The sequence below is a fragment of the Hemicordylus capensis genome, chromosome 1 (genome assembly GCF_027244095.1).
Source record: "Hemicordylus capensis ecotype Gifberg chromosome 1, rHemCap1.1.pri, whole genome shotgun sequence".
Classification (NCBI taxonomy): Eukaryota; Metazoa; Chordata; class Lepidosauria; order Squamata; family Cordylidae; genus Hemicordylus; species Hemicordylus capensis.
In genome coordinates, this window is record NC_069657.1 from 422977532 (window position 1) to 423115562 (window position 138031).

Here is a 138031-nt window from a genome sequence, read left to right on the forward strand (position 1 = left end):
GGCAGTGAGCCCCCAGGCAACTGTCTCCCCTTGCCCTATTGTAGTTACGCCCCTGCTGCTGCCCGATATAGTACCAGCAGGGATTCAGTCTGGCAACCTTCTGCTTGTCAGTCAAGCATTTCCCTGCTGTGCCATCAGGTGGCTAGCTAGGTAGAACTAAATGACTTAATAGTACATGACTCGATAGCAGGTGGTGGTGGGTGGCATGCAGGAGTTCATAGCCATGGACAGCAAAGGAATAAGGAAAGCTGAGTATAATGGAAGACAAAGATGTTCTTTGAAGGGGTCTCTCAGTAATATTTGAAGGGTGAGGTTCTCAATAAACCCGCTACCAGCTGCTGGCCCTCGGGGTCTATTAGTTTCACACGCTGCTGCCTAGCCCACTGAAGGGAGTGGCTTTCTAGTTGGGAGAGAGTTCAGAGAGAGTTACTAGCAGTCCAGAAACACAAGGAAAGCAATTTCTCTCAGAAGACATGCAATTTCTTGACAGAGTTTCTGTTTTATAAAGATCTTTGGGTTGTCTGTGGTTGCATTTATTTTTAAAATGAAGCTAGGCCTTCAAACTGCCTACATTTTAGATTGTGAGCCCTTTGGGGACAGGGGTCCATCTTATTTATTTGTTATTTCTCTATGTAAACCACCCTGAGCCATTTTTGGAAGGGCGGTATAGAAATCAAATCAAATCTAATCTAATCTAATCAAATAAATAAATAAATAAATAAATAAAGTTTGCTCCTCAATACAGGAGGGGTCGAATAAATAAATAAAAAATAAATAAATAAATACTAAAAATAAGAAATACTCTCCTCTACAGCCAATTGGTGCTAGAAGGTTGCAGATAACACTAAGAAATGTGTTTTGTCTTCCCATGCACTAGAAATCTTAGAAAATAGGAACATAGGAAACTACCTTGTTCTGAGTCAGTTCTGTGATCTATCAAGCCCAGTATTGTCCACAATGACTGGCAGAAGCTCTCCAAAGGTTGCAAGCAAGAGTCTTTTCCAGTCTACACGGAGATGCAGGGGACTGGGATCTTTTGCATGCAAAGCACAGAAAGGCTGATGGGAACAAAAGCAAAAATAAGTTACATTAACATCCTGAAGAAGACCATGGAGCTCTTCTCACAATCAATGAGAAGAGCTCCTCTGGGGTCTGCAGGGAGAGCGGGTTTGCCCGACCCACCCCATAGACCATCACTCACCCTTCCCTAGGCGAGCGGTATGGCTTGCCCGACAGCTCTGCCCGACAGCTCTAAATGACTAAATAAATTACATCCCTTGGTTCTCTTTCGGCCACTATTTTATTAACTCCTAGGCCTGCCAAAGGTTATACAGACAAGATTTATTCTTTCATAAATACATGGTTATGTTTATCCTCATAACAACCCTGTGAGGTAGGTTAGGCTGAGAGATATGTGACTGGCCCAGAGTCACCCAGTGAGTTTGATGGCTGAATGGGGATTCAAACTCAGGTCTTCCCCGTTCTAGTCCAACACTCTCACCACTACACTATGCTGGCTCCATGAGTGCATGGTGCATTACTTGGGTTCCCCCCGCCAAGTGTGCCCACTGCAACAGCAACCAGCCACATCAGAAACACAATCAATTAAATGAGGTCAAGGGAGCGCTCACTCCCTTAAACTCATTTAACTAGGAGGCTACTTTGGCGGGTTTGCCACTGTGTAGCCACCAGGATTGAGCATGATCCTGGTGGTTCACACAAGCGTGCAAAATGGCTGGGCTCCCTCAGCCCAGTTTTGCATGCTCGTGTGAATAGCCTCCATGTTTACATATATACCAGGGCTGTTCACATGACCGAACTCTGGGTAGGACAAGCATCCTACCCAGCTTGGGGTGTGTGTGTGTACATTCTCAATTTTTGGTTGTGTGTGAGCAAACAGCTAGGCAGGAGGAGAGGGGAGTGATCATGTGTGAGAGAGGCATTGGGTAGGATGGCAGCTCCTCCCTGTCCTGACAAACAATCACTCCTCTTACACACTGTTCACATATGTGAATAACACTATCTGTTTCTTCTTCATGTATATGAACCCTGCTAACTTGGCAAAGAGGCACCTTTTAATGTGGTGGTTCTCTGTATTTAGCAGGGGGAGAGTAACAGACCCTACCCACTGCCAGCACAGTACCTCCAGTGACTGTTGCTGGTGTCTATTTTATGTTTCTTTTTAGATTGTGAGCCCTTTGGGGACAGGGATCCATCTTATTTATTTATTATTTCTCTGTGTAAACTGCCCTGCGCCATTTTTGGAAGGGCGGTATAGAAATAAAATAAATAAATAATATATGCAAGTGAGATGACAGAACTCTAGTTTTATTAAACTCTCTCCAATTTCCTCACAAATCTGTTCCGTGCCGCACCTAAGAAATTCCATACCGACAGCAGATTTTGCCACTTCACAATTCACCCTTTCTTCCAGCTTATTAATAATGATCTCTAGGGTCCCCCATTATTAATCTTTCTCAGTACTTAGAATTGACCATTTATTCCAGACTAATTATAAGTAGATTTGATTCCATGACAGCCCTTTACCTCTCACTCTGTGGGGGTTGCCGAGTTTCCTTAATAACTTCTTGTGAAGTGGATCTATCAAAAGCCTTCTAAATGTCTAAATAAATTACATCCCTTGGTTCTCCTTCGGCCACTATTTTATTAACTCCTAGGGCTGCAAAAGGTTATACAGACAAGATTTATTCTTTCATAAACTGTGTTTCTTTGTCTCTATGATTTACTTTTGTTTGGATGCTTTATAATTCTCTCCAGACTGCATGGCCTCCTTGCTAAGAATTGTCTATATTTTGCACCCCAAAACATGTGATCAGGATTTAAAAATTATTTCAGGTGTGACACATTTCTGACATGAATAGTGGTTCCATGTAGGGAAAAAAAGGTGCAAACCATGTATACATAATTGTAGGTGATAACTTCACGTGTCTTTTTATTATGTGTATGTACAACAGAAACCTACACCATGATAACATACAGTCAAGTGTTCTCCAGTGAATATTTTTTGTACAGAAGGGAGGCTTTTTACAGGCAAAAAGTGTTTCCTGAATGACCCACAAATGCCTGTCTTTCTGTACACCTGTATACACAGCCCAAATCGGCTGCTGCTGGCTTTGGCAGCATTTTTTAAAATTTTAAAATTGGCCTTCTACCTAGGAAAAGTGATGCCACCATGTAAACAAACATTTTTGGCTACATGGGGCTCTTCCAAGTGCAAATAAAGTGTGGCGTGTTGAAAACCTCTGCACAAGCTCCAAAGCCATCTCTGGGAGCCAATCTTATCCTCAATGATGTCATCATGTAGTCCAATCTGACAATGGCACTGTTACTTGGAGCAACAAGGCTGATTTGAAGAGGGGGGAATGATGCCCTATGCTGCAACTTATCAAAGCTGCAGAGAGGTTCACACTCTCACTGCTGCTTTTGCTTCCAGGCAAAACTCCATGTTACATTAAATGAGCCATTAGATCTGATATTCCTTCCTTCCTTCCTTCCTTCCTTCCTTCTGGGAGATACAGCAGCCCTGCATCTTGTTCATAACCATGATGTGGGGGGAGGAGGATTTAACTCTTTGCTGCCACTGTTCTGATCCAGATTGCTGTTTAACAACAATGGTTTGACCAGAATTGCCTGTAAATTTAATTGTTTAATTGTTTTTATGATGTTTTAATTATTAATTGATGTTTATATTTATATTTCTGTTTTCATTGGTATAAAAGTTTTAATAATAAAATAATAATAAATAAATTGTTATTAGTTTTAACTGTTTCTGTTTTAATTGTAAACTGCCCTGAGCCATTTTGGAAGGGCGGTATAAAAATTGGATAAGTAAATAAATAAATAAATAAATAAAAATGGCAGGTTCTCACATCACACTCCATGGGACCACGGGGCGGGGCAGCAGGGGCCTCACTTATTATAGTTAACTCTTTAATTGCACTTCCATGGTTGTGAGAATGCAGCCATAGCAAAATAACAACTTGTTGCACTATCAATACATTATGAACAAATGTCTTCCATCATCAATGAATGAACTGCTCACATAGACTTTCTCCTATATGATTACTTTGCTCTGGAAACAGGTTGGAAACAAACGAAACCCTGATTATTATCCAGGCTGAACCTGGGTGTCTTCCTGAAGCTGGGTGAATGGGGAGCCTGGATGGAATGGGTTCGACTGTTCTAATTTGTAAAGAAAACCAGCCCAGGGACTAGTGCTCATGCATAGATTTTTGATTCCAACTCTCCAATCTCCTTTCCTCATCAATGATCACGGGAACATACGTTTTTCTTCATCTTGACCCTGCAGGATGGCGGCGGTTTGTGAAGCAACAAACTAATTTCCCGAAGGAGCAGTCAATACATTGCTGCAATCTTTATCATATTTAGCAGGGGAGCATGGTTTTAATTTTTCTGCGTTTGATCCCCTTGGCTTTCAAAACACTGATAGCAAGGGGAACTGTTCAGATCAAATAAAGAGCAAATGTTAGGAAAGGAAAGGAAAAATGCACAGCTCACTCTTCCCAGTTTTTCCAAAGGGAATGCTGAGGTTAAAGGCTAGCATGGAGTCAGAACAGCTAGAAGCCACACAACATAGCCCAGCCCTTCCACATACCGAATTGCAAACATGTTTGTGGCAGAAGCGAGATAACATCTATTCATTCAGTGTACTTTGCAGGTGGGGGGAGGAAGAAAGTCAGCTCTGCTTTAGAACCTGAGGATGTTTTGTCTGCCTCAATTTTGAGGCAGACATTGGGAGATCTGCTGTTGTTTTTCTCACCTAAATCGAACCCTTCCCTGTCGAGGTAAACACAAATTCCTGCTGTGTCGGGAAACATGTTTGCCACCCTCTGTTCGCTCCAGCCAGTAGCTTTATTTACAAACCCTGGTTGGTTTTTCTTCCAGCTTAGTGTAATTAAGTACACTCAAGACAGCTGGTGTAAATGCACTCCTGATTCCAAGTTAGGTCTCTGTGCAGCCAGTCCAGTGGGTAGAAGTAAACTAGTGTATTAAACCATGAAGCTGCCTTATCCCAAGTCAGCACCACACAGTTAGCATAAAAGGATCTGAAACTAAGAATTCAAATCACAACCCAACAGATCCAATTATACAATAAATACAAAAAGCACATGAGAAATGAAATATATTGAGCTTGACTGTATTATTCATCGAAGACGTTCACACAATCTTAAAACTGTTCTACCCGGGTTTGGGAGCTGTGTGTGCTCCCAATTTTCAGTTGTGTGGAAGCAAGGTAAGAGGAAAACCTGGGTAGACGTGATTGTGTGGAAGCAAGGTAGGAGGAAATGTTACCCAGATTGTTGGGTAGCTCAACAACCTCTAATCAGAAAAGGCCTATATAGTCCATGATGTATGCCAAAACGACGATAGCAACGACGATAAGCTGTATCGAGCCGCTTTATCTACTGTCTGTATTGTCTGTCATGAACATTAACAATATCTTCGTGATGACTCAGAACCGTGTTGAAAAAAACTTTAGAAGGCATAGAATAAATCCTCTTCATAAGGAACTTCAGGATCTTCTCTCGTGATATGATATATCCAGACTCATAATATACCCAGAAACTTTTTAGGAGTAAGGGCAGGGGTGGAGCCACCACTGGGCGAATGGGTTCAAAGAACCCGGGCTGCCACCAATCAGGGGCCATGCCTTGTGCCCCAGACATGCCCCCTGTGTCTGATGTCAGACACGAGGGGCATGATTTTGATCCCAAATGGGGCCGTGTGCCCCATTTGGGAGTAAAATTGGCCAGCACTGCATTTGCAGTGTAGCTGGAGGAACTCTTCCTAACTTTTAAATGCAGGGAGAGCCGCTCCTGGCCGCTCTGCGAATGGCCCCTTTGGGAATTAGATCGGCAGCCAGAGTGGCTCTAAAGGCAGGGAGAGTTGCTCTGGTCACACTGCAAATGCAGCACTGGCCGATTGAGCTCCGAAATGGAGCCACACGGCCCCATTTGGGAGCAAAACCACGCCCCTGCGTCTGCTGTCAGATGCAGTGGGCGTAGCTACATGCTCCCTGCATCTGATGTCAGACACAGGGGGCGGGGCTGGGGTGGGTCACAGCGGAGGCAGGACCCTGGCCACCGCTTGGCTCCCTCCGCGGCTGAGTAAGGGGCAAAATAGTCTGGATATATCTTATCATGAGAGAAGATTCTGAAGTTCCTTATGAAGAGGATTTCTTCCACGCCTTCTAAAGTTTTTCCAAAGTGGTTCTTGAGTCACCACAAAAATACTATTGATGTTCATGAGAAACAATATAATAAAATAATAATAATAATAATAATAATAATAATAACAACAACTACAATAATAATAATGTAATAATAATATATTAATATTAATATCATCATCATCATCATCATCATCATCATCATCTCCTGAATACATCAGGAGAATTAGAAAAATCCTCAAGTCCAAACTCAATGGCGGGAACACCATACAAGCCATAAACACCTGGGCTATACCTGTTATCAGATACACTGCAGGAATAATAGACTGGACCCAGGCAGAGCTAGAGACGCCGGATCGTAAGACCAGGAAAATCATGACCATCAATCATGCTCTGCACCCCCGCAGTGATGTCAATAGGCTATACCTCCCTCGCAGCTCAGGTGGAAGAGGAATGCTGCAAGTCCATCAAACAGTAGAGGAGGAGAAAAGAGGCCTTGAAGAATATATCAAGGACAGTGGAGAAGATGCACTTCAAATGGTCAATAATGAGAAACTATTCAACACCAATGGAAAAAAAACAGGCCTACAAGAAAGAACAAGTCAAGAACCGAGCAGAAAAATTGAAAAAGAAGCCCCTGCATGGTCAATATTTGCACAATATAAGTGGAAAATCAGACATCACCAAGACCTGGCAATGGCTTAAGAATGGCAACTTGAAGAAAGAAACAGAGGGTTTAATACTGGCTGCACAAGAACAGGCACTAAGAACAAATGCAATAAGAGCAAAAGTCGAAAAGTCAACAACAAACAGCAAGTGCCGCCTTTGTAAAGAAGCAGATGAAACAGTGGACCACCTAATCAGCTGTTGTAAAAAGATCGCACAGACTGACTACAAACAAAGGCATGACAAGGTAGCTGGGATGATACACTGGAACATCTGCAAAAAATACAAGCTACCTGTAGTCAAAGATTGGTGGGACCATAAAATTGAAAAAGTTGAAGAAAATGAAGATGTAAAAATATTATGGGACTTCCTACTACAAACAGACAAACATCTGCCACACAATACACCAGATATAACTGTAGTTGAGAAGAAAGAAAAACAAGTGAAAATAATCGACATAGCAATACCAGGGGATAGCAGAACAGAAGAAAAAGAATAGAAAAAAATCACCAAATACAAAGATCTACAAATTGAAATCGAAAGGCTGTGGCAGAAAAAGACCCAAATAATCCCAGTGGTAATTGGCGCCCTAGGTACAATTCCAAAAGACCTTGAAGAGCAGCTCAACACCATAGGGCCCACAGAAATCACCATCAGCCAATTACAAAAAGCAACTTTACTGGGAACAGCCTATATTCTGTGATGATATCTATAACAACAACAACAACATTGACAATAAAATTCAGCCATCCTAGGTCTTTGGGAAGGACTCGATGTCTGGATAAAACAAACCAGTCAATAACACCTGTCTGACTGTGTAAGCAAGAGAATAATAATAATTCGATTTCTATACCGCCCTTCCAAAAATGGCTCAGGGCGGCTTACACAGAGAAATTATAAATAAATAAGATGGATCCCTGTCCCCAAAGGGCTCACAATCCAAAAGAAACACAAGATAGACACCAGCAACAGTCACTGGAGGTACTGTGCTGGGGGTGGATATGGCCAGTTACTCTCCCCGTGCTAAATAAAGAGAATCACCACGATATGTATATGAACTTATGTATATGAACAGTATAAGTATATGAATTTATACTGAATCAGACCATTGGTCCATCTAGCTCAGTAATAAGCCCGTTCTCATGACCAAAAGCTGGGTAGGAAGAGCATCTAGCCAGGATCCCAGGCCCATGTGTGCGACTGAGAACTAATTAGTCATGTGCTGGCAAAAAATCGCCCTCTGTAGGGAGATGGGAAAGTGATCATGTGATAACCACAATATGGGTAGGATGGTGTAGGACAGTGTTTCTCAAACTTTTTGGAGTCAAGGACCGCTAAATTCTTCGTGCAGAGTTTCAAGGACCGCTACATTCTTCATGCGCAGTTTCCCGGACCAGCAGTTAGTAAAGGGGTTTCAAGTCTGTCTATCTATCTCTCTATCAGACTTCTATACTGCCCCAAACATGCATCTCTGGGCAGTTTAGAATGAAAATAATATAAGCATTAAAATAATTAAATTTGGAATCTTTTGCAAACATGGAATATTAGGGGTTTTTAACCTTGGGTCTCTCAGTTAAACTCCCATAACCCCCAACAACAATGGCATTTGGCCATTATGGCTGGGGATTATGGGAGTAGAAGTCCACCAATGTCTGGGTACCCAAGGTTGAGAACCCCTGAATCTAAAAGCCTGGGTAAACAAATTTGTCTCCAGTATGTCTTCAGTATGTGCGGGGTGGGGGTGGAGGTGCTTCTGATTACTCAGTGGAGAGGGTATGTTGGGCCATTAGAAAAATTCAAAAGCTACATGGGGCCAATGAAAACAACATACAAGCAAGCCCCACTGATGCAAGAGGGAAACAGCGTTCCCTCTCAAGGCGCCTTGACCACAACAGGCAGCTGGGTTTCAATCAACCAACCTTTGGCTGCAAATAATGAGCATGCAAGAACCAGCAGCCCTTCAAGTGGCGCCCACTGCCATACTTTTTCCTCCATGCCCCCGCACCGCATACAGTTTGAAGCTGTAAAGATAGGGAATAAGATAGCTGTAGGAAGATCTCAGCAGCACATGAAGGCAAGGCACAAGAAGGGTCCCATGCCTCCGTGATACTCTTCCTCTTCCATGCCATGTGCAAAATTGAGGAAGTGAGTGCCTTGATTTCAGTTGGGGGGGGGGGTTGACTCCCAGTCAGGGACCGGCACTCAAGCCTTCGGGGACCGGCAGCGGTCCAGGGACCGGTGGTTGAGAAACACTGGTGTAGGACATGCTTTCCCTCCACCCTAGTGAAAATGCTGGGTAGATGAGGTTGGTTGGCCATACCACCCCTATACAGGTTGCACCCAACACATGATCACTTCCCCTTCCTCCTACCTTAATTGTTGCCCACACATGATTGGTTCTTGGGAGTCTGCACGGGTCTGGGATCCTGGCTGGGTGGACACTCCTCATACCCATCTTTTGATTGTGAGAACAGGCCCATTGTCTATACTGACTGGCAGTGGCTCCAAGGATTCAGGCAGGAGTCTTCTCCAACCCTACCTGGGGAATCTAGAGATTGCGCCTGGGACCTTCTGCATGCAAAGCAGATGTTCTACTACTGATCTACAGTCCATCCCCATATCAGTGATGGAACCCAAATGGGCTCATAATAGGAAACATGGGTTACATGTTCTGTCTTCTAAAAATCCACCTCTTGAACATCAAAGTGCACCAGATGAGTCATCTTCCAAAAGTCTGCTTGCAAATCGAAATGCGAGATGCATTTCATGGGAACTGTTGGGAACAAATCTAATAAAGAACACTAATCTTGAGATGAAGCTGAATGTGAAGAATGAAACCAACTCAAACAGGTGGCCCATTTTAATGCCTCAAAAGGTTTGTGTTTGCACCAGTCTGTCTTTTCCAGCTGCAACGTTAATAAATACCATCAGATGAATGTCATCTATTTCTGCAGTTTTCAGAGAATTGTAGTGATCTGAGGGTCAGACTCAGAATGTGGAGATCCTGGAATGTGGAGATCTCTGTTCATTCCTCGGTTAGTCAAGCATGTGGATAGGGTCACTGGCATTATTCTTTCCCAAGGAACTGGAACTCTTGGTACTGAAGAGATGCCAGTTCTCAGGGAAAGACACAGAATGGCTACCAGAGTCCTGTCCCTGGGCTGCAAGCCTTTTAAACATTAAGCAGCACTGTAGGATGGTCCCATGGAAAAATACATAGGAACATAGGAAGCTGCCATATACTGAGTCAGACCAGTGGCTTCTCCAAGGTTGCAGGCAGGAATCTCTCTCAGCCCTATCTTGGAGAAGCCAGGGAGGGAACTTGGAACCTTCTGCTCTTCCCAGAGCGGCCCCATCCCCTGAGGGGAATATCTTGCAGTGCTCATACTTCTAGTCTCCCATTCATATGCAACCAGGGCAGACCCTGCTTATCTAAGGGGACAAGTCATGCTTGCTACCACAAGACCAGCTCTCCTCTCCTAATGGCATCTCTGTAATGCTGAAAGGTGACTTCACGCCAAAGTCATCTTCATATTATTCCACATACTAATTACGGTATAATCATTATTCCATATAATTATTCTACAACAATTATGGGATATAATAATTATTATTCCATATAATATTTATTATAATTATTATTCTACTTTAAAAAACAGAGTATGGCTTTATTTATTTATATCTTTCCCATCCTTCAAGGACCCTGTGGAAACATACATGGGATGACCTCATTTTACTCTCACAAGAAACTTGTGTGATAGGTTAAGCTAATGGCTGACGTCCCCCACAGTGCTACAACGGAAGAAGCTCTGCAGAGAAAGACATTGGAAAACTGGCTGTGCTTCTTTCTTCTTCTGCAGTCCAACTGATGGGAGAGGAGGAATTTTCACTGTTCTCTCTCCTCCCTCCTAAAGGACTGTTTGCTTTCAGGAATGTGTCTCTGAGGGCTGTGCAACCTCTTTGTGTCCCCTCAGGGTTTCCCCCCACATTTGTGTAGCACAATGGGAAATGTCAGACTTTGTACCCACAGGTCAGTCCTAAACTGGCACTTTCTCCAGTCATCCAGGTGCACAACTGTGCCACAGTTTCAAAGCAGTTGTGAATCATGTTCTGTTCACATGTTATGTTCAACACTCGTACAAGTGTACAGTGCACACAAGTACAGATATATACGCAGGTACAGTGATTCACATGTTATGTTGAGCACAGGTACAGCAGAACACTTCCTATCTGTGCCATGCATTTGAGGCAGCCTGTACCCAGGTTCATTTCTGAATGCAAGTACAGTTATTCATACAAAAACATCTATCAATGTACAGAGATATCTGTACACTCATAAAGCCAATGTGGTGTAGTGGTTAGAGTGCTGGACTAGGACCGGGGAGACCCGAGTTCAAATCTCCATTCAGCCATGATACTAGCTGGGTGACTCTGGGCCAGTCACTTCTCTCTCTGCCTAACCTACTTCACAGGGTTGTTGTGAGGAGAAACTTAAGTATGTAGTACATTGCTCTGGGCTCCTTGAAGGAAGAGCGGGATATAAAATATAAATAATAAATAATAATAAATAATAATAAAGCCCTGTTCAGACATTACATTGAAATATATGAGGCAAGTAATAAAGCCTGCATTCTGAAAGCACAGATATGTTCCTGCCTGCCATTGGAGACCCTCCCTCCCCATAATAAAATATGTCCAGGAGGAAGTTCCACACGTGCATAGGTCATCCTTCTTACAGTCTATCTCATTAATTTCAGCAGCACTACTCATGAGTAAAAGTAGTCTGGCTGTCAGACACTCTTTTTGGGGGCGGGGTCCATTTCAGTTTGGGGGTGGAATGCTCAAACAGAAGGTAAAGGCTTGAGGTCAGGCCTGTACAACGTGTGACCTAGAAAGCCAATCCTGCCCCCTGGCCATACACAGTGGTCCACAAGGGGCTTGAAAAGTCTCCTAATTTCACTGTCTGCCTTGGACTCCAAAAACATGGGAGGTTGCCAAGCCATCTGGCAGGCCACAGTTCATGGCCACTGGGCTGTGTTTGACTTGGTGAGTCAGCCACTGGGCAGTTCTACTCCCAACCTATCTCATCCCATCTGTTATCCCTGACTAATTTGTGGCTACATCAGATTCTTCAGGCTCCAGACAAATAAGCTCAAGAAGCAATGAGGTCACCCAACCCAGACGGAGCCCAGCAAACCTGGGTAGATGTTTGCTGTGGAATGCTGACTGGGAGGGATGCATCACAGCAGTTCTTAATGCTTTGGCTCCTCAGAGCATTTCACTCCAGTGGCATTGTGCGCTGGGCACACCATGTTTAGATGGACTCCCCAAAACTTCTGGATGGACAGAGACACAGACCACCATATGGGGGTGGGCTGGAAGAAGGCACATTTCTACCCTGTGCCTCCCATATGACCCAAGCCTCTGGTTGGGCTTACTTACCCAGCCCCCACACGATTGGGCTGCTGCATGCTCCAGGAGGGAAGAAGACCTAGGTCTGCCAGTATCCCACAATGCATTGCGTGAGTAGTGGCGAGGGAGCCCTTCGTACAGCCACAGCTCTCCTCTCCCTGGCCCTGCTTTCCATCCGACTCAAGGAGGCTGTTCTCACGACTGCGTGAAACAGGGCAAAGGGAGGCAACTCCCGGCAGTGGGCGAAAGCGTGGCAGATGTGTAACACGGAGCGACGCCGAGGCCTGCCGTTCAGCCTGGCGTCGCTTCTCAACTGCGAGGCGCACCTGCGCAGTTTCAAGCTTGAAACTGCGCGGGCGCGCCTCGCAGTTGAGAAGCGACGCCGGGCCGAATGGCAGGCCTCGGCGTCGCTCCGTGTTACACATGCGCCGCGCTGTCGCCCACTGCCGGAGTGAAGCAAGTGAAGGACATTGCTTGCTCACCCCCCGCCCGCCCCATCTCGGTTGGTAGCGACGACGACGGGCCACGGCAGTCCTCGGTGTTGCTCTGGTGGCGGCCGCCGCTGTGGGGACGAGTCCGGACTCTGGACTAAGTTGCTCCCCCCCACCCAGGGCCATCCCCTCACCTCAGAGGACGCATGGCAGCAGGCGGCTGCCTCCTACTGCAGGGCGTGTCAGATGTATGGGCGGGGGGGGGCGGCGCAATTTCAGTGCTTGCCCTGGGCGCCGTTTTCCCTAGTTACACCTCTGCACTCCCACCACCTTTGCCTCCCTTGTTTGTGGGGAAGGAAAGCTTGACCCTGCCTTCCCCACCCCTGCCTGCCAGCACACCCTGGCGATCATGAGAATGGCCTCTGTGTGTCCTTCTGGAGCATGAGGCCCCCTGGGCTTGGTTTGGTATCCTCACAGCTGGAGTCCCTTTCCAGTTGGCTTTCCAGTAGTTTGTCCCTAGATAACCTGAGAGAAAGGGACAAGACAAAGAGGGAGAGCCGTATGGAGGGAAGAGAGGAAAGAGACAGAAGTCGTAAAGGAGAAACCCCATTCAGTCCTCATTAAAACTGGGGTACAGCACACGGCAGCATGGGAGTGCATGTTAGCCATGCCCTCTGGCACTGGAGTGCTCAGGATCAACTTTGAATATTTACTTACTTACTTATTTTATATCCCGCCCAATGTTGAAATCTCTAGGCGGTGTACAGAATTAAAACATAATATAAAATAGAAAACATCTTAAATTCTTAAAAAGATAAAAATCATAATAGATAAAAACACATTAAAATGTAAAAATTCTATTTCTGTTAAAAGCCTGGGAAAACAGGTACATCTTCAGGGTCCTCCTAAAAACAAAGAGAGAAGGAGATGCTCTTATTTCAGATAAGAAGGCCCTAATAATGAGTTATTAGGGCTAGATTCTAACAAAGAAAAAGTTGCTGGTGTCCAGCAGCGTTCCCTGTAACAGGGATTCCCAGATGTGATTGACTGAAATTCCCAGCATCCTCAGCTGTAATGGCTTTTGTCTGGGGATTATGGGAGTTGTAGTCTATCATATCTGGGAATCTCCATTACAGGGAACATTAGTATGGAAGTCTGTCTTCCTCCTTATCAGGAACTAGAAACAAAACTTGTCTATGGCATGGTGTCCGACCTCTATCCCTGCTAGGGATGCAAACCTTCCAGGAGTGGCCTGGATCTTCCAGGATTCAGCAACAATCTCCAGGGGGCTATCGAAAGCGTTCAAAGCAATCCTAGAGATTTTAATGACTTGAAAAATATGCTAACTGGGCAATGTGTCCTGGAGTTGGGAGCAGTGTTCCCTGTAACAGGGATTTCTAGATGTGATTGACTGCAATTCCCAGCATCCTCAGCTGCAATGGCCTTTGGCTGGGGATTATGGGAATTGTAGTATACCACATCTGGGAATCCCTGTTACAGAGAACACTGGTTGGGAGCCCTTGCTATGAGCTTATCTTATAATATCTTCCATAAATATTCCATTTAGCTTTAAAGTGGGTAAGATTCTTCCCTTAGGAATGCACCAGCCATGCAACATCAGAACCTTGTGCATGCGTATGTTCCCACACTAAAGGTTTACAAAACATACCTAGGAGGTGGATTTTATGAACATCTAGCTCCGCTCTTAAGTGACTCCAATATCCATTTTGCTATTCTTATGATTCACTCCAGGGTTCGAAAGAGTTCATCAGGGAGGCAGATCTTTGATGTCTAAATTAAAGTGGCGATAACATCTGAGATGAACTGTGTTCTTCCAACATGAAAACAGAAGCACTAAGAGATGAGACAAGACCCTCCATGCTGAGGTCTGACTTGGGTCAGGTCTGATCAGCATTTATGTGTAAAAGACACAGCAGGTCTTATGCTGGGAAAGAAGACAGGCCAATACAGATACTGGGTACTGAGCTACAAATCTAAATCAGCAATGTGAGGAGTGAAGAGAAATAATTACCTCCCTCTTCCCCCTCCCTCTTCCCCTCCCTGCTTCCCCCCCCCCAAAAAAAACCCTTAAACTTGGGGTCTTCCAACCAAGGCCAGCCTGTGCACTAGAAGGACCTAAGGCAGGCCTGCTCAACTTAGGCCCCCCAGTGTTTTTTTTACTATAACTCCCATAATCCCCAGTCACAGTGGCTAATAGCCAGGGATTATGGGAATTGTAGGCCAACATCTAGCCACCTAATGGCTTGACTACTAAGTCAGAGGTTGCCGGTTCGAATCCCCGCTGGTATGTTTCTATGCGACTATACGAAACACCTATATCAGGCAGCAGCAATCTAGGAAGATGCTGATAGGCATCCTCTCATATTGCGCGGGAGGAGGCAATGGTAAACCCTTCCTGTATTCTACCAAAGACAACCACAGGGCTCTGTGGGCACCAGGAGTCAACACTGACTTGACAGCACACTTTACCTTTTGGCCAACACCTGCAGGAGGGCCGAAGCTGAGCAACCCTGACCTAGGTGGCCCATCTAGTACTGGCAGGGACATGGGGGGCTTGGTGAGGAAGCAGACTATACCTTTAAAAATTCATAAAATGTCTCGCCGCTGCCATCCCCACATGGGGTTTGCTCCCACCAGGTCACTAAACTGGCTGATGTGCATGATATTGATATAGCTATCTGGGGAGGCCAGCCCAGTGAAAATCTTTGCCAGATGGCACAATCAAAACGGCACTACACCTGCACAGCAGCCATCTGAGCAGCAGGGGTGGGCTATGTGTTGCGGGCGGACTCTGCGTGGGGTGGCAGTGGCGGGATAACTTACACATTCTTAAAGGTATCATCAGCTTCCTTACCACTCCCATCCAGGCCAGCTGCCAAGTTTGACTTTGGGGCCTCCACTTCAGTTAAAATTATATTCTGTATGATGCAGGATGAAGCCACCTAATGGTGCAGCAGGGAAATGGCTTGACTAGCAAGCCAGAGGTTGCTGGTTCGAATCCACGCTGGTATGTTTCCCAGACCCAATATCGGGCAGCAGTGATATATGAAGATATACTGTGAGGGAGGAGGCAATGGTAAACCCCTCCTGTATTCTACCAAAGACAACCATAGGGCTCTGTGGTTGCCAGGAGTCGACACCGACTCGACGGCACACTTTACCTTTACGATACAGAATATAATAATCTCTCTCTCTCTCTCTCTCTCTCTCTCTCTGATACTTTGCCAAAAACCTGAGGGCCATCTTAAACCCCAAAAATCCAAGGGCCATCCCTGCTCCCAATGAAGCTCACTGCCTGTAGGTGTAGTGCAAAAGGTTACTGTGTCTTTTAAATGGCATGTATACAGCCTATGGAATTGGCTGTTGCACAAATGATGCAACAAGGAAGCTCAAATGCTATAGTAGCCAGACTCTGGTGACGTTCATGGGTAAAGGGGGCTAGATGGCACTATCTCTATCTTGAAGGGTTGTTGTGAGGCTGAAACTCCACCTAGAACTCTTTGGATCATAGGATGCTGCCTTCTATTGAGTCAGACCATTGGTCCATCTATCTCAGGATTGTCTACACAGACTGGCAGCGGCTTCTCCAAGGTTGCAGAAAGGAGTCTCTCTCAGCCAGCCCTATCTTAGAGATGCCAAGGAGGGAACTTAGAACCTTCCGCATGCAGGAGCTCTTCCTAGAGGGGCCCCATCTCCTAAGGGGAGTATCTTACAGTGCTCATGCATGTAGTCTCCCATTCAAATGCAAACCAGGGTGGATCCTGCTTAGTAAAGGGGACAATTCATGCTTGTTACCACAAGACCAACTCTCCTTCCTGCCAGATTCAGCTATCAAATGGCCACTGCGCATGCACACCAGCACACTTGGAAGGAAGACAGTGCTTGAATTACATGGGGAAAAGAGGGTCTAGCCTAGGGTTGCCATATGTAAGGGATGGACCTGGACAGTCCAGGAATTGTACATCTTGCCTAGAATGTAGGGAAAGTGTTATTCTGGAGATGAAATGTCCAGGAATTTGAGTGTCAATATTGCTTTAATAGATAGTACCCATTCTTTTGGTGCTGTTCTCTCCAGGCATTGTAGCTACATGATGCTTATGTTTAAATGCCCTATATACAGGGGTGTAGTTATAATTGAATGGGGTGGGGGGAACCACAAATGTCTCTTAGCCCATGAAAGAGCTCCCCACCCTCACTGGCTTGGAAATAATCCGCCCTTTCCTCCCCCTTTTCCTCCTATTTTGCTTCCACACAATCATTTCTATCCAGGCTTTCCTCCAACCTTGCTTCCACACAACGGAAAACTGGGAGCACACACAGCTCCTAAACCCAGGTAGAACACAGTTTTTAATTGTGTGAATGACCTCCTAGTGTTAATGGGAATGGTAGTGGGTCTCTGAATTTAGCTGTAAAGTATATGGACACAGAGACACCGCCCGCCCCTTTCTCTAGTGGCATCATGTCTGATTTTGTTTATTGAGGTGAAATGATTATAACCACTCCTGTGGAAAGAACGCTATAGGCAAAAATACATAAAATAGGCACCAGGCTCTACTGTCTAATCCCGATCAAAAGAGAAATGTTGTAAAATTTGTGCCCCTCCCCTGACAGTTGTGTCCAGGAATTCTCTCTGATGTATGTATGTATGTGGCAAATCTAGTCCAGCTCCCTTCTGTTTTCTTTATTTCGGGATTTGTGTCCTGACTTTCACTTTAGAACACAGCGCTCAAGGCTTTTGTGATGAGCACTTCAGCTACTATTTTTGGAAGAGGTGTGTGTGTGTGTGTGTGTGTGTGTGTGAGAGAGAGAGAGAGAGAGAGAGAGAGAGAGAGAGAGAGAGAATGAATGAATGAATGAATGAATGAATTTTGTATATTGAATTTGAGGGGGAATCAAGCGGAGAGTTCCAGATTTCATTAAGGCCTTATTAATTGTTCTTTCATAATTCAAGCTGTAGGCTGACTAAAACTATGATTTAAAAATGATATGGGGATGGTATCTAATTTACATAGATTTTTCAGAGGATTGGATAAATTAATGAAGACTACATCTACCTATGACTCTTACCTATAATATCTTAAAATGCAACTCCATATTCAGAGAAGGCAATTTGCTGAATTAGATAAATCAAGGTTCTCAAATTTAGGTCCCCAGATATTGGACTATAACTCCCATCATTCCCAGGCACAATTACTTTTTAATCCAAAAACAACATGTCTGGAAACGCCTGATAGACATTTGGTCTGATCCAGCAAGACAGTTCTTGGGTTTTGGATTGGAGAGAGCTAAATTAATAGCTCCGTTTTGCTATCAGCATGTGATGTGGTCTTTCAAATGTCTCCTTCTGGCCTTGTCCTACTTTTACTTTGGCCTATTGACATTCCTGCTCCTGAAGCACCTCAGGTAAAATTGTGATGCAAAATACCTGGCAAAACAAACTCTTTCAAATAAAGCTGAGTTTGCTCCATTATCTGATAAGGAATCTCCAAGGGGGAGAAGCCTTCATTGTGTGCTTGCTGGGAGGTTTTCCTTTGCTTATGTGTGAAGGCTGCTAATCCCACTCTAAATGCTTTCTGTGATTGAGATGTGAGGATGGTAAATAGCTGTTAGGTGTCTGGAAACAATGCTAGCAATCAGAGGGAATTAGAACCATGAAGAAGATTACTCTACCTCCAAGAGGCTGATAGACCAATCCTTCTTCACACCATGGACTGCTTGAAAAATCAGGAGAAGGCTGAAGTATAAAGTCTGCCGTCAAGTCGATTTTGACTCCTTGCGCCCACAGAGCCCTGTGGTTGTCTTTGGTAGAATACAGAAGGAGTTGACCATTGCCTCCTCCCAGGCAATATGAGATGATGCCTTTCAGCATCTTCCTATATCGCTGCTGCCCAGTATAGTACCAGCGGGGATATGAACCGGCAACCTTCTGCTTGTTAGTCAAGCATTTCCCCACTGCGCCAGGAGAATGCAGTAACTTGTCTCAAGGACTAGATTTAATAAGATTATGAGGGCGTTTTCACAGATGATACTTAAAGTGAGGTGTGCATTATTTCCTGCCTTTGTACTGTCATTCTAAATTTGATGCTGCTTACATGTATCTTCTAAAACATGTTTTCTTCTCCTTGCTGTTCTGCATTAACAGCATTCACCCCTGCACACCCGTAGTGCAAAGAATGATTTGAAGCACTTTCAGTGGCATATGTGAAAACACAGTGGTAGACATCCAGACAAAGTTATTCAATAGTACTACTCAGGAGTTACTCTACAGAGCTATTTATTTATTCATTAAGCACATTTCTATAGCACCCAATATAAAAATCTCCAGCGGATTACAATTTAAAACACAATGGTAATCAAAATATTAACACAATTAAAAGAACTTAAAATATAAATAAAAATGCTAAAACTTTAAACTTTAAAACTACAAATTGAAAGTCTGATTAAACAGGTATGTTTTCAGATTTTTCTTTAAAACAACCAGATATATTTCTCCCATACTTTATGTAAGAACTTAAGAAAAGCCCTGCTGGATCAAGAGCAAGGCCCATCTAGAATAGCACCTTCTTTCACACAGTGGCCCACCAGATGCCTCTGAGAAGCCCACAGGCAAGAGCTGAGGGCATGCCCTCTCTCCTGCTGTTACTCTCTTGCAACTGGTATTGAGAGGCATCTCTGAGGCCGGATGTAGCCTATAGCCCTCAGGCTTGTAGTCATTGATGGACCTGTCCTCCATGAATTTATCTAAACTCCTCTTAAAGGCTGCTGATAAAAGCTTATCTAGGCTGTTTCCTGTCGCCACAACTTGTGGCAGAGAATTCCATAGGTTGATTATACCTTGTGTGGAAAAGTACTTCACTAATTTCACTAAGACTTCTGTTGATGAATTTGGTCAGGAGGTTAGCCACTGCTTAGTAATTATTACTACCATCTTGTATGAGTAGCAGTAGTAATAAAATACTCAGCTCTTTATAAGAGGGGCTCCCCACCTTGGTTTCCCAGATGTAGTTCTGGGAAACTACGTCTGGGAAATGTAGTTCATTTCCCAGATGTGGAGCCAGCGTGGTGTAGTGGTTAGAGTGCTGGACTAGGACCGGGGAGACCTGAGTTCAAATCCCAATTCAGCCATGAAACTAGCTGGGTGACTCTGGGCCAGTCACTTCTCTCTCAGCCTAACCTATTTCACAGGGTTGTTGTGAAAGAGAAACTCAAGTATGTAGTACACCGCTCTGGGCTCCTTGGAGGAAGAGCGGGATATAAATGTAATAATAATAGTTGGACTACAACTTCCATTATCCCCAACCACAAAATTCAAACGGGAAGTCCATATTTGTTTATTTGTTGTGAATGTTAATGTTAAGATTATTGTTAAAATTAATAAAAATTTAATTTAAAAAAAGAAAGGAATTGTAGTCCAGCAAGATCTGGGGCCCTAAGGTTGGGATATGAGCCCCTGGTGGTCTGTAAGATCCAAATATTCAGCACAACTCAGCCAGATAGTCTTTAAGTCTGCAATCCTATGCATACTTCCCTGGGAGTAAGCCCCATTGAACACAGTGGGGTTTACTTCTGAGTACACATGCAAGAGATTGTACTGTAAGTCTGCAACACAATGCCGGGTTATATGGGAGCAAGTGCCACTGAACACAGCACAGGATCAGGCTGCACGGCAGAAAATCCAAGATTGACTCTCTGCTACTAGAGTTTCTTTCTTGTAGTTGGACTGGTGGCAGCTATCCTGCTTTAAAATGCTGTAAAGAGCTGACTGTTTCCTTTGTGCTGTTTGTGTGTGGCAGGCAAACGAAGGCAATTGCTTTGAATCCAGGACAAAAAGGGGGGGGGGACCCCGTGAAGACAGAAGAAGGCCAGTGCAGGCCGGCATGATGGCCTGGTGTGTTTTCTTTGGAGAACGCCTTCAGCAGCAAGCACCAGCAGGTGGCGCTTAATTAATAGGCTTCTGCTGTGGCATCTCAATACTCTCAGTCCTATTTAAACCCCATCTGACTATTTTGCTTGCTCTCTCTTTCTCTTGCATGCATGCTGGTCTTGTGGTAGCAAGCCTGAATTGTCCCCTTTGCTAAGCAGGGTATGCCCTGGTTTGCATTTGAATGGAAGACTACATGTGAGCACTGGGATATATTCCCCTCAGGCCCTAGGGGAATGCATGCAGAAGCTTCAAAGTTCCCTCCCTGGCATCTCCAGATAGGGTGGAGAGAGACTCCTGCCTGCAACCTTGGAGAAGCCGCTGCCAGTCTAGGAAGACAATACTGAACTAGATGGACCAATGGCCCAACTCAGGAAGAGGAAGCTTCCTACTGTATGTTCCTACTGCTGTAAGCCTCTTGGGCATCTTTGACATGAAGACAAGGGTGGCCTATGAAGACCCTGAGGGGTGCTGCAGCTCATGCTTCCCAGACCACTCAATGAGGTCATTCACACAATCAAAAACTGTGTTCTACCCGGGTTTGGGAGCTGTGTGTGCTCCCAGTTTTCAGTTGTGTGGAAGCAAGGTAAGAGGAAAGCCTGCATAGAAGTGATTGTGTGGAAGCAAGGGAGGAAGAAAACCTGGGTAGCTACCCCTCCTCCCTTGCTTCCACACAATCACTTCTGCCCAGGTTTTCCTCTTACCCTGCTTCCACACAAGCAAAAACTGGGAGCACGCACAGCTCCCAAGCCTGGGTAGACCTTGAGGCGAGTCTCACGATCAGTGAGACTCGCCTGAATGGGATAAGCGGGGAGAGCGGGCTTAGCCTGCTCTCCCCGCAGATGAGCACACCGGCAGCCCTGGGTGGCCAGATCGCGCGCGCACACGACTGCCGGCTCTGTCACGGAACCTGCGGGGGCTGCTGGGATCGGGGCCATGTGGCCCACCGAAGTTCCAGGATGCCCCGCTCGAGCGGGTGGGGCATCCTGGAGAGACCCCCCAGGGCCGGAAGGCTTGTTTCAGCCTCCTGGCAGGGGTCTCCTCGTGTGTTGCCATGCTGCAGAGCCGTGCCGCAGCAATACATGATCAAATAGACGGGGTCAGCAGAGCACTCAGTCCGCTAACCTCGTCTAAAGGGAGGGCTACCTAAGTGGCTTACCTGCTTTGAGGAAACCGGGCTTGCCTCTGAACCTGGCGGAACTCACGCTTGCCCAAAAGCGGGGTTGGCTCCCTTAGCTCACTTTTGGCCCATCGTGAGTATCTCCTCCACAGTTTTTAATTTTGTGAATGACCTCAATGGCTTGCCAAACCAGCACAGAGTTCAACTAGGAGTTGTTTGTTTATGTTCCTGAACCACTCATTCATTTTTAATTTACATGAGACAAGTACCCCTACCCCCTTTCACCTTGCTCCTAGCATTAGGTTTCAGAGCCCAGCTAGGCAAGATATTGAGCTGACCCTCAAATACTTCACATTGGAACCTCATTAAAAGTCATCTAGAAGGGGCTGGTGGTTTATTCTCTCAAACCTCTAATTCACCGAGAGGTAGTTTTATCGTGAGTGGCTATATTTGGGTTTCAGGCTGAACGATGATAATTAATCACTTGGTTGAAAATATTGTAAGCCTGGATGATTCCTATAAGCTCTTCCTGGGGTTGTGTATATGTATAATCTAACCCTTTTGTGTTTGCCCAATTAATATATAGCATATTGAGACTATAATCTATGAGTGCTTTTTAAAAAAAGTACTATTTGGATGAATTGAAGTTATTAAACTTATAAAAGGATGGGGGTGGGAAAATAAACCCTGAGGTTCTTGGATGAGTTTGCCTGTTCCCCTTTTTGATTCTCTCTGCAACTTATCTACCAAATTCCCACCCTCTTTTAATTACTGCTTCATGGTTTACATGCCGTCCAATTAAAAGGATATTACATTTAAATCAGGAACACATTTTTGATGGGAGTTCAGATTCAGATTCATGTTTGGCATTTTAGCTTGTCACTTGAATTTTATTGTGAGTTTGGGGAACCTGATCAAATGCAATACTAGCCAGAAAAAAGAACTAGTGAGTTTTCTGGACATATGTATCTGTACATTTCACTATATCATAATGATAAACACATGCAAGATATATTTTATAGAGATTTATGTCCATCTCTCATCTATATATCTGTGTGCTTGGGGTGTGTGTGTGTAATCCGTCATATGTGTATGTGCCTAAACATAAATAATGCAATGTATTTATACTAGTAAATAAACCATTCACTCATTCTGGGTTGCCACTGGAAATCTCCCTCTTGCATTCCAGATACCCATTTGTGAGATAGACCATCTTTCTTCTTCTTCTTCTTCTTCTTCTTCTTCTTCTTCTTGAGTCTCCTCAGCTTTTGTTGGACTACAAGTCCCATCATTGCCAGCCACAGTTTATTGCATCTGGAGATTATGGGATTTGTAGTCCAACAGCTGGAGAGCCTAAGGCTGGCCATCCTGAGATAGACTATTAAGAGGTGCTAGCCAACTCTGAGATTGAATAATCTACTCTGAGACAATGAAGAGGTGCTAGACATCAGCAACCTAACAGTGCGAAGGATGAACTCATTAACTCTTACAAAAGTGTCAGCTAATATGCAAATACCTTGGCTATTTGGGGGTACATTCATTTCCCCCCGTTTTGAGGGGGAGATATAAAAATGTCACATTTTCAGATTATTTTTAAAAATAATCATTGTGTCCTAAATGAGATGTGGGCCAAGTTTCAACTATCTGGTGGTACAGAAGTATTAAATAATTTTGTTATTTGTTATCCCCCAAGCATCCATGAGTGGGTCAGTCCCAAATATCTTAATTCATACGATAAAAGCGAATAGCATATGGCTGCAGTCTGTTCTTTACTGTCCATTTCCTTTTATTTATTCTATCCAATGTTTCTATATATGTAGCATAACATTACGTTTTGCTATATTACATTGATGAATATATGCAAGATTCATACAATATTTTTAGAGAGTAATGTCTGTGTTTTTGTATGATACATGCTTGCACAGACCACACATAGGTGCGCCTTTCATACATCACCCTAAAAACAGTACAAATTTGAGTTTCTAAAATAAAGTAAATGTAACATACTAAATTACAAGGACTTTAATTGTAAACATGCTGACTTAGAAATAAATCCTACAAATGTCATGAAATCCATGCCAAGCCTCACAGCCCCATCCAAAACATTTTTATTTGGAAGTAGCTTCCGTTGAAATAAATAGGACTTCTTTTCAAGACAACGTTGGTCTTTGTGTGAGGCTAAATACACATACTTGGAAGTAAGTTCAACTGGAATTAATAAGACATGTCCACACAAATTCCTTTAGGATTGGGGGGAAGGGTAGCAGTGTAGAAACCTGCCATTTTTATTTATTTATTTATTTTTGGCTTAAAGTGTAAGCCAAAAATAAAAATTAAAAAATGGGGGGTTCTTTTCACTAAAGTTGACTTCAGACACAAAAGCAAATATGTGAATGCTTTTTGCATCGTGCATTTCTGGTGTAAAGGAAAAATGTGTATTTCTCTTGCAATGAATGACTGGGTGCACTAGATATGATTGCATGCATGTTTCTCCTTGCTGGGGGAGAGGTACATGGTTATGTTTTATCCTCACAACAACTCTGTGAGGTAGGTTAGGCTGAGGGAGAAAGTCACCCAGATAATTTCATGGCTGAGTAGGGATTTGAACTCAAGCCTCCCCAAGTTATAGTCCAGCACTGTAACCACTACACCACACTGTTTCTCTGTGCCTGGAGCCCTGGAGAGCCACTGCCAGCCATTGTAGTCAGTACTGTATTTACCTGAATCCAAGACTAGGTTTTTTAAAAGTCCTTTGAGGTTAGCAATTGGGATGTTATCTTAAATGCAGGGTCCTCTTCCTTTGAGGTAATTAGGGAAAGGTAAAGTGTGGGGTCAAATTGATTTTGACTGCTGGCTCCCATGGAGCCATGTGGTTTTCTTTTGGTAGAATATAGGAAGAGTTTACCATTTCCTCCTCCCATGCAGTATGAGATGATGCCTTTCCAGTATCTTCCTAAATCACTGCTGCCCAATATAGGTGTATACCAGTGGGGATTCAAACTGGCAACCTTCTGCTTGTTAGTCAAGCATTTTCCCTCTGTGCCACTTAAGGTGGGATAAATAGTTTAACCTATATTTAACTCATATTTTTAAGGGGATTTTCTTAAATTCAGGGTTGCCTTCTATTCAGGTAAATATGGTACTGAGCTTGAGAAGATGGACCAATGTTCTGACTAGAAAGAAAGCAGCTTCCTATATGTACCTATGTAGGAAAGGTTGTGCACATTCTGTGCAAGCTATCAGGTCTGCATTGTGTTTGTCCAAATAATCCACTGCCACAGAAGAAGCAGAGCTGGTCTTGTGTAAGCAAGCATGACTGGCCCCCTTTGCTAAGCAGGGTCTACCCTGGTTGCATATGAATGGGAGACTACATGTGTGAGCAGTGTGAGATATTCCCCTTAGGAGATGGAGCCACTCTGGGAAATGCATCTGCATGCTTGCATGCAGAAGGTTCCAACTTCCCTCCCTGGTGGCATCCCCAAGATAGGGCCAAGAGAGACTCCTGTCTGCAACCTTGGAGAAGCCACTGCCAGTCTGTGTAGACAATACGGAGCTAGATGGACCAATGGTCTGACTCCATATATGGCAGCTTCCTATGTTCCTAAGAGGGTGGGCCAAGGACAGCCCTTCATTTGTTACCCCTGCTGACGGCACAGGGAACATCTACTGGGTTGGTGTGGTTAGTGATAAGCTAGAAGCAGAGAGAGTCAGGTTCAAATCCCCACTCAGCCCACAAGCCCACTAGCTGATCCTCATCTTACAGCCTGACCTACCTTACAAGGTTGTTGTGACGGTATCATAGAGAGTGGGAGAATCTTGTATTATGCTACTCTGTGCTCCTTTGAGGAAGGACAGGATCAAAATGTCCTAATAATTGCCACAGCAGTGGAAGGGGCCCCAAACAGCCTTCCATTCATTATCTCCGCTACAGTTGCTTACCATCTGTTGGGACCAGTCCTTCAATTAGGTTATGCTTACGTTACATGGATTTGGCATCGTTGCTTGATGCAATTTTTATATATTTATTTTTTAGCTGCCTTGAGCATACAGTTAAGATATAAATTGAATGAATAAATAAATAAGTGAAAGCACCCGTATGGTGTGGAAAGAGACGTGGACGGACCAGGGTTCTAGGTACAAGATAAAATCCCCACCATTACATAAAACTCAGTGCATGCCAGTGCCACACCTACCTCGCAGAGTTTTTGTGATAGGCTAGCAAAGCACATGGTAGGCAGGGCTGGATGAGCATGGTATATGCAGAAGGATGTGGACTGAGCTGTTTTTCTTCTAGCACTTAAGAGTTTGAGTTTCTGCAGAAGCCAAGCATTTTCTGCCAAGTGTGCTGAGAACTGGACACATTAGCTACACTCATTTCTGGAGGGAAATGACCTTAAAACAGTGGCACATATGCTGGTAACCTCCAGGCTTGAGGCTGCCTTTGTATGTAATCTGGAAACTACAGTTGGTGCAGAATGTGGCGGCCAGATTGGTCTCCTGCAGGGTTCTCTCTCTTTTCCCCATCTGTGTGTATGCGGAATTAGTTTTGTTCTGGGTGGTAGTATTAAGACAGGGTGTGCGCACATGCATTCAGAGTGGGACCTTCCTGATTCAGCCTGAATGGGATCTGACATTAACTGAGTGGACATCAAAAAACGTGTGAGCACACACACAACTTAGAGGGAACACTGGTCTCCGCCCAAAGATACCATATAACAAAGATACCATATAACACTGGTTTTTACAGAATTGCACTGGCTGCCAATATGTTTCTGAGCGAAATTCTAAGTTCTGGTTATTACTTACAAAGCCCTTTAGAGCTTGGGTCCAGGGTATTTAAGAGAGCACTTTCTTTGTCATGCACTCTCCCACCGATTAAGATCATCTGGGGAGGTCTGGTTACAGCTTCCACCAACTCTTTGGTGGCTACTTGGGACTGGGCCTTCTCTGTGGCAGCCTGCAGCTCTGGAATGCACTCCCTGTTAAAATCAGAGCTTCCCCATTCTGGCTGGTTTTAAAAAGACATACCTGTTTCCTCAGTTTTAAATTATTTTTAAATGAATTTATATCATAATTGTTTTAATCATTTTATCCTGTTTTTATATTGTATTTTAACTTGGCAAAGAGGCACCTTTTAACATGGTGATTCTCTTTATTTAGCAGGGGGAGAGTAACTGGCCCAGTACTTCCAGTGACTGTTGCTGGTGTGTGTCTTATGTTTCTTTTTAGATTGTGAGCCCTTTGAGGACAGGGGACCATCTTACTTTGTACTTCTTTGTTATGTCTAAGAAACAAAATGTAATAAGTGGCTTATTCTTGTCGCTTGGTATTCTTGAGCTCCATAGCTAAAATGGCACTTTACAACATTTCTCCTTTCCTCCTCACCTTTCACAGGGCAATATTTGTAGAAAACATTATCAGAACAGAATAATAACTGCAAGTGACATTTACTTTGACATAGGTATTCTGTGGAAGAAAAAGATGCACTTTTATTATTTATTTTCCTTTGTAAACCGCTTTGTGAACTTTGGTTGAAGAACGGTGTATAAATATTAGCAGTGGTAGTAGCAGCCACCTTAAGTAGCTCAGCGGGGGAATGCTTGGCCAACAAGCAGAAGGTTACCGGTTCAAATCCCGCTGGTACTAGATCGAGCAGCAGCAATATAGGAAGATGCTTAAAGGCATCATCTCACACTTCGCAGGAGGAGGCAATGGTCAACCCCTCCTGTAGTCTACCAAAGAAAACCACAAGGCTCTGTGGGCACCAGGAGTCGAAATTGACCTGACAGCACACTTTACATCGCCTAGGGATGCACATGTCAGCCTGAGGCAGTATAGAAATATGATTGACAAACAAACAGTTTCAAGCAACCAGACAGAGCCGTGTGCTGCTACTGGTGGTGCTCGCAAAGCGCGGGAGGGAATCTTTTTCTGCGCAGAAGTGAGCTCTACGTGAGGAAACCCTCGTGTGGGGGGCAGACCCTTAGCAATGCCATGGGAGCTGCCATTGCTTCTCTCTCTCCCCGCCGCCGCCAAGACTTTTCTGACTGGCGACACAAACAACGTGTCAGTCTCCTCGCGGGCATGAATGGCTCGGGCGGCCTTCTCTAAGCCTTCCCCACGGAGCGCGTTTCAGCTGGCGGCTCTGAGCCGGGCCCCAATCGCGCTCGCCCTTTTTCTTGGGGCTCTGCTGCGTTCCCTTTGTGTCCTTCCTGCGGCTCATTGTCTTTGTTAATTAGTTGCTAACAGCGTCGTGAGGCGGGCCTTGATGGATAAGCAAGCCATTAGCACTCGGCGCTGCCACTCGTAAGGCCTGCGGGGCCGGGGCGACCCCATACCGAGATCGGGCGCTGGAGCGTTAGGTTGGAGGGGCACACACAGCTAACTAATCTCCACAGCTCCCGCCAGGGACCTTTCATTCCTCATTTCCTAGTCACAACACAGAGCTCCTGGCTGGATTGGCCGGGTTGGGGAGCCGCGGGCGGCCAAGGAAACCAACTCTTCATTTTCCTTGCAGGTTTGAGACTTGGCAGAAAATTATTCTCTCCCTCTTTACATTTTTGGAATGTAAATTCGAATCTGCGTTGATTCGAATCGGCACTGCTTTTCTCCATCGAAGTCAGATCACAAAATCATTCCAATTCCGCCCCATACCCAGATTAGTAATATTTGCACACGCGGCGATGAATCAGTTCCGTTCACCGTTGTGGCTGTCTTACGCGTGCCTTTTAAGATCTGGTTTTATCTGCCCCTGGTGGAGAAGCGTTCCGCGCGCTGGCTAATGTCGTGGTGCCGGAAGCCACCGACTGAACGACTGGCGATGAATGAAGATGACTTTTCAAACGATCCGTGATTTTCTGGGGTGGTTTAGGAAAATGAAAAGGGTGGGCGGCGGGGGTGGAGGGAGGGCGGCCTTCATTAAGCAACTTTAAAATATCGATCTACATCGGGATACACAGCTCGGCTCTGCAGAAAATCGTAAGGTGTTTCCATCGTTAAGTGTTTGAAACCGGTCATATCACTATTTTTCGTGTGCCTTTATTATGAATTACATTTATATCTTCTGCTTTGCCTCCACCTTGGAGCGGTGAACATAATTCTCCGCCCATTTTATTTCCACAACCCTGTTAGGTAGGCCGAGAGGCAGAAGTGACTGAGCTTTAAGGCTGTGAGTGGGATTTGGACCTGAGTTAAGTCTCCCTAATGCTAAACTGATACGCCAGCCACTCCAGGCTGTCTTTTGGTTGCGTATTTTCATCCTCTCCGACGGCCTTCAAGACGCGTGTAGCACCTATTCTATATTAAGACATAGATGGTTTACTGTTACACGTTAGCTTCCAGGGACAGTGACGCGCAGCCCTATGCATGTTTATACCCAAGAACTCCCATCGCAACCTCGTTTATCTTAAGGGGGTTGCAACCACGACTTGTTTACCTTCAGGGAGTTGCAGACTGCTCACAAGCCGAAACAGGCGGTTGACTGGCACGTGCAAAATGAGAACGTGTGTACTGAAAAAGTAGGCTTCGATAGCCTTGATGTTTACGATGTATAATGTTACATATTTTGTACACCGCTGTTTTGTAATAGGAAAGCGCTTCAGAAATGAGCCAAATAATAAACAGGGATCTTGAATTTGATTCCCGCCCCCTATTAATGTTTGGTCGAATATAAGAATATACCTTCCTTTGATCGACTCTTTTCCTTCTACCCACCGCATAGCTTTCGTTCTATCGGCATTTAGACGTGGGAGCTATTTGTCTCTCACATACAGGCCATTAAATGCTTTCCTGCGCTGCATGTGACTGACAGACACCCACCCTCGTCCCATTCACCGCTGTCTTCTAGGCGACACCGTTATCAAGTGGATGCCGCCTACTGAACTGGAGCAGGCACCGCCAGCTGGGAGTTGCAGTTCCCTGTCATAGAAAGCTCATGGCAACGATGGGAATGAGGACTACATTTCCCAGCTGCCCCACCTGCCGTTTTCCCCATTCCACTGGCGGGGCTGAGCCGTCAATCAGTTGGCGTCACAATGTGTGGGGAACGCACGGAGATTTTTTTTTTTTTTTCAATTTAAGCTCTCCCTCCTCGCAGGGGTGCAGCTGATAAAAAGTACGTTAGGGAGGGTTCATAAAGGCAGGGCTGGCGGCAAATGTCAGGCGGGTGGTTCGCCTCGCCTAAGAACAGAGCGGCGGCTGTGCAGCGTGAAGAGGCGGGTTTTGGGGGCTCCCCCCTCCTTCTCCTTCTTTTGCCATTGCTGCTGATTTGGAATGTTACAAGGGAGATCGCAGCCAAGCTGATCGCTTGCAGGGAGCCGGAGGAAAGCCTGGCTTGCTGGCTGGGCAATGAAGCGCCGAAAGGTGGCCGTGGCAGCCGGCTTCTGCCTCTCCTTCTTGCTGGGCACTTTGCTGAACGTCTTCTTCATCCCGGCCTTTGATCCCCTGCAGCAGCAGCAGCAGCAACAGCAGCACAACGCGGGCGTCACGCACTCACTGGCGGGCTCGCCTCTAGACATGTCGGGGGAGGCTGAACGGAGCGGCAGCCGCTGGGACTTAGCCCGGCAGATCCGGGAGCGCTACGAGGAGGTGGTGCGATACCAGCAGCGGCGGCAGGAGCAGGCTCAGGCGGCGGCTGGCTCCAGGCTGGTGATGAGAGCCCGGGAGAGGCGGCTGATGGACCTGACTCCTCAGCGGCTCTCCTCGTCCGAGCGCAGCCTCCTCAAGCCCAAGGCGCCTCCAGCCGCGCTGGGCACCCCCGCCGTGCCCTGGGACCCCCGAGCCAAAGTGGAGCTTTCGCTCAGCCCGCTTCGGCTGGGATGCCGGGACATCAGCAATGTCACCAACGTGCATTACCTGGGCTCTGGCTACACCAAGGCCGTCTACAAAGCTGTGCTCAACCGGAGCCTGGCGGTGGCCCTGAAGTCCGTCGATTTCGGGGGACATGACATCGACAGCTGCGTCAAGCTCTCCGGCTCTCTGGAAGACTGCTACAGGCTGGCTTCTTACAAGATTATCAAGGAGATGATCCTTTTGCAGAGGCTGCGACACCCCAATATTCTCCAGGTAAATAGGGGATCCCTGCGGAATTGACGAGAGAGGGCGGGGACGGGCAGAAAGATTTCATTCTTGAAGACTACAATCCTGTGCACATTTACTTGAGAGTAAACCCCAGTAAAAATTTATCCGAGTAGAAATTCATAGCATCGCGCAGCAATTATGTTGGGCTGCAGTGCGTGGGTCTGGCATCAAGTAGAAAACCTATGATAATTCGGATTAGAATGTTTTAAAATGAGATTCTGGTTTATTTAGAGGCAACATTTGTTATTTTATAGAGTCGCTGGAGTTGGATAAGTGGCGGGGGGTGGGGAGGAGACCCTAAACGATTGCATTATCAGTAGCCGGCGCGATTCTTTTGTTGTCACGATATTTTAATTGGTCTCTCTTGGAAGCGAAAGGCTTGTGGAAGCCGAGAGTTAACCCTATTGAGGTGTCAGGCGAGGGTCCGGAATGTGTCAAAAGTTTAGTGTGGCCACGTGTCTTGGTGTTGGTCAAAGGGAGACATGGACATGTCGCAATCCTAAACGGAGTTACTCGGAGATCAGTTCGCGTTGACTCAACTGTACTGACTTTGATGAAGTAAACCTATTTTGGATCGGGTTCCTAGATGGCTCAATCTAAGACCCGGCTAAATTCGGGGTAGTTGTATCTAACGCTGCGATCCTATGCAAGATTATTTGGGTGTTAAGTCTCATTGCACTCAGTAGGGTTTCCTTCTGAGAAGGCATCTATGATCTATCTGTAATATATGATCGGAGTTGTATGGCCGTTTTGTCCTCCGCTGCAAACTTCACTTGGAGATCAATTCTGATTCCGGAAGAAGGGACCTTGCTTCTAAGTTAACTCTGATGACCGCCTGATATCTGAGAGTGATTCCCGGATTGCAGCATATACCTAAACCTTGTAATGCTTGTGCTTTGACCCAAGCCCCATAACTTTCCGTGGCATTTACTTCTACGCAACTCAGTTTAGGAGCTTAACTTTGCCCCACCGAAATCTGCCTTACTCTTCTTCCAAATGTTTGGGGTTGGGGTCCTAGATTCTCCATTCTAGTGATTTCCTTTGAAACTTCAGAAATACTAGCCCAATGAAAGGCTGGGTAGAGTATAATCCTTGGGGTATTTTCTTTGTGCTTAAGAGGGCTGCGATCCTCTGCACACTTAATTTGGAAATATTCCACTACAGTGTCAGCTATATTAACCTGAACATTTCCAGGCTAAGAAGACGACTCCAAATAAGTATTTAAGGGCGGGTATGGCGGGGTTGGGGGATAAAGCCACCCACCGAGAGAAATAGATATATACAGGGGCAGTATGCATCTCCATACCAGTTTGCCGGGATGCAACAGCGAAGAGGGCGGTTTGCCCACATCTCTTTCTCCTGGGCTACTCAGAGGTATCTGGTTGCCCATGGGAAATAGAAAGGTGGACTCGATGGACTTCTGGTGGGATCCAGCAGGCCTCTTCTTATAGCCATAGCTAGTGAGGTGATAAATTTAGAGTATGTTAACATTCTGTGGGTGTTAGTGTGCAAGTTTTTGAGTTACACATAATTATTCGTCCCGCAGAATACTTGCTGCGTGATGATGGGTGCTGCGTAAGAGATGCGGGCTAAAAGAAGCCGGGGCAACAATAGATGTGGGTCTGTTGTGAGACCTTTTTTTGCCTCTGCAGTTTGCGGAATGACATTCTGAAGACTCTAGTGGCAGTTCCTGTCTTAAGATAGAAAAGAGGGGTCCAGAGCCTCACTTTAACCGCAAAGGGGGTGAGAAGTGCAGAACAGGAAACCAGGGAGATTAGCTCTTTTCAACACTCCTGGAATTAAACACTGAGGTCAGTTCGGTGAGCATCTGTACTGAGATGAGCATGTGATGGCTCTACAGCGTTGCCAGATCTGTTCTGCCTAACAGGAGGATATTCTCTCTCTCTCTCTCTCTCTTTCTCTCTCTGACTTGCTGAGGGTGGCAGAAATAACAGCACCGTGGACTAAACGCTCCGAGTAGCAATTGTTCTGCAGTGCACACAGTCGCATTGCAGAACAAGGGTGCAGATTCCCCCCCTCAAGCATTTGACAGCACCCCCCCTCAGTTTACTGACCCTCCCCGCCAAACCTAATAACTCGTATCTCTTCCCAAAACTGTCTTCCCCCCCACCCCCAATTTTTTAAAGTTCCGCCAGCTTTTAAAATTCCTCCAGCTTCGCCTCTGTTTGCATCACTGTTGCAGAATAGGAACTGCTACCAGCTCACCTAAACTGAGTGGATTTTTTTTTACTGAAAAGCTGTATATAATTTTTAATAATTTAAATGCGCATATTGAAATGGATTGTCGATCGGGCTTTTTTTTTTTTTTTAATCTTTCCTTGCCTATATATATACAATTCCCCTTTCCTCTCGGTATCCTGGTAACCTTCCGATGCCACTCTAATGCTGCCTTTTCCTCTGGGAATGCGAGAGCAATGCTTGTTTGTGAGTTGTCTCTTAGTTCATAATAAATCGGCAAAGGACGCGATTCCGGCGGAGTTGAGCGCTTTCGGGTTCCCTGGATTTCAGTGGGGAAATTCAGTATCTCTTCAGTCTTTTCCACTCATCAAATCCCAAATCAATGGGACTCAAATCTGCTTAACTCTGCTTTAAAGCACGTCCGCAAATACTGAGTGGCAGAATAAGTTCCGCTGTACTGTATAAGCAAATACAAAAATCGCCATAAGCCCGGAGTCGGGAGTCGGTTTAAAGACAGATTCGCAACTCCGATCCCGCGGAAATCGATGGCAAAACGTCCATCGATCTGTAACGACTGAGGATCACAAACCGGTCAAGGAAGGTGCTGCTGACAGACGATACGCCTTCAAGGCTGCCTGAAATCGAGGGCACCATTGATTTTCAGTGGATCCAAGTCCAGCCCGCGCTTAGGATCGAGGCGTGATCAAATTGGCTCTGAGGCGGTTGGGAATTCGGTCCGTGCCCAGGAGGAAGGGGATATAAAAACGCGCCGACGTTGCTTCGATCTCGCCCGAAAGTGTCGAGCGGGGGATGGGGGTCGGTCACTGACTGAGAGTGAAGTCTCTCGCCCTCCATGAAGCAGCAGCCAGAGAGGGGAGAAGGAGCTCTCTGTTAGTTAGCAGTTTTTACTGGGGCGCGTCTTTGTCGCCGGGAGCAAAGCAAGCGGGACTAGTCAAAGGGTTGCGGATGGAGCCTGAGCCAGAGGGGGGCCGTGTTCGCCCCTCTCCCCGGCAGCCCCTCAGAGTGAGGGAGCTAATGAAGAAAATAGGGAGGGGTGGAGCTGGAGGCCCCCTCAGGAGCCGGGGGGGGGCAGGGTTCAGAAATACACCTAGGTAATTTGGGAGTCTGGACCTGAAGGCCTTTGGAGCCCCCCCCCCTTAACCATCATTTTTTTAACATGTAGGTTCTTGAGGGCACAAACCACACCACCCCGGACAGACTAGAGAGGATTGGGGGGGCCCCAGGGGTGTGTGGAGGCCCTGGACTTCAGCCCCAAAGTCCAGGTGTAAGAGCATCTCTGGCCCAGGTTCTTTGAACCCATCCACTCAAATATAGCTACACCCTCGAGCCTGATATTGCAAACTCCTCCTTTCAAAATTTTTGGCTTAAAGAGAAAAACCGAACAAAAGATGATCAATTCCCAAGCTCGCTCTCTCTCTCTCTGGACTTTCAGAGCCCCACCTTTTTGAATCTGTCCCTAATCATCGACTTAAAAATAAACACTCATTTTTACAGATCCCTTTCTCCCTTGTCTGGCCACAGTTTGGCTGCCACCCGATGCACACTTACCTTGGAGTAAGTGGCCCTGAATTCAGTGGGCCTTACTTCTGAATAAATCCACAGGCCGGGGGATAATCAGTCCCATTTTAACCCACTCCCTATCCTACTTGTGACATTCTGCCACGTAGGGCATTCTTTGTAGCTGGCCTGTCCAGATAATTTCATCACAGCTCTTCTAGCAGGCTCCAGTTTCTAGCGAAGGGGTCTTCTGTAAGCAAAACCAACCGCCAGCATGCTCCTGGGGTGTTTGCTCAGAAGTAAGACTTGCTGAGTTTAATAGGCACCAGGGCCCTGCTAACTGGGTACAGAGCACCTCTCAATGGGCGAATTCTCTAATATTTAGCAAAGGGAGATCGAATGTCCTTATCTAACCCCAGCACATCATTTTTCAAGTGGCTGTTCCTGGCATCTGCTTTGTATCTCTTTTTAGACCAGGGCTGTACAACTTTGGCCCTCCAGCTGTTTTTGGATCACAACTCCCATCATTCTAGCCACAGTGGCCAATAGTTGGGGATTATGAGAGTTATAGTTCAACATCTGGAGGAAGGCTGAAGTTGTGCCGCTCTGTTTTGGACTTTGAGCCCTTTAGGGACAGGAAAACATTCTTCCTGTTTTTAATCTGTTGCTTTTAGAACTTTGTTGACAAACGTCGTAGAAGTAATAGTAGTAGTACTGTAATAGTAACTGGACACGCTCACACATAAGCATGCATGGTGATCACAGCCCTGGATGAAGGGTGACTAATTATATTGTGGTGAGAGTCCCACCCCACCACAGCCAAAATCTCATTTCACCTTAAATGGTAGTCTTTTTAGGGGTGCTGCTTCTTTTTAAAAGCTTGTTGCCTTTTTCAGTTGGGGGAGCTCAGCTTAGCTGCAGTCTTCACAAAATGGAAGACCGACATCTGTCCTCCTTTATAATGAAGAAGAGCTGGTCATGTGGGAGCAAGCATGACTTGTCCCCTTTGCTAAGCAGGGTCCACCCTGGTTGCATTTGAATGGGAGACTACATATGTGAGCACTGTAAGATTCTCCCTTCAGGGGATGGGGCCGCTCTGGGAAGATCATCTGCAGGCAGAAGGTTCCCCAGGCATCTCCAAGACAGGGCTGAGAGAGACTCCTGCCTGCAGCCTTGGAGAAGCCGCTGCCAGTCTGTAAAGACAATACTGAGCTAGATGTTCTGACTCAGTAGAAGGCAGCTTCCTATGTTTCTTTGTTCCTGGCAAGTGTCTAGGCCTCTTTGTAGATCACCAGCCTGCTCAGAGTGGAAAAGATTTTGCTTTGAGAAAGTCTCTTCCTGTTCGCCCAAGAGAAAGTATAGCAAACTCTGTTCCTTTTTGGCATTTTGTAGCGACACTCATGGATTTTTCTCTTTTGTGAGCCATTGCTGGCTGGGGAGGTCTCTGGAAGAGAATGCAAGGCCAGCCTGTGCCTTCCTCCTTCCAGAGCCTCCCTCTCCTGCCTGGTCAATTATGACTTAATGGGTTAAGTACCATTCCAGAATGGCAAGTAATCTGGGCCATATCTGCAATGGGCTTAGATTGCCTGGATTGCTACTTCACAGTCAGAATAAGTGGCTACTTGAACTGGATAACCAAAAGCAATAGCGGGAAGATGGGTGGGAAGTAAGGAAAAACTGATGCATTCATTTGGTTTCATTTGGCAAATCCTGATGCGAGTGGTGTGTGTGTGGTGTGTGTGTGTTTGTGTGTGTGTGTTGCAAACTAGCACAAAATGCTTGCAAAGGCATCACATGAGAACTGAAACTGAAACTGCCAGATATAGCCAGACAAGCTTCTGCTTCTTCATCCCTCACATAGATTTATTGTTGCTTTGAAATGGATTTTTGAGAGGGTGTTTGGGATAAGGCCAGAGTGTGGGCTTGAATGGTGTATATCGGATCTCGTCTATTTTAGAGCCTTACATGTGATTTTATTCGGCTCAAGGTGCTTGTTCAGATCTGGTTGTGTTTTAAACGTTTAGCTCTGATTTCACTGCACTCCAAAATACTGAGTGGCAGCATCCCACTGTAAAAATCCTAGGACCCTAAAGAAGGTTTTGTTCTGCTCTTGAGCTCCTTATTTTAATATCAAAGGGAATCTGATTCAAGTTGCTAAAAAAAGAAGCTCCATTTAAGGTTCTAGAATGTTGAATTTATTCTGTCCTGGAGGGATTTCATGCTCTTTTGGAGTTTTGCTAAATGGATGTCCTGGGCTGGGCTTCATTCTAGAAACTTGATTTGGATGTCGTAAGGGAGGAGTCCGCGGCTAAGTGGTGAAGCACATATTCTGAGGCCTGCAGAAGGTACAATCTCCAGACAAGACGGGGAAGACTCTTGTCTGAGAAACCTTGGAGAACTGCTGTCAGTCAGTGTAGATAATTCTGAGCCAAGATGGACCAATGGTCTCATTTGGTATAAGGCAGCATGCTCAACTTTCCTAGAGTCCTGAATGAGATCAAGGGTCCATCTAGTTCAGTACCCTGTTTCCAGCTCTCCCCTGCTGTATTTCCTCCCTCCCACTATATGGATGAAGGGCTCCGCATTTGGCTACCATGGCTAATAACCGCTGATAGACCTTTCTCCTTCATTAGTTTTCCTAATCCTATTTTAAAGCTTTCTAAGGCCGTGGCCACCTTGGCACCAGCACATTCCATCCGTGAATTGTGCACTGTTTGAATTTCACTTTGTTAGCCTTCAATCCGATTTCATCCTTCACCCCCCTGAAGTTAATAATGGCAAAACCAGCCTCTCTTGGTGATTAGTAATATGTCACTTCACAGATCTCTTTATATACATTTCTGGGAACGGTGGAAACCCCATATCTTGCCTCCCCACCCCCTGCCCATTCCAGAAGCGCTTCTAACTTCTGATTTAATTTTGACAGGAGGGACAGACTCTTTAAATAAACCCAGCTTGTTTAGGCGAATTTCCTTGAGCAAAGCTCTTAGTGTCCTGCGAAAGCGCAGAGAGCATCCAAGAACAGAAGCTCATTTTCCCGTTGCTGCTTCCTTGAGTGTCTGAATACACTGGAGGCCACCCATTCTCCCGCTCGACTCTTTCCGGCTCAGCAGCACATCCATCTGTGAGTGACGGGTTGCCAAGGGCCTTCAAAGTATGAGTGAATTAGTCTATTTATCCACAAATAGTCCCTTATTCTAGAGTAGCCTATCTTCTTCGGTCGGAAACCGGAGTACGTGGCTTGCAATCTCAAGGGTATATCTATCCAGGATCACTTAACGCAGATTGTTTACCCTTAGCGCACTTTAAACAGGGCTGGCTCAGGACAGTAAAAAATAGAACTGTGAGTTAAATAAGTGAAAATGAAATGCGTACTGTTTTATTGTAAATGTTTGCTGGTCAATGACCAAATAGACTTATCTCTCTCTAAGTGAAAATGTATCCTCCATCTGAAGGGTCCGATATCTGAGTTGGCTACCTCTGCAGAACAGTATAACTGGCTCTAACTGCCCTGTGGTCCTCATGATCAGGGTAGTTAAGTGGGGCGGGGAGAAGGGAATTCTTACAGTGTCTGTTTATGGGCTGAGAGAGTATTCTTAGGCCACTTAACACATACGATTGCTTAAGTGTACACTTTAAAGTGTGAATGCGACAAATGGGTATTTGGAAGCAGAGACAGTAAATACAAGTACCCTAACCAGAGAGCTGGGATTGGGTGCAATTCCTTGTGGAATGTTAACTTGAGCAAATGCATCTTTGGGTCATAGAAACATAGGATGCTGCCTTATAGTAAGTTAGACCATTGGGCCATCTAGCTCAGAATTGTCTACAATGACTGATAGTGGATTTCCAAGGTTTTAGGGGAAACAAGAAGGGGTAGTACTCATACAGAATGATGAGTACTGTCTATTGTAAGATATAAGTAAATGTACTACAGTAAGATTTATAATATGAGAAGTGTACCATACAATGGACTCAGAGATTATACAGATGAACAATTGTTCATGTGTGTACACAATTGTTCATGGGTATGGTCTTGATTATTCATTGGTATAGTTCATTGTTCATGTGAATAGGCTCAAATGTTCATGTGTATAATCTCTGAGTCCATTATATGGTACACATCTCATAAATCTTACCGTAGGACATTTATTTATTTATTTATTTATTCTATTTTTAATCATATTTTTATACTGCCATATATATATATATATATATATATATATATATATATATATATATACACACACACACACACACACACACACACACACACACATATATCTCTAGGCAGTGTACAAAATTTGAAACAATATAAAGAAGTAAAAACAGATTAGAATCCCACAAGACACAATAAAAATAATCTCATAAGACAAATAATTGAAACAAATTATTAAAATTAATTCCAGTTTAAAAGCCTGCAAGAACAGGTGCATCTTGAGGGTCTTCCAGAAAACAAACAGAGAAGGAAATGCTCTTATTTCAACAGGGAGCATATTCCAAAGCCCCGGGGCAGCCACAGAGAAAGCCCCGTCCCGAATCGCCACCAATGAGCTGGCAACAACCCTAACCGGACTCCATTTACTTGTGCATATTTTTTCTGCATCTTACTGTAGATAGTACTTATCATACTTGTGTACACACCTTTCCAAGATTTTCAGGCAGGAGTCATTCCCAGCCCTACTGGAGATGCCAGGGATTGAACCTGGGACCTTCTCCAGGCAAAGCAGATGCTCTACCATTGAGCTACAGCCCTGATGCTCACATCAGACCTGACATTCACATCCTCATTTGTGTTGGAATTTTTTTCCTTAATGCTGTGGTCCCAATGAAAACTCCCTCCTCCAAGGCTGCTATAAACTCCAGCAGGGCAGTTTCCTTTGGCACTGGGGTGGGGTGGGGGCATGTTCATTTTTGCTGGGACCAAGTCATGAGGAATCATGCCTCCTCCCTGTATGCTATGCCCCTGTCCTGAGCCCTCCCATCATTACTATTTTAATTATTTAAGCATGAGTCGAGGGTGGAGCCTGGAGCGGCGGGTTGCATCTTAGTAGTACCTTGGGGGTCAGGGGTCAGTGTTCTCTCTAATTTTTCCCCCATCCGTATGCAGAGTGCATTTTGTTCTGGGCAGCAGTATCAAGGCAGAGTGTGTAAACCCTTTGAACCCGTTCGCCCAGTGGTGGCTCCGCCCATGACCCATCTGCACAATTATAGCTACGTCCCTGCTGAGTGAGATCTAAAATTAACTGAACAGACATTAAAAAACGTGTGATCTTGTGCACATTCATATGCCTTAGAGGAAACACAGGTTGGTTGGGTGGACTCCTGGTGGGTTAGGAGGCAAAGTCTGGCTGTGCCTGGTGATTTAGGATGGATTTTGATTAAGCAGAGAGAGAAAATGCAGGCACACGTGGCAGGTGTAGCTTCTGAACTGGTCTGACGCTTCCATGGGAGTGTAGTGAGCCAAAGGGGTAGATGCTTAAGATCACTTACTATAGATTGGTTACCTCTCAACATCCGTGGTTATGCTTTGTATTTACAATGCAAGTGGTTAAAGACTGACATAAAGCTGGACCATCTGACATAGGAACATAGGAAACTGCCATATACTGAGTCAGACCATTGGTCTATCTAGCTCAGTATTGTCTTCACAGACTGGCAGAGGCTTCTCCAAGGTTGCAGGCAGAAGTCTCTCTCAGCCCTATCTTGGAGAAGTCATGGAGGGAACTTGGAACCTAGATGCTCTTCCCAGAGTGGCTCCACCCCTTAAGGGGAATGTCTTACAGTGCTCACACATCAAGTCTCCCATTCAGATGCAACCAGGGCAGACTCTGCTTAGCTAAGGGGACAAGTCATGCTTGCTACCACAAGACCGGCTCTTCTCTCCTATGACATTTTTACAGGGAGAGCCAGTGACTATGTGAACTGTGAATCAGGAAGCCTGCAGTTCCGATCTTGCATCAAAAAGGTTTGCAGCTATGAAAGACACAGGCAGAACTATTACCTCTGCGAGGTTCCATCCAGCCTGGCATCCCATGGAGGATGTAGCAAGCCTAGATTGTCCCCCTTGCTAACCAAGGCCCACCCTGACTTGCATTTGAATGGGAGACTTGATGTGTGAGCACTGTAAGAGATTCCCCTTAGGGGATGGGGCTGCTCTGGGAAGAGCAGAGGGTTCCAAGTTCCCTCCCTGGCATCTCCAAGACAGTGGAGAGAGACTCCTGCCTCCAACCTTGGAGGTGTCGCTGCCAGTCTGGGTAGACAATACTGAACTACACAGAGCAAGGGTCTGACTCAGTAGAAGGCAGCTTCCTATGTCCCATGCTGGAGTCCCCTTTGCGTGCACCGTGGGCATGCTAGCAAGCCATAGCTTCGAGCAGGGCTGCACAACTTTGGCCCTCCTGCAGATGTAGACTGCAATTCCCATCATCCCTGACTGCTGGCTACTGTGGCTGGGGATGATGGGAGCTGTAGTCGAAGAACAGCTGGAGGGCTGAAGTTGTGCAACCTTGGTTTAGAGGTAAGCCCTGCTGAAGTGCTAATGATGGACATGGAGGGAGGGTGTACAGGCAAACCAAGGTTTTAAATGAGATGCCTGGCTGTGTGAACTGGTAAGTGCTTTACCTGCACCCTGCACCTCATATAACCCTGCGTCTTGACTTGGTGGCCTCAAGGGAAGTGTAGATGGTGCCAATCTGCACTTATAATTGTAAAGTAAAGTGTGCCATCAAGTCAATTTTGATTCCTGGCGCCCACAGAAGCCTGTGGTTTTCTTTGGTAGGATACAGGAGGGGTTTACCATTGCCTCCTCCCTCACAGTATGAGATGATGCCTTTCAGCATCTTCCTATATCGCTGCTGCCCGATATAGTACCAGTGGGGATTCTAACCGGTAACCTTCTGCTTGTTAGTCAAGCATTTCCCCGCTGTGCCACTAGGCCAGCCTAATACTCGCCTACTTTGTAGGGTTGTTGTCAAATTACTGAGCTGCTGTATATGCCACTTTTTGAATACTGAAATGCTAGACAATGCATCTGTTAATTTGTGTGGGTGACCAACTGTGGGTCTGGGACCACAGTTGTGGATTAGCTCAAATGAGAGCAAAAGAATCTCTTCTCTGGTGTGTGCTGTCAGTCATTCATTAACCTGCTTCAGAGTGTTTGGAAGAATAATTCTAACTTCTTTGTGGGCCCCTGCCCCCCTCCCTTAAATGGGAAAAATTAGACATTCTGGAACTTCCTACAGAATGAAAATCTGGGGTGCTCCATTAGCAATCTGGCAACCAGAGTTTCTGGTTTAGTCAAAGGTAAGGAAATAGTTAAGCTATAGTTCAGGGGCTTTCAACTTGGGGGGCTCCCCAGATGCTGTTGGACTACAGCTCCCATCATCTCCAGCTACAATGGCTGAAGGGAGTTGTAGTCCAACAACATTTGGAGACCCAAGCTTGAAAGCCCCTGCTTTAGTTGCTACCTTTTGAAAAGGCTGAAACCTTGAGACAGTTGTTCTGTGCTAGCCAGACACAATCCGATTCTGGCCTCTCTGCTTAACTCTTCTGACAAATACAGATGAGCAGAATGAGCCAGCTATTTAATAGGATTTTTTTTTTAAGTGCGCAGTACAGTCTTCTTAAAGTGTACCTGGAAATAAATCCCTCAGAGTTTGATAGAACTTGCTCCCCAGCAAGTATGTTTGCGATTGCTACTCGAGTTCCACTGAAGGGAATGAGTTTCAATGAGCCTAATTCCACTGCTGTTGAATATTTGGTCCAATTCCTGTGTGCAGCCTGCCATATGAGATTGGTCACCAGAACCTAAGGGGTATACTCGTGGGTCAAATGGGCCGCAACCCAAAGTTTGCCTTAAAAAAAGCCAAACCTGCCAGATGGCTACATGAAATGAAACCATCCGGAGGCAGCTCCTCATGGCAGACCGGCTGTGCTGCTGAAGCACCTCCCCATATTGAAATTCCCTATGGATCCCCTTAGAGGGGATTTCAGATGTGCTGTATTTTGCTTTGGCATGGCTGGTGTGGTTGGAACCATGTTTGAGGAGCTGCATCATGCAATGAAAGGAACATAGGAACATAAGAAACTGCCATATACCGGGTCTGACCATTGGTCCTTCTAGCTCAGTATCATCTACACTAACTGGTAGCAGCTTCTCCAAGGTTGCAGACAGGAATCTCTCAGCCCTACCTGGAGATGCCATGGAGGGAACTTGGAGACTTCTGCATGCAAGCATGCAGGTGCTCTTCCCAGAGTTGCCCCATTCTTTCAGGGGAATATCTTACAGTGCTCACACGTAGTCTCCCATTCATTCAAATGGAAACCAGGGCAGACCCTGCTTAGCAAAGGGGACAATTCATGCTTTCTGCCACAAACGATGTTCCAAGTACCATATCTAGAACTCAGATGATTTGGGCTAGTTTTCTAAGTGCAGGAAATCTTATGTTAGGGAACATTCAACCCCCTCCCTACATGTAGTCTGAAATGATAGAGCCCAGTAACATGGGGCTTCTCCCTGTCCCTTTCAGCTCCTAGGACTGGACCTGTAAATCCTAAACAATACGCACATGAGGATCACAGCTTAGAAAAAGCACCAATAGCCTCCCCGCCCCCCCGGCAAAGCTTCTTGAAGTAACATTGCATTTTTAAAAAATGCTATGAATTGCATCTAATGCATTCACTTGGCCTTCCTGCCCAGCCACTCCCACTGGGTGATGATTGATATAGCTTGCTGGGCATATTCAAACTGGCTGGCATCTGACTAAATTTACTAGAAGAAGTCCTACTGAAATTGAGTAGTCCTTTACAGTAACTCTTGAGTAGTTACATCCAGTAATGTAGTCTAGATGACAGCCACTGAGCTTTTCTTCCACTGGAAGTTTGCCTTCCCTTGGGCAGAGATCTGACCCCAAGGATGGGGATTTTCCTTGTAAATCTTTTCCGGCTGACAGCTCGAAGTGTGGCTTGTAAGATAACAGCCTTGTTCTTTTTTGTCTCGCCCTTGCCAAGTCTTGTTCTGTCTTGTGTCACAATCGACTTGGATTGTGTTGTATTTTAAAATGCATCCTTTCACAATGCTCAGTGTACAGTGTATGCTAATCAGTGTTTAATCGATTGATTTATGAAGATGTCCCTGATTAATTGGGGCAACAGATTCTTTTTATTTTCTGGTTTTTCAAACAAACAAAAACAAAAAACCACAAGTACGTAATCCTACTTTTCCACCACCCTGGTATTCAAGTGACCAGTTGATAGGGAGCTAGAAATAGCAGGCAGAGGAACGGATCTTATTTTTAAAAAACTTATTTTTCTATATAAACTGCTTTGAGAGCAACTGTGTTAAATAAAAAAAATGAAAGTGGTAAATAAATATTCGTTGTAGTCCTAGAAAGAACTGTGCAGTCTGCAAACTCAGAGCAAACTAGTTTGTTTTAAATCTGGGTTGCAGGCAGCTAAATGTTGCAGTGGCATGTTCCTTTTTTTAAGGTAATAATGGCTTCCTAAAGTTCTAAAAATAAAGTATGCTTTGTATGAGATTTTTAAAAAAGAACTCGGAACATTATTTAGAGTCACTTTTAAAATGATATGCAAAAATTGTTAAAATGCATATAATTAATCAGCTAAGATTTGTTTAATATGTTGATCGTCTTAACTGGGAGTCACAGAAAAAGAGCCCCTTTAAACGGAAAGTTTTCAAAAAGAAAATGGCTCAGGGATTGTCAGGGATTCTGTGGTAGCAGTATCCTGAAAACTTGCTGGGTCTTTTCCATAACGTTTATATGAAAATCACATCCTATTCATCCACCATGTTGGCCCATCCATATGTCAGAGCAGTCAGGCACTAGGCATATCAGAAGAAGTGTCCAAAATCAGAATAGTTTAACTGTGGAAGGCCTTTGTTGCTGTGCTGATGTACCCAAGAGAAACCTTCTACTTAACAAAAGAAATGAGCTGTCTTCTTCAAACAACGAGTTTTGGGTGTGTTGGCCTTGCAGGGCATAGCCCATTGCTTGTCAATTTCTCATCCCATCCCAGTCAAACGGGCTTCCAAAGATGCATTCTTGAGGAGCCAGCCATTGTGATGGGCAGGTGCAGCTCGGAATGAAAATGGTCTGGAGTGCAGGCGGGGAGGTGCCAGTGGAGGAGGGAGAGCTGTTCATTAAAGTTGATTTATTAATGAGGGGCATTTGGAAAAGGGAGGGATCTGGGTCACTGATTTATTGTATCCGCAGATTTAGCAGCCCCTCTAATTGCTTTGCAGTCTCTCTCCGTCAAATGTGGTAGCTGATGGCCCGTCCACCTCTCTGTCCTACGTTGTGTTTGCTTTTGGGGGAGGAATATATCATATGGCAGGGAGGGGCAATCACTTGAGTGCTGCGTTTTTGTACAGCAGTGGAGGCAAGCACTGATTCCCTGCTTTCCCCTTCACCCTCCTCTGGGGAAGGAGAAAACCTTCCCTTGCCTGACTTGCAAGCAGCTTAGCTGTTAATTTCAGACAATGGCTCCGATTGTAAAGAGACAATGGCAATGTTTGATTTACTGTAATCAAACATAATTACAAGCCTGGTGTGTCTGCACAAAGGCTCAGCCCATCATAAACGGCTTTTCCTAAATGATTCCTCTTCTGCTGTTGGAGCCGATGGGAAGGGAAAGGGCACTGAAGGATTGACGAGGGATTTGGAAGCGTGGTAGGATATTTCCGCACCCATTTTATGGAATTGCTTCGCGAGAGAATGGAAGAGATTGAGCTGCAGGGTCTTATGCGCCTTTAACTAGGGTGTAAGCTCTGTGAGGGGTCAATGGGGCTTCCTTCTGAGTAAACATGCTGAGCATAGGAAGCTGCAATATACCGAGTCAGACCATTGGTCCATCTAGCTCAGTATTATCTACACAGACTGGGAGCAGCTTCTCCAAGGTTGCCGGCAGGAATCTCTCCACCCCATCTTGGAGATGCCAGGGAGGGAACTTGGAACCTTCTGCATGCAAGCCTGCAGATGCTCTTTCCAGAGTGACCCCATCCTAAGGGGAATATCGTGCAGTGCTCACATGTAATCTCCAATTCAAATGCAAACCAGGGCAGACCCTGCTTAGCAAAGGAGACCATCCATGCTTGCTGCCACAAGACCACCTCCAACTGAAGTAAAAAGCACTTGAGGCTGCAATCCATCCTGTACGCACATTCCTGGGAGCAAGCCCATTGGATACAATGGGGCTTACTTCTGAGTAAATGTACACACAGGTTTGTGTTGTAAAGGGATTTACTGTGACTGAGTATTGCTGAATATCTTCTTCATACCAGTATTTTCATATAGCCCAGTTCCTCATTTTCTCTCCAACTGGTTTGGAGGATATCGATTAGAAACAAAAGCTCCGATCCTGCATACAGACAGGATAGACACAGGTTTATCAATGGCTAGGCCATCTCCAGCCTCAGAGGCAAGATGTCTCTAAATACCAGTTGCAGGGGAGCAACAGCAAGAGAGCGGGCATGCCCTTGCCTCTTGCCTGTGGGATTCTCAAAAGGCATCTGGTGGGCCACAGTGTGAAACAGGATGCTGGACTAGATGGGCTTTGGGCCATTTTCAAGAGGATCCTTATGGCTGCTGGAATCCTCTTGAAATTGACAGTGCTCAGAATTGTAGCCCCCGGTCAACAGCATGATAGAGCTAACAAATAATATTTTCTACCCTTTCGTATTAATGGAACATCAAAAATTTTAATATAGAACACAGCCAAGTGGGCAGCAAAGTACTCAGCTTTCCCTTTTATTATGTGCGTAAGCCACCTTATGGTTGCAGTCTTATACATGCCAGGGAAAGTGCGGGGACCAAGCTTTTCCAGAATTAAAAGTTTGCATGGAATGAATTGGATTCACTGGAGTGACTGTGACTTTGCCTAACTCTCTCTTTGTGTGTGTGTGTGTGTGTGTGTGTGTGTGTGAGAGAGAGAGAGAGAGAGAGAGAGAGAGAGAGAGAGAGAGAGAGAGATTTCAGTGTTAGATCCTGAGAAGGAGGGTTACATTAAATATGACCTGGAAGATGTACAACTACATTTCCTAGTTTCTTTACTTTTGCTAAAAATGGCCTTGTGAGGCCTCAGTTTGGCTGAGGACCATGACACAGGGAAAGGGGGGAGGGGCGTTTCTGTGGACACTTGGTGATTCTCTTATATTGACCACCTTAAGTGGCTCAGTGGGGAAATGCTTGACTAACAAGCAGAAGGTTGCCAGTCCAAATCCCCACTGGTATGTTCCCCAGTCTATGGGAAACACCTATATCGGGCAGCAACGATATAGGAAGATGCTGAAAGGCGTCATCTCACACTGTGTGGGAGGAAGCAGTGGTAAACCCCTCCTGTATTCTACCAAAGAAAAACCACAGGGCTCTGTGGGCGCCAGGAGTCGTGTCTCAACGGCACACTTTACTTTATTTTTCTCTTATATTTAGCAGGGGGGAAGCAACTGGCCCTGCCCAGCCGTGGCACAGCATCCCTCCAGTGGCTGTTGCTGGTATCTGCCTTCTGTTTCTTTTTAGATTGTGAGCCCTTTGGGAACAGGGGACCATCTTATTCATGTATTATTTTTCCCCCTTTGTAAACTTTGGTTGAAGAACCGTGTATAAATAGTCGTCGTCGTCGTCGTCGTCGTCGTCGTAGTAGTAGTAGTAGCCACCTTAAGTGGCACAGTGGGGAAATGCTTGTCTAACAGGTTGCCAGTTCGAATCCCCGCTGGTACTAGGCCGGGCAGCAGCGATATAGGAAGATGCTGGAAGGCATAATCTCATACTGCGCAGGAGGAGGCAATGGTCAACCCCTCCTGTATTCTACCAAAGACAACCACAGGGCTCTGTGGATGCAGCCAGGAGTGAAATCAACTCGACGGCATACTTTACCGTAGTAGTAGTAGGAACATACCAGTGAGATTTGCCTCCAATTCAACATGCAAAAGCATCAGGCTACATGCACGAGGAATAAATACATTAAGCATACAAATTAAGGTGTCAAGCTTTAATTAATTTAATCCATAGATGGACAAACGGAAGCTTTTGTTGGTCAATTGCTTGAAGTCAGTTTCTAGTCAATGGGGATGTGAGTAATTGTTCTTAAATTTGCTAGGTGCTGTTCAAATATTAGAAATAAGAGAGTCTCTGATCACAGGCTGTGCAATCTAAAGAAAGATGGCACATTTTGGAGGACAGGGAAATAAAATAAAAGCAGGTGAATCAGCTAAGGAAATCCAGGGAGAATTCCTGCCTGTCAGAAGCAGGTTTTTCTCTTTCTTTGTTCCATGCAGAGTGCTTGGCTGCTGATGGAAGGGTCAAATGGCAATTCAGGGCAGACTTGTGTATCTTGAGCCTGTTTTGAGTCTGTTATGTTACTGTACGAGGAAATAGAACAGGATATATTATCTATGGTGACATTTTATTTAAAATAATGGGGCTACCAGTTATTAAACCATAACCTAAATTTTTAACAAAATTAATAAATATACTTTGCGCTTCCTTTTAATGTAGCAATTCAAGTTTATTTGAATTTAACTAATAAAAAGACTGGTGAACAACATTATTTTCTGTTATGGCCAGTGTGCAGTCATAGCGGAGTATTAGACTTTAGGGAGATCTTAATTCCAGTCCTTACACAAGCTCGCTGTGTGGTTGTGGGGGATTCACTGGCCCTATTCATACATTATGTTCAACACATGTACGACCTGTGTACACATGAATAGACCTGTACACATCTATAGTTATTTACGATGTAAACTGCCCTGAGCCATTTTTGGAAGGGCAGTATAAAAATCAAATAAATAGTAACATGTACATGTGTACAGACATCTGTACACATGTAGAACAAAACAGAGGGCTACTGTCTCTTAGACAAACCTGCACTACAGGGATGTTTGTTTGATTACATGCTGTCAAGTCAGTGTTGACTCTTAGCGACCACATAGATTCTCTCCAGGATGATCTGTCTTCAACTTGGTCTTTAAGGTCTCTCAGTGGTGCTTTCATTGCTGTTGTAATCGAGTCCATCCACCTTGCTGCTGGTCATCCTCTTCTTCTCTTTTCTTCAACTTTCCCCAGCATTATGGACTTCTCAAGGGTGCTGGGTCTTCACATAATGTGTCCAAAGTATGATAGTTTGAGCCTGGTCATTTGTGCCTCAAGTGAAAATTCTGGATTGATTTGTTCTATGATCCATTTGTTTGTTTTCCTGGCTGTCCCTGATATCCTCCAAAGGCTTCTCCAGCACCAAAGTTCAAAAGCATCAATCTTTTTCTATCTTGCTGTTTCAAAGTCCAGCTTTCGCATCCATAGAGTGTCACGGGAAAAACCATGGTCCGAATGAATCTAATCTTTGTAGGTGTAGACACATCACGGCATCTAAATATCCTTTCTAAGACCTTCATTGCAACCCTACCAAGTGCTAGTCTGTGGTGTATTTCTTGACTGCTGTATCCTTTATTGTTGATGGTCGAACCTAAAAAGCAGAAACTATCCACCATTTCAATGTTTTCATTATCAATTCTGAGGCTGGTTGTTGTACCCGTTGACATCTTCTAACTGGGATGTTAGGATAAAAAGGAACAACCCTCTGCTTGGATCTCCCTGGGGGCAGGCCAGACACCAACGTGATGAAATAATGATGTTGAAAACATGCAATAAATAGCCTTAAGTGAACCTTTTAAGCTACTTGTACGTATGTTTTTGCTCTTCCTCACTGACTTATGATGACCTTGCTACCACAGTTCAGGCTAAGGGCATGACTCTCTTGCTGTCGGCAGACATTGAAGGCAATGTGTATAACCTGAAAGTGTTCTTTTTGGAAGGTGAGTTGAGAGAGAGAGAGAGAGAGAGAGAGGTCCAAGCAGTGCCACCTTCTGGTGATTCACTGGAGAAGGCCATCTGCTGCTCACTCCTCCATGGCCCGGGGGAGTTGTGGGGGTGAGGGGAGATGGGAGGTGGGTCGAAGGAGCAGACAGATGCGGCTTGGTGAGGAAAGATGAATTACACAGAGTGCTTCTTTATTGCAAGGAAGCTTCCCCAAAGGCCCAGATGTTATCCTGAACTTTTGAGAGTGAGGAAAGGATCTGTTAGCAACAACTCTGCTGCTGTTGCTGGAAGCCCAGACCTGATACAATTGTAAATCAGCCATAACTATCCATGTCATGATTAGATGAGCCATGCCTCTCTGCTCTGAAATGGCCGAATGTCGTTTCTGGATGCCAAATGCCATGGGGCTTCAGGAGAGTAAAGTAGGATGAAAGTAGGATCCTGAAAGTAGGATGGGATTTTTCACGAGGTGGAAATAGTCCATGTGATGAAGCTTCCTATGAAGCTCCATTCTCACTGCTTGGTTTGAAAGCTACCCTTCCTAAAAATAATCTGCATGGTTTGTTGACTAATTTCTCCTCCAGCTATTCTATTGTAAAGGTAAAGTTGTGCTGTCGAGTCGGTGTTGACTCCTGGCAACCATAGAGCCCTGTAGTTATCTTTGGTAGAATACAGGAGGGGTTTACCATTGTCACCTCCCATGCAGTATGAGATGATGCCTTTCAGCATCTTCCTATATCGCTGCTGCCCAATATAGGTGTTTCCCATAGTCTGGGAAACATACCAGCAGGGATTTGAACTAGCAATCTCTTGCTCCCTAGGCAAATTACTTCCCCGCTATGCCGTTAGGTGGCTCCTCAAGGAAATTACTCCCAAGGGCTCTGTTCTAAATTCCTACTCCCTTTAATGTAGGGATGGGTCTTGGGTCCCTAGGCTTGTTGGACTAAAACTCCCATAATTCCCAGCCACAATTGTTGGAGGATGATGGGAGTTGTAGTCCAACAACTCCCCAACAACATCTGGAGATCCAAGTTTGAGAATCTCTGCTTGAATGGACATTGATTTGCCTTCCTCTGAAATCCTCTCACAAAAGTCTGCTCTGGGACCAATTGCTGCTGTCCTAAATTTACAGTGGGAGACAGTTTGATATTGGAAAAGGTTTTAGATGCAAAGGGCATATCTAAGGCACAGACTTAAATTTGTAATAGTTATTCCTCTCCCCTTGCCAGGGATACCCTAAGGAATGTTGGGAACAATTTATTTTCAAGGTTTCAAATTTCACGTTTCACTGGAGAGAAATTTCAGTGGGTGTGGAGTGTGGGAGAGATTCATGACATGGTTCAAGCCCAGGGCTGAAGATTAAATTATCCAAAGCCATGTACCTTAAGAACACTTCTTGTGGTTACTTTTTACTACTTTATATACCCAGGAGAGATAGATGCTTCTGGTGAATAATCACATGTGACTTGAATCACAGGGGAAAAGTGACTGCTCCCCCCCCCCCGCTCTCTAAATGGTGTCCCAGTCTATCTTAAGACCTCGCTGACTTAGCTGGTGCTTTGCCAGGGCTCCGTCCTGGAAAATGTTATGTTGCGTAATAAAGAATTGGCATTGGCATCTCCCACCCCCTATTTTCCCAGGCACAGCTTCTTTCATTCCACAGGCTGCATACAAAATATAGGCACCAAGACCAGCTCTGCTGATTCAGACCAAAGGTTCATCAAATCCAGTTTTTGACAGTAGCCAATCAGATATCTCCAGGAAACCCACAACTGAAGTGTGCAGGCCCTCTACCGCTGTTGTGAACAGCTCTCTACTATTGCTCCCCAGTAACTGCCATTCAGTGGTAAATTGCCTCTGCACATGGAGGTTCTTCAGCAGTCATAATGACTAATAGTGACTGATAGAATTCTCTTCCCATGAATGCAGCTAATCCCATTATATAAGAAGTCAGCCTGTTGATCCATGTAGCTCAGTATTGTCTACACTAACAGCTCTTTGCAGTCTGCTTCCATCCCGTTAACTGAGCAAAGAGGTACCTTTTAAAAGAGAGCAACTACCCCTGTCAATCCACAACACAGCATCCCTCCAGTGGCTGTTGCTAGTGTCTACCTTATGTTTCTTTTTTAGATTGTGAGCCCTTTGGGGACAGGGAGCCATATCTATCTATCTATCTATCTTATTAATTCTCATGTATGTGCCTTGGAATGTGCGTCCCAGCGCCCAGCTGATTGGCTGCACGGCGGAGACGCCTGATTGGCTGAAGCACACCCAGAGGCAGCGGCAGGCTCAGCCCGGCTGCGGAGGCAAGGCCCAGGAGGAGGGAAAGAAAGGGGGGGCAGAAGTGGCGGTGGAGAGAAGAGGCGGCTGGGCCCAGCACGGGCCGGCCGTGGTTAGGAAGCGGAGACTGGGGCAGAATGTGTGGGGGGGGGAGAGGTAACCACCGGCCCCCAAGAGCGCACAGATGATCTGTGCAAGGTCGGCTAGTATATCTATATCTATATCTATATCTATATCTATATCTATATCTATATCTAAGGTGTATCACTAATCCCATGCATGGCAGCTCTCATGAAAGTTTGTGAGTGAGCTGCTGGCAGGGGGAGAGAAAAGCGGTGGCGCCAGCGGACAGGCTTGCAGGTGAGGGGGGGAAGAAAATGGTGGTGGTGGAAAGAAAATGGCGGAGGTGGGTGGGTGGGTGGAGAAAATGGCAGCCATGGGCAGGCGGGTGAGGGGAGAAAATGGTGGCAGAGGGGTGGTTGGGGGTAGGGAAAGAAAATGGCAGTGCCAGTGGTGCTGGGCAGGCAGGCAATGAAAACAATGGGGTGTGTGTGCTGAGAACAGAGGGAAAACTGAGAGGAAGGGGGAGGGGAGAGGAACTAGAGGCACAGATGTTCTGCGCCTGGCCCAGCTAGCTTCATTTATTTCTTTATATCTATGTAAACCGCTTTGGGAACTTTTGTTGAAAAGCGGTTATCAATATTTGTGGTATATGTGTGTTGTTGTGCTTGGGTCCTAATATAGATCTTTGGGAGACCCCATTCTTACATACTTGCATTGTGAAAGCTGCCCATTTATTCCTACTCTCTGCTTCCTGTTCCCTGATCCATGAGAGAGGACCCATTTGTTTAATCCCCTGACTCTGTTCAGGAGCCTATGTGAAGGATTTTGTGAATTTATTTTACAAGTCCAAATATCCAGTGTCTACCACATTATCCCTACCTCCAGATCTGTTGACGTTCTCAAAAAATAAACAAAACCAAAACCATCTGAAAGATTGATGAGGCCGAACTTTCCTTTGCAGAAGTCATGCTGATTCTTCCTCAGCAAGACTTGTTCTTCTAGAGGTGCTTGACAATAAAGGAAGACTCTATTGCCAGCCTTGTTAAATAATTATAGAGGGTGGTAGTCTTTCTTTTTCCTTGCCTTGCACAACTCCTTCACCATCACTGTCAAACAGCCAATTCTCCTTCGTCATCACTACTTGTAGAGTTCAGCGATGTTGCTTACAAGATAAGGAGGCCCAGCCCTCGTGCAATCCTAGTTTGGGATGATAGCAAAAATATATTTCTGAGTTCCTTGAGACTTGCTTAATCCACTGGCCTACTTGGAACATTCTATTCTTCTTGCCTTCCTCCTTCTCCTTTTTGAGTAATGAAGAGTAACACTTTTGCTAAGACCTTATTTGGAATATACTTTTCTGCAAATCTGGCTTGTGTTTTTGTTTGCATATCCTTACCCGTTAATGACAGCTTAATAGGACCCTTTTATTTTGTGTTTTTATTCAGTGAACATGTCGGCTTTTGTGTCCAGTCTGACCTCTGGTGTTTGGGGTTTTTTCCCCCCTCTCGTACATCTGAAATGGTTACTTTTATGGGCAGACTTCGTAGTTAAACAAAATCTAAAGGAACACAAACTGTCTGATTCACTATACAAATACAAAATTGAAGAGTTCTAAACAGATAGTGGAAGACTCAGTATGCTGGCTACTTTAAGGCTATAATCCTGCACCCTTACCTGGGGCAATCCCCACCGAATACAGTGTCTGACATCCAGGCTAAGTTATTCAGTAGTGCTACTCCGGAGTTGTTCTAAAGTCTGCTCAGTTTCAATAGGAAGACTACTAAGTCTGGGTGTTAGCCAGCTGGTTACTTTTGAGTAAACATGCATTGGATTGTAAGTCCACCTGGCTGACACCCCTGCTAACTGGGCAAAGAGGAACCTTTTTAACATGGTGATTATTTAGCAGGGGGAGAGTAACTGGCCCTATCCACCCCCAGCACAGTACCCTTCCAGTGACTGTTCCTGGTGTCTGTCTTACATTTCTTTTAGATTGTGAGCTCTTTGGGGTCAGGGACCCATCTTATTTATTTATTATTTCTCTATGTAAACCACTTTGGAAACTTTTGTTGAAAAGTTGTATATAAATATTTGTTGTTGTTGGTCGTGGTGCATATCTTTGTATTAGTCTTCAACCTTTTCACACCGGGGACCCACCTTTAATCCAACATTGGATGCATTTACTTTTAAAAAACAGTATATATTTCTCTCTGTGTATTTTTTCTCAGGTCTTCGCTACGCTGTAGATATGCTGGTTTACTTTTTCTACCCAGGGGATGCTAAAACTGTCTCTTGAAGGAGTGAAGTACTAGAGATAGCCAACAGAGAATGTTTAGGCCACACTGCAATTCCCAAGGAATTGGACAGGGCAGGAGTTATGCGAGTGGAACTTGGGTGGAACCACTATACACTTGTAGTGTAGACTTCCACTTCTCCCTCTAGCCCTCTTCAGGCATTTTAAACTCATGTACTTTTCAGTTTGACAACTAGGCAGGATTGGGAATCTGAGCTGGGTTTAGAAATGGCCTACATGTTGCACCACATTACAGAGATGTTTTTGATTGGCCTGTGCTACTGCGGGCATCTAAGAAAGCATCAGCAATCTTTCACAAGAGCTCTCTTAGCCGGCCAGAGCAGCACAGGCCACTCAGAAATGCTCACATAACATTAAGCAACATGTGGGCCACTATTTGGGCCTTTAAAAAAAAACACCTGGTTTGCCTTGCTGGGGGAGGGGTGTGCTCCCTGCTGCCCCTACAAATGTACCAAATGATGAGTTATAGGAGGGGTTCCCAACCTGTGGTGCTCCAGATGTTGCTGGACTACAACTCCCATCATCCCCAGCTACAATTTTATTGTAGCTGGGGGTGATGGGAGTTGTAGTTCAGCAACGTTGGGTTCTGTCCAGTGTGAGAAGTTAAACATTATCCAGCCTATGTTTCCCCCTCCTGTTTCCTTAGAACAGTGAGGAATTCCCTGTCCCCGATCCAGACTATCATCAGTTTTGGCCTGTGCAGTGCCAAAGGACTATTGGATGCCAGGCAAGTGGCTGGCACAACACAAATGACACAATGCTCCTTCACTACATATACGAAGCTGCTTTATACTGAGTCGGACCATTGGTCCATCTGGCTCAGCATTGTCTAGTCATACCGACAGTGGCTCTTCAGGGTTTCTGATAGGGGTCTTTCTCAGCCTAACCTGGAGATGCCAGACAGCCTGGTAGATGCTGTGCCATTGAGATGAGGACCCATCTTTTACAACACCATCTCCGGCAACTTTTAAAAAGGCAGTCAAGACACATTGATTCACCCAGGCTTTTAATTCGATTCATAGTTTTAATATTTTTAATCTTGGGTTTTCAATGTGTTGAGTGTTTTCAATGATTTTAATTGTTAATTGATTTAATGTTTGACATGATTTTAATTGTAAACCACCCAGAGTTTTGGGCAGTATAGAAATATTTTAGATAGATAGATAGACAAACAGTAGAAATGCTGCGATGAAAAGGTCAGAGGAAAAGTGAGCATGAGAATGCGTTTTGGTTTGTCCTAAGAGTCACTGCAAGGGGCCCAATATGTAATTGAAGTGGTGGATTGTTCTGGTCCCTGTTTGGATTTCTGGAAAATAAATTTTTGAGTTTACTGCTGTAACCCCTGCTGAAATTAGGAATTGCTGAACCACATCACACTGGCCAACACGTTGCACCACATTACATAGATGTTTTTGATTGGCCCGTGCTACTGCAGGCATCTAAGAAAGCACCAGTAATCTTACACAAGAGCTCTCTTAGCTGGCCAGAGCAACACAGGCCAATCAGAAATGCTCACATGTGGGCCACTATTTGGGCCTTTAAAAAAACAACACTGGGTTTGCCTTGCAGGCAGGGGGTTGCTCCCTGCTGCACCTACAAATGTACCAAATAATTCTTATCAGTCTCCCATTGCTAGTGCTTTTTTCTCCCTCCCTCTGCAGAAAGGCCTTATATCTACAGTGAAGTTGTGCCGTCGAGTCGGTGTCGACTCCTGGCAACCACAGAGCCCTGTGTTTGTCTTTGGTAGAATACAGGATGGGTTTACCATTGCCTCCTCCCACGCAGTATGAGATGATGCCTTAGCATCTCCCTATATCGCTGCTGCCCGATATAGGTGTTTCCCATAGTCTGGGAAACATACCAGCGGGGATACGAACCAGCAACCTCTTCCTCCCTAGGCAAGTTACTTTCCCGCTGTGCCATTAGGTATATTTTAACTACAGTACTACTACCATTATCACTATCCATATTCTCCCCACATTTCCTGCTACTTGTACTAATACCCAGGTAGGCCGGCGCCCCAGTAATTACAGTGAACATAACTGCCACATGTACATAATTGATGGCAAAGTTTCTATTTACTGGTTTACAGATTTTTTTTTAATGTTTTCATTTTGTTTTGCCTGACTTTCACTTCTTTAAAAGCAGTATTTGGCTGTGCAAAGGCACTTATTTCTAGAAAGGAGTAATTACTTCATTTAGCCTGACTTTCACTTCTTTAAAAGCAGTATTTGGCTGTGCAAAGGCACTTATTTCTAGAAAGGAGTAATTACTTCATTTAGCCATGCAGTTTTGGAATGCTCTCTTCTCTTTCAGTCTCTCAGACAACAGGAACTTTCAAACTTCCTGTTTTCAGGAATTCTAATCTTGTCCGTGGAGGGACCCTTCTTCTCTGTCATGGAACTTGGGCATGTTGAATGTCCTTTAGGATAGATAGCTCAGGGGTGCACAACTTTGGCCCTCCAGCTGTTTTTTGGACTGCAACTCCCATCATCCCTGTCTTTTGGCCACTGTGGCTGAGAATGATGGGAGTTGTAGTCCAACAGCATCAGGCAGGCCAAAATTGTGCACCCCTTCATCCAGTGTGCTGCATATACTCTAATGCAGGCCTGCTCAACTTTGGCCCCCCAGTTGTTTTTGGATTATGGTTCCCATAATCCCCATCCACAGTGGCCAGTAGCTAGGGATTATGGAAGTTGTAGGCCAACATCTGCAGGAGGGTTGAAGTTGAGCAGCCCTGCTCTAATGTGTACAAAGAATTCTCACAGGTACAAACAGATCCAGGCTCAATTGGAATCTATATACGGTACATTATTGGTGGTGAAAATGCTTCACACTCCTCCCTGCATATACTGTAGTACAGACACATAAATACTGTATTAGGTTCTAGGGTAGCCCTCCTTCGTTTCTCCCTGATGTACTAGCTGCATGCAGGGAGGCTTTTGCATGATGAAGCATTTAAACTGGGGCAGAGCCACTATTGGGCAGACAGGTTCAAAGAACCCAGGCCACCACCCCCACGGGCCACGCCTCGCAGCCCCAGAATGCCCCCCGCATCTGACATTAGACATGGGATGTTTGGGACTGAAATCCTTAAAGGCAGGGAGCGTCTCTCTGGCCCGTGCTGCCCAACACACCGCGAGCCACATGGCACTGTTTGGGAGGGAGACCACGCCCCCTTGTCTGATGTCAGATGTGGACGTGGCTAGCTGGCCCCCTGTGTCTGATGTCAGACACGGGGGCAGGGGCAGGGGGCTGCGGCAGCAGCCGAACATGGGGCGCTGCCATCCTCCCACTGAATTAAATACACAGTCCCCCCACCTGCAGCTTGAATTGGTACAGTCAGAAGAGGGCTGTAACATCATGTGACTGGCTCTAAGCCTTGCACATGCACTAGAAGGGTGAGGTCAGGCTACTGGGGTGGAGGAAACCTCGGGCGTGATGCAAAAATGTAGCAATATGTCCTTTTCTTGTGTGCCTTTGCAGCTTTATGGCTATTGTTACCAGGATAGCAATGACATCTCAGACACGCTGACCGCCATCACAGAATTGGGCTCACCGCTGGAGATGATCCAGCTTTTACAGACTTCGTGGGAGGACAGATTCCGTGTAAGTACAATTAGAAAGTTCAGCTTCTATGAGGCTATAGCTCTTAGGGGATGAGCTGTGCCTCAGTGGGAGGGCACATACTTTGCACGCAGAAGGTCCCAGGTTCAGTCCCTGGTATCTCCAGGTTGAGAAAGTCTGTGTCCGAAACCCTGGAGAGCTGCTGCCAGTCAATGCAGATAATACTGAGCTAGACGGACCAATGGTCTGACTCAGTATAAGGCAGCTTTTATACGTTCATCTATCCTTCAGGATGATGAGAGTTGACTGAATGCATGGAGAGAGTGATTACGCTTGGGATAAAATTGATTGACTTCAATACATAATTGAATAAACAGCAACCTGTGAAGCACAGGTAAAATTATCCCTCCATGGAATTATAGAATTGTAAGGTTGGAAGGGACCTTGGAGGTCTTCTAGTCCATCCCCACTAGTATTACTTCCATCTTGGTTAGAGTGCTGGACTAGGACCGGGGAGACCCGAGTTCAAATCCCCATTCAGCCATGATACTAGCTGGGTGACTCTGGGCCAGTTACTTCTTTCTCAGCCTAGCCTACTTCACAGGGTAGTTGTGAAAGAGAAACTTAAGTATGTAGTACACTCCTCTGGGCTCCTTGGAGGAAGAGCGGGATATAAATGTCATCATCACCATCTTGCCTACAACTCAGTCTCAGCCTTAACTGCTTTCTCAGTGCCTCCAAACATTGCTTTAGGACCAAGACAGTGATATCCATTGTTTGACTGATGAAATAAAGAGCTGGGTGTCATTTCACCCAGTTGCTTTAATAAAGATGGGCTGGTTTAGACAGTAGCTGAATGGTCTGCACAATGAGAAAAGGGGAATGCTGTGTGGGTTGCTTAGTTCTACCTGACGAATGGCCAGCCTGCAGCGGGGCAGGATGGGAGAGAGTGACCCCCAGCTGGAGGTACCGGGAACCAAAGACAGCTGTGCCTCATCTGGTGCCCCGCCCCTGGCACATTAGGAACAAGCTGCTACTGTCCCAGGGGCATCCAATTAGGGATGTGCACGAACCGAGGTTTGGCGCTGAACTGGTTCTGATGAGGTCCGAACTGTTTCGGTGCCACGGTGAGAGGAGTGGCGAGTGAGATGCCATGTGTGTGCCGGCGCTGAGCGCATGTTCTTGGGGGCAGTGTCATCATTGTAGGAAGCTGCATGTGGCGGCGTGGAACAGGTAAGGATCTGCTCTCCTCTTTTTAAAAGATCCTGCTCGCTGCTCCCCTCCCTGTGGCTTCGAACCAGTTCGTACATTGTCTGAACTGGTTCAGCACTGAACCTGTGCGTGAACCTTGGTTCGTGCACACCCCTACACCCAATGAGCAATGCAAGGCTTGCATGAGCACACTGTGCCATGTCTGTTGACAAGAGATGCATGTGTACATCGATGGCCTTCATTTTCCCTCTGGGATCACTGCATGCCAGACGGCTGCAGCGAAGGCCAGAGCAAACTGGGAGAAGTGCCTTCCATGTGTCCATGAGCACACTTGGCTCTCCGAGCTTTCGAGTCTGTTTCTAATGATGGGGGTGAAGGCTGTTGTCATTTTCCATGCTCTGTAACAATAAACAGATACTCTTAGGATTGCCTGGTTAGGAAAGCAACACAAGGCAAAGTTGGCGTTTGTTATTTCAGATATGTTTCAGCTTAGTTCGGCTTCTGCATTACCTGGCCCACTCTCCTCTTGGCTCGGTGACGCTGCTGGATTTCCGGCCTCGTCAGTTTGTGATTGTGGATGGAGAGCTCAAAGTAACGGACCTGGATGATGCCAGTATCGAGGAGACCTCCTGTACCACCCACCGGGACTGCTTCATGGAGTTCCCAGCGAGGAACTTCACCCTTCCTTGCTCAGTTGAGGGCAAATGCCAACGAATGAATGAGAAGAGGAATCTCTACAATGCATACAGGTAAAACACTGCCCACTGAAGCAGTGAAAAATCAGCTGCAGTGGTCACAATAATGATGGATGTACATTGACCTCAGAGGCTAGGATCTTAAGGCAGCGTCAGGCTGAAATGCTGTCAAAGGGATGTGGTGTGAATCTGGCTTCGCACATGGCATTTACAGACCTGAACAACAGCTGGATCAATGAACTGCTGTGCATAGCAGCCCTTGGTCTGACTCCTCCCTCTGTGTGTTAGGTCCATTTTGAAAATAAGCATGTATAGGTTTATGAATATGTCTATAGGCTGTCCATGTTTTTAAGAAGCGTATAAGTTTATGAATATGTGCAAGTCCAAGCCAGTAGGTGCTTACTGCCTCTGCTCTTTCTCTGGTTTAGCTCCAACCATTCTAAAAGTTTGTGTGAGTATGTCTCCCACCCCCCACCCACGGGCCAAACTAAACACTACGTGAGAGTTTCATAATTGAAGCTCCCAACATCTCTTTATTTCTTCAAAAAGCGTTTATGGAGGGATCACCAAATCTGTATCAGGGCGATCTCATGCGGGAAGCAAGATCTAATCCTCTTCCCTAGCATCATGGCCCAGTCCAAATCACTCCCAAAACTTGCTATTAGCCTAAGGTGGAAGATCTTCTAGGCACAAAAAAGTAGGTTTATACATTTTTTCCTCTCTAGAGCTAATGGCAGTTTTGCAGTGGGCGATCAAACTGGGGAATTGGCACAGGGAGAAATGGTTAAAACCTCCCCTCTCTTATGCCAAAGCCCAAATTCAAATGGCTCCCTGCCCCCAGTTACTAACTGAGGTCAGTGATGGCATTAAAGTTGTGACGTCAAGTCAGTGTCGACTCCTGGTGACCACAGAGTGATGTGATTTTCTTTGGAAGAATACAGGAGGGGTTTACCATTGCCATCTCCTGCGCAATATGAGATGATGCCTTTCAGCATCTTCCTATATCACTGCTGCCTGATATGGGTGTTTCCCATAGTCTGGGAAACAGACCCGTGGGGATTTGAACTGGCAACCCTAGGCAAGTGATGGCATTAGCCATCTCTTAAAATGTTATCTGTTTGCATTCCCTTGATTGGACCACGCTTTCTGAGAAACTGAGGTAGAAGCAGCTTGGAGGTGAGGGTGGGGAGGACTATAGTAAACTCCATTTATAGTGGGCATGTTGTCTGTTATAAAAGAAAGCTGAAGCACTTCTTGTTTGTGGCACATGATTACCCACTGTGTACCACATTAAAAAGTCAATTATTGGTGCTAACAAAGAATTGTGCACCAATTCTTTTTCATGGCTTCATTTTTTACAATTAATACACAAGTATGTTTTATTTCTTCCCCAAGGTGTAATTAATTACTTTTTTTTAAAAAGGAGTATGAGCTACGTATGTCAAGAAAAATGTTTTCAGAACAGACATAGAACAGGGCAGCATCCCTTGAAATTTCCTATTTATGTTACGAATCTGCTTATGACCTGATATTTATGCCTTGAGCTTCTGTTTACGCTGAACCTGACCTGTCCACCTTGTTAAAAGTGACTCTGAAAAAAGCGTTGATGGGCTGTAATAATCTGGGGTTGGCTGGAGGGAATTCAAAGAGACAACAGAATTCCACATCCCTTAATAAATCATGCCAGGATGATTTAAGTGCTCTGACATTAATTTATGCTTTCAGCTCTTCATACTCAAAGGTGCTGACATCTTTGAGATTCAAAGTTCTGTTTCCACTTTACGGTTCTATTATTTGTGATAGAAAGCTCTGAATTAATGTTTGCCAGTGCTGGATTAAAAAGGCATAAGGTTCCTAGGCTGAACTCTCCTTCCTGTACTACTAATCCCACATTTTAAACTGAAGACAGGTAGTAGTCCTTTCAGAGAGTTAAAGGTGGTTTGAAAGAGAGGATCATTATTCACAAGACCTAGTCAGTTGTTCTTATTCCATGGATGCTGACAGAGGTGCCCCTAGGTAATTTTGGAGCCTGGACCCTAGATAGTTTTGGAGCCTGGACCCTTTGTACCCCTGCTGTAAGTTAAGCACTATCCCCCTACACAAACACTGTGACACATGGAGCCGGGTCTCACAATCAGTGAGACCCAGTTTTTGTGAGTGTGCGGGGAGAGCGGGCTAAGCCCGCTCTCCACGCACACAAGCAGGGAGGGAACCCTGGGAGGCCATATTAGCCGCCCACACGATCGCTGGCTCCGTGACAGAGCCGGCGGGGGCTGGGGGGGGGAGTGGGGGCCGATTGGCCCCTGGAAGCTCCAGCATGCCCTGCGTGAGTGCGCCAGGGCATGCTGGCGAGGGGTCTCCTCGTGAGTAGCTGCAGCATGGAGCCGCACCGTGGCTACTCACGATCGGGAAGCCCAGGTTTGCGGAGTGCTCGCTCTGCAAACTGGGCTAAGGGGAGGGCTACAAAAGCGGGCTAGCCGCTTGTAAGCCATTGGGCTCGCCTGTGGGCTAGCCGCTTGCAAACCACTGGGCCTGCGAGTCCGGTGGTTTACACGATCAGCAAAAATCGAGCTAGGCTCTCCTAGCCCGATTTTTGCTGATCGTGAGAATAGCCCCATGGAGTATTCTTAACACGTGGGTTCTTGAGGGTACAAACAGCAACTGAACTCACGAGAATGTAAGAATATAAAACATGTATATTTATGCAAATATGCTTTAGTAGAAACATTTCAACATGGAACTTAGCATATTCCCATCCCACCTATTTCTTTCCCCACTCCCCCCTCTGTCTCTAAAGCACCTGGCTCAGGTCAGAATCCCACTTAGCCACCCAGCACAGGTGACTACACCGCCCAGGACAAAGAGGATTTGGGTGGACTTCGGTGCCAAAGTCCAGGCGTAAGAGTGCCTCCAGATGCTGCACCCACGCATAGCACCTGGGGAACCTGTGCTTTTCTGGAATAAAGGTGGACCTATGAAATGGTCACATTTGGCCATTATATGGCTTCTGAGTGATGTGGAACTTTTACCAGTGTCACATCAAATATTGGATCATGCGCTGTACTCCAGTCTGTCACATGAAACCTCAGAAACTCCATAGACTGTTATATTGGCCCTAGAATCTGATTTAAGTTTTGTTTTTTAAAGTGCCAGGACTGCTAAGATATCAGTGAAACTGGATGGGTAATTCACCATATCTAGTCAAATCTCAAAAGCTTGAGGAGTTCGGAATAAGGGAGGCTTCATAGCCATGTAGCTCCTTTAACTCTCCTGCTGGCTATTAGGACAAATTATGAAAAATATACATAATATACATTGTGTATACGTTCTGGTATACATTGTGCTTAATTTTAACAATGTATATAGGTTGCAGCTTCTCCTGCTACAGAATTTGAGTTAACATGACTCAAGAGCTTGGATTTTTTTTTTTAAATGAAGTGTTGAGTACCTAGCCCTGCCTTTACCATCCTATCTTTAAAAAATGAAAACATTTCTATCCTGCTCTTCTTCCCCCAAAGAGCCAAAGCAGTGTACATGGTTATGTTTATTCCTGCATATACATGGTTATGTTTATCCCCACAGCAACAACCCTGTGAGTTATGTAGAGTCTGGCCCAGATTTACTCAGTGACTTTCGTGGCTAAACAGGGATTTGAACCGAGGTCTCCCTGGTCCTAGTCCAACACTCTAACCACTGCCCGGCTTGTTCCGAAGTAGTTAATACATTTGTGATTTGACATGCGTAAAGATCTGGTTATTTATATTTCAGCTAGGAAGTGTGAGAGAAGTTCTGAATTTACAGTACTTTAAAGGGAGGGGGGAAACCTTGTGCAAGCAGAGACAGACTCTTTGCAAACAGGCAAAAGCCGTGCGGTTTTACAGCAAATCTGTACATTAATAAAATATTTACAGGTAGTTACAAGGTGGCCTTGTGCAAAGCAGCTCTGTCTAAGCTGCACCAAGCAGCTGTGCGAATATAACTGGGGTGGCTGTAGATTTAATTATAGAATATGATTCTATTTCCTGCATAGCTCAGTGCCTTGTAAAATTACTGGAATTTTTTAATTCATTATGATCTTCAGCGGTTACCAAACTCCCATAAACTTAATAAGTTTGCTTCTTTGTAGGTTTTTCTTTACGTACCTTCTGCCACACAGTGCCCCTCCATCCCTGAGGCCTTTGCTGGATGTCATAGTCAATGCTACAGGTAAATAAAAGGCATTTGGAGATATCTCTCTCTCTCTCTCTCTCTCTCTCTCTCTCTCTCTCTCTCTCTCTCTCTCGATAGAATTTCACAATGTGAGCATTTTGAGCTTGTGAGATTGGGGTTGCAGAAATGTAATATTAGTTTTATTGTTATATCACCATACCTATACCTGGTGCTAATTTGTAATCTAAATTTCAACAGTGGGAATTACAATAGAGGGAATGGTGGAATTGAGAGATGCAACAAAGGAGGGAGGCATCTTTCAGTGGCAGAGCAGAGTGCTTTGTATGCAGAATGTCCCTGGGTCAATCTCCAGTTAATATGTTTACAAGGATGAATATGAGTAAGTGCAATATGAGTAAGTGCAGACAATTCTGGGGACAGGAATGCATGAATGAAGGGAATTACGTCTGTGGTGTTGCCATGGAAGCACTGAAATAATTTTGCATAATGCCTTTGAGGAGCCACCATTGCCTACTTTATGCAGGGAACTGATCATGCTTTTATTATTGGCAGCAAAGCTTTTGCATTGCTAAGGAGAGGGAGAGGAAGAACTCTCCAAAAATAAATATTGGTTCAATAAAATTTGGGAGTTCCTAGGCAGCAGTGATATAGGAAGATGCTGAAAGGCATCATCTCATCCTGTGTGGAAGGAGGCAATGGTAAACCCCTCCTGTATTCTACCAAAGACAACCACAGGGCTCTGTGGGCGCCAGGAGTCGAAATCGACTTGACGGCACACTTTACCTTTACTGCAAGACAAGCTCTCGTCCCAGCTAAAAGCCTCTGCTCATCCAAATTATAAGTGTTTCTTTTTAGAACATGTGGTTACCCTTTTAAAATTTTATTGGTGCCCCAAAGCCTGCATATACAAGAGTTGAAAAGCTGAGAATGAGTTTTATTTTAATTTACAAAAAGTTCTGAATTAAGTGAAGTAATAATCCTGAGGTGTTATATTTATTTGTGCCTAAGCTGAGTTTTATCTGTTTTTTTGTAATTTGTTTTCTTTTGTACATTTCTGCAAAAATTAAAAATAAAAAGTATATTAGAAGGAATTTTTTTTTTTTTGCAGCTGCTGGCCCTTTCCCCGACTCTCTCCACATATTGATTTAAACCTCTGAGCTGAGCCTATGCACTTGCACACTGCACATGCGTGGGCCTTGTACATGCTCACTGTACCCCATAAAAACCCAGGGTGCAAACTGCATGGAGAAAGCCTGCTTCATGTGCACAATGTGTATGCAAGTAGGCTTAGTTTAAAGATTTGGGTCCACGCATGGAAATCTGAGGATAGGGACCACTGAGAATGATCCTGCTCCTCCTCTCATCATGTAGAATTGTCATCTGAATAGGGCTTAAGAAATGAGCACACGTGGTTCCAAGGGGAGCTTTGAGTACTGAGCAGAAGGAGATAGAGGTTTGCCATCAAACATCTAGGGCAGGGTTTCTTAACCTTGGGCCCCCAGATGTTGTTGGACTACAACTCCCATAACCCCCAAGCAAAAACAATTGCAGCTGAGAATTCTGGGAGTTGTAGTCCAACAACATCTGGGGGCCCAAGGTTAAGAAACCCTGATCTAGGGAGTTGCAGCTACTCCTAGCAGCCTGTCGAGTGTACCTGTATGATCCTTATCGTTGTGGAAATGTGTTTGTTGCATGTATCATTTAATGTAATGTGTGAAGAGGTCTTCAGAAACCTTAGGTGGTTTTGCCTACTGTCATCTAACCATAGCAGTGAGAGATACTCCTATTCAACATATATATGGGGCTATTATGTGTTGTGGTTTTTATTGCTTGTACAGTATCTTGTTGTGGCTAGTCAATTGACCACAACTAAAGTTTTTTTTGTTTTTGTTTTGAGAGTTTTAATTTCAACTGAAGATTACAGCATTAAACATAATATAACACAAAGATAGGAATGATGTCTATGCCAGCCTATTTATTTATTTATATCTGTATTGATAGCAATATTTATTTATATAGCTTTGGGAGCTTTTTGTTGAAAAGCGGTATATACATATTGGTCATATTTGTATGATTAACTGGGAAAAAACTCATAACTGGAAGAAAGAGAGAAAGAAAATGACGATAAAAATCCCTTAAGCATTGACTTTAACATGATATAAACATAATTTGCCAAAAGAAATGGGAAAAGGGCAGGGGGACCCTTCTTCTAAGGATAGATTTCTTCAAAACATGAACAATCCATTAACCATAACAACAAAGATAAGAACCTTTTTAATAAGAAGAATTTTTATTAAGAAGTAGACCAAAGGGGACAGAGACAAAGGACCATAAAGGCAATATAAAACCAATCATTTTTCATAATGAAGAACCTTATAGGAGATGAAGGACTGGTAGGTCATTGTGTTTGAGGTTCAGTTTGACACTTAAATAGTGGCTGCATCTGCACATAACACAAACCTGGAGGTCCCTTCCCCTCCGGTTTCGCAAACGGTACGTCAGAATACAGGCAACCACAGTTACAGCAAAAAAGGGACCCGTGGTTTCCCTCCCCAAACTTGCTGCCATTAACTCCATTTCTGTGGCCCCAGCATTACATCCAAATGCTGGCACTGCAGTCCCCCCCCCCCCACGAGCCACCGGAGCCGAGGGAGAAGGCTCCTCCCTTGCTCCAGCTGCTCTTGGCTGCCAGTGCTGTCCTTCATTAAGGAAAGAAGCCCTGGCAGCCAGTTCCCCCTCCTCTCTGCAGTCAGTGAGACTGCAGTTAGATTGCTCTCAATTTTGTCCAAATGCGGACAGGAGAGCGGGGCGGGGGGGAGGCAGCGGCGAGTAGGGTTGCCAACTGCCCCTCATTACGCAGGATGTCCCTCATTTCATTTGTCCCACATTTATTCAATAGCATATAATTCAATTACATATACGTCAATGATACTCAGGCTCATGATTACCACTGCATACACCTCCCAGACCCCCATCCAGCCCCACCAAACTTGTGTCCCTCACTCTGGAACGTGGTGCCCCTCGTTCTGGCAGTGAAATGTTGACAACCCAAGCGGCGGGGGTGTGTGTTACAATCCCGTGTTACATCCAAAGGCAGCCAGTAAATGAACAGGCCATGCTTAGAGGGTTATTTTACACACAAGGCCCATGCATTCTATGATTTTAAAATGCTTCTAAGGGAAGGCTAACCAGATTTCTTTAGGCCTGTTCGGACGTTATGTTGCACCTGCATTTAGGTGACTGTGCTCTTCTACATGTTTTTGTGTGAATAATGGTAGAAGTGGAAAAGGTGCAAAATAGGGCAGCCAAGATGATCAGGGGCCTGGAGCACCTTGCTTATGAGGCAAAGCTACAGCTCCTGGTGCTTTTTAGTTGAGGAAAAAGACGACTGAGGGGAGACATGATAGAGGTCTCTAATATTATGCATGGTGTGGATAGAGAGAAATTTTTCTCCCTTTCATATAACACTAGAACCAGGGGTCATCCCAGGAAATAGATTGACCAAAAATGTAGGACTGAGAAAAGGAAGTACTTTTTCACGCAATGCATAATTAACCTATGGAATTCTCTGCCACAAGATATGGTGACAGCCACCAGCCTGGATGGCTTTAAGAAGGGTTTAGATACATTCATGGAGGACAGGTCTATCAATGGCTACTAGTCTGAGGGCGATAGGTCGGCTCCAGCCTAAGAGGCAAGTTGCCCCTAAGTGCCAGTTACAGGGGAGCAACAGCAGGAGAAGGGCAAGCCCTCAGCTCCTACCTGTAGGCCCTCATCTCTTGCCTGTGGGGTTCTCAAAAGGCATCTGGGCTAGATAGGCCTTGAAACAGGATTCTGGACTAGATAGGCCTTGGGCCTGATCCAGCAGGGCTGTTCTTATGCTCTTAACTATACCTGTATTCATTTAAAAGGTGTATCTGGGTACAGGCCCCTTGAAACAAAGGATTCTGTAGGAAGTGTACTGCTGTACCTGCATTCAACATAACATGTGAATAACTGTACCTGTGTACAGGTCTGTGCATGAGTACACTGTACACAGATGGTACAAGTGTTGGGCGTAATGTGTGAATTGGGCTTTAGTTTGCGAGTAAACGTGCAAGAAGAAACGGAAAGTATTCAGAAGTGCATGTATGCACTTCCACAGCTACAGCACACCTGCACCCAAGCCCTGATCTTGCACTGGTTCCCCTCTGTTTCTGGTAGTTCATAACACAAAACGGCACCATCCACATCCACACCCAACTTGTGGCCTGTCATCAAAGCAGGGAAAGGTTCTATAAGGAAGGTGCTGCTTAACTCTTCCATGGTTTAGTTCTACAGCAGGGGTGTAGCTATAATTGAGTGAATGGGTTCAAAGGACCTGGGGCCCTCCCAGCTCCCGAGGGCCCCCCAATTCCAACCTTCCCTATTTTCTTCATTATCTCCCTCACTCCGAGGGGCCACCGGAGAGAGGGACAAACATGGACCCCCTCTACCCTAGCTAAGCCCCTGTTCTATAGAGTTAACTTAATGGCCTGCTCGCCTGCAGAAATCTGCACATGGCTTAGAGGCACAGGGAGCTTACATTTTACTACCCCTAGTAGGGTGATGGACAAGCTCTCCCAGGATAAGAAAGCTCACCTCAGGGTAGATTGGTCTTCTGTACATTACTGTATGTCTACAGAGTGTTGGGAAAGTGCTGGGCCTGGAGTTCAAATTCCCACTTCAAGCCAGTCAACCTAATGTACCTCACAAGGTTGTTGTGAGGACAACATGGGAATATGTCATGTGTGCTGTGACTAATAATGCCCCTTGTTTCATTCCTTTACCCCAACTTCTGCTTCTTTTTCCTCCTCATTATCCCCCACAACCATTTCAGCTCCTGCTCTAGTACCCTCCGTTATTTCTGCTGTTTCTTTCCCCAGGGACAGGATTGATTTTTGTGTAAGCAATTTCTTTCTTTCTTTTGCTTTTAGGAGAACTTCAGTGGGGAATAGATGAAACTGCTGTCCACCTAGAAAGAGTCTTGCATTTATACAAGAGTGGCATGTACCTCCAGAACACAACACGGACACCCAGATCTGGTAAAGTCTTGTTTTTAGAAATGTATCAAACTTGTGCAATGAAATGAACAGAACTGAGGGTGCAAATGTTGGAAATTCTCTGTGGTATAGCAGAGTGCACAGAGGCACAACACAGCGGAATTTACTTAGGCATGTGTGTATGCTGAGAGTAAAGTAACTTGGAACCAATTCATAGTTTCAAATCAATATATAAGGCATTTATTAAGGAACTCCATTCTAGATAGGAAAGTGAGGAGTTAGGATCTCTAATCTATCTATCTAGCTGGATGCAGATGGATTCTGCATCTTCTCTGCACACATGGTGCAGGGAGAGGAGCTTGCCATGTTGCAAGGTGGAAGGGCAGGTAGGGAAGAGAAAGGAAGTTAATCCCTAAAAGTACCAATCTACATTTCAAAGGGACAGTGTCAGAGCAGTGGAGAAGGGATGACCAATGTCTTGACCCTCTAGCCCTCTGACTCACTGGTCTGTCCTCCACTGTCTGAGACAAGAGACAGCGCAAAGTCCTTTAACTCCCAAAAGCAAAAAGGTGATGAAGCTACGCGGATAGGGCCATAGCTCAGAGGTAGAGCTGCATGCAGAAGCTCCCAGGTTCAATCCCCGGCATCTCCTGGTAGGGACGTGCATGGAATTGGCTGGCTCGATTCGGTTCAAGTCAGGACTGGACCCAAACCCGACCAGGCCAGTTCAGTCCGGCACCCCCTTGGCCCCCCCCCCGCTCGGTTCAGTCCAAGGGGCTTCACAGACTGTCTTTCGTTAATTTTCTTCTTTTTTTACCTTATCCCCCTCCAGGGAGTTTCTGGAAGTGGAGGGTGGTGTGTCTGCAGAGGTGCCCCCTCCCCCCACCAGCTTTCTATATGCCCCCCTCCGGCCGGTTTGTCCAGTTTTCGGCCTTCCCTGCTCAGCAATGGTGGCCATTTCTGGCCTGGGCCACACAGAGGCCAACTGCACAGGCGCGCGGCCTCAAAAATGGCTGCCACGCCGAGGAAAGAAGGCCAAAGAGCCGGCCGAACCAGCCAGAGCGGGACATATAGAAAGCCGGCGAGGGGAGGGGGAACCTTCATGGTCCCCACCGCCACCTCCAGGAACTCCCCAAGGGGGATAAGGTGTGTGTGTGTGTGTGTGTGTGTGTGTGTGTGTGTGTGTGTGTGTGTATATACACACACACACACACACACACACACACACACACACACACACACACAAACACACACGAAAAAAGGTCTGTGAACCCCCGAACAGGGGGTGGTTCGGTTTGACCTCGAACCGTTGAACCGAACTGGCTTGATGTTGAACTGGCTCAACATTGATCCGGTTTGCACATCCCTATCTTCTGGTAGGGGTGGGAAGGACTCCTGTCTGGCACCCTGGAGGGCCATTGCCGATCAGTTTAAACAATCTTGAACTAGGTGGATCAAGGGTCTGACTCTGTATAAAGCAGCTTCCTATGTACTTATTAGGTGGGGATTGGAAGTTTCAATGCATGACATTCTGGGCATGAATAAGGCAAGGTTTATTCTAAGCTTCCCCCCCCATTCCCCGGGCACAAGAAGCCGGTGCAGCCCCCTTCTCCCACCCCAACCTGTGAGTACCCCCAAAACTTTTTATAATTGAAAAAGAAATAGAAAAGAATAACAGAGGGAAGGGAAAATGAAAATGAATAGAGAATTCAAGAGAAAGAAACAGAAACGAAGGAGGAAAGGAGGGACAGGAAAATAAGAGAAGGAAGGAAATAAATTGTGCCTTGCTAGGAATGCATGAGGTTATCTTCCCTCCCAACTATAGTTGAGGACTGAGCCATTTTTTCCTCATCTGTTTTTATAACTATGTTCCTTCTTAAACCCCCAAACACCCAAGGTACAAAAACTGTGGTCCCACTGCACAATTCCCCCCACCCCGTCACTGTACAAAATGTGTCCAGTTGCACATTACAATAAACCCTGGAATAAGGCTACCAAACAAAGTGGGAAGGGTTTGTGTTATTCTGTGGCTGCATTGGCACATAACACGAAACTGGAGGTGAAGGGACTTTCTGTTTCGGAAACTGTAAGCCGCAATGTGGGCAACTGCAGTTTCATCAGAAAATGGACCAGCGGTTTCGCTTCCCGGACAGAGATGTGTACCTTTAGTTAGGAGCGAGGTCCACCGCCTGGGCTTCCGATTCAACAGTGCTAGCGTTATGTCTGAATGCTGACAACGCAGTCTGTTTTCTTTGCAACCGGAGATGAGGGAGGAAGCTCCTCCCTTACTCCGGCTGCTATTGGCTGCTGGACCTGTCCTTCAGAAAGAAGGAAACCCAGCCAGTTCCCCTCCTCTCTGCAATTAGCGAGACAGCCTGTTTCTAACAGCACAGACGTATGCATGTTTATATTTGTACATGAATCCTACTGTATTCAGTGGAGCTGATTGATTGATTGATTGTTAAATTTGTATGCCGCCTTTCATTAAAACCATCTCAAGGCAGTTCACACAGAAAAATTAAAACAAGGCTATAAAAATTATGCAGTTGAAATATTAAGCTAGAATATAAAACATAGATCTGACAAAAAATATTTAAAATTCAAGCACAATATAACCATACAAAATACAAAGCAGCAGCAGTAGAGACAATCCTATAAAAGCCTGGGTAAAGCCTGATGCCCTAGTAAGTGTGTTTAGGACCGACGCTCAAGACAGGATAGGCAGACCTCAGCCTTGCAGAATCTACTTTGCTTTTTACTTAGAACCCCAAAGTTCACCAAACAGGGGCACGTGCAATATAGACATGGAGGTGGAGCCAGATGCAAAATGGTAGTTTGGGGACAGAGGCAGCCAATAATCTCCTGCACCCCATGAGCCAGACTCTGGGATAACCTTCATAAAATATATCTACCCAAATAGAAAATGACCCTAAATTCAGCACTCTGAATTTTAGATGGAACGCCCCTCCCCCCCCCCAAAAAAAATTCTCACGTGAAACAACTTGGTGGGGAGAATCTAGTTTTAGATTCACATAAATACAATAACGTACATATACAGTATATATTTGAAAACTAAGGGTGTGCGAACAGGTTTGGAACCGATCCGGTTCGACTTTGAGCTGGTTTGGTTTGACAGTTCGAGGTTGAGATGAATCACCCCTGATTCGACTCAACCCCAGGCCGAACCTCCATCAGCCGTGTGGTGGTGGTAGTGATGTGGGTTCGTGGACCAAATAGTAAAAAAAGTTTAGATTTCTCCCCCCCAACTTACACCCTCCGGGGGGCTTCTCTGAGGTGGCAGGGGGGTCCATGGAGGGGCCATTTGTGCATGCGTGGTATCCTCCAAAATGGCCACTGTGCTGGGGGGGGGAGGTCTGGAAAAGGCCGAAGACCATTTGAACCGGTCAATGGTTGTAAGAACAGAGGCCGGTGGTGGGAGGGGAAACCTCAGCAGACCACCCTCCTCAGCCTCAGAGAAGCCCCCCAGAGGGGGTAAGTTGGGGATTTTTTAAAAAAAACTATTTGGTTCGTGAACCCCCACCCCGGACCAAACTGGACCGGCAAGCTTCGAGGGGGTGCCTGACTGAACTGGACCGGTCTGGTTCCATGCACACCCCTATTGAAAACTGGTTATCAGAGCTCCAGAAAGACTTAGTCAAAGGCAATTAATCAATACAACTATTTTACAGGTAAGGATCACTAAGGTGAATGGAAACAGTCAGTACAAAGCCAGCCATGGCAGAAATCTGTGTTTGCTGCTGTTAATCTGTGTTTGCTGCTGATAGTTAGAAACCCTTGCCAATTTATGGCAGATCACCTAGCTATCTATTCTCTGCCCATCTCAGTCTAAGAGAGGTTTCTATCAAGGTGATGAATAATGATGCAGTTCTATGCTGGCATCATTTTGTGTGTGGGAATTAATCATTACGTGTGTAAGAGAATATTGTGTGTGGGGATTAATCATTATGTACATATAATGTTGGGCTCTTTAAAGTGCCCTAATTTTAGTAGGATTGTCTTCCCTCCTGTTCTCTGCATAGGATCTTCCCAAAGCTCCTGGCAGGGTGCAAAGCAATATATCTGTGGATGAATTGAAACTGAAATTGATTGCCAGGAAATCTAGGACCAACAAACGGAAGTACTTTTTCACACAATGCATAATCAACTTGTGGAATTCTCTGCCACAAGATGTGTTGACAACCAACAACCTGGATGACTTTAAGAGGGGCTTGGATAACTTCATGGAGGAGAGGTCTATCAATGGCTACTAGTCAGAGGGCTGTGGGTCACCTCCAGCCTCAAAGGCAGGTTGCCTCTGAGTACCAGTTGCAGGGGAGTAACAGCAGGAGAGAGGGCATGCCCTGAACTCCTGCCTGTGGCTTCCAGTGGCATCTGGTGGGCCACTGTGCAAAACAGGATGCTGGCCTAGATGGGCCTTGGGCCTGATCCCTCAGGGCTGTTCTGATGTTCTTATGAATGAAATGAATGGACAAGGCATTAGGAACATGGGCAGCTGCCTTATACAGAGTCAGATGGTCGGTCCATCTAGCTTGGTGTTGTCGCACTGACTGGCAGTGGCTTTCCAAGGTTGACTTTCCAAGGCAGGAGTCTCTCCCAGCTCTACCTGGAGATGCTAGGGAGTGAACCTGGGGCTTTTTGCACACAAGCATGCAGATGCTCTTCCACTGAGCTATGGCCCCATCCCCTATGGGGGATACCTTATGGCGCTCCTATCTAAATACAACCACTTCTTAGCAAAGGGGCAATTCATGCTTGATACAACAAGGCCAGCTCTTTTATTTCCTAGTGTATTGTCAGAAATGGCTGTATTTGAGTAAGTATATTATAAAGCAGGGTTTCTTAACCTTGGGCCCCCAGGTGTGGTTGGACTACAACTCCCATCATCCCCAGACATGGCCTTTGTGGCTGAGGATGATGGGAGTTGTAGTCCAACAACATCTGGGGGCCCAGGGTGAAGAAACCCTGTTATAAGGCCTTCGATAAAATAAGATGTGATCTGTTGGTGATCTTACAGAAGTGCCTTTTTTTTTTTTTTTTGAGGAGCCTGATAGGCCAAAAGGAAATCTCTCTATTTTCAAAAGAGTGAGTTTCCTTCCATGTATGGTTTTACACAAGGGAAGTGGTACCAACAGTCTATAGAAAAGCAACTCTATGAAAGTTCTTGTCAATCTGAGCCTTCCCATAAATAAATGTTAACAAGATAAACCTTGGTCATGTTACAGGAGGACTTGGGTCTTAAGCTTTCACTGTGCGTTGGTTGTAAAACTTTTTATAGTGCCATAAATTATATTCTACTTTGGACTTTGCCTTTAATGACACAGAAACAAAGTGTGTGTGTGTGTGGCTTTAATAGTCGTGTGTGTTTTCTCTCATAGTAAATCACCCAATTATTAAAGTTGGTTATCTGGATCCTCTGTTTGAAATGACAGAATTCAAAAATGCTTATTAATACTGGCATGAATGCACAGAACCTGAGAGATAAATTTTGGCCATTAAGAGGATTTGGAAGATTATGGGAGAAAAATATAAACCACTTCCCTGTGAAACTAAATATAGTTGGCACAATAGTTTTGAAATGATGGTACCAATCCTTTAACACACGGGTGCTCAAACTTGGGTCCTCAGATGTTTTTGGCTACAGCTCCCATCATCCATAGCTACAATGGGGCCATTGTGACTAGGGATGATGGGAGTTGTAGTCTGAGGACCCAAGTTTTAGAAGCCCTGCTTTAATAACATATTCCCATACTGATCCTTTGACAAGAACAAGAAAACACTGGCAAGAACTGTGGCCTGTTTAAGGGTATGTTTGAAGCAGAACTTTTGTTACTGCGCAAGTACTGAAAAATGCTTCCTGTTTGGGGTGATTGGGGTGTGGGGGCACTCTTTGCAAGAAAGTCTTGGTGCAGCACAACCCTATGCAGGGAAGTAATTCCCATTGTATTAGATGAGGTTCACTTCCAAGTAAGTGTGCCACATTCATTTACTTTGCCCTCACTCGTACTTGCTGTCAGTGATGCCATTACGCAGAGAAATCTGATTGGCTGCGTGTCATTGTGATGTCACCCCATCGGGGTAATCCCTGAATGTGTGGAATTGACATGTGACCAGCCTGGAAACAAGCCACAATGAGGGGATACAATGGCGTTGAGCACAATTTTCTAAAAAGAAAAAAGAATATTCATACAACCTAAGCATTTTCAGGACTTTCCTTCTCCATCAAACTTGCAAGCTCTGTCACAAACCTGAAACCAGAGGATATTCAGCACAGCTCTAATTCAAGCAGAAATTTTATTTATTTTATTCTGCAGCTCAGTCAAAAACTAGTAGGTTGACTGACTGACCTAGATTTTTGGGAATTTAATTCACATTTTATTTTTTTAAAAATGGCTTGCCAATGCATTGAGGCCCCTTAGGGCTGTCTTCCAAACACCTACATAAGAACAGACCTGCTGGATCAGGCCCAAGGCCCATCTTGTCCAGCATCCTGTTTCCACTTTCTCCACACCATGCATAATTTTATAGACCTCTATCATGTCTCCCCGCAGTCATCTTTTTTCTAAACTAAAAAGCCCCATGTGTTGTTGCCTTGCCTCATCTAGGCCCCTGATCATCTTGGTTGCCCTCTTCTGCACCTTTTCCAGTTCTACAATGTCCTTCTTTAGATTCAGAATTGTACGCAGTACTCCAAGTGTGGCCACACCATAGTTTTGTATAAGGTCATTATAATAATATTAGCACTTTTATTTTCAACCCCCTTCCTTTTGATCTCTAGCAATGAATTGGCCTTTTTCACAGCTGCTGCACATTGAGTCGACACTTTCAACAAGCTGTCCAGCACGACCCCAAGATCCCTCTCTTGGCCAGATCCAAGCTGTCCAGCACAACCCCAAGATCCCTCTCCTGGTCAGATCCCATCAGCATATACATTGAGTTAGGGTTTTTCGTCCCAATGTGCATCACGTCACGTTTGCCAACATTGAACTGCATTTGCCATTTTGTTGCCCACTCACCCAGTTTGGAGAGATCCTTTTGGAGCTCCTCACAATCTCTGTTGGATTTCACTACCCTAAATATTATGGTGAGAGAGGTTAGGAACAGCCCAGCCTCTATTGCTGGCTCGCTCCTTCTCACCAGTTTCTGTGACACAGCATTCTATCTGAGCATTTAATTGTGGTTTTAAATTGTTCTAAGGTCTTTCTTTCTTTCTTTCTTTCTTTCTTTCTTTCTTTCTTTCTTTCTTTCTTTCTTTCTTGCATTTTAAATTTTTATTGGCCTTTACAATAGCTTTACATTCAAATTACATTCATTTATTTAATTAAGTAAATAGTGACTTCCCACACACCCATCTGCACAGTTCACGTTAACTGTACATATAAACCATTGTTATAATAATTCAAAACATAGATACTCCACATTACTACACGATTTTACCCAACCCAACCTGCTGTTATTACTATATTTCAAACCCTGCTGAAAAGTCCATGTTAGAAAAATAGTTCTTTAACTAAAGTAAAAATGGTTCCCAATCTTCCTTGAAAGATTCCAAATTTTCATCCCTTATAAGTTCTGTAAGCTTTGCCACCTCAGCATATTCCAAAATTTTTATCAACCAGTCTTCTTTTGAGGGCATTTTAGTGTCTTTCCATTTCTGCGCCTATACTATCCAAAATTGTTTTAAGGTTTTTCCTTTGTGTTTTAAGGGTTTTCCTTTGTGTTTTGGGTTGTTTTAATGAGAGATGGAAGTTTGGGGCAGCATACCAATTTGATAGACAGATGAATAAATAAATATTTAGGTAAATATGGTAATATCATCAGCCTTATAAACTCAACTGCCTTGTCCCAGAGTTTTGGAGGGCCTGGTAGCTGTTGCATGTTTTCCTGATAGCTCTGTCAGTGCTTTAGGGCAGTGTTTCCCAACCTTTTTCATCCTGAGGCACATTAAAAGGGGGGGGGTGTGGATCCTGCCCCTCAAACACGCACACACTTTTTTTTTTGCGGCTGCAATTCTTTATTTTCACTTCCTTCCTCTTTATTCTTATTTGTAGTCACTAGTCACCCTTTGTAGTCACTGCCATAATGTGTTGGGAAGGATCTGGCTCTCCTGGTGCACAAGGGAGTAAATCAGTTCCAAAACCCGGGTCTAAACTCCCTGCTGCTCAAAGAACCATTTGAAAAATTTGCTGCTTGCTGCTGTTAATAATTTGTTAAGTCTTCTTTGTGCATTCACCAGCAACAACTCTGGTACAGGTATATGCAAGCTAACCATAGTTCCAAAAGCAGTGGGCTTCTGCCCCTTGAAGCGTTCTGATGAAGGTAGAAGTTCCACAGATGCTGCTTCCTTGTTGCAATGAATGTGGAAAAACTGCACCTGTGAATGTTGCCTTGCTTCAGAATGCCTCAAGAGACAGGCTAAAAGTTGTCTCCTTGGAATACATTCCTCTTAAGGAAAGGGGCCAGCACCCCATGTTATGAACAGCAGACTAGGGGAATGGAGCAACTCTGGGCAATCCCTGGGCACTGAAGGACATCAAATCTGGTTGGTGAATAGCTCATTATGACATAGGAGCAAGTCGTCATTATGTCCTGTGGGCAGCCTAAGCCAAAAGAGAGCTGGGGGTAGGGAGCACGGCTCCCTCAGAGCAAAGGAATGCCATGCCAACATGTAAGGTAAGACACGAGCTGTTCTCAGTTGCCCTGTGACATTTTGGCAAGGCCATGCTGTGTGTAAATATTTACGTTACAATGGTGTTTCCAAAATGCTATATCAACCTCCGGAGGAAATTGAAAACCTGTTCAGCTTGGAATCATCGCTCTCCCTTTCTTTCTCCAACTTTGTTTCTGAGTTTAGGCTACATTGGGCTCAGTGGCGCTCTTTGGACTGGACTTCCGGGCGGAGGTCCAGTCCCCTGCAGGCCTGGGGGGCCTCCAAATGCTGAACGGTCCACTAATTTAAGTGGCAGGATTGTCCATGCAAAATGTGGTGTCTCTCTGCAAGTCAGTGGGAAGTATCTTATTCTGAATATCTTATAAGAGAGCGAGCGAGAGTTAGTTTCCAGCTTTCCCTGAGCATGTTCTGATATAAAAAATAATGCATTGCAGCTTATTTATTGGCAACTGCAGGAGCAATAGGGGCCCCCACAAAAGGCTTTTAGGTCCAGGCTCCAAAATTACCTTGGTACAACTCTGATTGGACTGCATTAATAGAGGCATAGTGTCCAGATCATGAGAAGTAAATAGTTCCACTCTGTTCTGCGCTGGTCAGATCTCACCTGGAATACAATATCCAGTTTGAGGCACCACACTAGCAAGGACAGTAGGCCCATTCACATGTTGTGTTCAACACCCGTACAACGAGTGTACACTGTGTACAGATCTGTACACAGGTACTGTCATTCACATGTTATGTTGAACGCAGGTACAGAAGTGCACTTCCTTTCTGTACCATGCATTTGAAGGACCTGTATCCAGGTTCACTTTTAAAGTGACCTCCGGTACAGTCATTCACACACGCACATGTATGGGTGTACAGATATCTGTACACTCGTACCGCATAATGTCTGAATCAGGCTAGTGATAAACTTGGAAGGGGTTCAGAGGTGGGCAGCAAAGATGGTGAGGTGGGTGGAAAACAAGTCCCCACAGGACATTAAAGGAGCTGGGTATGATTAGGCTAGATAAGAGTCGACTTAAGGGAAGATGTGATAGCTGTCTTCAGATATTTGAAGGGGTGTCACATGGAAGAAGGAGCAGACATGTGCTCTGTTACTTCTGAGTAGAGCTGCCATATGGAAAAGTGGACAGGTCTCCTGTCCTTTTAAGAAATGCACAGAAGACAGCCTTTCAGCAGGTGCAGCTTTTCTTTCCCCTGCATGGCAAGCTGTACCTGTTGAAATTCCCATTTCTGTGCATCTCTTAAAGCAGGGGTGGGGAAATAATTGTGGCTGGGGATGATGGGAGTTGTAGTTCAACAACAGCTGGAGGGTCAAGGTTTCCCACCCCTGTCTTAAAGGTACAGGAGACCTGTGGTCTTTTTCTAGAGGGTAGACCTACTCCTGAGGGCAGGACTAGAACTTACCTTTTCCTTGAAATTACAAGGAAACAGGTTGAGGCTAAAAACATTAGGTCGACATTCCTAACTATAAGATCTATCTGAATTTCCGAACTAGGAGAGCCATTTCTGCTACAGCAAAGGAAACTGACTGCTATAATGTGGCATTGTACAAATATTTTCTGATAGATTCCCCAGCTCTCTGCTTTTTGGCATTCTCTTTTGCCACCACAATGGATGGAAGGTGTACAGAAGAAAGAGATTCCTTTGTCAAGGGTGCATGTTACTGCAGCTGTGTCCCTGAACCACGGTATATTGGCAGGTGATAACTAGGAAAGGAGACCGGGCAGGTTTCCAGCTGGTAGCTCCAGTTGATTGTTTTTTTTTAAAAATAAGGCAATCTGGTTGCTGCGGCTGAAATAAACGGTCATTAGGACTGATTAAAGTCAGATTGAGTGTGGCTCAAGTGAGTTAGGCGAAGGAAATCACAGCTTGTTTCCCTAATTTATATTATATTGTAGCCCTGGAGTCTGTAGCCCTGGAGTCTGGAGTGAAGTGGACATGCCTCTTGGCTCTGGCTAGCAGAGGTGGGCTTTGGAAAGAAGGCTGCCGCTAAGTAAAGTGGGTTGCGATGCTATTCACTGTGCTAAGACAGGGATTCACTAGGACAGGATTCTAATCCTATTCCATGAATTTAGTGGTGCTTGGGTTATTGAACCCATGGTGGGGGGCCACGATGAGGGGACCACTGTGACAAAATCATTGTTTATTTACTCTTAAAGATGGGCTCCTGTCCCATTTCTAGGCTTGATTTAGACTGGGACCAGCAATTGTGAGCAAAAATGGGGAATATTCAGAGAAGGAGAAAATTCCCTTAAATTCTAGATTATGCAGCTGATACCCACCCTTGAGCCCACTAGACCCTTAACTTGGTGGCTGCTGCAGTAGCTGTTGCTCTGGCATTACTATGGAAGCCTTCACAGTCTGGAGAGAGAGATATAGTGTACTAGTAAAACAGCTTGCAGTCTGCAAGCATCTTAATGTCTTATCTTGCTGTGACTCTAGCTTTTGTCTAGCTCTCTGAGGTCTCACAGCCCCACGCTTTCCGTGGGAGAGTTTTCCCGCATTTTCCGGGGCATTAATTCGTTTTTCTGGTGTTTCGCATTATTTTTAGGTAGTCTGGACAAGGTCTGGAACCTACCTGTGGAAATGGCATGTTTCTATCTTTTGTTGTTTGGTCTGGGAGTTTCATGTCAGTCAGTCAGTGAATGAGGCCCATTAACTTTATACGTGTGTGTGTGTGTGTGTGTGTTTAATTAACGCATACTGAATAGCAATAAAGCCTGAATCATCTGCTGGAATTATATTAGCAGAAGGATTAGTAGGGGGATAATATATATTAGATAGTTTGATCTTAAACCAGCAGGTGGTTTAAAAAAAAAAAAGTTAAGGCAATCTCATTCTGGTTTATGCTTCACAATGCTGGGAAATAACAGATGTGCCATGTGACCAGTAGTGATGCTGTGCAATGTCACAAACATTACTTGCTTACAACTTTCCCCCCATGCACTCAAACATTTCCTTGATCTTTGAGGCCCGAATAAAAATGAGGATGGAGTGCCTGATACCAGCAAAGATGCCCCATGTTGCCCATGTTCCTTTCCTTTCCTTTCCAGAGGAAACTTTTATATTCTCATAGGGCTTTTTAGTTTAGGTCAGGCCTGCTCAACTCAGGCCCCCCAGTTGTTTTTGGACTACAACTCCCACAATCCCCAACCACGGTGGCCAGTAGCCAGGGATCATGGGAGTTGTAGCCCAACTTCTGCAGGAGGGCCAAAGCCCTGGTTTAGATAGGAGATACCTAGATCGGAATGGGGGCAAATGATGGAAGTTTAAAATTATGCCTAGAGTGCAGAAAGCAGATTAGATAGAAAGAGTTGGATGGGACTTTGGAGGTCTTCTAGTCCATCCCATGGTGGCTGGGGATGATGGGAGTTGTAGGCCAACAACTTCAGGGGACCCAAGCTTAAGAAACCCTGCTCTACAGCATCCTTGGCAGTTGGCCATCTAGCCTCTGCTGGAAAACCTCAAGAGGAAGAGAGCCCACCACTGCATGACTTGTTTCATGATGATGATGTTTTATATACTGCTTTTCAAAGTTTTCAAAGTAGCTTACACAGCAAAAAAGGTGAGAATATTGACTGTTATTTATTTTATTTTATTTTTTACCAAAAGGGCTAAAGAAAATAACAAAAGAGACCCCAGCAGCAGCAGCTGGAGAGACACTATGCTGAACTAAATAAAGACACTGTCCTATAGGATGAAGAAAATTACTCAAAGCAGTCCCATTGAAATTAAACAGGCAGTGCCTAGTGAGGCCTGTATAAATTTCAGAAGAACTACATTGTGTAAATTTTCCTTATCCTGTAGGCGAGTTGCAATCCCCCTGCTAAATACAAGGGCTTCGCCACTTTAAAAGGTGCATCTCTGCCGAGTTAGGGTACTGGTTTTACCCAAATTGAAGACAACTTTAAGGTGATCCCTTTAAGACTTTAATTTAAGACCTTAATTTTTAATATTTTTAATTTTAATTTTTTATCGGCTTTAACTTAAGACCTTTTTAATTTTACCCCTGAAAAAGCAGAGGTTAAATACAGGTGATACCTGCATTTACTTGAAAGGAACAAGACTCTGAATTTAAGACGACCTCCTGATTTCTAATATCAAAAAACTTGGGGGGAAACCTAGTCTTGGGTTCACATAAATACTGTCATATTTCTTAGTTTGAAATGATGTTCTTGTTTCTATTGGGCCGAATTCTTAGAAAGCCATTACAGCCACCATCTCTTTCTCTTTGTCTAACAGTTTGCATCCATCTGTGCTGTGTGTCAGTGCTTCTAGCATGTGCTGACGGGTTTATGGATCCCTTGGGCCTTGTCTTCCAGTCTGTGTAGCGCGATTTCAGGGTGTGTGTGTGTGTGTGTGTTTCTTCCCTTGGCTGGCCTGAGCACTTGCTGATCTTCGCCTACTCCTGTAATTCCGCTCCGGCAAGACAAAGTGAAGCAGAGCGCAAATAACATTGCGTTCTTCTCGTTCACCGGGTGTTCTGCCAATTGTCAGCCCGTGTGGTCCAGTTGACAGAGTACTGGACTTTAACCTGAGTTCAAATCAGAGCTCAGCCATGAACTCGGTGGGTGGCCCTGGGCCCATAGCACACAGTCTCTCTCAGGCTTCTCCATGTCTCTAAAGTGGGAATGACAATTGGCCTACCCCAGAAAGTTGCTGTGGATATGAATTAGATGAAGATTAACAAGGACGTATGGCTGTGTTCTCCCCACTTCTCGGAGCAGCGGGACAGGTTTGGTTTCTTTGGATGAACACCGGAGATTTAAGGTGTCTTTGTAATATTTGCTTTGTTTATACAAAAATACAAGGAGAGCATAATTGGAGCCAAATGGGCACTCTTACAAGATGAGATTCCCCAGAGAGGAATTTGGACTGCCCCCACGGCTACATCCCATTTCCTCACTAACCCCATTTAGAAATTCTAGTCTCTTTTTTGTGTCCCAAATTGCCAACTGCTGTTTCTTTTTCACACACTCACATTTGCCCCCCCCCCTTAGCTGGAGGCCTGTCCCTCAAGCCCTGATGGGTATCTCATTCAAAAACACTGAGAGGTTCCCTGAGCTATCAGGAGACCATCTTCTAACCATTAACTCCCATTAAATATCAACAGCCATCCTGAACTATTAACCAGCAATCTGCATACCAAAAGAAGTGGCTAGACAACTGCCATAACAATGTAATTTGCAATAAGTTGGGGGATTTTATATTTGAAAGACACAAAGGAAGGTTTGAGCAACTCTCACCGTATGGAAGGTTTAGGCTGCTGTTCTGATCTTTAAGTAACCCCCACCACATTCCAACTGCTCCACTAATAAGAAAAGTAAAGACAAGAAAAACAGTGCAGATATTTTTATTGTTTTTTAAAATTGTATTATTGAATACAAAAAAATTGCTAAGATGCTTCATACTGACATGGTTGCACAGAAGTTTTATATCCCTTTAAATCTTAGCTCTTTGCAAGATCCTGCTAACTTTGCAATGAACCCCCCTCCAAAACAACAACAACAACTTTTCTTAACCCACAGCTGCTTGATAAGAACATAAGAACAGCTCTGCTGGATCAGGCCCAAGGCCTATGTAGTCAAGCATCCTGTTTCACACAGTGGCCCACCAGATAACTCTGGGAAGCCCACAGGCAAGAGATGAGGGTTGCCCTTTTCCTGCTGTTGCTTCCCTGCAACTGGTATTTAGAGGCATCTTGCCTCTGAGGCCGTGGTTCTGCAGTTCTGCAGTACGTGTGAATTTGGCCATAATCTCAGGATTTGAAAAACTTGGTTGATATTTACGTGCTTTTTGGATGGTATCTGCTTCTCACTCTAAGTGGGCAGGAAAGCTGCAGTTACAATGCTAACTTACAAATGGAAATGGCCTTTTAATGCATCTCAAAATTTTTGGTTTCTGCAAATTTGCCACTGTCCATTTGTGAATGTGATGCCAGGACTTCAATGAGTAGCACTGATAATATAGGAATTTAAATATGTTACAGTAAATGTCCACATTTTGGTGAATGCCACTGTTCACAGACAGGAACATAGGAAGCTGCTATATACCGAGTCAGACCATTGGTCTATCTAGCTCAGTATTGTCTACCCGGACTGGCAGTGGCTTCTCCAAGGTTGCAGGAGTCTCTCTCAGCCTTATCTTAAAGGTGCCAGGAAGGGAACTTGGAACCTAGATGCTCTTGCCAGAGCGGCTCCATCCCCAGAGGGGAATATCTCACAGTGCTCACATGTAGTCTCCCATTCAAATGCAAATCAGGGTGGACCTTGCTTAGCTAAGGGGCCAAGTCATGCTTGCTACCACAAGACCAATTCTCCTCTCCTATGAATGCTGACCATTACCTATGAATGTTACAAATGCCCAATATTTCCTCACACATTGGACATCTACAGGGCTGCTGATAATCACATTGTGATGATTTTCAACACCCCTGCCCTTTTGGGGTGTCTGGATATTCACAAAATTTGCCTTTTCAGTTTTTGTTGGTGCCCTTCTCCATGTCGGCAAGTCAGCTGATATTTATTTTTCTCTATCTAGAGTGTTGCCTTCTTCATGTCAAAGGAACGCCACATACTTTCCCCCACAGGGTTCCCATTAAACTGATCTGTAAAGGGAAGAAGGATAGCAACCATTGAAATTGGTGGCTATTCCAAGTTCTGTGCCAGTCTTGGGAATTTGCCAAAAGCCATTCAACACAGAGGCCCTGTGTCCCTTCAGACAGAGGCCTCTCCAGTTGTCCCGCTGTGGTTCTCCTCAAGCCTCTTTCTGTCAAGCTGAAGCTTTCAAGCTTCCCCAGCTCGTCATGTTCAGTAATTCTGCATCTCAGGACCCAATTAGTCCCCCTCCTCCTTTCTGTATATTTGTGTGTGGCTTGCATTACCATTTACTAAATATGTTATAACATAGTATTTACATTAGTCCAGGGCCCGGAGACCTTTGGAGACCTCTGTGGCTTCCGGGCGCTAGGCATTTGACAGATGGAGCTATGCTGCATACCTATCCAAGCTGCCAAGAGTGGAAAGATTTACTTTATTTGCCCGAAACTTTTCACAGGAACAGAACACGTTAGGTAATATTACAAGAGCTTTATTTAGAGTGCTGAACTCACAGGGACTGTGTGGAGAGTTATAGTTAGTCTATCTCTGGTAATGGCATTTCTGAGCAGGGGGTGGGTCATGGAGTGGGAATAAGCCACTTCGGATTGAAAGCCAGAATTTATGCAATCCAGAAAAATGAAATTCTGCAAGTTTGCAGCAAGAAGTTATACAAATGTTGCTTATTCAATAAGATGAAATCAGTCACATCTCTCACATATTTTGAAGAATTTGTTTGTGCAAAATAAAGTCATACTTCCCAATTACCTAGGATACCAAATTCTACATACACAATCCTGCCACAGAAATTAGCAAATGCACTACCTTTTACACCAGAATATGCTTGGGGAAAGGTTTAAATATTTCTTCTGTATTTTTAGAAGAAATTTTGAATATAATAATCATATTTTAATTGTTGTTCTCAACATATATATTTTTTACATTCAATAATCAGATCAATAATTCCAAAATAACATCATGCTCAAGAGGAGCGGAAGATTTTTCTCAGATTCCAATTTACCATGATTCCAGTTTACCATTTATGGTCATTATTTAATAAAATGAAGAATGTTTAAAGTTGAAACCCTACACACTTCAACTGTTCTTTTACTCCCCTCTTTCAATCACATTAAGAAAAAATTACATACTTCTAATTTCTCAAACTTTCCTATAAGTATACTCTACACAAAATGACTTTGCCTGGTCAATGACAGGCCTCACCTACTAGTAATTTATAAAAGAAAGCTCAGTTCAGGATCAGCGTATTGTACACAATGTGACCCCTGCAAGTGTGGGTGTTATGTGGCAATTGAAAATGCAAGACTCAAGCACTCAAATTATGAGGAGGGAAATGGGGAGGCGGCTAAGAGAAATCTAGAAGCCCCACTTCCTGACCCCTACCAGTTCTAAACAAATAATTTTCTCCCCCAGCCTTCTGAAAGCAGGAGTAAAGGGACATAAGTAATGGTGGTAGGGCCAGTCAGCAGGCCCCTGGGCCCTCCCATGTAATTTGTGTAATGCATCCTGGCTGTGTAAATATAAGGGAAGTTGTATAGTAAATAATAATAATAATAATAATAATTATTATTATTATTATTATTATTATTACAACAACAACAACAACCCCCAGTGAGGTACTACCTTGGCGTGGTTGTGGGGCTTCCGTGCTCTGAGGAAGGTGAGAGCTATGCCAGAGGTCCAACCATACTGGACAGGTCTCACCAGAGGAGCCAGACAAAGAGTGCCTCTCCCATCAACAATATGGTGAGACGTAACGGAGATAGTCCCTGGACATCTGGTGGCAAGTGGGCAACAGGATTCAGGATCTTCAGTTGAGCAACCAGGGCTGGAGACTGCAAGGTTACTGGAAGAAACGTCGCTTAACCGAAAAAAATATACGAAAAATGCCAACATGGAAATAATGATCTGCTATTACAAGTCTAGTCCAACTAGAAGAGGTGATTTAAAAAGAATGTACCAAATTTGGAAAGAGAAGCATCCAGATACAGAAATAACAGAACAAAGGCTAGCAGACCAGAGAAGATACATAATAAGAAATAAAGTATTCACAGGAGTTGAGCTGGAAGAACTGCAAAGAGCAACACAGGCTCAGGATATGGAAGAAGAATTACCACTAATTGAAGAAGTTGCTCAGGCGCAGGTGGAGGAGCTGTTGGAAATCGAGGATGCCACTGTTACTGAACTGTTTCAAAATCAAAAACAGGCAACCGCCACTTTGCCTTCCCCTCAAAAACCCAAATGCCATTGAACAGAAAAGCAACAAGAACTAAAGCAAAAAATAACTGAGCACATGAACCAAACAACCACCAGGGTTCGACTTCCAGCTCTAAAAACAGTTGCCAAAAAACAACTTGCTCAGACATTAAAAGATGTCAATGCTGCACTTGCAGAAATAACAACCAATAATTTGCAAGAAACAAACCAACTAATGTACAGTGCAGCAACAATAACGACACAAGAGCTCAGATATAAGATCAGTGGACCTGTAAAAAAAGAAAGCAGTACATCACCTAAATGGAAGATTAGATTAGAAAATGAAATCTCCAGGCTCAAATCAGATGCTAGTAAATTGAAAGATATGAAAGACAAGAAGCTGAAGAATGAAAACACCAAACAGTATCTGATCCAAAAATACCACCTAGATTCAAGGAAAATTAGAGAAGTCCTGGAAATAATAAAGCAGCAGATAACAGCAGTGTCAAAGAAGATTAGCAGGTATGAAGCCAGAATTACACAACACAGGCAGAATCTCCAATTCCAGTCGAATCAGAGACGTTTCTACCAAAGCATAGAAGGAGAAACTGCAAGAAACCTAGAAACACCAAATAAAGAAGAAACAGTGCAAGTCTGGGGGAAATTATGGGACAATCCAATAGATTATAATAAAAAAGCAGGCTAGATGAAAGAGGTCAAAAAATGTTACCAACAAATGCAAGATCTAATAATAACACCAGAATTAATAAGTGAAAGAGCAAAGAAAATTAAAAATTGGACTGCGCCAGGCGACGATGAACTGCATGGCTTTTGGCTTAAACACTTAACGAGCCTTCATAAACAACTATAAAAACAGTTCAATCACATTTTGCAAGGAGGTGATATTGAACAATGGCTAACAACTGGGAAAGCCCATCTCACCATGAAAGACCCAGCAAAAGGTGCAGTTCCAAGTAATTATAGACCGATAACCTGCCTGCCAACCATGTAAAAATTATTAACTGGAATAATAGCAGATGAAGTGATGCAACACTTATTAACTAACAAACAGCTTCCAGTTGAACAGAAAGGAAATTGCCCGAACACCAGAGGCACAAAAGACCAGCTGCTGATTGACAAAATGATTTTTAAAAACTGCAAGAGAAGAAAAACAAATCTAAGTGTTGCATGGATTGACTACAAGAAAGCCTTCGATTCATTGCCTCACACATGGACACTAAAATGTTTAGAAACAACTGGTGTCAGCAAAAACATTCAGATATTTATTTAAAAAGCAATGAGCATGTGGAGTACACAGTTAACAGTCAGTGGCGGGACACTTGGACAGGTTAGCATTAGAAGAGGCATTTTCCAAGGGGACTCACTATCCCCTCTGTTGTTTGTAATCGCCATGACCCCACTTTCACAAATACTAAACAAAACAGGCCTCGGATACCAAACATCTAAAACATCAAGTCATATCAACCATCTGCTGTACATGGACGATCTGAAGTTATATGGAAAGTCCCAGTCAGAAATCGAATCACTGCTAAACACTGTCCGTATATTCAGTAGCGATATAGCAGTGGAGTTTGGACTAGACAAGTGTGCTGCATTAATAATGAACAGAGGGAAAATAACAAAAACAGAAGGAATAGAACTGCCCAATGGAAGCAAGATCAAGAACCTGGAAGAGAAAGAACATTACAAATACTTGGGCATTCTCCAGGCTGATAACATTGCACACACTGAAGTTAAAAGAAAAATTGGAAGTGAATACATCAGGAGAGTTAGAAAAATCCTCAAGTCCAAACTCAATGGCGGGAACACCATACAAGCCATAAACACCTGGGCTATACCTGTTATCAGATACACTGCAGGAATAATAGACCGGACCCAGGCAGAGCTAGAGACGCTAGATCGTAAGACCAGGAAAATCATGACCATCAATCATGCTCTGCACCCCCGCAGTGATGTCGATATACCTCCCTCGCAGCTCAGGTGGAAGAGGAATGCTGCAAGTCCATCAAACAGTAGAGGAGGAGAAAAGAGGCCTTGAAGACTATATCAAGGACAGTGGAGAAGATGCACTTCAAATGGTCAATAATGCGAAACTATTCAACACCAATGAAAGAAAGCAGGCCTATAAGAAAGAACAAGTCAAGAACCGAGCAGAAAAATTGAAAAAGAAGCCACTGCATGGTCAATATTTGCACAATATAAGTGGAAAATCAGACATCACCAAGACCTGGCAATGGCTTAAGAATGGCAACTTGATGAAAGAAACAGAGGGTTTAATACTGGCTGCACAAGAACAGGCACTAAGAACAAATGCAATAAGAGCAAAAGTCAAAAAAGCAACCACAAACAGCAAGTGCCGCCTTTGTAAAGAAGTAGATGAAACCGTGGACCACCTAATCAGCTGTTGTAAAAAGATAGCACAGACTGACTACAAACAAAGGCATGGCAAAGCAGCAGGGATGAAACACTGGAACATCTGCAAAAAATACAAGCTACCTGTAGCCAAAAATTGGTGGGACCATAAAATGGAAAAAGTTGAAGAAAATGAAGATGTAAAAATATTATGGGACTTCTGACTACAAACAGACAAACATCTGCCACACAATACACCAGATATAACTGTAGTGGAGAAGAAAGAAAAACAAGTTAAAATAATCGACATAGCAATACCAGGGGATAGCAGAATAGAAGAAAAAGAAATAGAAAAAATCACCAAATACAAAGATCTACAAATTGAAATTGAAAGGCTGTGGCAGAAAAAGACCCAAATAATCCCAGTGGTCATTGGCGCCCTGGGTGCAGTTCCAAAAGACCTTGAAGAGCACCTCAGCACCATAGGGGCCACAGAAATCACCATCAGCCAATTACAAAAAGCAGCTTTACTGGGAACAGCCTATATTCTGCAACGATATCTATAACAACAGCAACAACATTGACAATAAAATACTGGCATCCTTGGTCCTTGGGAAGGACTCGATGTCTGGATAAAACAAACCAGTCAATAACACCTGTCTGACTGTTTAAAATAATAATAGGCTGTGGCAGAAAAAACCCAAAATAATCCCAGTGGTAATTGGCGCCCTGGGTGCCTATATTCTGCAACGATATCTATAATAATAACAGCAAGAATATTGATAATAAAATCCAGCCAGTCCAGGACCTTGTGAAGGACTCGATTTTTTTGATAAAACACACCAGTCAATAACACCTTTCTGACTGTGTAAACAACAACAACAAAAATATATAATTATAATGAAAATTGCAATTCTGTGAGAAGCAGGTAAAAGAAGGGCCATACCTGAGTGGAAGCACATGCTTTGTATGCAGAGAGACCCCACCATCTGAAAGACTCTACCCCATGCAGATATTATGTCGTAGTGACATTCAGATGTCTGTACACACATGACCTTTTTTGTGTGCGAATAGCCCTCTTCAGACATTCTAAATACTAAGCATGAGCGCTGTTCACTAGGGAGAAAGCAGGAAGGAAGTCCCGCTTCCCCACCGCCCTGTCACTGATCCCCCATGCCAATAGCTTACAGTGCTATTTGTCTGAAAGGGGCGGTGCCATAAGCGTGATGGCTGGTGATCCTGTGAGCTGTGACCGTGATTTATCAAGGTTTGCCCTTTTCAGACAAAGAGCGCTGTAAGCAAGGTTGTTGAGTGTGGGGGTGTCCACGACACGGGAGGCAGGACTTCCTCCCTGCTTTCCCTTTCATGAGCGGCGCTCACTCTTAGGATTTATAACAGGCCTGCTCAACTTAGGCCTCCCAGCTGCTTTTGGACTACAATTCCCATAATCCCCAGCCACAGTGGCCAATAGCCAGGGATTATGGGAATTGTAGGCCAACATCTGCAGGAGGGCCAAAGTTGAGCAGCCCTGATTAAAACATCAGAAGAGGGCTAGTGACTCTAGCTGTATTCATGTTAAAAGTGAACCTGGGTACAGGTCCCTCAAGGGCATGCTACAGATAAGAGATGACTGCTGTACCTGCATTCAGCTTAACATGTAGTACTGACTAACCGTACCTGTGTATAGATCTGTGCCAACGTACCTTGTACACAGATTGTGCAAGTGTTGAACCTAATGTGTGAATAGAGTTTTTGTCAGAACTCCAGGGGGTTTGGAAGGTGTTGTGAAAAAATGCATACACTTTTTCTTTTTAAAGTTATAGAAGGAAAGATGTACCACTATATGGGAACCAAATAAAAGGGCTACTGAAGCAGACGGAGGTGCTGATAGGGAGACACAGAATGGGTACATTGAAGGAAGGAACAGAGAGCTTGAACGGAGTCATTTCAGGCACTCTCTGAGTCATTTCACTCGCTGCTCTCCACACTTACAGCATTTAACTGAAGAGATAAATGTTGTATTCATGAGACTTGTTCAGTCACAAAGGTCATTCTCACAAGCAAAATGAGGAGGATTGGTAAGGAGGCAGTCTCCTGCCTGCTTCCCCGCACATGATCAACCCTCCCCATTAGGCTCTGCCACTCACTGCGGCACACAGTCGGAGCTGCAGTGAGTGACAGAGACGGGAGCCAGAAGAAGGCGTCCTCCAGCTTCCCACAATGCACCACATGGGGAGTGGGTTGCATTGGGGAATTGTGTCAACAACAAAACAGAAAATGTCTCAAGATACTTGGAATGGTGTGCTACAGTATATTTTATCAAAAGCCAAATTTTGCCTCTCCCCTGCCCCAGCAGCTGTTGAGAGAATTGTCTCCCTTTCCTCCTGACTGTTTTGCTCATATTTCGTTGTCCTTCTGGTATGGATTTGCACAGCCTGAGAATAGGGGGTTGTGATTGGTCTTTGTAAGGTGGGATGCCTCAAGCATCTCTTCAGGAAATGAAGGGGCTCGACAGGGCAACTCTTCTGGGCATGGTCGGATCTACCTGGTTTTGAGCTCCAGCAGGCAGGTTGGGCTGCCTCTCAGATGAGCTGGAAAAGAGGACTCCACTTACAGTTTTTGGGCTCGGAGCCAGAAGTTCAAAGGACCAAGAAGCTGTGAGCAGCCTGCACCTGCTCTCTGGGGGAGGAAGAGTGAGATGTCATTGTACTCTCTTAACCCCAGACTTAGGTTACATTCCTTTGGATTCCAAACTGTAAATTCAGTACAAGTTGTGGTTTCAGCTAATTCTCCTTAAATGTTGCTCGTCGTTCTGGCATATAGCATATCCATTGGATTTGGCAGGTCTCGGGGTTTGACCTGAAGTTTCAGGGTTTTGTCATCTTTACAGGGCCTTCAGGGGAAGAAGTCGAATCTCAAGGCAAGGGGCCAGAGTCAAGGAGGTAGTGGGGCTATTCACACATGCGGTCAAAACTGGGCTAGGAAAGCCCAGACTGGTTTTGTAGGCCCGTGGGAGCCATGTAGCAGCATGGCGGCAAACCCTGTTTGGGTGCCCCAGCTGTTAGCCAGGGTTTAGGGCTCAAACACACCCGAAACCCAGGCTAACGGATTGTGTGTCTGTGCCATACGGTGCCACACAGCACCTACACACACGTAGCCTCCTGACTGGCATCGAGAGGCTCCCCAAAAGGCACCACATTGTGGAAGTTCTGGGAGCCTCTCAGCCCAGAAACTCCCTGCTGCCATCAGGAGCTGGGGAAAATTTGGGCGAGTGATCTGCTCACTCAGCAAGGGAGAAAGGATAGTCTGCAGGGGAGGTGAGTGTTTAGAGGATTCCTCCTCTCGCCCCTTTTGAGCCCTTTCTTTGATTGTGAGAAGGGGCTCAGTATATTTTGAGAGCCAGTACGGTATAATGGTACCTCCCTCTTTTTTCCTCAAGTGGGTTTTAGTAATGGGTGCAGTAGTCCGCATACTGAAGCTTCCTCCTGCCCCCTTCAATTTTATTTCAAAAGTAGGTTTCTAGCCATTATCCCCTGGAAGAGACACTTGAGCTTAAGTGAACAATGCTTGGTGAAATATCAGACAATGGTCTAAGTATAGTGGCTGAAAGCATAGATTCAGCAGTATGCATAGCTTCTTATGGTTCCCCCATTAGTAGCATGCTGGAACTTCAACCAGGTAGACCTCGGTTCAAATCCCCATGAAGCTCACTGAGTTTTTATCCTGCAAGGTAGGTTAGACTGAGAGAGAGAACTGTCATTCTCTCTCTCTCAGTTTAACCTACCTTACAGGATTGTTGTGAGGATAGAGGAGGGGAGAACCATGCACACTGTTCTGAACTCCTTTGAGAAAGTGCAGGGTGGAAATGCAATAAATACATAAATAGCAGAAGTGCTATACACTATGCAAGACAAACAAATATCCTTCATTTGGATTATTTGTACAGAATTCATGTTCTTGTTCAGGATTTGGTTTATACAGTACATAATTGTGATTTTGCAGAGAATGCAGGAAATCTATTTCTTGGATATGCCTTTCAATTTTACTTCCTTTTAGGTGTGTGTGTGAGTGTGTGTGTGTGTGCGCACGCGCGCAAATGAATTAAGAACTGTGCAAAATGAATATGTGTTTACAAAATATTCCACATACTTTCCAAGGAGATGTTGTATGGAATGCATACTAAATGGTGTGGGAACAACTCTCATATAATCATATCCTTTGTCTGCTAAATTGTGCAGTTCTATCCTTGTTATGTTTTTCTCATAAGTAAACCCCACTGTCTTCAAAGGGGATTACTCTCAGGTAAGCATGGATATCATTGCAGCCCAAAGTAAACTCCTTGATTGCTGGGTTAGAAGCATCCTTACAAAACCATTTCCAAAATATCAACAGGCTGAAATTCCATAGCTGCAGGCAAACAAACTCTTGAACTGAAATGACTCAAAAAGTAAAGGCTGTGAATCTGGAAATCCACTTACAGTTTCTTTAATACGTACAATTAGAAGCACGTGGTTGTTGACTGGCGATTTTTGTGAGTCCAGCATTTGAATAGAAATATTTATAAATGATTAGTTTAATTTGTCTGATGCATTCATTAGAGAAGACCTCAAGCAGCTGGGAAATGGAGAGAGAAAGGGGCTCATAAAAGGGAGGGAGACTGAACGGCAGCCAAGGGGGGCAGTTAATCCACAGGCAATGCAGAGGTGCTGGGCAAGGACCAAGCTTCATGTCATTTCTTTTCCCCATGTCTTTCTCAGAGTCCCATCAAGCAACTGCCCTTTTGTATTAATCTGAAGAAGAAATGAAAAAGTTTGCTTCATTAAAAACCCGTCTTTTCTTCATAAAAGCGGGAGAAAACCAGCCACACTCTCCTGACTCAGGAGGAGGGCTGGGAACGCCCAATCAGGTCTCGCCCTGACAATTCAGCTCACTGTTTAGAGCAGTGACGGTCGGGTCTGTTCATTCAAGTGGATGTTGTTCACTCTAGGAGAACATTCTGTCCATAAAGACCCCCAACAAAACTGCATTGCTTAGGAAGGAGGAGAGGGTAAATTTGGAGACACTGGGAGTTTATCGATGAACACTCCCCCCCCCCCGCCAAGTCCAAAATGAGCAAAACAAAACACAATAAATACCATAGGGATACTGAAAACAGTGTTGATAATAGTTGCTAATATGTCAAAGCCCCAGTGGCCAGATGGGCAAGATAAACACGGAAGCATTGGAAATAATGGTTTCTCTTTTTGATTTCTTGTAGATTACAGAAGGGTGCCTGCAGCTGCTATTGTCAGTGACAGTTACAGATGCTGGCCATCCTACCACCACAAAGAATGTCTCCTCTCGGTGTTTGACGTCAGCGAGGCCATAGAGGTTTGCGAGAGTTATTCGCAATGCAAAGCTTTTGTTCTGACCAACCAAACAACGTGGACAGGTAAAAAATGCCAACAAGCTGAAGCTGCCAGTAGAGATGTGCTGTGCACAAACTGGTTTGGCACCTCCATTGGGGAGCGCCGAACCGACTCAGGTACCCGCAGCCGAACCAGTTTACCAGGGTGGGGAGCAGTTCTCTTAAGGAGCAGGCAAGTAGGTCCTTATCTTCTCCACTGCCACCCCACCACTTTTCTGGGCTGTGACCTTTGCTAGAGTGAGCGCCATGCCCGGAAAAGCAGCAGGGAGGGACCTGCTTACCTGCTTCTGAAGGAAATGTCTCCCCCACCACCACCCACATGAGCTGTTTGTGCACATCCCTATCTGCCATTACTCTATACTAGCAAGATGTTGAGCAAGAATCTTTGAAAACTTCAGCATGACCTGGTTTTGTGATTAGGGCTCAGAATATCCAAATATGCAAATAAGGGAGAAGTCGTAGAACTGTCCACTAATATCGCTATAAGCCAAGATTACTAAACAAAGACTGACATATTTTGGTCATGTCATGCGAGCTGATTCACTCGAAAAGAAAATTAAGTTGGGAATGATCAGCGGAAGAAGGAGACGGGGATGGCCTTGTACTTGGTGGCTAGATATTATTAAAAATGACAGTGGAATGACTATGGTGGAATTAAAGGAAGCTGTATGAGATAGGATGGCATGGAGCGCATTGATTCATAGAGTGACCGAGAGTCGGACACAACTGAATGGATAAGAAGAAGATGTAGAGCAGTCCATTTGTTGCTGGTGTCACAATGGGCCCTAACTCTGCATTGAGCAACCCTTTCCATTACTGTTGTTCCAAGGTGCATTCAGTGACCACCAGGTTCTAGAGAACACCAACAGGAAAGAGAGGTTGCCCTCTCCCCCCCCCCCACTGTGGGCCACTGTGTCAAGCAGGATGCTGGACTAGATGATGCTTTGGCCTGATCCATCAGGGCTTTTCCTTGGTTTTTTAGAGCAGTGGGGTGAGATGGGGAGGGAGGAGAAGCTCTGAGCAGGACTGCAGTCCCCAGAAGCCCGCTTTTCCTCCCAGCAGCTGTGCTGGCTTCCCTGGCTGCTGCACATCACTCTCTGCCTGCCCTCCAAGCTCCAGACGATCACTGCACCACCCAACTGCCCCTTCGCCAGTGCTGGGTGGCAAGCTAAAGGACCACCATCACCAGCACACTACCCCAGGGCACTTGCCCCACAATCTGATGCCACCTAGTGATGGGGAACAGAGCCCCGATGTCTGAGCTCAGATTTTCCTGGAGTGCATAGCCCTGATTAGCAGTTTCAGATGTTCCTGGCAGCCTCATATCTTCAGTGGGGTGGGGAGTATCGCAAGAAAGAGGGACACACTACTCCCATATAAGTATATATACAAAACTCTTCTTGGCAGTGTCCAGAGCACCACAGTGGCAGAGAGGTAGGATTTGGGGGACGCTGCTGGAGGAAGGTCAAACAGCTGCAGAAATGATCATGCAAGATGTATTCCAGTGCCTTTTCTTTATCGGTCGTGACGAGTGCCATAGAGATTAGTGTATGTGTGTAGGGTGACCGCTTCCAGCTGGATGAAATGCGAGAAGGATCCTCCTTTGACAAGTAAGGAGGCCAGCATGCTGAATTTAGGCACTAACAGATACTAACAAATGCAACCTTACTTGAAGGGCAGCCTCAGATGAACCCTGGGAACTTTGTGGGGCAGAGTCACAGATGTTAAATGTGTATCAGTTTGTTGGTAGTCTTGCTCATCTCATGTATTGCTTAGACTTATAATCTCTTTCTTGCTTTGGAACTCAAAGCAGTTTACAGTAAACTAATCCAATTTAAAGCAATAATTATAGCACTTTAAAATAACTGGATGATGCTTTAAAATTAGCAAATTAGCTACAGGACATAAAGCTGTGTGTGTGTGTGTGTGTGTGTGTGTGTGTGTGTGTGTGTGTGTGTGTGTGTGTGTGTAAACTGCCCAGGGACATTTTTGTATGGGGCAGAATATAAATGTAAACATAAAGTGCGTCATTGAGTCGGTGTCGACTCCTGGTGACCACGGAGCCCTGAGGTTGTCTTTGGTAGAATACAGGAGGGGTTTACCATTGCCATCTCCCGTACAGTATGAGATGATGCCTTTCAGCATCTTGCTATATTGCTGCTGTCCAATATAGGTGTTTCCCATAGTCTGGGAACCATACCAGAGGGATTTGGACCAGCAAACTCTGGTTTGCTAGTCAAGCCATTTCCCTTCTGCGCCATTAGGTAGCTTATATAAATTTATTATTATTATTATTTCTTGTTTACACAGTCAGACAGGTGTTATTGACTGGTTTGTTTTATCCAGACATCGAGTCCTTCCCAAGGACCTGGGATGCCAGAATTTTATTGTCAATGTTGTTGCTGTTGTTATAGATATCGTCGCAGAATATAGGCTGTTCCCAGTAAAGCTGCTTTTTGTAATTGGCTGATGGTGATTTCTGTGGCCCCTATGGTGTTGAGGTGCTCTTCAAGGTCTTTTGGAACTGCACCCAGGGCGCCAGTTACCACTGGGATTATTTTGGTCTTCTTCTGCCACAGCCTTTCAATTTCAATTTGTAGATCTTTGTATTTGGTGATTTTTTCTATTTCTTTTTCTTCTATTCTGCTATCCCCTGGTATTGCTATGTCGATTATTTTAACTTGTTTTTCTTTCTTCTCGACTACAGTGATATCTGGTGTATTGTGTGGCAGATGTTTGTCTGTAGTCGGAAGTCCCATAATATTTTTACATCTTCATTTTCTTCAACTTTTTCAATTTTATGGTCCCACCAATTTTTGGCTGCAGGTAGCTTGTATTTTTTGCAGATGTTCCAGTGTATCATCCCTGCTACCTTGTCATGCCTTTGTTTGTAGTCAGTCTGTGCGATCTTTTTACAACAGCTGATTAGGTGGTCCACTGTTTCATCTGCTATTACTACTACTACTACTACTACTACAACAACAACATTTATATCCCGCTCTTCCTCCAAGGAGCCCAGAGTGGTGTACTACATACTTGAGTTTCTCTTTCACAACAACCCTGTGAAGTAGGCTAGGCTGAGAGAGAAGTGACTGGCACAGAGTCACCCAGATAGTTTCATGGCTGAATGGGGATTTGAACTCAGGTCTCCCCGGTTCTAGTCCAGCACTCTAACCACTATACCACACTGATTTTATTTATGTACTAAATGTAAACTGTTATTATTATTATGTACTAAATTATTATTATGTACTAAATTATTACATAGTTATTATTATTATTAATTATTAGTACATAAAATTATTATGTACTGAATTATTATTATTATTAATATTATTATTATGTACTAAATGTAAATTATTTATGTACTAAATAAAAATATATAATTTTTTTGTTATAAATTAGAATCCATTCATTCTGTACTGGAACAGGGACATTAATCAAAATGATCCACTGGAATTCTTTTTTTTTTTCAAAAGTGGAATTTTATCACATAAATCGTTGCATTAAATAGTTGACAAGTTGATTGGTTTAGGGCTAAAGTATCTTGTTAACCATCCTGAAGTCTTAGGTCAGAGGGTGGTATATAGTAGTAGTAGTAGCAGTATTTTTAAAATTTGGGGTTTTAAAAAATATTTATACTGTATTAATATTTATATTCAGAGTTCATTTATTTCCCTTCCTATCCAAAAGGCTGGAATAATATTTAGCCCCCAATGAGAGAGATTGCTTATTAATCTGATCTTAACCCTCCCTTTCCCTGACCACCCAAATCCAGCGTGAATGAAAAATTCTCATACTGCCTCTCAAAGATACCCAGATCTGAGGCTATGGTGAGCCTTCAAGGAAAGGGAATCCTAAAGTGGAAGACCAGTCACTTGAGAATACTGCCCTGTATATCTCTGTGGTCCTGACTTGACACACAGAAGACAAATTAAGGGGGTGTTCCGGGATGATGATAGGTCATGGGTGGGCAAACTTGGCCTTCCAGCTGTTGTTGGACTACAGCTCTCATCATCTCCTTCCACAATAAATTGAGGCAGGAGATGATGGGAGTTGTAGTTCAGCAACAGCTGGAGGGCCAAGTTTGCCCACCCCTGTGATATCATTTTGCTCTTTCATTCTAGTAACTGTTTCCTTTCATTCTGTCATCTGTTTAGGTCGGCAGCTCGTCTACTTCAAGATGGGATCCACTTCCATTGTGCCCGATCATGACAAGACAACATATGTGAAAGTTATTGATTGAAAGCTAAAGTGTCTTACAGATCCGATCCTATGCAAATTTACTCAGAAGTAACTCCAACTAAGTTCAGTAGGGCTTACTCCCCAGTAAATGTGCATAGCATTACAGCTCAAGACCAGCCAGTAAAACATGGTAGCTGTTTGCATCAACATAGACAGCTGTTACGTACAAGGAGGGTAAGGATGGAGCAGGAATTGCACTATCATTCTAATCTACGGAGCGTGAAACCAAACTTTAAAGAAGAGATCTGCATGACCAGGACGAATGTGCAATAGAATTATATTTTTAAAATGTGATTTTTCTTTTTAAGAAGCAGAATGAAATCCAAAATGTGACACACTGTGCTGTTATCCATAGGTTGCATGAAAGCAACCATCAGCCTTTGTTTTTAAACTACATTTACAAATGCCATGAAAAATTCTGCATAGGGTATTGGTGGAAATTCTTGCTTTCTATTGGGAGGTTGGGACCTCTGTTAAGGTATTTATGTGGGCAAGTACAATCACTGCAAAACTGTTAAGAGATCAGGCGATCCAAAGCAAAAGATCAAATGAAATCTCCTGGAAGACAATCAGTACTTCTGTTATTTGTACCAAATATATAAGGCCAAAAATTATGATGGTCGTTACAGAATGGGTCGATGTAGTTTAGGGCTGTCACCCGATAAAACATCTTAGTTGATGAATCATATGCATTTTAGTTGGTTAACTGGTTAATTAATGGATTAAGTCTGCACAAGTCTGCCTATGAGGAAAAGAAATATTTTAAAGAAACACACACATACCATCAGTGTGTGGAATGAATTTTGTTCTGAGTGGCAGTATCAAAGCAGTGTGTGCACACGTACATTCAGAGTGGGGCCTTCCTGATTCAACCTGAATGGGATCTAAAATTAGCTGAGTGGACTTTAAAAAAACCCACTGTTTGCACACACCTTAGAGCTAACACTGGTCACTTCCCAGTGAGGGAAGTGCAGAGGCAGGCAGTGATGGGCCTGGGCCCAGCACCATTGGGCAGCTGCTCTGTCAGCTCATATTCCTGCATATGGTTGGCCAAGGGTAGTTCCACCCCTGGTTCAACATACGGTCTGAACAGGGCTAAAGATACATTGCACCTGTCTCCATGAGGGTACAGTGGTGTCTGAACTCAGTGCAGCAGTATCATTTCCTGTAGCATAGATACCATGTACTTGCATGAGAGAAAGTAAAGGGGGCGTTCAGACCTTGTTATGGCAGGAGTCTACCCCATCCCTGGTGACCAGTTTCCTGTAGGGGAGGTTTTGTCTCTCCTATAACAGTTTTGAGAACAGCAGCCTGTTTACATTATCCCAGCCATAGAACTGAAGGGGAGTAATTGGCAATCGAGCCAGCCTAGACCCATCCAGATTGCTCTGCTTGGGTTCAGTTTCTTGGTCATGGCAGTGAGGTTATTCTCATGACACGAGATGCCTGGGTTACTCCAGGCAGCTCATATTATCTGGATCACCGAGAGCTCTCTGCTGCTCCAGTCCTGGGTAGCCTGACTGCTTTCTCTAGCTTTTACCAATATAGTACGAATCAATGGTTCGTTCCACCTCGGCCAGCTATCATGTGTGCGATCACCGCCAGGTGGCTGGACCTACCCCTGGCATGCTGCCATTTTGGGCAGCAAGCCGGAAGGGAAGGGGTGTCTGTGCAGAGCAGAATGGCAGTTCTACTGAGAGCAGCAACCACTCTGCTGCTCATGTGGGGCTCACTGGGATGCAAGAGGGCTTACTCCCGATCTTGGCTCGGACTCCGCCGACTGCCGTGTTGCTGATCATGTGGGTGTGTGACACAGTGGAGCCCAAGACAGTTGCCGTTCGTCTGCGGGGAGGGCAGGCAAGCTGCTGCCTTCTCCCCAGCCTCACGGGAGAGGTTGTGAGAATGACCTTACTGTGTTACACTACAGTGCTACAAAGGGAAGGAACCCAGAAATTAGCTTTTAGCTAGGTTGATCAATCAACCTGTCTATTTTCTAATTTAACATTAACGAGACTGGTGTATGTTTCTTTTGCTCAGTACCAAATCCAGGTAAACCTGTAGCTTCACAGGAACATAGGAAGCTGCCTTATACCAAGTCAGACCCTTGGTCCATCCAGATCAGTATTGTCTACACTGACTGGCAGCAGCTCTCCAAGAGTCTTCCATGGAAGAGTCTTCCAGGCAGGAGTCTTTCCCTGCCCTTCTGGGAGATGCCAGGGATTGAACCTGGGACCTTCTGCATGCAAAGCAGACACTCTACCGCTGAGCTACAGCTCCGTGTTTAATGTTGAGGCATATCATTGAAATGAATATGATTTTAAGCATAGGGTTTTGATGCATGAGACTTGAGCATATGTTTGATGTTCTGCATCAGATGTTTGGATCAGTTGAAAGGCATGGATACGCAGGTTGGTTGTATGGGCAACCCATGTTACTCATCGTGGGACTACTGTGAAAGATGTTCTGGATTGCTCTTGGATCTAGTTGAAGGCATTGCCCTAGGGAAGCATTGTGGATAATTCATGCCAACAAAACTTCTGCAGACTTACCTGTTCAGGAAATCTCTTGAAAAAACACTCAGCATGGGAGTGCCATATATCATGGTGGGATTGGCCATGTTTTTAAAATAGCGTTTATGAAGAGATGTATCCTTGACACATCAGCTAACAATTATTAACAGCACAATTTTTTCAGGTGTATCTTATAACAAAAGGTACAGTACTATCACTGAATCTTTGGAGTTCTGAAGGTGCTGCTAACCAGCTTTAAGAACTAGTGACCTTAAACAACTGCAAGTGAACCCAAGCCTTAATGATGCAATAGGAATAGCAAAACCTTTTTCAAAGGCAGTGTGTCTAGATAATATGCTTTCAGTGAAAGCAAACAAGGAACTCTTTAAGTGTGACGAATGTCATACTGTTTTCTAGTTTGTACATTCAGAATCTTTTGTACTTTTGTTCTTAAATTGTTTTATTTTTGTATGAAAATAAAATTGAACTGGATGACCTTGTTTTTGCCATTGTTGTACTTTTTCCTTTCACATTTTTTTTAATGGCTCTTTGATCCTGCACCAGCTTATTAATGCTGTGCTCTCTCTCTAATGGGACTCTGAGAGACTGGCTGAAAGAACGGGAGCTAAACTCTTTTGTAGAACTTCTAGGGGGCTATCCATATTGACTCGATTTGATATATTGAGGTACAGATGACATTATCCAAATGCTTGAGGTGGTTTTCAGAGCTTGATAATTAAATACCTAAAACGAAATGGTGATGAGAGTATATGCAAAAAAGGGCCTCAAGCCAAAACTGACCAGCACAAAAAGATGTAAACCCAGAATGAAAGCTTTTGCAAATGGCAGAGCCACTACTGTAGGATGTAGGAGCCACTACTGAAATGTAGGAGCCACTACAATGTAGGAGCCAATGTAGGAGCCACTACTGAAAAGGCCATGCTGTGCCCCCCACCCCAATTGATTCATGGTATAACACATACGATGAATATATCAAATATTTATATGCCGCTTTTCAACAAAAGTTCACAAAGCAGTTTACAAAGCTATAAATAAATAAAATGGCTGCCTGTCGCCAAAGGGCTCACAATTTTAAAAAGAAACGTAAGATAGACACCAGCAACAACCACAGGAGGGATGCTGTGCTGGGGAGGGATAGGGCCAGTTGACAAATCAAATCTACCAAATAGCATTTATATAGAGAGGGCCCAAGTACGGAGTTATATACATTGGCCTTCATAAGTCACCTATACCAGGCAGCAGCAAAATAGGAAGGTGCTGGAAGTAGATGCTCACTTCAGTGACAATGGCAAATGCATCATCTCATACTGCATGGGAGAAAGGCAATGGTAAACCCCTTCTGTATTCTACCAAGAAAACCACATGGCTTTGTGGTCGCCAGGAGTCGACACCGACTCGATGGCACAGTCTTCTACATACTATGCAGCACACTGGCCATCAAAAATGGGCTGTTCAGTGGCTCAGAAGCAGCACACATGCGTCCCTCTTAGATGGGTGTGGTCTATCAGCCACTAACTCAGTAAGCCTTGCAACAATCCTTGAAGATAGGTCAGATGTACTATCCCCTGTTAAATAGGAAACAGAAGACTCTGGTTGAAAGCTTGCTTAAGCCCACAGGAAAAAAAGGAAACGTCGTGCCGTCGAGTCGGTGTTGACTCCTGGCGACTGTAAAGCCCTGTGGTTTTTCTTTGGTAGAATACAGGAGGGATTTACCATTGCCTCCCCCCGTGAGGTATGAGATGATGCCTTTCAGCATCTTCCTTTATCGCTGCTGCCCGATAAAGGAGTTTCCCATAGTCTGGAAAACACATCAGCGGGGATTCAAACCAACAGCTTCCTGCTCTCTAGGCAGTTTACTTCCCTGCTGTGCCATTAGGTGGCCCATAGAGGCTTGCCAGAATCTAAAAAGAGGCAACTTTTAAACTGGGTTTCCTAGTAGTCAGCTCTGCCTCTTAGCTGCTTTGCAATATTGTACACAACCCTTTCTCCTAATGCATACAATAAAAATATATATTGAGAATTAAAAGAGCCAATTCCATGTAGAAAAGAGGAACTTCCTATGGAAATGTGACTAGAAATGTGTTAAGAGGCACCATGATCCAATAAATAATTTTCAGTGGTGGTAATAACTACTGCTAGAGGATATGTTTGTTGGGCTCAGTAAACCTATATCCTTGATGGACTGAGGCTCATTTTCAGCTCAAGTTTATTTTGGTTCCTGTGGACACCAACACAGAAGTTCACAGAAGTTGAAGATGCACAAAAGATACCTAGAATGAGTGGTCTGGCTGAATCCCTCTGGGCACAGAACTCTATACATATAGGAGTTCCTTGTGGCAAAAGTATTCTTTTTTACCATGTTGTTCAAAGTTTTGACTGGTTTATACATTTCCTTGCCTTCTTCAAACCACTTCCTGAAGCTCCAAAGTAGGAAAATGAGACACCAGCCCGGCTTGAAACAATTGATCCTTGGGATACAAGGCAAAGAAAATTCCTGACATCAGAACATGGATTTTTACAGTGTAAAAGAAAGTGGGGCGATTCTCACGACCAACAAAAATCGGGCTAGGAGAGCCTAGCCCGATTTTTGTTCGTCGTAAGAACCCCCGGGCTCGCAGCCGAGCCTGGTGGTTCTTGAGCGGGTAACCCGCTCGAGAACCCCTGCTAAAAAGCAGGTTTGTGGAGCGAGCACTCCAGCAAACCTGATTTTTAGGCTTGTGAGTAGCCGCGGCTTGGCTTCGTGCCACGCCTACTCGTGAGTAGACCCCCAGCCGGGAGGTGAAAAGACGCCTCCCGGCTCGGGGGTCTCCCCAGTATGCCCTGCGTGCTCGTGCAGGGCATACTGGGGCTTGCAGGGGCCGCGCAGCCCTCGCTCCCCCCACCCCGGGCTGGCTCCATCTCGGAGCCGGGCATCATGTTGGAGGCCGATTCGGCCGCCCAGGGCTCCCTGCTCGCTCATGAGTGGGGAGAAGGGGCTTAGCCCACTCTTCCCGCTCAGCGCCCTAAACCAAGTCTCACTGATCGTGAGACCCGGTCCAGTGTCAATTTATGAAATGAGCAATCTGCCAGGCCACTTAATGAATGGGATGGAAGAAACTGAGGAGAGGGTAGGCTTTTGTCTATAAAGGTATTGAGCATTCTTCAGAATTCTCCTGCTAACTAGGCAAAGAGGCACCTTTCAAAGTGATGATTCTCTTATAATTAGTCGCAGGAGAGCAACTGGCCCTGTTCTAGGAATGTGCACAAATCGTGATTCGAAGAGCGATTCGCAACACAGCCCTGGCACCTTTAAAACGGAGGAGAGCATGTCCATACCTGCTCTTCTGCCATTCACCACAGCTTCTCATCCAGGTGGCATGCCCCCTACCTGCCATAGCACACTGGTGCTGCTCCACCAGCTGCCCTCGCGCGATGGTGGTATGAACGTGGCCTCTGCGCATGCGCAGCGGCCATTTATGTGGTCAGCATATGCAGAGGCCATGTGCATGTTGCTGGCACGCTATGGCAGCTGGAGGGAGTGCTGCTGATGCGCTATGGCAGCTAGGGGGCATGCTGCCCGTACAGGAAGCTGCAGAGAGTGGCAGAGGAGCAGGTATGGACCTGCTCTCCTCCCTTTTAAAGGTGTCCTACCTTTAAAGACTTTCCTACTAATCACTCTTTGATTCACCATTTGTGCACAACCCTACCCTATTCAACCCCAGCTCTGCACCCCTCTAGTGGCTGTTGCTGGTGTCCACCTTGTGTTTCTTTGTAGACTGTGAGCCCTTTGGGGGACAGGGAACTAGGGATGTGCAGACCAGTTCAGGGGTTCAGTTCGGGGGAAGACGGTTCAAGGTTGAACCGGAAACCCCACCCCCCGGTTTGGTCTGGGCCCGGACCGAAACACACACACACACACACCCCGTGGGGTTTACAATCCTTAAATATTTTTATTATTTTTAAACCTGTTACTCCCTTGGGGGGAGTTCCTGGAGATGGCAAGGGGTGGGGGTAGATAGCCAGACTGATTCATATAGAAGAACTGGGGTCCAGTTTGGATATTGCTTCATATGCCAGCTCCCAGCACACACTGTAAGGACTTTAGAATGCATCTCCTTCCCCACAACACATCAGGGCATCTTTCTGTTGGGGTTTGTGATTATTTAACAAAGTGCCAAGGAAGCTACCACTCCAGTTACAAAATGTGGAGGATAGTTGTTGCAGCCATTTAAAGAATATGCATGGAGATCACTGTAAAGTCTAAACTAAATTGATTTATTGTTGAAGAACTATGGGAAACACCTATATCGGGCAGCAGCACTATAGGAAGATGCTGAAAGGCATCACTTCACACTGCGTGGGAGGAGGCAATGGTAAACCACTCCTGTATTTGTTGGAGATTAACTTCCAGTGCATCGACCTTTTGCACCAACTGTCCTAATGACCACTAGGGGCATTGGGAGTAGAGACAGTGCGTCAGGGTCTCCCTATCTGTCCCTACTCTATGACCCCTGAACTGACTCTGCAGCACTTCCTGTGCTGAGTCACAATCCTTCCTTTCCTCCTAGAGAGCAGATGGAAACATCTCTCTCTCTCCTTACCTATCCATTATGCAGTCCTTTAGATTAGAGCTAGGTCTTTCCTATCTAAGTGTATTTAACCAATAAATATTTAGTGTTTAGTCATATAAGGATCTCCATGTGTTTTCTCTAAATAGCTGCAATATCCAAACCATCTTCTGCTACCTACTCTGTAACTGGAGTGTGTGCTCATTCCTTAGTGCTCTGCTGTTTTACCTATTGTGGGTAAAAATCAACAACCTCTAACAGTATTCTACCAAGAAAATAACATAGAATGTGATTGCTAGGAGTCGACACTGACTCGACAGCACAACTTTACAGTTGGATAGAAAATACCTAATCCTATCTAAAGGGTACATAATGAATAGGTAGGAGGAGAGAGAGATGTTTCCATCTTCTCTCTAGGTGGAAAGGAAGAGGACTGACTCACTACAGGAAGTACCTGAGGAGTCAAAGCAGGGGTCATAGAGTACAGGCAAGCCAGCACAAATAAGGAGACCTTCACTAACTACCTCTATTCCCAATGCCCCTAGTGGTCATTAGGATAGTCAGTGCAAAAGGTTGATTTATTCATTTTATTTATTTAACACATTTGTATACCTCCCAAAATGCAAGTCACTGGAACTCCATCTCCAACACTTTCTGTAATTGCGGGGGGGGGGGGGGTTGTCCTTAGAACCACTTCCTCAGCCATACTTGTCAATGCTAGTTTAAACTTGTGCTTACGGGACATGTAGAGGAGCAGTTTGGATAACCCGCCCACCACGCATGATTTTGGAAAGGCATCCCAGTGCATCAGGGTGGCGGGGAAGGATGTGTGCACTCATGGAGCGTGCATGTCCTGATTGCAAATCCTGGGGGCTGGTGGGCTTTTTTAACCGGCCCTAGGAGAACAAAATAGCAAAGCAAGTGAGCAGAAGATTTTCCTTCAGAAATCTCTTCACTGGCAGGCAGCTCCAAACGAAAAACCGGTTGGGTTCCCCCCCCCCTTTTCTTCTCGTGCTCCTGTTGCCCATACACAGACTGGACAAACAGGTTTTATGGCCTCTATGCACCTACAAGCTGGCTATGAGTGAACCAGCCCAGTGGCTGAATTGATCTGCAGCACAAATTGCACATCAATAATTAGCATCAGCAGTCAGCGACTAAGCTACGCCAAAGTCAAAGGAAGTATTTGAATAACATGGCTGTATGTATGTATGTATGTATGTATGTGTTTTAATATGCTGCCCTTCAGGCCTGGGATTCCCAGAGCATCTTCCAACACACCTGGGGCTGGCAGAAGTGGGAGGGATGTAACAGTAAAAACCAATGGACACGGCAGGAGGTGCCAGCCTAAGCAATACAAGGCAGGAGAGCTGGTCTTGCAGTCCTGAGCATGAATTGTCCCCTTTGCTAAGCAGGCTCCACCCTGGCTTGCATTTGAATGGGAGACTATATGTGAGCACTGTCAGATATTCCCCTCAGGGGATGGGGCCGCTCTGGGAAGAGCATCTGCCTGCTTGCATGAAGAAGGATCCAAGTTCCCTCCCTGGCATCTCCAAGCTAGGGCTGAGAAAGAGGCGATTCTCACAAGCAACTAAGGGTGCCCAGCCCGGTTTTTGCTGTTGGTGTGCAGCAATGGGAGCCAAGTAGCTCCGAGCGGCGGATCGGTGGCAAGCCCACCTAAATACCACCCCCCACCCACTCCAATAGCGCTCCAATAGCCCCGTTTTCCTGGTTGTGTGCCTTCCCTTCGCCCAACCCCCGGAGCTGCCGGGCGAGCCACAGCCAGGTGCAGGAGTGCCGGAGTGAAGGCCGAGGAGGGTTCCATGGTCATCTGCAGGGAGAGTGGGTCAAGCTCTCTCTCTCTACGGCACCCCTTTCAGCTCTACACACTGATTGTGTGTAGAGCCTTATTGACTGTTGCCTGCAACTGCTGCCAGTCTGTGTAAACCATACTGAGCTAGGTGGACCATTAGTCTGACTCAGTAGAAGGCAGCTTCTACAAGGATCCGTATTGTACCTATTGTCAGTGCCAGCCCATGACATTTTGATGCCTGAAGCAAAGCACCAAATGGCATAGTGCTTTACTCCTTTCCCTCCCGTTTCTCTCTTCCCCTCATTAAAACCATACACCCCCAATTCCTTCCTTCCAAATCTTTCTCCCAAAGGTATGTCCGCCATTGAAAGGTGGGGTGCAAATGCAGCTCTCCGGGAGCCACCAGCCCCTTCCTCCTGTCCCCCGCTGTGCTGGGTGCTTGGGCCAGCCGACAAGCCAGCTGCTCTCCAAAGTCACCAAGCCAGCATAGGAACACAGGAATCTGCCATAGACCGAGTCAGGTCATTGGTTCATCTAGCTCAGTATTGTCTCTACACAGACTGGCAGCAGCTCTCTAAGGTTACAGGCAGGAGACTCTCTCAACCCTATCTGGAGATGCCAGAGAGGGAACTTGGAAGTCCCAGTGTTCCCTGTAAGAGGGATTTCCAGATGTTGTTGACTACAGCTCCCAGAATCTCCAGCTGCAATGGCCTTTGGCTGAGGATTCTGGGAACTGTAGTCAATAACATCTGGAAATCTGTCTTAGAGGGAATAGTGCTTGGACCCTTTTGCATGCAAGCACTCTTCCCAGAGCAGCCCCATCCCCTGCAGGGAATATCTCACTGTGCTCACATGCAGTCTCTCATTCAAATGCAAACCAGGGTGGACTCTGCTTAGCAAAGGGGGCAATTCATCGAGAGCAGAGGACTTCTTTAAGGCAGGCCTGTCCTTGCTGGCATGGGGGATTGCAGCCACGCAAACTCCATGATGTCATCAGGCCATGTTGGCGCAGCCAGGGCAGAGTTGAGGGCCAAGTGCCAACAGTGAAGGCAGGCTGGCAAGAGTGGCAAGCAGGTGCACAGGGGGCCCCATCCTCATATCTTACCCCAAGGCTGGTCTCCAACCTCCCTACGCCCCTGCGCTCTCCCTGCCTCCTTTTTCTATCAGGAAGTAAAGTGAAAAAACATTGTGGTGCCATTTGGCCTTCATTCATCTGCAAGCCCTCCACGGGAAAGGAACTAGCTTAGTCAATGTACTGCTCTAGAACTGGCCCACCGTCTGCTGCCTAAAGCACCCACTTCACCTTGTTTCGTGGAAGGATCGGCCCTGCCTATAGCAAAGACCTTCAAGCACTGTGGAAAAAAAGTGTAAGGGGCAATAACTGAGTACAAGAGCAAGGAGCGTATCAAGTTAGCCAGGAAGGGGTGGGCGCAGTTGGCCTCGTTGCTGGATACAACCATCTGTGGTCCAGCCTAGAATTCTGACAAAGCAGAGATAACAGAGACTGTGCTTTTCAACTGATAAATGACACTAAACCAGAATAAGCCTTTCCCCCTGCTGTTCATTTTTTTTGCTAACAACCTTTTAGCTTGTTCATCAGCTCTCTTGTTTCTGGTACATTGTAAGGATGATCCCCCAGTCTAAAGAAACTTCACACACTTGTAGACCGCAGGGCAAACTGGTCTGAATTAAATGTTAAGTTGCTTGTAAATACATCTACAATAGGTGGGACAAACCGCTTTATCTTTTCATGTTCATTTATTATTTGATTTGGTATATTTCCAAACAGACCAATTTTTCACATACTGCAGAAGATGGAGGAATCTGACGCGCAAGCAAGAAGTTTGGGAGAGGAAAGGCCAGAACACCCTTCCTCATATGAATATATTTGTATACCTTTTCTTCTATATTTTATTCATAATTCCAAAAGAAAATATTTCATAATCCACCCCCCCCATTTCCCCCATTTTTCAGAACAAAAAACAAACCAAAAAACCCAAAACTTTTCTGCCCCACCCCCCGGCCTTGACATCTCTAGGGACAACCTATCAGATGGATGGATGCACAGTAGGCATTTTAGATCTAGCTAGAAGGGATGTGTAGGGAACCAGTTTTGGTGATGCAGTTCAAATTTAAATCAAATTTTATGTATTTAACATATTTTTATACCACCCAAAATTTATGTCTCTGGGTGGTTTACAACAAAGCAAAATAAATGACAACAGAAAAAGTGAAAACATTAGTTAAAACAAAATACGTGAGAACAGTTATAAAAGTTAAAAAGTTAAAAAGAAAATGTTAAAATATTCCAACAATTTAAAATTGTAAAACAATATTTTAAAACAGTGTTAAAACCGAATTGCTGGTCCACAAGGCAGTTTGGTTGAACCAAATAGCCACGCAGTAGTGCTAGCGCAGCACTAAGGAGTTTGATCACTTCGCTTCTTGTTCCAGCACGGAGAGTGGCAACCAAACTTCCTAGCATTGCACAAACTGAAATGAGAGGCACACGTGCGCCCTGATGCTTAATCAGGGTGCACACAGGCCTCTTATTTAGTATCTAGGCAAAGTTGGGAAGTTTGATCACCTCTCTCTTTGCTCAAAGGAGGAGGGAAGTGATCAAACTCTTTAGCGCTCTGTGCTAAAATAACCCTAAAACTACTAGGGAATTTTCCTCTATAGAAGCACTCCTTTCATTTCATTTCACTGAACAGGGATAGGACCAAGGAGCAGTGGCCGACAGGGAGTGTGGGGTGGTTGGGCCTGGCTGCGAGGCATGGGAGAGCGCAGAGCTGGGGGCGATTGCCCTGCTCGCCTCACCTAAAGGATGACCCTGATGGTTTCAATCGGGCTAGGCCTGTCTTCTGTCCCCTTGTGGCCAATCAGAGTATGGCTAATAACATTATGGGGCTTCTCACATCCTGGTCATGCAATGCATGCAGGGAAGGTTCTCCCAGGATTGGGAGGCCCTTCTAAGTTTCACACTCACCACTGCCACTATCGTCTGCAGTGTGTTCAAAGAGCTAAAAGGAGGCTCTAATCATCTGTGAGAATCAGGGTAGATGTTCTTCCCTCCCCTAAAACATCCCCAGATGACTGTATGGAAGACTTTATAGAGTGCCATTGAAAATGGTACTGATTGCACCCATCAGATTCAAAGCACATTTCTGAAATTTGTTTCATTAATACTCACTACTAATGAGTGACTCCGCTCACCCTGATCTCTTTCAGTGGCCACAAACTACAGGTGATGTTGGGAATTCTCTCTGGTAGGAGAAACCCTTTTTTTCATTATAGCAGAGTGCACAGAGGCATAACACAGCGGAATTTAGTTAGGCATGCGTGTATGCTGAGAGTAAAGTAACTTGGAGCTAGTTCATAGTTTCAAATCAATATAAATGGTATTTATTAGAGAACTCCATTCTAGATAGGAAAGTGAGGAGTTAGGATCTCTAATCTATCTATCTAGCTGGATGCAGATGGATTCTGCATCTATGCACACATGGTGCAGGGAGAGGAGCTTGCATGTTGTTGCAAGGTAGAAGGAAGGGAAGGGAAAAGGGAAGAGGAAGTGCAAAACAGGAAGGAAGGAAGTTAGTCCCTAAGAGTAGCAATCTACATTCCAAAGGGATAGTGTCAGAGCAGTAGAGAAGGGATGACCAATGTCTTGACCCTCTAGCCCTCTGCCTCTCTAGTCTGTCCTCCACTGTTTTTGAGACAAGAGACAGTGCAAAGTCCTTCACTTCCAACAGGTGATAGATTAATCTTTAACATAAGTACATTTTCTAAACCTGCATCTTTTCAGCTAAGCAAGTCAGATCAAGCATTTACCCAGCACGTAAGAAAATACTGGCTCCTGTTTCATTCCTCTACTCTGTCAGCTGTGAAAGGGATCTACTGATTAGGTGATCACAAGACTCTGGGTGGGGGTACTTGCAAGTGCCAGATCCTGGAGAAGAACGAAGAGGAAAAAAGGAGAGAGTCATGGGAAATCAGTCGGAAGAGCTGGAGTGATTGACATTAATCATCCTGGGCACTGGCTGAACAATGCCCAGGATGATTAATCAATGCCTATCAAGGAAACAATTGAGCAGGCATGAGTGTTGCTTGTTGTTATGAGCAATAGTTTGTCTTTGCCTCATCCCCTTCCTTCTTCTTTCACTTCCAACAGTTATGAAATCCTGCTTCTCAGATCTGGACCACAAAATATGCTTGGAGATGCTGCTAGCAGAACCCTTGTGACAACTTTTGCATCCTTCCAGAAGTGGAAGCAGAGAGAAGCTGCTTCCTTGCCTGTTGCGTCTGCCCCTCTAGCTACCGGCTGACATATAGAGCAAGGAAACACTGGAGAAGTGAGAGAAGGAGGCTAACAGCACTTCCCAGCTAACTTCACCATTGCCCTGGGCAGGCGAAGCCCATGAACACGCCTCCGGGGGCGGGGCGGCTTCTTTAAGTGTCAATTGAGCCAGTGCTCCATGCCGCCCAGCAGCCCCTGTGGCGGGGAATCACCTCTGCCACTCACCTGCCTCCCACGGAGGCGAGCCCCCACCAGCAGCCAGGTGAGTGGCGGAGGTGATTCCCTGCCGTGGGGGCTGCTGGGCAGCACAGAGCACTGGCTCCATTTACACTTAAAGAAGCCACCCCCACCCCCGGAGGCGCGTTCACAGGCCACGCCTGGCCCTGGGGAAGGTGCATCAGTGAGCAGCCCTCGGGGACATATTTCTGGGTGGCATGAGGGTTTCCTGGGGAAGGGAAGGTTGTCAAAAATCGCCCCTTCCTCATTGCACTGGTGCAGTTAGTCAAGAAGTGCTGTTAGCCTGCTTCTCTTGCTGAAGCAGTACTTCCTTGCTCTGTACACCAGCCACTATTTTTAGAAGGCTACAGGTGAGGGATGATTTGGCTAAAATTGTGAGGAGCTGAGAAGGTAGGGCTTATGGATTCCAGGGCTGTGGATTTCAGAGATCCCACCTCCCCTGCTCAATTCAAACACTGCCCATTCCAACTTCTAGAATGGCTTACCTTGTGGAGGCCGGACTCATCATAACCCATGCAACACATTGACCCTCCTAGCAGCGCATGAAAGGTACAAGCCCCTTGGTCATAATAGCAGAAGACTAGCATCTTTGTCTTCATGTGCACATTACCTGCATAGAGGATATGAGTGCTGAAATCATGCTTCTGGCACAAGCTGGCAAACAGATCTAATCCTGCAGGTGATGTGTAAAGGGAATAGGGGAATAGAAAGCGTCAAAAGAAGAAATATATCAGTCAGGCCCGAACAAAGACACGGTAGATGCTTGCTCCATGTGCTAAACTGGTTGTGGCTGCATGACAGAAACAGTACCAGAAATTCCACTCAGAGACTCAAGACAGGATTAATTTTTAATTCCCCAAAGCCAAATCAGGATACAGCACAGCGCATGCTGTTTCAGTTCCCAGCTCCTTAAGAATTTCCTCCATTCCTTTTGCAATCCACGTCTGTCTGTGTTTACCCTCTTTTGGTTCCTGAATCCTGCTGCTCCTCGTAGCCCCGGTCTCTGGACACTTTATTCTCTCTGTATGCAAATAAAACACTGCTCAGCCATAATTTTTGACTTGGCTGCCCAGAAATTCTCCACCCCACCGCAGTTCATATTTTGTTTCGCTGGCCCTGCACTTGCCTAGAGGCCTTTCTCTGACTTGCTTGACTGTTAAAAACTTTGTAAATGTGTAGGCAAAACTAAAATGAGAACAATGTTGACAGTTGCATTCACAGATGTGCCAACTAAATACATTTCCTAAATACAGTCCTTATTTTCTAGCATTTGTCCCTGATAATCATTAGGTTTCTTCACAAGACCATTTGTGGGTTGGTTGGAGGGTTAGAGACCTCCTACCCCATTAGCAGCACACAAGCAGAACTTTTATTTGGGTTAGCCAACCTGGGAAACATACAATTAAACCAGGCCTGGAGCCCATTGTTGAAATCACAATCTGATAGTTCCTTAGGCCTCCATGGCTTCCTAGCATGCTTTGCACTGCCAGTAGACTGGAAAGCCTCATTACAGAAGCTGCCTTCTGATTGGCCACGAATGAGCAGGAGGCAGACCCAGCCCTGCTGAAGCAGCTGCAGTGTCAGGATCATAGAGTGGGCCTTGCAGAGTGGCAGATCCATGGACAGCAGCCCCTGTAGCCACAGCTTCTATTTTTTCTGGGCCTGCTGAGTCCCAGTGGCTGAATAGAAGAGGTAGGTAGATCCACACAACTGGAAAAACAAGGTAGGAGAGCTCTCCTCTCCTCCTACCTTGGTTAAGAGCAGGGCACAAAATCTGGGCTACCCTGCTTTGAGCAACCTGGGTTAGAGGCATTTCCGTGAGTTCAATCAAGCAAACCAGGGTAGAATTCATCCTACCCTGATTTTGATGATTGTGTGAAGAGGCCCATTGTCTCTCCTTTGTGCCTATTTCTGCCTTTCTGGAAGGCTTCCTAAAGTGCTGTTAGGGTGATTTGCTTCAGCTCTCCTTCTTCAGAGTTCAGCTCCCTCTCTAGGATAGCCAGAAGTTAACTCTCAGAGTGCGGAGTGGATGTTGTCACTAGTGTTCATTCATTCTCTCTCTCTCTCTCTCTCTCTCTCTCTCTCTCTCTCTCTCTCTCTCTCTCTCTCTCTCTCACACACACACACATACACACACACAAACACACACACACCCCATAAGAACATATGAAGACCCTTGCTGGATCAGGCCCAAGACCTATATTGTCCAGTATGCTGTTTCCCACTGTATTACACTGGGGATGGGATGTATGTGTGCTGACAATGTCCTGGCTGCAACCTTTTTCATCAGCTTCCAAATGCTTTTCACGTACAGCCCCACATAGAGCATGTTGCAATAACGGAGCTGGGGTTGGACCAGAGTTGGCTTACAAGCCAGTGGCTGACATACTGCCCAATGCTCTGTCTGCCTAGTAATGGAGCATTTGAGGCTAGAATTGCACAAATATAGGTGTGGGATAGAGTACCATCAAAATAATGGCCCTCTGTCACACAACTGCACCTGCAGAATTCTAGCATCTTGCACAAGTGCACTATTTCATGCCTATGGAAGCATGGAGCATTGTATGATATTGTAGTGAGCAGCCTTCCCACCCTCTAAAGAGTTAACAGGAAGTGAACCCTTGTCTTGATTGACAGGCTGATGAGCTCCAGGGCTCAACCAATCAGGTGGGTGGGTTATGAGAGCTGTAGCGGGAATTCTGGGAAGAAAGTAAGTCTGTGCTGGGAGTGTGGAGGACATGCAGCAATGGAGCTTGCTGCAGCAGGATGACTGTAGATCTTTATAAGACAGGATTGTAGGAGGCTTGATTCTCATCAGGAGTTTGGTGAGTTCAAGGGATGGAAGCCAGGCCTTTTGGCTTTGGAAATTTAGTCTAGGAAAATAGTGTTTTCGCATCAGACTTCACATCAGGAATTTATATTTCTTTGGGTGTGTGCTTTGCATTTTCCTATATATCTGTTCTTTGCAAGTGTGCTGCCCCATAACCATCTGGGCACATTTGAAGTATTTGTGTAACCAACTAAGTATGTTTAAGTGTATCTAAAAAGCTAAAAGCCTCAGACGGAACTAGTCTGTAGTAATTTTAATAAAAAGTCTCTCCCCCCTGCCTGTTCTTTATTTTTTACAAACCTCCAAGAGTTGGTTATTAACCCAGCAGGAGAGAGTGGGGGGAAGCAGGGGGAATTCTCTGGTGCAAATGTGTGTCAAAGAGAGCTTGGCCTAATTAGCAATTAACTCCACATGAAAGCAGATACCTAGGAGAACAATTGGCTTTATTCTTGCCTATTAGCAAGGGGGAGCATATTTTTTGTATTTGCCTAATGCCCAGTTACAGAGAGACTCTGGACGAAAGCACTCTTGTCCGACGGTGAGATTGTCTGAAAGCCTTAGAGTGCTTGGTGGCAGCAGTAATCTACCAGAACTTCTGGGTTGACCTGAATCATTTTCTTAGCTTTCTGGGTTTTGAAAGTTAAGGATTTTTAATCGCTTGTAGATAGCTTCTCTGAGCACTCTGCAGAAATGAATCATCACTGATAGGAGTCATTCCTGAGCTAGTTGACTGAGAAGACTGCTAAGAGCTGGAGAGCCAGCATGGTGTAGTGGTTAGAGTGCTGGACTAGGATCGAGGAGACCTGAGTTCAAATCCGCTTTCAGCCATGAAACTAGCTGGGTGACTCTGGGCCAGTCACTTCTCTCTCAGCCTAACCTACTTCACAGGGTTGTTGTGAAAGAGAAACTCAAGTATGTAGTACACCACTCTGGGCTCCTTGGAGGAAGAGCGAGATATAATTGTAATAATAATAATAATAATAAAAAAACTGGTTCAGCCAATTTATTCATTAACTGACCAGGACAGGTTAGCATTAGAAGAGGCATTTTCCAAGGGGACTCACTATCCCCTCTATTGTTGGTAATCGCCATGACCCCACTTTCACAAATACTAAACAAAACAGGCCTCGGATACCAAACATCTAAAACATCAAGTAAAATCAACCATCTGCTGTACATGGACGATCTGAAGTTGTATGGAAAGTCCCAGTCAGAAATCGAATCACTGCTAAACACTGTCCGTATATTCAGCAGCAATATAGCAATGGAGTTTGGACTAGACAAGTGTGCTGCATTAATAATGAAAAGAGGAAAAATAACAAAAACAGAAGGAATAGAACTGCACAATGGAAGCAACATCAAGAACCTGGAAGAGAAAGAACGTTACAAATACCTGGGCATTCTCCAGGCTGATAACATCACACACACTGAAGTTAAAAGAAAAATTGGAAGTGAATACATCAGGAGAGTTAGAAAAATCCTCAAGTCCAAACTCAATGGCGGGAACACCATACAAGCCATAAACACCTGGGCTATACCTGTTATCAGATACACAGCAGGAATAATAGACTGGACCCAGGCAGAGCTAGAGACTCTAGCTCTCGTAAGACCAGGAAAATCATGACCATCAATCATGCTCTGCACTCCCGCAGTGATGTAGATAGGCTCTACCTCCCTCGCAGCTCAGGTGGAAGAGGAATGCTGCAAGTCCATCAAACAGTAGAGGAGGAGAAAAGAGGCCTTGAAGAATATATCTAGGACAGTGAAGAAGATGCACTTCAAATGGTCAAGAACGAGAAACTATTCAACACCAATGAAAGAAAGCAGGCCTACAAGAAAGAACAAGTCAAGAACCGAGCAGAAAAATGGAGAAATAAGCCCCTGCATGGTCAATATTTGCACAATATAAGTGGAAAATCAGACATCACCAAGACCTGGCAATGGATTAAGAACGGCAACTTGAAGAAAGAAACAGATGGTTTAATACTGGCTGCGCAAGAACAGGCACTGAGAACAAATACAATAAGAGCAAAAGTCAAAAAATCCACAACAAACAGCAAGTGCCGCCTTTGTCAAGAAGCAGATGAAACTGTGGACCACCTAATCAGCTGTTGTAAGAAGATCGCACAGACTGACTACAAACAAAGGCATGACAAGGTAGCAGGGATGATAAACTGGAACATATGCAAAAAATATAAGCTACCTGTAGCCAAGAATTGGTGGGACCATAAAATTGAAAAAGTTGAAGAAAATGAAGATGTAAAAATATTATGGGACTTCCGACTACAAACAGACAAACATCTGCCACACAATACACCAGATATAACTCGAGAAGAAAGAAAAACAAGTCAAAATAATCGACACTGCAATACCAGGGGATAGCAGAATAGAAGAAAAAGAAATAGAAAAAAATCACCAAATACAAAGATCTACAAATTGAAATTGAAAGGCTGTGTCAGAAAAAGACCCAAATAATCCCAGTGGTAATTGGCGCCCTGGGTGCAGTTCCAAAAGACCTTGAAGAGCACCTCAACACCATAGGGGCCACAGAAATCACCATCAGCCAATTACAAAAAGCAGCTTTACTGGGAACAGCCTATATTTTGCGACGATATCTATAATAACCAACAGCATTGATGATAAAATTCAGCCATCCCAGGTCCTTGGGAAGGACTCGATGTCTGGATAAAACAAACCAGTCAATAACACCTGTCTGACTGTGTAAACAAGAAATAATAAAACTGGTTCAGCCAATTTATTCATTAACTGACCTGAGTCAGGAAAGGAAAAATTCCACACACCAATTCTCTATAGGTACGCTGGCTGGTTTGCACAGATGTTATCTCAGCAGTCTTTACAACAGACATTTAAGGTATTGCCATTTGATTCTATAGGGGATTGCGGGTGAGAACTAAGGAATAACACTTTGCCAGCCTGGGAGTTCTTGGTGGAACTAAGATTTGAATTCAGGGCTTTCAAGTTCATAGTTGTCTCAATCACTACATTACACTAGTTATCCTGGCTGTCATACTGTACAAGGGTATATCAACCCAGTAACATCTCATGTATGCAAGTTGTGCAAATGCAAACATTGTGAAAATGACCTTACAGAAAAGTAAGTCTATTGGAAATAATAGAGGTACTGTTGTGCAATATTATGTGCACAATTTAGAACATAAGAACAGCCCTGCTGGATCAGGTACAAGGCCCATCAGGTCCAGCATCCAGTTTCACACAGTGGCCCACCAGATGTCTTTGGAAAGCCCACAAGCAAGAGGTGAGGGCATGCCCTCTCTCTTGCTGTTGCTCCCCTGAAACTGGTATTTAGAGGCATCTTGCCTCTGAGGCTGGAGGTGGCCTACAGCCACCAGGCTAGTAGGCATTGGAAGACCTGTCCTCCATGAGTTTGTCTAAGCCCCTTTTAAAGCCTTCCAAGCTAGTGGCCATCACCACATCACATGGCAAAAAAATTTCCATTGATTAATTATACGCTGTGTGACATACTTCATTTTGCCGGTCCTAAATTTCCCAACAGTTTCATGGGATGACCACTGATTCTTATCTTATATGAGATGGAGCAAAATTTCTCTCTGTGATCTCTCTCTACTTCATGCATAATTTTACACACCTTGATCATGTCCCCCCCGTAGTCGCCTCATTTCCAAACAAAAAGGCCCCAGATGTTGTAGCTTTGCCTCATAAGGAAGGTGCTCCAGGCCCCTGATCATCTTGGTTGCCCTCTACCACACCTTTTCCAGTTCTACAATGTCCTTCTTAAGATACATTGAGCAGAACTGTACACAGTACTCCAATTGTAGCTGCACCATAGATTTGTATAAAGGGATTATTATACTAGCATTCTTATTTTCAACCCCCTTCCTAATGATCCCTAGCATGGAATTTGCCTTTTTCACCACCGCTGTGCACCGAGTTGACACTTTCAACGAGTGCAACTTGCTTGCACACAATGTTACTGGTCTGACATGCAGCATGTCACCCACAAAGCCTGCATGGTCCTCTTCTTTGGATAGGGAAATATTCAGTTTGATGGTCTAGCTTTTGAAATAGTCCTGTGCATGATGCACAGTGAATGCTTAGTTGGGCAAGACGTAAACCTTTCACACTACACTCCTTCAAACAACCAGGTTCCATGTACTGGGGCAGCCTTAGGTCCTGCAGTGTGTGAGGCAAGGTGCTCATGGCTGCCTTGACCCATATCTCTGGTGGGGGCCAGCCTCCTTTCAAAACTGGCCAAGCTAAAGCAAGCTTTGAAACTGGTGTGGGGGGCATGGAGGAGGACAAGTTTCCTACAGCCTCTTCTTCTCTCCCTGTGCTTGTGGTATTCTTTATAATGCATGTAAGGAGAAGTGCTCCTTGCTATGTTTGCAAGGGTCAGGTTGATCCCAAAGAGCTCCTCCAATGGCAGTAGTGAGGGGGGAGCACATCTTGCCTCCCTGCTGGTGCCCCAATAATCTGCTGACTGATGTGACTGTCTTACCTCGCCTCATGAAAGGGCCGCCCCTATACACCTGACTCTCGAAGTATAAAGCATGCTTAGACCATTATAGTCTACTCCAAGGGCTCCCAACAAAGGGTTCTTGAAGGGCTCCCAGGAGGTAGTCAGAGCCCTTCTTCCCATGCTACACCACACTATTTGTTGAGGATCATCAGACTGAAGCCAGCATCTCCTTGGCAATGTGTCTGCTGCAGAAGGGGAGGAAAGAGGTTGAAGACGGACTGACAGGCTTTGGAAAATTAACACTCTCAGAGGGACAAGTAAACTTGTCCCATTAATTTCAGTAAGACTGCTTATGAATAACCTAATGTGGCTGTGAGCCAGTGACTATAGTCCGTCTCCTGAATTGCAGCCTATAGTCAGCCTGTCTCCTGAACTGCAGCACTTAAATTTGTGTCTTTATATGTACACACAGAATATCTCTATATGAATGTCTTTATATATACACCGATATGTCTCTATATTTGTGTACAGAATGTCTTTATATGTATGCACATATATCTCTATATGTACACACAGAAAAATTTAAATGTGATGATTATGAGAAAGGCCATTTGAGTCACTGGCTTACATCCACACTAAGTTATTCATAAGCAGTCTTATTGGACATAATTGGACAGGTTTACTTCTCCTATAAATTTCAGTGGGAGTAATCATGAGTAGCTTAATCTGGATGTAAGCCAGAGAGTAGCCTGTCTCAAACTATAATATTTAAATTTGTGTGCACGCGCACACATACAAAATCTCTATGGTGTACCTGAACTGAAAGTTGGTGACAGAAGGGTCACACTTGTTTTAAACAGTTGGGAATCTCTGACTGGTTTCCCAAGATCTCAGGAAGAGGTTTTTCCAAGATAAGCCTACTAGTTGCAATTGTTTTTCACTGGAGATGCCAAGGATCGAACTTTTCTGTATGCAAAGTTTGTGCTTTACCACAGAGCAATGTTCTATTTCATAAGTGGGTGCTCCAAAAGCCAACCCATGTTGAAAGAAACACAGAATCCTGCTATCTGAATCCATCCTAAGTTATCCTAGATAAAGTCCACGAAAAGAAGCTCTTGAGAAGACAAGCCTCAGACCAGGCGAAGCAGCAAACCTTTGTTTTCTTTCCTAAAAAAGACAGCAAGCAAGCAGACAAACTCAAGAACAAGGAGGAAAGAACATGTTAAGTTTGTTAGGGCTAGTCTTTTCTAGGGTTTGATTTCTGGCTGGCTAGGAGTTTGTATTTGACAGGCCAGTTTCATATTCAGTTTCAGTTGTGCCTGGAGTGTCAGTGGGTGGGGATTAGATGCAGGTGAGTAACACAGTTTGTGGGAGCGCCTGCATCCCTGAGGTGGCTCAATTTGAAAGCAGCTCTTGAGAAGACAAGGCTCTGACCATGGGGATCTGCTACCTGGAGCTTCACAAACAGCAGTTTGCTAAACAGATATCAAAGGCGTTTGCATGGTGTTTAGTGGGGAGGTGTGCAGGGAGGCACACAAGTGGCCCCCCCTTATGATAAAGGAGACACCCAGAACAAGGAGAAGGTGAGTACAACCTCACTTCAGTAATTTTCTTGGAGGGCAAAGCTTAAAACTTTTACTTAGCTACCAACTGCAGCTAAAACCTAGCTTTCAAGGAAACAAACTCTGAGGCAAGTCTCACGATCAGTGAGACTCGCCTTTAGGGGGTTTGCAGGGAGAGTGGGTTTAGCTCACTCTTCCTGCATATGATCACCCACGGAGCCCTGGGTGGTTGGATTGGCTGCCCACACAACTGCCGTCTCCGTCACAGAGCCGGCGGAGGCTGTGGAGATCGGGGGCCGTGCGGTCCCCGGAGGTTCCAGCATGCCCCGCATGAGTGTGTGGGGCATTCTGGAGGGACCCCTCCCGCTGGGGGTCTCCTTGTGTGTTGCCACGGTGTGGAGCTGTGCTGCGGCAATACATGATCAGGAAGAAGAGGTTAACGGAGCGCTTGCTCTGTTAACCTCAGCTAAGGGGAGGGGTAATTAGGCAGATTTGCTACCGGGAGCCGCACAGCTCCTGTGGCAGCACACAACTGCCAAAAAGCGGGCTAGGCTCCCTTATCTCGCTTTTTGGCGATTGTGAGAACTGCCTCTCTCTATATTCTAAATAGCCAATAAAACCAGTTATGAAGGTAGAATGCCAGCATGGGAGGGGGTGCTTCCCAGTGTACTGCACAGAGTGTTGCATTTATGACTATCTGCCTGAGAGACAGAAGTCGTGGGTGTGCACGCTTTACTCAGCTGCCAACTGCAGCTAAAACCTAGCTTTCAAGTAAACAAACTCTATGAGGCTATTCACACGAGCAGCAAACAGGGTAACCCTTGAAGCCCAGTTGTAACCCTTTTACCCACCTCACAGCAATCACACAAGCACATGGTGAAGCCTTGGCAGGGTGCCTGCAAGCTTGACCATCACCATTAGGGGGTTTCTCGCGTTGTTGGTCCTCCAGCCCTGCCCCAGGCAGCAGCAAACCCCTGAATGGCCAGGGGTGATCATGTGACCCATGGAGACCACTCAGAGGGCTCCAAGCTGCAGTCCTGCTTTGCAGCTCCCTGATTGGTGGGTCCCTGGAGCCTGCAGTTAACCCCTTCCTGGCAACTCCAGCACTGCCAAAGGTACTGAGCCTTGTCCTGGTGCCCCCAAACTAGTGCCTACGAGGCATGGATGGCAGGGCAGAAGGGAGCAGCAGGAGCTGCTGCCAGCCAACGCCAAAGTAACAGCCAACATGTACACTCATCCACACCCAAACACACACCCCAGAACCAGGAGGGACAAGGCAGATACCCCCTGGTTCTCATTCAGCCCCCCTCCCCACATCCGCCACCTGTGGAAGTAGAGTCAATGGCAGGTGAAGGCTGTTGCTGGATTCCCCTATGAACAGCCCAGGCGCAAGGCATAGTCTCCTCTTCTCTCCGTTTGCTTGCTCAGTAGGCGTGCAGGGCTGGGCTGCCCATTAAAGCTGGGCAAATGGCCACCTAGGGCACAAAGCTGGTGGCAAGGGCAATGACCTGTGTCCCCCTACCACCCCAGCGAAGCTGCCTGTCTGGTTGCTCCCCTGGCCCCAGTGGACGAGGTGGGTGGGCAGGCAACGGCTGCTGCCACTGCTGCTACTGCGTAACTGCTTAACTGCTGCCAGATGTCCAATACTCTCAGGGAACAGATGATCAAACCTTGAACCTTGGGCGGCCAGATCAGCCGCCCACACAACAACCGGCTCCACCATGGAGCTGGTAAGGGCAGTGGGAATTGGGGGCCGCCTGGCCCCCGGAAGTCTGAGGATGCCCTGCGCGAGCGCGTGGGGCATTCTGGAGAGACCCACGGGGCTGAGAGGCTGGCTGTAGCCTCCCAGTTGGGGGTCTACTCATGAGTTGGCACATGCCATGGTGGCACATGAGCAAAACCACGTTAATGGAGCGCTCGCTCCATTAACCTTATTTAAGGGGAGGGGGAATTAGGCGGGCTAGCCGCCTTGGAACCACTGGGCGCGCCTGTGAGCCTGGTGGTTCCGATGATCACTAGAAAGCAGGCTAGGCTCCCTTAGCCCGCTTTCTAGTGATAGTGGGAATAGCTTCACTGTGTTGACCACTGCAGGGTTTGCCAAGCAATTGGATGGGGCTTGGGGACCCTGCTTTTTGGGGAGCCCGTGGACTCTAATCCATGGAGGAGAGCTGGTTTTGTGGTGGCAAGCATGGATAGTCCCCTTTGCTAAGCATTGTCCATCCTGGCTTGCATTTGAATGGCTGACTACATACTTGTCTGTGCAAATATTCCCCTTAGGGGATGGGGCCGCCTTGGGAAGGGCATCTGCATGCTTGATGCAGAATGAGGTCCAAGATCCCTGCCTGGAATCTTCAGGTTGGGCTGAGAGGGAATCCTGCCTGCAAGCCTCAGGAAGCTTCTGCTAGTCTGTGTAGACAATACTGACTAGATAGACCAATGGTCTGACTCAGTCGAAGGCAGCTTCCTAGGGTCCTCTTTTCCCTTGAGCTCATTTGCAGGGTGCCTGCCACTTTAAGAAAGTTTGAGCAAGTGCTCTGTGCTGGTGATGTCATACATTGCTGGGGCAGCCCTTTGACGAGCATGTTGCTTGCTTTGCAGGGCAGCCCTCAGTCCACTCTGGTATCCAGACTCTATGGCAGCTCTAAACAGAACAGGGAAGGGCTGGTGTCGGAGCACAAACAGCAGCCCCATGGCTCCACACGAACACTAACAGTGGGAGAGGGTAGGCAACCTCCTCTGCCTGCTAAACCTAGTTTAAGAGGTAGGGCTGGGAATTGGGTGACTCTGTTTTGACGGAGCACAGCTGGAGAGCTTGCCGAGGATTCACACGGGAGTGCTAACCCCGCCTTCAATCCTCAAGTCCTTTTTTTGCTGATCATGAGAATAGCCTTAAAATATTCTAAATTGCCAATAAAGCCAGTTATGAATGTAGAATGCCAGGAGCGGAGGGGGTGCCTCCCAGAGTATTGCATGGAAAGTTGCATGTATCATTATCTGCCTGAGGAACAGAAGTTGTGGGTGTGCACTTGGTGCAAAGATCTCCTGGCTCTCAGGGAACAGGTTTGTTCCCTCGAAGCCAAGATGGCTGACCTGGAGAAGCTCAGTGAGGCAGAGAGGTATATGGATGAGACCCTCAGGGATGGGATAGAAGCATTCCACTCCCAGGCTGACGGCTGCTCGACTGTCATTGAGAATGAAGGTCTCACAGAAGGATGACATCAGTTTGACGAAGAAAGGAATGCTCCCTTAGAAGGGACTCCTTCCTTAGGAGATGTAAACATATCCTCTCGCACAGAGGATATTCCTCCGGGACTTGGGAGCCTCCTAGTAGTGGGAGATCCAATCATTAGAGGCATAGAGAGTTGGGTTTGTGACCGGTGTATAGACTGCATGGTCACTTGCCTGCCTGGTATGGTTGCAGACATACAAGATCTAGATAGGCTGTTAGGATAGGCTGGGGAGGAGTAGTGATGTGCACGGTCCGGAGAAGTCCGGACCGGCACCGAAGGGGGGCCTTGTTTCTAGGGCGGGGAGGGCTTGCTTAGCCCTCCCGCCTCCTTGCCCCCGCCAGCGCCCGTATTGAACAGTATAGGGGCGCTGGAAACCAGCCGCCCCCCCCCGCCGCCGCCACCGCCGCGGCGAAATAACCCCCAAAGCCAGCCAGCCAGCCAGCCCTCCCTCCCTCCCACCCAGCTAGCTGCCCTCCCACCCGGAGCTCCTGTGCCGGAGCTCCTCTCGTTTTTTATCCAGTGTGCGAGCGGGTGAGCGAGCGGGTGGGTGGGTGGGTGGGAGGGCAGCTAGCTGGGAGGGAGGGAGGGCTGGCTGGCCTGCTGACTTTGGGGGTTATTTCGCCGCGGCGGCGGCGGCTGCGGGGGGGGGCAGCTGGTTTCCAGCGCCCCTATACTGTTCAATACGGGCGCTGGCGGGGGCAAGGAGGCGGGAGGGCTAAGCAAGCCCTCCCGCCCTTAAAGGCATACCCCCCACCCGGACCCGAACCAGGCAGGGCCGGACCGGTCCGGCAGTTCGGCCATTCTTTGGAATGGCCGCCGGACCGGTTCGGGCACACTGCTAGGGAGGAGTCAGCTGCCGTGGTGCATTTCGGCACCAACAATGTTGGTAGTTGCACTCAGGAGGTCCTGGAAGCCAAATTTAGGCTGCTAGGTAGCATATTGAAGTCCAGGCCCCCAGGGTAGCATTCTCTGAAATGCTACCTGTTCCACACACAGGGCCAGTGAGACAGGCGGAGTTGAGGGGTCTCAATGCTTTGATGAGACAGTGGTGCCTGTTAGGCACTGAGATATATTTTGGGGCCCATATGAATCACTTGAACCAAAATGGAAGCAGACTTCAGGTGCTTGAAATAAAAAAGGTTGAAGAGCACCTTTTAAAAATAACACCTGAGGGATTGCTGACAGGAACTGGTTGGTATCTGGTTTGGCAAACAAAATCCACCAAGGAGCAAAGGTGCAAACTTTTCAGATAAACCAGAAGGGGACAGAGTAGAACCAGGAGTAGAGCACACAGAAACACATGACAGCTGGTCAAAAAGCTCAGATGACAGTAAGGGAGCACACGCCAATGCCAGGTAAGAGGCTCAGCATATAGCTGTTTATATACCAATGCCAGAAGCCTCCGAGCCAAGATGGGCAAGCTGGAGTGCTTGGTTGCTAATGCAAACATAGATATAGTGGGCATAATGGATTGGAAACCTGGTGGGACAGTGAGAACCAGTGGGACACTCTTATTCCTGGATACAAAATCTACAGAAAGGACAGGGAGGGGCAGATTGGGGCACTGTGTATACAGAAACACTGCATATGGTGGAGTAGCACTGAAGGGATAGAATCCAACAAGCTGGAAAACCTAGGAGGTCCGGAGTCCTCCACAGAATTATTATGGGTGACAATTCAAGGATGGAAAGGAGATTTGTTACAAGGGACCTGCGAGCTCCCCAGCCCCCGCCAGCTCCATCATGGAGCCGGCAATCATGGCTTAGCCTGCTCTCCCCGCTCTGCTGCAGAAACGGGTCTCACTGATTGTAAGTCCCAGCTCAGAGGGTAGGAATAAACAGACAGTTTTCACAATGGAGGGTAATAAGAAGTGTGGTCTCCTAGGGATTGGTACCAGGACCAGTGCTCTTTAATCTGTTCATAAATGATCTAGAATTTGAGATAAGCAATGAAGTGGGCAAATTTGCAGATGACACTAAACTATTTAGGATAGTGAAATCTGCAAAAGATTGTGAGGAGCTCCAAAAGGATTTCTCCAAACTGGATGAGTGGGTGACAAAATGGCAAATGTGGTTCAGTGTAAGCAAATGTGAAGTGATGCATATTAAGGCAAAAAATTACATACATATACACTGATGGTGTCTGAGCTGTGGGTGACTGACTAGGAAAGAGATCTTGGGGTTGTTGTGTACAACTCTTTGAAAGTGTTGACTCAGCATGTGGCATCTGTGAAAAAAGCAAATTCCATGCTAGGAATAATTAGGAAGAGGGTTGAAAATAAAAATGCAAATATTATAATGCCCTTGTCTATGGTGTGGCCACATTTGGAGTACTGTATACAGTTCTGGTCACCATATCTTAAGAAGGACATTGTAGAACTGGAAAAGGTGCAGAAGAAGGCGACCAAGATGATCAATGGCCTGGAGCACCTTCCTTATGAGACAAGGCTACAGCATCTGGGACTTTTTAGTTTGGAAACAAGGCAACTACAGGGAGACATGATCAAGGTGTATACAATTATGCATGGAGTAGAAAGCGTGGACAGAGAGTAACGTTTCTCCCTCTCTCACAACATTAGAACCAGGGGTCATCCCATGAAACTGAAGGCCAGGAAATGTAGGACCAACAGAAGGAAGTACTGTTCGCACAGCACATAGTTAATCTATGGAATTCTCGGCCACAGGAAGTGGTGACGGCCCCTAGCTTGGATGGCTTTAACAGAGGCTTAGACAAATTCATGGAGGACAGGTGTATCAATGTCTACTAGTTTGGTGGCTCTGGGTCACCTTCAGCCTCAGAGACAAGATGCTTCTAAATACCGGTTTCAGGGGAGCAAGAGCAAGAGAAAGGGCATGCTCCCTTCACCTCTTGCCTGTGGACTTCTCTGAGGCATCTGGTGGGCCGCTGTGTGAAACAGGATGCTGGGGTAGATAGGCCTTGGGCCTGATCCCAGCAGGGCTGTTCTTATGTTCTTAAGTTAAGTCTTCAGATGTTTTCCCCCTTCTACCTATATGTGATAGTTTGTATGACAGACAAAACATTAATGACATTTGAAACATAGTGCTATCATTACATCTATGATCTATTCAAGCTCGGGGTGATAAGATTTCATATTGCTGTCAAGCAGAAAATCATGGGCTGGAAACCGAGGGAAGAAGAAGGCTGGGGGAGAAAATGGCAAATTTGCTATGTTTAACACATTGGAGGCCATCTGTATTTTATTCAAATGGGGTTATATATTTTGTGAGAATAAAAAACAGCTTCATGAGTCAGTGTTTATATGGCAGTCGCTTGAATAGCCATAATGGGAAACATGTTGGAGCTGGGAAGCTGCAAAGGGAAATCAAATGTTTGAAGTGTCAAAGCTGAAGAAATATAAAATATGCCTGACACCGTAGCTATTGAAGCCAAAAGGAATAAATCATCGTCTCAGGAAAGAAAACCCCACCAAGCTCTTGGCTGTAACACTCATTTTCCTACACTCAAATAACATGACATACAACCTGATAATTTAACCAGACTTGTCAATGGAAGATGATTGATTCCACAGACACCATCTCTTTGTGCTTCATTTTATAAGCAGAAGCATCCATTACATTATCTGAGAAATGACTTTAAATGCCTACGGTCTCCTTTCCAAATCAATGGATAGCACTTCTCCCCACCCAACCCCCAAATGTCTTGAAATACTAGGCAGGTTATGAAAAACGAAACACGGTGATGTGATGTTATGGCTGGGTATTGGAGGTGAAAACTCCTCTAGTTATTAAAAGTGATGTATTTTGGTTCTATTTTCAATCAAGGAGTGGGGGAGAAGCCTTGTGGCAGAACACAGTGAGGAGGGTCCCAGGTTTGACTGCGGAGGGTCTCAGGTTCGATCTGAGGTATTTTTTCCACTTAAAAGGATCTCAGGTAGCGGGGATGGAAAAGACCCGGTTGGAGACATCCCTTGGGAGTTACTGCCATAGCAGACCATTTTAGACTACATAGATCAGTGGCTCGACTGAGGGCGGTTCCTTATGTTCCTTGTTCAACCTACAGCTCTGTTAATGGCAGAGGGCTTGGACTTAAGCCAGTCGAGTCCTTTAGGACTTGCTGTATATCTACATCTATTTGTCAGGTTCAGGCAGCAAGGCCTCCAAGAGAGGCGGCTGCCCTCACCAGTTTTGACGCTCGCTCCCACTGTGGAGTCCATCAACACCCATGAGCACGCTTCCAAAGCATTATATCATACTCTCCCACATTTCACCTCTAAAAATAGAGACATGCCAGTGGACGGGTAGGGGCCTAGGGGGCTTAGCCAAGCAACTTGGCAACCCGGTGTGCAGTTCCAATGATAAGAATGGCCGAAATGGAAAGCAGGGAATAAAAAAGTACATGCAGCAGAGCAAATAATGATAATGATTTTTTTTTTTAAATTTAACATATTTTTATACCGCCCAAAACTTGTGTCTCTGGGCGGTTTACAACAAAATAAAAACAGAAAATAAAACATTAGTTAAAACAAAACCAAAAAGTTGAAAACATTACAACAATTTAAATTTTTTAAAAGAAATTTTAAAACAGCATTAAAACCATTAAAAGAATATTAATTAAAAGCCTGGGTGAACAGATGGATCTTTAAAGACTTTGTAAAAGCTGTCAGAGATGGGGAGGCTCTTATTTCACTAGGGAGCGCATTCCAAAACCTCGGGGCAACAGTGGAGAAGGCTCGTCCTTGAGTGGCCACCAGATGAGTTGGTGGCAAATGCAGACGGACTTCTCCAGCTGATCTCAGTAGGCGGTGGGGTTCATGACGAAGAATACATTCTCTTAAATACCCAGGGCCCAAGCCGTTTGGGGCTTTATAGGTTATAACCTTGTATTTTGCCCGGAAACATATCGGCAGCCAGTGTAGCTCCTTCAATACAGAAGTTATATGGTCTCTTCGAGATGACCCAGAGACCAACCTGCCTGCTGCATTCTGGACCAACTGTAGTTTCCGGACCACATACAAGGGCAGCCCCACATAGAGCGCATTGCAGTAATCTAGTCTGGAGGTTACCAGCAGATGTACCACTGTTTTGAGGTCGTTCACCTCCAGAAACGGACACAGCTGGTGTATCAGCCGAAGTTGATAGAAGGCACTTCTGGCCGCTGCCTCAACCTGGGACACCAGGGAGAGGCTTGGATCCAGAAGCATCCCCAGACTGCATACCTGTTCCTTCTGGGGAAGTGTGACCCCATCCAGAACAGGCAGATCAAAATCATCTCTCGAGTTCTGACCCCGCACAATGAGTACCTCCGTCTTATCTGGATTCAGTCTCAGTTTGTTATCCCTCATCCAGCCCATCACCGACTCCAGGCAGACATTTAGGGAGGTTATGCCCTCTCCCGATGATGCTGACATGGAGAAATAGATTTGAGCATCATCAGCCAAATAAATTTGGGTGTCATCAGATGGTAATGACAATGATGATGATGATGGTGATGCTGCTGCTGCTGATGGTAACAACAACAATAATAAACAACTTTATTTGTCAGCTTCCCCTCAACAAATTGTTCTCTGGGTGGCTTTTATATAGTTTTATTTTGTTTAAATGTTTTGTAAAGTACCTAGAGATTGTTTTAATGAAAGGTGGTATAAAAATCTAACAATAAACATATTAAAAGAAATGCCTATATTTTGCATACCTTTCAAAATCTCATTAATGAATATAGGGTCATGCCTGTGAATGAGTAGGGGGCGTGGCTAAGCAACCTTAGGAGGAGAGTGGGTCTTGCAGTAGTGTCCCCTTTGCTAAGCAGGCTCCACCCTGGCTTGCATTTGAATGGGAGACTACATGTGAGAGCACTGTAAGATATTCCCCTTAGGGGATTGTGTCACTCTGGAGCACCTGCATGCTTGCATGTAGAAGGTTCCAACTTCCAAGTTCCCTCCCTGGAATCTCCAAGATAGTCCTGAGAGAGACTCCTGTCTGCAACTTTGGAGACGCTGTCTGACTCGTTATATGGCAGCTTCTTATGTTGTATGTGTGGCATACAGTTCTGACTATAAGCATGCCGCAGGTGGAAAGCAAGTCAAGTGCATGCAGAGCATGTTCTGCCAAGTCACCAAACCAGAGTAGCCAAGCCCATAACCTTTGATATTTCTCAGCTGAAACGAGGAATACCCTTGTAACGACCAATTCTTATGCCAAGGATGACTGCTCAAGCCCCCGTCATTCCACATTGCCCCCACACCAATAAAGACATAAGGCAATGACTCCTCAGATAAATAAATATGGGTGAAACGGCCACAATTTTATTAAAATAATGTCATTCACATAACTGTAGCAGCTCTACTCTCCATCCCACAAGCAGTGTGGGCACTAAACTCAGGTGGGGAGTCCTTTCCCCAAGCCTGCTTGGGCAATTACACCCTGGCTCATCCAGCCCATTGCCGCCTCCAGGCAGGCATTTAGGGAGGTTATGCCTTCTGCTGATGTGGACATGGAGAAATAGATTTGGGTGTTATCAGCATATTGATAACACCCTGCACAAATTCCCCTGATGATCTCTCCCAGCGGTTTCATGTAGCTGTTAAACAACCTTGGAGACAATATGGAACCCTGAGGGACACCATACAAAAATTCAGATTTTGAAGAACAACAGTTTCCAAGAGACACCATCTGGAATCTGCCCATGAGAAAGGAGTGGAACCACTGCAAAGCAGTGAATGGGACACTACATGTGTGAGCAGTGTAAGATATTCCCCTTAGGGGATGGGGCTGCTCTGGGAAGAGCACCTGCATGATTGCATGCAGAAGATTCCAAGTTCCCTCCCTGGCATCTCCAAAATAGGGCTGAGAGAGATTTGCCTGCAGCCTTGGAGAAGCCACTGCCAGTATGTGTAGACAATACTGAGCTAGATGGACCAATGGTCTGACTTGGTATATGGTAGCTTCCCATATTCCTCATACTTGGATCCCCAGATGTTGTTGACTACAACTGTCATGCCCTTGAGCTCCGACAGCGAGGAGGAAGGGGAGGCTGGCAGCTTTCCGGACGAGTCAGGAGTATCTGAGGGGCAGAGCCCGGCTGTCAGCGTTCCTGAGACAGCTGTGATAGATCCAGCTGATGGTTTAGAACATGCACAGGAGCCTGAGTCAGCAGAAAGTGTGAGAGACCAATTGGAGGGAGAACTAGGCATTAAAACACCGTTGACACCACAACAACACAGGTGTTCTAAACGCAGGACACAATTAGAAGATGTTCGGAGGAGCAAACGCCTATCGCTGAGGGCTGACAAGCCGTAAATTCCTACCAGCTGGGAGCTCTCGGCTTGCTCCATAAATTACAGCACCAGACTCCTACTCATTGCTGAGATTCAATGCACGTCATTCAGTCGACAGCGTCCAGCCAAGCCGTGAACTTCCCTGGCTGTGGGCCAGACCTTGTCAACAACTCCCATCATCCCCAACCACTAAGGCCTTTGGTTCCTCCACGTTTGGTCCTATGTTAAGCATCCCTCAAAAAGAGAAACAGGTAGGAGCAAGTCCCAAACCTTTTCACTGGAAACTCAACTGCTTTCAAGGGTAACAACCCCTTCCCACAACCTTTTAAAGTGAAGTCCCTTGATTTATTAGGTGATTAGACAAATTTATGGAAGGTCGGTCACTGGCTACTACATAGAACCTCTATGTTCAAAGGCAGTATACCTCTGAATATCAGCTGCTGGAGGGGCAACAGCATGAGAAGGCTTTTGCTTCCAAGCCTTGCTTGTGAGCTTCCCAGAGGAGGCATCTGGTTGGACATGGTGGGAAATGGATTGCTGGACTTGATGGGCTTTTGGTCTGACTTATCAGAGCTCTTCATATGTTCTTGGGTGGTGTTTGTTAGTTTGTTGCTGCACCATTACTGGATGCAGAGGAGGAGGCCTTAACTGTTAAATTGTAGAAAGCCCATGGTAATAAAAATCAGCGTGGTGATTAAAACAAGACACTTTCAAACTGAATGTCAAGGCTGCTTCCCACAATTAGGAAGTGGGTGAGAGAGCGAGTGAGAGAGCATTTTATTTCAATTTGAGCAGAATGGAAGAAGCGCCAACACTTTTGTTTTTCCTTAAAAGCAGCTGTGGGGGGCAGCGGGGTGTGTGTGTGTGTGTGTGTGAGGGACTCTGAATATGATGAAGAAAGTGGTGCTGGGGAAGGGAGTATTTTATCTTCCCTAATAATAACCCTTCTGCTGGGAAAATATTATTTGGATCACTCTGCTGTTAGCCTCACTGGGAACACACACACACACACACACACACACACACACACACACACACACACACACACACACTGCATTTCACCCCCCACCCCCTGCACACACACACTACAAACAACAGCTGAGTGAGAGGATAATTTAGATCAGGAAAACTGTACGGGGATGAAAGGGTTAAATCTCTCCTCCCAAGTGCTGCTGGGAACAAAGACAAAGCAGCACAGTTACATCCAGGAACCTGGCTTACAATCATAGAAAAGGAGGGTGGGGAATGTGGCCATTCACACAGCCCATCTTGGCCCCAGCCTCCTGCTATGCAGCACGAGGCCTGGGGGTTTGGCTTGAACAGTTCGGGGGCATGGCTAATGCTATCTAGCCATGGTCACACCCGCCTCCAGACCTCCTCATTCCGGCTCAATCAGTGGCCTTCCCTCCCTGGGCATAGTGTTGGCTGGTGCTTCCCCCCACCCCTTTTGGGGGCCAGGTAGGAATTTTTTGGCCCACGACAGATTGGCCAGGTATCATGGGCCCCTTTTTTGCCTACCTCACACTATACCCCCCTTAGCTAGTTAGTTTATTGGTCACAACAGCAGGTACAGCGCGGTGTTCAGGGGTAATGTGAGGTCAGAGAGCACCTTAAGGAACTGCTAGAGCGTAAAGAGGAGTCCTTGACAGCCCCTAGGTGCTGTACGTCTCAGGGAGCACTGGATTGGACTTCCTCTAACCTGCTGGGGCCACTGTTCCCTCTAACAGGGATTCTCAGATGTTGTTCACTACAACTCCCAGCATCCACAGTTGCAATGGCCTTTAGCTGGGGATTATGGGAGTTGTAGTCAACAACATCTGGGAATCCCTGTGTGAGGGAACACTGGCTGAGGGTCATCATCTTTAAAGGCTATACAGCTTGAGGGAGATGATTCCTTAAACAGGATCCTTGACAGTAGGTCTGCTAGGATGGAGAGCAGCATCTGCCTTCGGGCTGATGCTTTCTGAAGCCAAGATGTGTCGCCTGGGGAATTTAGGTTGGAGTTGCACTGATGGCAGCAGGTTCATAGTGACCACACTGGTGCCTATCCTCTCCGTGAATGAGAATTTCAATAAAGTTGTGGCCTGTTTCACTCCACTCTGTGCCTCGTGTCTTCATTGGGTCTGGGTACATGCTAGCAATGTACAAACACATTGGCACTCAAATATAATGCAAGAACAGAGCTTCCACTAAGGTGGTCAGATAATCTTCAGAACCAGCATATTCACTGCAGTACAATACCAACCATATTGGCAATGCCGCACATGGCGATAGGAACTCTTTCTCATGCTGGGTGTTCAAGATAATATTTACTGTTAGAAATTATTATCTACATCAGTGTTTCTCAAACTTTTTGGAGTCAAGGACCGCTAAATTCTTCGTGCAGAGTTTCAAGGACCGCTACATTCTTCATGCGCAGTTTCCCGGACCAGCAGTTAGTAAAGGGGTTTCAAGTCTGTCTGTCTGTCTGTCTGTCTGTCTATCTATCAGACTTCTATACTGCCCAAAACTTGCATCTCTGGGCAGTTTAGAATGAAAATAATATAAGCATTAAAATAATTAAATTTGGAATCTTTTGCAAACATTGAATATTAGGGGTTCTTAACCTTGGGTCCCTCAGTTAAACTCCCATAACCCCCAACAACAATGGCATTTGGCCATTATGGCTCGGGATTATGGGAGTAGAAGTCCACCAACGTCTGGGTACCCAAGGTTGAGAACCCCTGAATCTAAAAGCCTGGGTGAACAAATTTGTCTCCAGTATGTCTGGAGTGGAGGTGCTTGTGATTACTCAATGGAGAGGGTATGCTGGGCCATTGGAAAAATTCAAAAGCTACATGGGGCCAATGAAAACAACATACAAGCAAGCCCCACTGATGCAAGAGGGAAACAGTGTTCCCTCTCAAGGCGCCTCGACCACAACAGGCAGCTGGGTTTCAATCAACCAACCTTTGGCTGCAAACAAGGAGCATGCAAGAACCAGCAGCCCTTCAAGTGGCGCCCACTGCCATACTTTTTCCTCCATGCCCCCGCATCGCATACAGTTTAAAGCTGTAAAGATAGGGAATAAGATAGCTATAGGAAGATCTCAGCAGCACGTGGAGGCAAGGCACAAGAAGGGTCCCATGCCTCCGTGATACTCTTCCTCTTCCGTGCCATGTGCAAAATTGAAGTGAGTGCCTTGATTTCGGGGGTGGGGGGTTGACTCCCAGTCAGGGACCGGCACTCAACCCTTCGGGGACCGGCAGCGGTCCAGGGACCGGTGGTTGAGAAACACTGATCTACATGCTTGTTATATGAACTATAACCCTATTCACACATTACATTCAACACTGGTACAATCTGTGCACAGTGTACATACACAGATACAGATTTATACACAACCATATGTTATGTTGAACACAGGTACAGCAGTCCACTTCCTGTCTGTATCCTGCATTTCAGGGGGTCTGTACACAGACAGGTTCACTTTCAAAATGAATGCAGCTGCAATCATTCACACAAGAACATGTGCATGTGCATGTGTACAGACAAGTTATGACCTGTGCAAATTATGCAGGTAGAACTTCATGTCTGAATAGTGTTCATGAAATATGGAATCTGTCTCCTGGCCAGACTGAACAATCATACTAACAGAAAACAAGATAAAGAAATAAAAGCATTGAGGGATCCCATCCAGTGTTTCTTGTATCAGGGATTCCTGGAAGTTGGTGACTACAATTCCCATAACCTCCAGCTGCTATGGCCTTTCCTGTTACAGGAAGCACTGATCCCATCTTGGATCTCCTCTGCACCATGAAGTCTAGCCCTGAGAGAGCTGTGGGAACCCCATTTCATCTGCTTTTGACACTCATACCCTATCAACCTATATACGGACCATAACAGAGACCCTAGGGACTGTGTATGTCTGCCTCGAATGTGGGTGAAAGGAAGAACAAAAAGCAACATCTTCTACCGACAAACCAGATTGATGGTGGTGCTGGATAATAGATAAAGTGCTGATGATGGAGTGTTTAGATACACTTAAGGGCTGAACCGCAGCATTCATCTCTGCACAATCTCTTTCAAGAGAGCATGTTCTGTCACCCACACGCCTGTAACAACTTGCCCATCTGAACGCTCTTTGAGCTGCTTATGTTCATTGTGTAAACATCCTGTATAAAATGATAAATGAGGTAGTGGAAGGGGCTGGTGGGACAGTGGTTGGTTGGGTTTTACTTATTTAAGTGCTTCCACTTGAGGTTTCTGGTCAAAAGGCAAAATGGCATTGTCCAGTAACCCATTATTAACATTTTGGCTGTAAGCTAGAAATACTCCCACAACTCAGTTCAAGAACTGTGTACAATATCTATGTTTATGTGAGATTATTATTTAAAAAACTATATACCATAGGAACATAGAAAGCTGCCATATACTGAGTCAGACCCTTGGTCAATCTAGCCCAGTATTGTCGACACAGATTGGCAGTGGCTTCTCCAAGCTTGCAGGCAGGAGTCTCTCCTAGTCCTGTCTTGGAAATGACAGGGAGGGAACTTGGAACCTTCTGCTCTTCGCAGAATGGCCCCATCTCCTAAGGGGAATATCTTACAGTGCTCACATGTAGTCTCCCATTCAAATACAAACCAGGCTGACCCTGCTCAGGAAAGGGGACAATCCATGCTTTCTGCCTACCAGTTTTTATTTTATTTTAAAAAACTCCAAATGTGGCTGCACCATAGATATGAATAAGGGCATTATAACATTAGCATTTTTATTTTCAATCCCCTTCCTAATGATCCCTAGCATGGAATTAACCTTTTTCACAGGTGTCGCACACTGAGTCAACACTTTCAACGAGCTTTCCATCACAACCCTAAGATATCTTTCCTGGTCAGTCACATATGTGAAGTTGGGGGTTTTTGCCGCAATATGCATCACTTTACACTTGCTTACACTGAACAGCATTTGTCATTTTGTCACCCATTCCCCCAGTTTGGAGAAATCCTTTTGGAGCTCTTCACAATCTGTTTTGGATTTCACTACCCTAAATAGTTTAGTGTCATCTGCAAATGCGGCTACTTCACTGCTTATATCAACTTCTAGATCATTTATGAAAAGGTTAAAGAGCACTGGTCCCAATACAGATCCCTGGGGGACTCCACTTCTCACTTCCCTGTATTGTGAAAACTGTCCATTTATTCCTACCCTCTGTTTCCTGTCCTTCAACCAGTTACTGATCCACCATGAACCTGTCCCCTTATGCTATGACTGCTAAGTTTACTCAAGCGCCTTCGGTGGGGAACTTTGTCAAAAGCTTTATGGAAGTCCATGTATACTATGTCAACCGGATCACCTTTGTCCACATGCCTGTTGACACTCTCAAAGGACTCCTAAAGGTTAGTGAGGCAAGACTTTCCCTTGCAGAAGCCATGCTGGTTCTCCTTCAGCAAGGCTTGTTCTATATGTTTAACAATTTTGTCCATAATTATGCTTTCCATCAATTTACTTGGCATGGAAGTTAATTTAAATGGCCTGTAAGTTTCCACATCCGCCCAGATCCCTTTTTGAAAAACGGAGTTACATTAGCTGCTTTCCAGTCCTCTGGTACAGAGCCTGATTGTAGGTCAGGCCTGCACAACTCAAATGACCTGGTGGGACGAAACCAACCGTGACTTGGTTCGTGGGGGCCGAGGTCAATTCTTAGGGTGCTGATTATTAGAGTAACACTTAATATCAATCAATCAACCAACCAAATAAAAGTGAAATGAAGTAAAAATGAATTAAAAATAAATTTAATCAATATTTAACTTTTGATGTTCTGGCAGGCCAAGATTGATTAAATCAATAGGAAATAAGTTCAATTAAAATTCATTCTAATAATATAAATATTATACAAAATACACAATAAAATATATTGTTCTTCCATTCGACCTCTGCCAAATCATCACACATAATATAGAACACTTTTAAGGAGGGAAAAATATGAGAAGCTCTTCTCATAATTTTGGAAAAGAAGGGAGAAGGGGAAAGAAAGATGGAAAGGATGCAGCAGGAGGCTTGGCTTGACAGAGAGGGAGAGAGAGAGAGAATGGAGCAGTCTTGGTGAGAGAGAGAGAGAGAGAGAGAGAGAGAGAGAGAGAGAGAGAGAGAGAGAGAATGGAGCAGTCTTGGAGAGAGAGAGAGAGAGAGAGAGAGAGAGAGAGAATGGAGCAGTCTTGGTGAGAGAGCGAGAGAATGGAGCAGTCTTGGTGGGAGAGAGAGAGAGAGAGAGAGAATGGAGCAGTCTTGGCGAGAGAGCGAGAGAATGGAGCAGTCTTGGTGTGTGTGTGAGAGAGAGAATGGAGCAGTCTTGGCGAAAGAGAGAATGGAGCAGTCTTGGTGGGAGAGAGAGAGAGAGAGAGAGAGAGAGAGAATGGAACAGTCTTGGAGGGTGAGAGAGAGAGAGAGAGAATGGAGCAATCTTGGTGGGAGAGAGAGAGAGAGAATGGAACAGTCTTGGTGGGAGAGAGAGAGAGAGAGAATGGAGCAATCTTGGTGGGTGAGAGAGAGAGAGAATGGAACAGTCTTGGTGGGTGAGAGAGAGAGAGAATGGAGCAGTCTTGGCGAGAGAAAGAGAATGGAGCAGTCTTGGAGAGAGAGAGAGAGAGAGAGAGAGAGAGAGAGAGAGAATGGAGCAATCTTGGTGGGTGAGAGAGAGAGAGAGAATGGAGCAATCTTGGTGGGTGAGAGAGAGAGAGAGAGAATGGAGCAGTCTTGGTGGGTGAGAGAGAGAGAATGGAGCAGTCTTGGCGAGAGAGAGAATGGAGCAGTCTTGGAGAGAGAGAGAGAGAGAGAGAATGCAGCAGTCTTGGTGGGTGAGAGAGAGAGAGAATAGAGCAGTTTTGGTGGGAGAGAGAGAGAGAGAGAGACAGAATGGAACAGTCTTGGTGGGAGAGAGAGAGAGAGAGAGAGAGAGAGAGAGAGAGAGAGAGAGAGAGAGAATGGAGCAATCTTGGTGGGTGAGAGAGAGAGAGAGAATAAAGCAGTCGGTGGGT

The 138031-nt window shown here is 45.3% G+C and overlaps 1 protein-coding gene, 1 long non-coding RNA gene and 1 other non-coding gene across 3 annotated transcripts; 1 reads left to right on the top strand and 2 right to left on the bottom strand.

Moving 5' to 3' along the window:
- Positions 1-29836: 29836 nt before the first annotated feature.
- PKDCC (protein kinase domain containing, cytoplasmic) lies at positions 29837-101267 on the top strand. The gene is made up of 7 exons (XM_053311223.1): positions 29837-30845; positions 57549-57671; positions 59319-59590; positions 63663-63742; positions 68662-68769; positions 93863-94036; positions 98173-101267. The coding sequence occupies exons 1-7, from the start codon at positions 30129-30131 to the stop codon at positions 98256-98258; spliced, it is 1560 nt and encodes a 519-aa protein (XP_053167198.1). The 5' UTR covers positions 29837-30128; the 3' UTR covers positions 98259-101267.
- TRNAA-UGC (transfer RNA alanine (anticodon UGC)) lies at positions 100463-100534 on the bottom strand. Its single transcript has one exon. It is a non-coding gene; the product is annotated as a tRNA-Ala (tRNA).
- Positions 101268-112517: 11250 nt separating the features above from the next.
- Positions 112518-121499, bottom strand: LOC128351567 (uncharacterized). Its single transcript, XR_008319871.1, has 2 exons — positions 121385-121499; positions 112518-112703 (listed from the first exon to the last, which is right to left on the bottom strand). It is a non-coding gene; the product is annotated as an uncharacterized LOC128351567 (long non-coding RNA).
- Between the last annotated feature and the right edge of the window lie 16532 nt (positions 121500-138031).

Bases quoted from the DNA above. Each gene is read 5' to 3' on its own strand.
- PKDCC (XM_053311223.1), top strand. From the start codon at position 30,129: ATGAAGCGCCGAAAGGTGGCCGTGGCAGCCGGCTTCTGCCTCTCCTTC. The intron at 59,591-63,662 runs GTAAAACACTGC...GCTTCTTTGTAG, and splicing joins AATCTCTACAATGCATACAG to GTTTTTCTTTACGTACCTTC. The intron at 63,743-68,661 runs GTAAATAAAAGG...TTTTGCTTTTAG, and splicing joins TGTCATAGTCAATGCTACAG to GAGAACTTCAGTGGGGAATA.